The 144,179-nt window shown below is 38.9% G+C and overlaps 1 protein-coding gene and 2 long non-coding RNA genes across 4 annotated transcripts; 1 reads left to right on the top strand and 2 right to left on the bottom strand.

Moving 5' to 3' along the window:
* Positions 1-39,137: 39,137 nt before the first annotated feature.
* On the bottom strand, positions 39,138-45,047 carry LOC139355768 (uncharacterized). The gene is made up of 3 exons (XR_011606806.1): positions 44,907-45,047; positions 42,484-42,514; positions 39,138-40,106 (listed from the first exon to the last, which is right to left on the bottom strand). It is a non-coding gene; the product is annotated as an uncharacterized lncRNA (long non-coding RNA).
* LOC105475941 (alanine and arginine rich domain containing protein) lies at positions 44,953-50,012 on the top strand. Its single transcript, XM_011731462.3, has 2 exons — positions 44,953-45,276; positions 49,302-50,012. Exons 1-2 carry the CDS (start codon positions 44,953-44,955, stop codon positions 49,443-49,445), a joined length of 468 nt encoding a protein of 155 aa, XP_011729764.1. The 3' UTR covers positions 49,446-50,012.
* Positions 48,411-143,229, bottom strand: LOC105475939 (uncharacterized). 2 transcript variants are annotated; one of them, XR_011606808.1, is made up of 5 exons: positions 143,025-143,229; positions 92,158-92,520; positions 56,747-58,354; positions 54,570-54,783; positions 48,411-53,487 (listed from the first exon to the last, which is right to left on the bottom strand). It is a non-coding gene; the product is annotated as an uncharacterized lncRNA (long non-coding RNA). The 2 variants fall into 2 exon arrangements; XR_011606807.1 differs by having other exon boundaries at positions 48,411-54,783.
* Between the last annotated feature and the right edge of the window lie 950 nt (positions 143,230-144,179).

Below are 144,179 nucleotides of genomic sequence, written 5' to 3'. Positions count from 1 at the left end.
TAGATTGTGCAAAAGACTAGAAGTAACAGCCAGATTCTCAGCCCCTGATTGTCCCAAATCACACGTCATCAACTGAATAACCAGAAAAGGAAAACAAGTCAGTTTCAGATGAAAGAAGATTTGATTCTAATATAGATTGTAAACCCACAATGACTGTTTTATAAGCAAAGAGCCACTTTTGTGACTGAATTTGAGTTTTCCACTGCAATGTTTCTTGAAAATTCCTAAAATATCATACATTATACATTATGCCAAACACTCAACTATTGAGTGGCAAGATTTTATTGTTTTTGGGAGCACCCTTAACAGGCATTGGTAGGAAATGCAAAGAATTCCAGAAAGAGAGGTGGTCTGGAAGGAACGCATTTATCATTAGTTCCAAAAATCTATGTTTCTGAGGATTAGAAGAGGAATTTCTTGGACTGAGTAGGTTTTAAATATTCTGAACCATTGGCAGAGGGAGCTAGAATTGTTCTGTGATGTTGTGAAATACATATTTGATCTTCATTCCATTTCCTGGTGTACAGCTCCTAAAATCCTTGGAATCTCTTGAGTGATAAGAGTTTTTTTTGTGTATGTTACTGAGATAACAGTGGCTAAGAGCACTTAGGTAGCTTCAGGATGGGGGTCACTGGAAAGACCAAGACATGATTAGAGAGTTGGGAGTTTCAGCCTCCCCAACCCTACTCCCCAATCCCTGTAAGCAGCAGAGAAAGGCTGAAGATTAAGTTGATCACGAATGGCTAATAATGTAATCAATCATGCCTATGTAATGAAGCCTCCATAAAAAATCAAAAGAACAGTGTTCAGAAAGGCTTCTGGATTGCTGAACATGTGGAGGTATTTGGAGGGTGACACACCCACAGAGGGCATGGAAACTTCACTTTCCCTTCCACATACATTGCCCTATGAATGTATTCTGCCTGGCTCTTCATCCATATCCTTTGTAATATTTTACAGTTCATTTTGTTTGTGGGATCATATAAACTTGGGCTTGACTTATTGTTGTCATTTTATGTTCCTCATACTTGGTTTTCTTGTAGTAAAATGGGAGTATAATTGGGGCTCAGTTTTAGGTGACAGGAAACATTACGATAATCTGAAAAGAAAGAGGTTAATCACAGGGAAGAGCTGGTTTTAGCCTATGTCTCCGGGATTGACTTCCAGAATGCCAACTGAGAACCAGCTCACCAAAGAAAGGGCTACCTCTGCAACCTTCAGAAAGCTGGGGAATCAGGAAGACACTATTCCAAACACTTGATTCCATTATCACACCACCTTAGCTATTAACTGGAGTAAGAAGCTGCCACCAGCATTATAGACTCAGAGCCCCATGGTGCCTACAAATCAATTCAAGCAAAATGTATGTCACCTTCCTTCCTTTTATGTACTGATTAATGCAATATATATTTACTGAATTGTAATAAAGAAGTAAAATATGTAATACATTAAAAAGAGATAAATGTAATACATTAGAAAGGGATAAACAGAATACATTAGAAAGGGATAAATGCAATGAAGAAAAATAGTGCAGGGAATGGGAGTAGAGAATATTGAGGGCAGCTGCGTTAGTCTGTTTGTGTTGCTGTAAAAGAATACCCAAGGCTAGATAATGTATTTAAAAAAAAGAGGTTTATTTGGCTCACGGTTCTGCAGGTTGTACGAGAAGCATGATGTCAGCATTTACTTCTGGTGGGCGTTTCAGACTGCTTCCACTTGTGGCAGAAGGAGAAGTGGAGCTGGCATGTGCAGAGATTACATGGTGAGAAAAAAAGTGAGAGAGAAAGAGAGAGGTGTCAGACTCTTTTTAACAACCAGCTGTTACAGGAATTAATAGAGCTAGAACTCACTCATTATCTCAAGGATGGCACCAAGCCATTCATGATGGATCCACCTCCATGACTCAAACACCTCCCACTAGGCCCCACCCTGAACATTGGGGATTATATTTCAACATGAGGTTTAGAGAGGTCAAGTATCCAAACCATAGCGGAGTCAATGAAGACCTCCTTCAGAAGGTGATATTTATGTGAAGATCTGAAGAAAGGGAGAGGATGAGCCATGTGAGTCTTTAGTGGAGAAGTGTCTAGGAGAGGGAAGAGAAAATGCAAAGGCTCTGAGACAGGAGATTCTCTGGAAGGCAAACAAAAGCACAGAGGTCAGCATGGAAGGAATGAAGTGAGTGAGGGAATGAGCCTGCTGTCGGAAATTCACATTTATTTCAAAGTAGAAATTTCCTAAGTAATCTGTTGCTTGGTTTTCTATATAGACAGTGTGTAAGTATTTTGACCTAAAATATTCAAAGATTTTGATGTAATTTAAATGAATATATGTTCCTTTAAATGACAGAGCTACCAATATCACTATATTTGAAGCTACTGTTATTTTAAATAATATTCCATGCTATTAATAATGCCATTATCTGGTTTGGTTTTTTTTTTTTCCTCTTTTGAAGTCAGGGTCTTGCTCTGTTGCCTAGGTTGGAGCACAGTCGCATAATCATGGCTCACTACAACCTCCACCTCCCAGGCTCAAGCAATCTTCCCACCTCAGCCTCCGAAATAACTGGGACTACAGGCACATGTTACCAAACTCAGCTAGTATTTTCTGTATTTTTTTATAGAGACAGGGTTTTGCCATGTTATCCAGGCTGGTCTTGAACTCTTGAGCTCAAGCAATCCACCTGCCTTAGCCTCTCAAAGTGCTGGGATTACAGGCATGAATCACCATGCCTGGCCATTTTTCCTTTTTTTATAAGACTTTTTTAATCATAAAAAATACATATCTATCTTTGATGTGACTTCTTTTGTGTGGAATTAATGAGTTACATGATTGAATTCTACCTTTTGAAAGATTCTTACAGTCTTCATCTTTATAATAGCACAGTTATAACAGCTGAAAAAAATCTGAGTATAACTTGTCAGATTCATCACTGAAATGTGTCTTAAGGGTGCAGAATAATAAGTAGGCTGGCTTTGAAAAACTGCTTTTTTTCAATGGAAGGTTAAAAGTGAGAAAATAAACTCATTTCTGTAGGAGATAGAGACTTACATTTGTTTTTCTTTGACAAACTACTTCACTCTCACACATTATACACCTATTTTAAGAAGATTAGTATTTGTCTGAGACAAAGTGATCTCAGACTTTCAGTTTAAATGGTGGCATAGATGCAAGCTGGTCTTATTACCCCACCTCCTTGCCAGAAAACCAAAAACAAATATACAGCAACAACCCAGAATCAAATATGAGGATGAGACAGATCGTGAGGACACAGAGAAATGAGAGTACTTTGAGCAGATGGTGGGAGAATCAGACTTCCACATCCATGACACCCTTTCCCCCCATTCTGCGTGGCAACTAGCTCCTGGACAATCTTCTCCAACTCATGGTTTCTACAAACGAAAAAATGAGATCGAGATGGCCAACCAGTTGTTCTACATCTTGGATTTCTTGGGAGGAGACCTGTTATTGTCTTAACCCAAGGGAAGCATTGTGGCTGCCTGAAGGGAGAAACATCCCAGAGGACAGGCAGAGACAAAGGACGGAAGTGGAACTACCAACCCCAGCCCTGGAAACTCTGCTCTGCAACTTGGCAAAAGAAGTCACCAAATCAGAGTGGCTGTTCAGGAGCATTACACCATAGAAGGTATGTTTCATAGTTTCCTTGGACGTAAACTCCTAGTTAGCCTTCTTACACTTCCAGGTCCCTTTAGGACCTTGTCCATTCAAAACAGATGTCACTGTAATCATTCACCAAAGCCAAGGCGAACCTGGACTTAAGACATCACCTAGGGCCAAAAAGAAGGCTGCAACCTGGTGGTAAAGCTTTGCTAGGCAAATATAACCACTAAAAAACAAAACAAGCCTGTCAGAGGAAATTTGAAAAAATAATTAATTCTTCAATACAAAAGCATAGATGTATCCAGGAGGGAATGGAATGACATTTTCAAAGTGTTCAAAGAAAAGAAAAATCTGCCATCCAAGAATACTGTGTCCAGCCAAATTATTCTTCAACTATGAAAGAGAAATAAAGTCTTTCGTAGACAAGCAAAAGTTGAGAGAATTCACCACCAGCAGATCTGTCTTACAAGAAATGCTGAAGGGAGCTCTTCAATCTGAAATAGAAAAAAAAGTAATGCACAAAAAGAAAACTTTTCAAGGTATAAAACCCACTGGTAGAATTAAGTACATAGACAAACCCAGAATATTCTATTTCTATAATGGTGGTGTGCAATCTACTCACATATCTAGTAATAAAAACCAAAAGACAAATCTGTCAAAAACAATAACAGCTATAGCAACTTATTAAAAGATATAGATCATAAAAATATATAAATTGAGACAACTAAAACTCAAAATATGAGGGGGATAGAGTTAAAGTGTAAATTTTTTTGTATGTGTGTTTTTTACCTTTGATTCTGGTCTTTATTGTGTGATCTAAGGTAAATTGTTGTCTGTTTAAAATAACTTGTGATATGTATGCTTTTTTTTGTAAGCCTCATGGTAACCACAGTGCAAAAATCTTTAATAGATTCACCAAAAATAAAAACCAAGAAATTAAACCATACTACCAGGGAAAATCACTTAAACATAAAAAAAAAAAAAAAAAAAAAAAAAAAAGACTGAGAAAGGAAGAGAGTAATCTCAAAACAACCAGAAAATAGGCAACAAAATGACAGTAGTAAGTCCTTACTTATCAATAATAACATTGACTATAAATGGTCTCAATTCTCCAATTAAAAGTCATAACGTGACTGAACTGATAAAGAAACAAGACCCAACTATATGCTGCCTTCAAGAAACTCACTTCACCTATAAAGGCACACATAAGCTGAAAGTGAAGGGGTGGAAAATATATTCCATGCAACTGGAAACCAATAAAAAGCAAAAGTAGCTACACTTATAATAGATAAACTAGACTAAAAAGCTAAGGTTATAAAAAATGACAAAGAAGGTCACTATATAATGATAAAGGAGTCAATTTATCAAGAGGATATAACAATTATATATATCTATGCACCTAACATCAGAACTTCCAAGTACATAAAGCAAACATTGATAGATCTAAAGGAAGAGATACACTGCTGTATAGTAATAATAGGATATTTAATATCTCACTCTCAGTAATGGACAGATCATCCAGACAGAAAATCAACAAAGAAGCACCATGGCTAAACTATACACAAGATCAAATAGGCCTGACTGAAATTTGTAGAACATTTCACCCAACTACTACAGAATACACATTCTTCTAATCGGCACATGGCACATCCTCCAGGATAGACCATATGTTAGGAAACAAAGTGAGTCTGAACAAATTTGAAAAAATAGAAATCATATCAAATGTTTTATTCTGACCACAGTGAAATAAAACTAGAAGTCAGTAGCAAGAGGGACCTCAGAAAATACAAAAACACATGAAAATTAAACAACATGCTCCTGAAAGACCAATGGATCAATGAGGAAATTAAGGAAATTTTTAAAGTTTCTCAAAGCCAATGAAAATGGAAATACAACATACCACAATCTGTGGAATACATCAAAAATAGTCCTAAGAGGGAAGTTTATGGTGATAAATACATTTATCAAATAGTAGGAAGTCTTCAAATAAACAACCTAATAGTGCACCTGAAGAAACTAGAAAAGCAAGAAGAAACCAAGCCCCAAATCAGTAGAAGGAATGATGATCAGAGCCAAAATAAATAAAATTGAGACAAAAAATACAGAAGATAAATGAAACAAGGAGCTAGGTTTTGAAAATAAAATTGACTAACCTTTAGCTAGACTGAGAGAAAAAGAAGACCCAAAGAAATAAATTCAGTAATGAAAAGGGTGACACAATAAATGAGACTTCAGAAATACGAAGAATCTTCAGACAGTATTATGGACAACTATACACCAACGAACTGGAAAACCTAGAAGAAATGGACAAATTTCTGGATATGTACAATTGATGAATATTGAACTATGAAGAAATAGAAAACCGCAACAAACCAGTATTGAGTAATAAGATCAAAGGCATAATAAAAAACCTCCCATCAATAAAAAATTTCAAGACCTGATGGCTTCACTACTGAATTCTGCCAAACACTCAAAGATAATAAACTAATACCAATTCTACTCAAACTCTTAAAAAAAACTGAAGAGGAAGGAACACTTCCAGACTCATTCTATGAGGCCAGCATTATGCTGAAACCAAAACCAGACAAGGACACAAGAAGAAAAAATAAAATAAAATTACAGGCCAATATCACTGATGAACATAAATGCACAAAATACTGAACAAAATACTAGCAAACCAATTTCAACAACAATGAAAAAGATCATTCATCATGATCAAGTGGTAGTCATTCCAGGGATGCAAGGATGGCTCAACATATGCAAACTAATAAGTGTGATACATCACAGTCACAGAATCAAGAACAAAAACCATACGGTTATTTCAATAGATGCCAAAAAAGCATTTGCTAAAATTCATCATTCTTTATGATGAAAATCCTAATCAGAATGGGTATAAAAGGAACACACCTTAAAATGATAAAGGCCATATATGACAAATCCATGACTAACATTGTACTGAATAGGGAAACATTGAAGGCCTTTCCTCTAAGCACTGGAACAACACCAGGATGCCCACTTTCACTACTTTTTTTCGGCATAACACTGCAAGTCTTGACTGGAATGACTAGGCCAGAAAAAATTTTTTTCCAGTAAATTTACAGGATACAAAATTCACATATAAAAATCAGTAGCATTTATATATACAAACAGTAAGCAATCTGAAAAAAGATATCAAGAAGGTAATTGCACTTACAATAGCTACAGAAAATATAAAATACCTAGGAATCAATCTAACCAAAGAAGTGCAAGGTCAATACAAGGAAAACTACAAACATCTGAAAAGAAATTAAATTAATATTATAATTAATATTGTTAAACTGACAATAATATCCAAAGCAATGCACAGATTCAATGCAATCCATATCAAAATATCATGACATTCTTCACCGAGACAGAAAAAAAAATTCTGAAATGTATATGGAACCACAAAAGACTCTGAATAGCCAAGGTAATACTGAGCAAAAAGAACAAAACTGAAGGTATCACACTACCTGATTTCAAAACTTACTATAAAATTATAGTAACTGAAACATCATGGTACTCACATAAAAACAGAAACATAGGAAAACTGAACAGAATAGAGAATCCAGATATACATACACACATTTACAGCCAACTCATCTTTGACAAAGGCACCAAGAAATAAAATGGAGAAGGGACAGTCTTTTCCATAAGGAGATCATTTTGGAGCTTTAAAATTTGACTGCCCTCCTGGATTTCAGACTTATATGGGCCCTGGAACCCCTTTGTTTTGGCCAATTTCTCCCATTTGGAATGGCTATATTTACCCAATACCTGTACCCCCATTGTATCTAGGAAATAACTAGCTTGTTTTTGATTTTATAGGCTTATAGGTGAAAGGGACTTGCCTTGTCTTGTCTCAGATGAGACTTTGGACTGTGGACCCAAAAGTTAATGCTGAAGTGAGTTAAGACTTTGGGGGACTGTTGAGAAGGCATGATTGGTTTTGAAATGTGAGGACATGAGATTTGGAGAGGCCAGGGGTGGAATGATACGGTTTGGCTGTGTCCCCACCAAAATCTCAACTTGAATTGTATCTCCCAGAAGTTTCACGCATTTTGGGAGGGACCCAGGGGGAGGTAATTGAATCATGGGGGCTGGTCTTTCCCATGCTATTCTCATGATAGTGAATAAGTCTCACGAGATCTGATAGGTTTATCAGGGGTTTCTGCTTTTGCTTCTTCCTCATTTTTCTCTTGCTGCCACCATGTAAGAAATATCTTTTGCCTCTGCCATGATTCTGAGGCCTCCCCAACCATGTGGAAGTGTAAGTCCAGTTAAACCTCTTTTTGTTTCCAATTTTGGGTATGTCTTTATCAGCAGAATGAAAATGAATTAATACAGCATCACTAACCATCAGAAAAATGCAAATCAAAATCACAATGAAATATCATCTATTTCCAGTTAAAATGGATTGTATCAAAAAGGCAATAACAAATGCTGGTAAAGATGTGGAGAAAGGGGAACCCTTGTACACTGTTGGTGGGAATGTAAAATAGTATAGCCAATATAGACAACAGTATGGAACTTGTGGAAAAAACTAAAAACTAAAAACAGAACTACCAGCAATTCCAATACTGAGTATATATACAAGAGAAAGGAGATCAATATATCAAAGAGATACCTGCATTCCCACATTAATTGCAGCACTATTCACAATAGCCAAAATATGGAATCAACCTAAGTGCCAATCAATGGATGAATGGGTAAAGAAAATGTAGAATATACACATAATTGAATATTATGCAGCCATAACAAACAATGAAATCCTGTCATTTTCAGCAACATGGATGGAGCTAGAGGCCATTATGTTAAGTGAAATAAGCCAAGCCCGGAAGCACAAGTATTACATGTCGTCACTCATACATGAGAACTAAAAGAGTGGATTTCATGAAGATAGAAGATTGTTGGTTATCAAAGACCAGGAAGGGTATAAGGGAGAAGGGTTTGAAGACAAAAAAAGAATATAAAAGGAGCCATTACTGCTTAATTGTACATTTAAAAATGGTAAGAATAGTAAGTTTTATATGTATATTTTATCTCAATAAAAACCCCACAAAATTGCAAAAATTATTTCTTTGTAATTATAAGCATATACTAGCCTAGGGATTGGAAGGAATACATGGAGGTGGAAGAGTTGTTCCATTGATGGCATGGCTACTTGGAAAAGTGGTCAAAGTTTATTGGTAATAGGAATTTTCTTTTTGCATTTTAGAGCTAAAAAGGGGCCTTCAATGTCATATTTGAGTCTGGCAACTAAACAACCAAAAAAGATATCCTCTATGTAATAGAAAATACGAAATCAGAATCCATGTGAGAGAACACAGGTAAAGTTGTAAGTTTGGAAATCATCTGTCCAGGGAGTGGATGAAATGGCAAAATGGGTAAATCAAGAGAAGAGCTGCTTGCCAAAATGGGAACCTTGGCAGACACTACCTATTAGAACACCTGACAATAAAGAGAAGGCATAGAAGAAGAAATCAGTGAGAAAGGAGGAGAACCAGGAAAGTACAGGGTCGAAAAACATTTAGAAAGGAAATGATATATATTATTAGGATTTCCTACCACTCTGAGATACAAAAAGAGGCAAAGTTAGTTTGGGGAATTCTTCAAGTTAAGAAGCCTGGATATCTTCATTCAGAGAATGGAAGAGCTCAGCCTCACCTTTCAATTCTCATTGGCTCCAAAACATCATAGGGGTTGGGTGGATAAGTTACTTTGCAGTTTTTATATCTATTTGTGGCTATGATCTGGGTTGTTTGCACTTTGTAAATAATTTTACAGACATATAACTAAATTAATTTTTTGAAAAAGGAATTGCTATAGGAGAGCAAGTGTGGAAGGATAAGACCCACAATGGAATCCAATGTGGATTAGTAATGAAGCTCTTTAAACTTGTCCAGCATGACAATGATCTAGAGGAACATAAATGTCTTCTTGGATTCATTCCATGCAAGCTAACTTGGCCTCCGTGCTCCTATTCCATTGTTCCCGGAACATAACACTCATTGTCCTTGCACTTGCTGTCCCATCTACTCAGGAGGATTTTCGTCCCAGTATCTACAAGGCTCACTAACTCACTCTCTTCAGGTCCTGCTCAAATGTTACGTTATCAAATCAGCCTTTCCTAACTGCTCTTTTGAATACAGTAACTACCATTTTTACCCTAGATACTCCTTACTGTGTTCAAGGAAATTAGGATAGACTTATTACCATCTGATACACTACGCATTCTCTTATTTACATGTTTATTGTCTGATCTCCCTTCCCCCTGTGCGCATACTAGCAAATTATCTCTATGATGATGGCGACCTTTTATTTTATACTTGCTGCTACATCCCCCATGTTCTAGAACAACTGCAGGTACTCAACAGATGTGGAATGAATGGATGAAAAGGCACTATCTTTATAATACAGTGTAGTGGTTAGGAGAGATGACTTTGAAGCAATGTTGCCTGGGTTTCAATCCTAGCAGTATCACTGACTAGTTGTGTGGAAGGTTAGTTAACTTCTGTGTACTTCATTTTTATTGTCTCTAAAAAATACCATAATAAAAATATAAGATTGTTGAGAGAATTAAACGAATTCCTTCATGTAAAGAACTGAGGATAGTGCCTGGTAGAGTTGTTGCTCTGTTAATGTTAACTATCACTGTTTTCTTTTTTTTTTTTTTTTGAGACAGAGTCTCACCCTGTCACCCAGGCTGGAGTGTGATAGTGTGGTCTCAGCTCAAGGCAACCTCTGCCTTCCAGGTTCAAGCGATTCTCCTGCCTCAGTCTCCCAAGTAGCTGGATCTATAGGTGCGTGCCACTACACCCAGCTAATTTTTGTATTTTTAGTTGAGATGAGGTTTCACTATGTTGGCCAGGCTGGTCTCGAACTCCTGACTTCCTGATCTGCCCACCTTGGCCTCTCAAAGTGCTGGAATTACAGGTGTGAGCCACTGCACCCAGCCTTAGCTATCACTATTAATGTGGTTCTGTAATGTGACTGAAAAGTGTAGTACTTTCAAATCTGGATGTATAAATACGTGCTATCCAGAGGTCAGAAGGGAAGGGATTGTTAGGGCCAGAGAGGCAGTGAGGAGCTGTAGCAGACCGAATGCAAGAATGGTCACCATCAATTCCTTCTACCCTACACGTGCCATTTCTCTATCAACAGGTAGAGTCTACTTCTCTCCTTCCTTTAAATCTGGTCTGGCAAAGAATGCAGTGGAAGTGATGTTTTGAGACTTCCAAGGAAGATCATAACAAACTTTTCAGCATCCTATGGGGCCTCTTAGAACGCTCCAAGTCAAGTCAGTCACTATCTAAAAAGTTTAACTACTATGAACCACCATTATTAAAGACACTCAAACTAGTTATATAGTAAAACCGCGTGGAGAGAGAGTGATGTAGGTCAGCCCCTAGCTATTCCAGCCATTCCAGTCAAAGAACAGGGAATGTGAGCAAAAAAGACATTTTGGACATTCCAGCCTCAGCAGATGCTGTAAGGAGAAAAATCAAGACCACTGTCATATGGCCCCAATTTAGTCACCTCATCCCTCTTCAGCCATTTGTGCTACCCTAGATGAGGGCCCAGATATTTTGGAGCAGACATGAGCCACATCCATTTTCCTCCAACCACATTTTGTATACAGAGAATTGTGAGCATAACAGACTGATTTTTAAATGCAACTATATTTTAGGGCAGTTTGTTACATAGCAACATGTAATGGGAGCTGGAGACATTCAGTTTGCAGAAATTAGAAAAACTAAAATGCTCTTTATATTATGAAAACAATGATAATGAAGATCATGATAATGACAACAACACTGGTAGGCATATTTTATTAAAGGCCTAATATATCTTGGGTACTCTAATTGCTAAATTCACTTCTTACAAGTTTGAGTAGTGTATGTGTGATGGTTAATACTCAGTGTTAACTTGATTAGATTGAAGGATGCAAAGTATTGATCCTGGGTGTGTCTGTGAGCGTGTTGCCAAAGGAGATTAACATTTGAGTCAGTGGGCTGGGAAAGGCAGACCCACCCTTAACTTGGGTGGGCACAATCTAATCAGCTGCCAGCATGGCTAGGATAAAAACAGGCAGAAGAATGTGAAAAGACTAGACTGGCGTAGCCTCCCAGCCCTGCATCTTTCTCCTGTGCTGGATGCTTCCTGCCCTTGAACACCAGACTACAAGTTCTTCAGCCTTGGTAATTGTGTGAGTTAATACTACTTAATAAACTCATATATGTATGTACATAAAATATATATAGATGGGAGTCTATCTACCCATCTATCTATATCTTATCAGTTCTGTCCCTCTAGAGAACCCTGACTAATACAATGTGTTAATGTAGTTAGATAAGTTTGCACATTTGCACATGGTGATGGAATCCATCCAACCAGAACTCATTCTGCTTCTCTCCCCACCACCCACATGTGAGGGGTCTTGTAAAGCATATGAAGAATTTGAAACTTTATCTTTTTTTTTTTGTTTCTTTTTTTTTTTTTTTTTTTTTTTTTTTTTTGAGATGGAGTTTCTCTTATTGTCCAGACTGGAATGTAATGGCATGATCTTGGCTTACCACAGCCTCCGCCTCCTGGGTTCAAGCGATTCTCCTGCCTCAGCCTCCCATGTAGCTGGGATTACAGGCATGCGACACAATGCCTGCATAATTTTTTTTATTTTTTATTTTTAATAGAGGCGGGGTTTCTCCATGTTGGTCAGACTGGTCTCCAACTCCCGAGCTCAGGTGATCCGCCCGCCTTGGCTTTTCAAAGTGCTGTGATTACAGGTGTGAGCCACCAGCCACCGCCAAGGCTGAGCCTTTGTCTTTTTTTTTTTTTTTTAAGACGGAGTCTCTCTCCGTTGTCCAGGCTGGAGCACAGTGGTGCGATCTCGGCTCACTGCAAGCTCCGCCTTCCGGGTTCACGCCATTCTCCTGCCTCAGCCTCCCCAGTACCAGGGACTACAGGCAAGTGCCACCACTCCCGGCTAATTTTTTGTATTTTTAGTAGAGAGAGGGTTTCACCATGTTAGCCAGGGTGGTCTCCATCTCCTAACCTTGTGATCCACCCGCCTCCGCCTCCCAAAGTGCTGGGATTACAGACATGAACCACCGTGCCCGGCCCCGACTTTGTCTTAAAGGCAATGAGCAATCATTGAAGAAATTGCATCAGGTTGCTGGTGCAGTCATATTTGAATATAAATTATTTTGGCTGCAGTGGGGAGAAATGCTGTTGCAGTGGTCAAGTAGTCTTCAAATGATTCACTGGGGTGAAATGATGGGTTTGGCACTAGGGTGGAGATAATTGAGATGAAAAAAAGAAGAGATGACTGATTTAATGGAGGTGAGTAAGCATTGGAAAGATTGTACCCAGGACGAATTTGAAGGATTTGGGGTTATCCTCCAAGTTTTTATTCACATATTTCCAGAAAAGTCTCACGAGTTATTCTATCTGGCCTGGGTGGCTTGGTAAATTACATGTAATTTAATTTAATTTAATATCATTCTAAGATGGTAACGTTAACTATAATTTTTTTGGGGAGAGGATAGGAAGGTATTTTGATACTTTCTCATCTACCCAACAGGGCTTTTGCAGGCATGGGAAAGCGTGGGAGAGAGGGTGTTTGTTCTTAGATTCATGCTCTTATAGGATGCATGGTGGCAGGTGTGATGATGGTGCCTTACCTTGCAAAATAACAGGATGATGCTAATAGTTCAATTCCTAGATAAAATCAGGATAGCAGAGGAGGAAGCTTGTGGAAGCTTTTGGTTTATTTGGGAGGGAACTGTGATTATGAAATTGGGATAAGATTTGACTTAAGTCAAATAAGATGGTGGGAGGCTCCCTCCCTCACACCATCACATTTGTTCCTGTCCTCTTGGCTCACTGTACATGGTCAGGAATAATAGTCTTCAAGTGTCACTTTCAAGCTATGAATTTCCCAGAAAATGGAACATGGATGATTTTTCTTGCTTCTGAATCTACATTCAGGGCCATGTAGATTAATTTGTATCTAATCTTGAATTTTTCTGACTCAAGGTTTCTACATACTACAAGGTTTCTAACTCAAAAGCATTTTTCTAACTCAAGGTTTCTACTACTAATAGCAGTGGTTGACATTTACATAGTGCTTTCTCTGTGCCAGACAGTGTTCTAAACACTTTTCCTGTGTTAATTTAATCATTATGAAAACCTTATGAGGTAAGTACCATCATCATTCCCATTTTACAGATAAGAAAATTGACAGTAGAGAGGTTTTGTAACTAATCCAAGATTAGTTACTAGGAAGCAGTAGAGGGTGTATTTAAATCCTGGAACTCTAGCCTCATAGACTGTGTTTTGTAACCAATGGGCTTAAGTTGGTAATTCTTACTACTACTGCTGCTGCTACTACTATTACTACTACTACTCCTACTAATACTAATACTACCAATACTAATGATTTTGATAATCACTTCTATTTCTTGAGTATTTACTATATTAAAGACACTTTGATACATGGTAAATGAAAGTAGACACTGGTACTATTTAGTTTCTAGAAAGAAATAAAATATTACCTATATATTCTTATATAGGTACTACTTTTAATCCCATTTCATGAGGGGGACACTGAGACTTAGGGGGTTTAAGTATCTGCTGGTAAGTGACATAGTCACTCTTTGAATTGAGGTCTACCTCATACCACAACCCGTGGGATCAACTGTCAGGTAATACCTACCTAGCTTATAGAAATTTGGTTTTGCCAGTTGTCTCTACTGCATCCTGCAGGTCTTTCCTAATATTAAAGGATCTCTTGAGAATAAAACAACTCTTGGCCTGAAGTCCAATGATCAAATCAAAAAGCTAATATCTCTTTTAATTGTGCAATTCAAGCACATCTAGTGTAATTTTACAAATCATCCCAGATTGCATTTATTACTCTGATGTTTTATTCCAAATACAGACCATGGAGCCCACGTAGCTTGTTTCATAAAATATAGGATAGAGTTAGGAGTCTTTTGGTTTTCTGATGTGGAAGTAGAGGATGCCAGCGATAACTTTCCATATTTCCATTAAGATATATTTATTGGTGCTTACACTCATATAGTTGAACCTCTAATTTTATAGGAAATTATAATAATTTCTTCATCCCAGAAGTCAAACATTTCCAAGTAGGGAAGAAAATTGACTTTCATGTAATTTTCTCAGTTCATTTATGCTAAAGAGGCTTTTACCATGTGAAGCTTTCTGAGTGTGGCTTAGAGGCAAATAAATCTTTCGTTTTAAATAGCATGAAACATCTGGGAATTAGTTCTTATCTATTAAATTAATAGTTCATGGAACTCCAGTTTTGTGGAGTTTGTCCTAAATTCAGGGTAGAGTGGAAATCATTTTCCCTGATGGAAAAAACTTGGCTGCTAGACCAAGATTGGTTTTGACAAAAATTGCTCATTGATTTAATTAGGTGATTCTCATTCTACTTTACCTTAAGAAGATGTCTTCATGGGATTCAGTGAATGTTTTTAAACCGAGATATGAGGCAAACAAGAATGAGCTATCAGCTAATATCACAGATAGTTGATTCCATGACTAGACTGTCAGGCTGAAGTGACCCGAGATGATGAGATACTTTTCAAGAACAGTCTTCAGATGGTAAAAATTAGACAGTATTCCACATAAGTATTTCCCATTATAGTAAAAACATCACCTTTTAGAATTCAAAACAAATGGTAAACATGAAATTCCATTTTAAACACTTTCTGCTACGCTACTCTGATAAACATTTTCTGTGGAGAATTTATTTCACTAAAGATTTGCAAGCCCAAACATGCATTTCCAACAAACAAAATTGTTCCCTTTTGTTTTAAACAGAGCACTGTTATAAAGATGGGGCATGATCTTCACAGAATGAAACTGACTGATTCCTTCTCTCATTACAAACTTTTAATGATGATATGGAAGACCCAAACCTATACCCAAACATAGACCCAATATAAGCACTTATCTTAGTAAGGACATTTTATGGAAAAGAGAATGGTTAGCTCATCTTTGTTGGAATAAAAATTTAATATTTCTTAACAGTCACTGAGTGAGAGTCTACTGGGAGGGTAGATTACTGGTTTCTCAGAACAAGTCCTAAGCCCATTAAACCTCACCAGAAATTGTTATGCATTTTATCAGGAAGTCTAATTTCTTCCCAGAGATAAATCTTGAATAACATTACAAAATAGGATTTTATCCTGTACCAGGTTTTGGACAATTTTTCTTATATAGGCATAATAGAGTCTCGTATCTATAAACAAGCCTGATTAAAATTAAGTAAGTTATTTGGTTAAGTCTCATTAAAGAATGTAAATTTAGCTCCCACTCTTGGACATCAAAGTTTTGTGTTTATGAGGAAAGTAAAGAGAGAGAATGTGTGTGTGTGTCTCTCTGCGTGTGTGTGTGTGCACATGTACTCTCCACTCCCTCGGTCTGTGGACACACGATTAGAAAAACTGTACCCTCAAGCATTTTGATCATTTATGGCAAAGCAGGTGTTACAGGAGCATGTTGAAACAAAACCAGAAATAATGCAACTGTTAACAAAAGTATGTTTCAAGCCAGTAAGGTCAGTTAAAAAATACCAAGACCTAAAAGACCTGCAAGACATTAAAATTGTGAGGAAACTGATTTTGTCTTAGCAAAATGATAGCACATCAATGTATCGTGAACAATAGAAGAATGTAATTCATAAGGAGTATCTAAAACAAGTGAGTTTAATGTCATGAATATGATTTGTTTTGGAAGCAGATCATTTTATTTTATTTTTTAAATATGTTTAATGCTATTTAAATAATTTTATATGAGACCTATTTTATATGAGACCTTGATTTATGTTAATCTAGAGTTTGACAAAAATAAGATTTTTTAAGAATGTACATCCCAGAGGTTGACAAGGGATTACCATATAAAGTCACCCAGGGCAGGGATCATGCTTAATTTGTCACTCAGTAGGCAATTAGAAGTTTTGTGTTAGGTGAACCTGTTCGGTATGGTGAAAAAGTATTCTGCAGTTCTTTTTAATCTATTAAGGGCTAACGAGTATATGATACTGTACCAAGTCATAGTCTTTTGATAATGGATGAATGAAAGAATGAATGAATTGAATTCTCTCTCTCTCTCTCTCTTAAAGATGGCATCCCATTATGTTGCCAAGGTTGGTCTCAAACTCTTAGGTGTGACCCTCCTGCTGCAGCCTTCCAAAGTGCTGGGATTACAGGCATGAGCCACTGTGCCAGGCCTGGAATTATCTCTTGATCACTATTTGAAAGTTGAGGATTCTGAGTTTACAAAGGTAGTCCGATTACTATATTTGTCTTGTCTTTAGTAACTGCTCAATACTTTTCTTGCCGACTTAAATTGAACTGTCCTTATCTGTTTCAGGTGCTGTATCAAGTCACAATTACCTTTTTCTTGTTTTCTTTTTAACATATCATATTAACTAAAATATTTTACTATTAAAGAAACTATTACTCCCTTTTACTATCTTTTAGTGGCTTAACAATAGCTGTTAAAATGATTGGGAGGGATGTATTGATGCTAAAGTGAGGTGATGTGCTTAGAGTTGTGTTTTATGATTTTATATTTTCTACAACTAGTATGAGTTACTTTTTACATAAAAATGTGTAAAAATATCTTAAACCTCAAGTTTATATAGTTTCTGCTTGATTCCTGAGTTTTCTCATACATAGAGATAAATACTCACATCGCCTTCAAACTCCATTCCCACACTCCCAGTAGACAGATATACTAGAAGAATTGTAGAACTGTGGAAGGAATTCAGCCAGAATAAGATTGGGCTAGATTTTATGATTCTACAAACTTCATTATATTTCCTACCATTTTGAAGTGCATAATTAGTGTGCTAAGTCCTAGGGATAACAAGGTAAAACCATATCCCTGTCCCCATCTAGCTTGCATGTAGGCATGTACACATCTCATCTAAAATACATGTAGTGCTGAGGGAGTGAATGTTTTGAGATGCTACAGAGCTGAAATGATTTCGTGACTCATTCCACCTCCTGGGAGGCTTAGAACAGGCTTTATAAAATAGGCAATTGATTTCTCTTAAACTGAGTCTTGAAGGATTGAGAGTTGCAAAGTAGAGAAGGGAGGAGAGATCAATCCAGATAAAGGTAAAGGAACCTGTGCAAACGTAGTCGCCCAATTCTGTGCTCTTGCTGGAGAGGTGTTGAGATCATTTGGAGGAGAAGAGGCACTCTGGCTTTTTGAGTTTTCAGTGTTTTTTTGTTGATTCTTTCTCATCTTTGTGAGTTTGATGTTGTTGTTGTTGCTTTCTGTTTGTTTTTCTTTTAACTGTCAGTCCCCTCTTCAGTAGGGCTGCTGTGGTTTGCTGGAGGTCCACTCCAGACCCTATTCACCTGGGTCCCTCCCTTCCCTGGAGATGTCAGTGGAGGTTGCAGAACAGTAAATATGGCTGCCTGCTCCTTCCTTTGGGAGCTCCCACCCAGAGAAGCACCTACCCGAGCCAGTAGGAACGCTCCTCTATAAAGTGTCTGGCAACCTCTATTGGGGGGGGGGGTCTCATCCAGTCAGGAGGCATGGGATCCAGGATCCGTTTAAGGAAGAACTCTGGCTGCCCCTTGGACGAGCGGGTGCACTGTGCTGGTGGGAATCTCACTCTTCTGGACTGCCTGGAATCCTCAGAGCCAGCAAGGGGAAAGACTGAGTCAGCTGATCTGCGGATACTATGGTTACTCCTTCCGCAGGAGGCTCTGTTCCAGGAAGATCAGAATTCTGTCCTTAAACCCTTGGCTGGAGATGCTGAAATTCCAGCAGGGAGGCTCTGCCTGGGAAGGAAGTATGGGTCTGGCCTAAAGAGGCAGTCTGGCCACGATTTGCCATAGCCTTTGTGCTGCACTGAGGGGAATTTCTCCTGGGTCCAAACTACCCAATCTTCCAGGCACTGGCAGGGGAAAACGGCTGACTGGAGCTGCAGTGTTGGCTGCCACCCCTCCCTCCAGGAGCTCAGTTGTCTTAGGTGGACTCCAGTCCAGTGGCTGCTTAGAATCTGCACAGCTCTGTGCTTGGGACCCAAGGCCCTGGTGACATGGGCTCACGAGGGGATCTCCTGATCCATGGGTTGCAGATCTGTGGAAAAAGCATGGTTTCCCAGGCGGGATAGTGCAATCCTCCCTCGGTACTGCCTCCCTTGGTTGGCGGTGGGAGCTGCCCTTGTCTTGTGCAGCTCTCGCGTGAACCATGGCTCCACCCTGCCTTTCTTTGCTCTCCATGCGCCCACCACCGAGTTCAGTGAGAGAACCTACATACCTTAGTTGCCAGTGCAGGTTGCTCACAGTTTTCGTTAGTCTGGATGGGAGCCTGTGATCACAACTTTTTCTAGTTGGCCATCTTGGTCTTCTTGCTCCCCTTAGCTGTTCTTTTCTAAAGACCTTTTGTCTTCCATACAAATGTTAGATTGAGTCAGTAAAATTCCTAAATAAATCTAGCTGGACTTTTGATTGGGACTGAATTGAATTTGTAGTTTCAGTTAGAGTCAGAGTATACTGACATTATTAATATATTCTTTAATACTGTATATTGTATAGTATATCATTTTAAATATGTTATATATATGTATTTAAATATAAAACATTCTATGTGAATTCCATGCTCTGTGTTCTTGAATATTCTGTTAATTCCCAGGTACTTTATGGTTTTTGTTGCTGCTGCTGGTATCTTTTTTTCTATTATGTTTTTCAGCTGGTCATTCGATATTACTTTGTAAATAGGAAAACATGTACATCTAAACATAATTTTTATCTTTAGGACCAAAAGATTCTCTGCTGAAGTTGCTGCGCTAGGAGTGTTCATTGATGCCCAATAAAAACAGATTTTTACTTTAATAATTTTTCATTTTCCTGTAACAAGCTTGGGGGAGTCACAGCAGAGAATAAATTATAAATTCGCTGTTTGTCTTACTTTCTGTTGTCTACAGTAGAAAGTAAGAAGATAGTGGGGTATAAATCTTAAATAAGTTAAATAAACATTCACTTTCCAAAACTAATATTAACAGTAACACCTATTGTAGTGGGCACCATTGGTTGCTTCCATGTCATCCATTCCTCTCTTAATCTTTTCATACAGAATCTCAATTGTTTTCCTCACACAGTTATGTGCTTCAGGAAAACCTGACCTGCCTACAGATCCAGGGTTTGCTCCTGATTGGTTTAAAGACAGCCTATTCTCTCACCAGTGATTGGTTCAGGTATGGGGCACATGATCCAGTTCTGGCCAATTAAATGATATTTGCTGGGTGGATTCTGGGGCAAGTTTTCTCATTCCCAAGGACGAGACACAAAAAGATGTATTTTCTCTAATCTGCTTGCATCAGAGTGTTTCTGAATTAAATGTGGATTTAATATAAAGTCTTTATATAAAAGAACTGAAAATAGAACAAAGGGTATTTACATTAAAAAGTTCAAAATGCACAAGAGATTTTAGCAAAAAATAATAGCAAGTTTTATAGTTAAAAGAGTAATAATAATATCAGGTTAACCAATTTTTAAAATTGGGGTAAATTTACATACCATAAAAAGCCGTTTTCAATGTTTAGTTCAGTGAGTTTTGACAATTTTATACACACCTGTAAGTACATCCCAAACAAAATATAAAGTAGTTTTATCACACGAGGACGTTCTTTCCTGTCCCTTTCTAGTCAATGATCACCCTTTCAAAGGAAATCACTTTTTGCTTTATTATCACAGATTAGTTTAACTTGTTTTTGAATGTGATGCAACTGGAATCATACAATATATATTTTGGTCTGTATCTAGCTTTTTTATCTCCACATAATGTTCCTGAGATGCACACAAATACCAGTATTTGGGTACTTTTTTTTTTTTTATTGGTGAGTAGTATTCCAGAGTACAAATTTAATAAAATTTGTTTACCTCTTCTTTTATGGATGGACATTTGAGCAGCTTTTGGCTTTATGCTATTACGAGTAAAACTATTGAATGTTTTTGTATAACTATTTTTGTAAATGTATGTTTTCAATTATTTCTGATAAACATCTAGAGAGGAGTCATATGGTTATATGGCTAGTACACGCTTAACTTAATATGAAATTTCCTGGTATTTCTTTAAAGTGGTTGTATCCTGTTACACTTTCACTGAGAGTTCTAGCTACACCATATCCTTAACCATCACTTAATGTCATGAACCTCTTTCACGTTAACTCTTCTAGTCAGTGTGAAATGCTATCTTGCTGTGATTTCAAATGGAATTTTTAAAAATTACTAATGATGTTAAGCAACTTTGTCATGAGTTTATTGAGGATTTGTATATCTTCTGTTGTGTGGTACCTCTTCAAGTGTTTGCCTATTTAAATAACTGGATTTGCTTGTCTTTTTTGTTGTTGTTGATTTGTAGAAGTTCTTTTTTACTCTGGGTGTTAGTTTATAGATTAGATGCCAGGTATGTATTGTAATATTTTTCCTAGTCTATGGCTTGCATAATCATTTTAAAATGATGTCCTTATGTGAAGACAACTGTTTAATTTTGATGAAGCCCAATTTAATTTGTTTTATGGTTGGTGAGTTTTGTGTCCTATCTAAGAAATGTTTGCCTAATTCTGTGTTTCAAATATATGGGATTTTTTTTTCTAGAAGCTTCGTATTTTATGTTTAGGTCCATGATCAATCTCAAATTAATTTTTATGTATCCAGTTAGATAAGGATTGAAGTTCATTTTCTTCCATATGAATATCCAGTTCCAGTAGTGTTTTGTAAAAAAAAAACTTTTTTTTTTTCCGACTGAATTGATCTGATCCCTTGGCCAAAAATTAATTTACTGTGTTTTAGTCAGTTCATTTCTTGACTCTTTATTCTGTTCCAGTGTTGAAACTTTCTGATTAGGTGCAGACATATTAAAATATGTTATGCCTTCTTAATGATTAAAATCCTATAAGCCAATGTCCTTCCCAGCACACAAAATTTTTGAACCAAGTCAGGTTTGTTCTACTAAGATTTTGATGTACAGTCATGCATCACTTAACAACAGAGGCATGAGACATGTGCCCTTGGGTGATTTTGTCATTGTGTTTACATCACAGAGTGCACTTACACAAACCTAGATGGCATAGCCTACTACACACCTAGGCTACAAATCTTTACAGCATGTTACTGTGCTGAATATTGTAGGCAATTGTAACATGATGGTAAATATTTGTGCATCTAAACATATTTAAATATAGAAAAGGTAAAGTAAAAGTTTAATATAAAAATAAAAATAAAAATGGTGCACTTATACAGGGCACTTACCATAAATAGAGCAGTAGGACTGGAACGCGCTCTAGGCGATTCAGTGCGTGAGTAGTGAGTGAATATGAAAGCCTAGGACGTTACTAGACACTATTGAAGACTTTATAAACACTTCCTCTTAGGCTACACTAAATGTGGAAAAATACATATTCTTTAACACTAAATTGAATGTCGCTTACTATAACTTTTGTACTTTATAAACTTTTAATCTTTTTAAACTTTTGGACTCTTAATCTTTTTTAAATTTAGCTTAAAACACGAACATATTGTACAGCTATATAAAATATTTTCTTTCTCTATATCCTTATTCTAAAGGCATTTTTTCTATTTTTAAAATTTTTAATTTTTTTAGCTTTTCAAGCTTTCTTGTTAAAAACGAAGAAACAAGCACACACATTAGCCTAGGCCTACACAGAGTCAGGATCATCAAGGTGTTGCTAAGTGATAGGAATTGTTTAGCTCCATTTTAATCTTATGGGACCACCATTGCATACGTGATCTGCCATTGAGCCAAACATAGTTATGCAGTGCATGACTATACTTGTCTGATACTATTCCATCTCACAAAGCAACCTCAGTGAATTAAAACTTACCAATACCTCAAGTTTCCAAGGTCATGTTCAGCCCCTGAGGACTCAGTTGCTCAGTTTTCCTTGTGGCAATTTAATGCTGCAGCAGTGTAAGAAAGATCGTCGTAGCTGCACTTCCAAGCCTCATCCTCCAATAAATCTTTTGTCAATAATTTAATTTCTTAGTGAATGTCAAGCTCAAGAGTGGAAGAAAAGAGTATTACTTATCGGCCTCTTAAAGCCTCACTCACTTGAAGGGCTGCTATTTGGGGTTAAAATAGATATAATAATTTGGTTTTCTATTAGACTTTTACATGTTAACTCATAAGACAGCATTCTAATTGGCTTGACAGTTGTATTTTCTTTTTGCAAATTAATAAATGACTCTTTTGGTCCATGAAAACAGATACCAAAAATGTGCCTAATTATACCATAGAATCAATTTGTAGGTCAAATCAACTTTCACTAGCATAGTGTTTCTCTGCAAATTGATAAATAAAGCTTATTAATTGTGAGTCTTTATTCTAATGACAACATTATAAATAGGCTTTATCTAACACTTTTAGAATTCTCACCAGAATGGGAATATTTCTACTTAAATAAAAAAGCTAAAAGCAAAGATATTTTGCCAGTTAGTTATTTTAGTTACTAAGCACTTCTCAGTAGATATTTATGATTGTTGGACTATGGCATCAAATTTTGTCTCACTAATAACTTCTTGAGATTATGAAGTCCAGTAGCAATAATTTATTACATTAATTAAGAGACATCATAGTGATGTGTTTAACAGTGATAGGAATTAGACAGTATTATTAAGGATTTGATGTATATATAAAATACTGCTATTCATGACTAAAATTTATCTTGGTTCATTTTCTAAAAATAACTCAATATATTTCATGTCTCTAGTACTTTTATTATAATTCTCTATGAATATCATTTAGCTTAGGTAGGATATTTCATTAGTTAAGCATACATCATACTAACTCAAGGCAGGAAATAATAAAATTATGTGAAGTGTTAACGTATCTGAGAGTAAATGATAAAAATTAATCTAATGAAGATGCCAGCCATAAAATAAATTATATGGGCTGAAGAAAAATGTGAACATCAAATCAAAAAAAGGAATTGCATTCTAAATCTAAGGCAAGGTAGATGAGTAGAGTTGAGTTCCTTATAAAGAAATATTTGAAGTCATAACTATAACTAGGCTTTACTTCAAACGAACAAATCTCAATTTAGATTCTTTTTTGCCCTGAGCTGCAGCTAATATGTCTCCATTTCATGATGAATACTGTCAGGAATGACAATGACCAATAAGTAGAACCAGTAGAAAGTTCCTCCTAGAATGCAGTGTCATCCATGTGAGGGAAAAGAAGACAAATTAAGTCTAAAATTAAAATATGTCACCAGCAGCCCCAAAGCACTGACTCAAAATCAGGTCAATTTAAACCTTTGTTCTACGTTACTTCAATTTTTAACATTTCCTGGATAAGTAAGCAGTAAGTGGGGGATTTTCCCAACAAAAAACAAATGTCTCTCTAGGAAAACTATGGCAGTAAATTGTCAACAAGAGAAACAGTCAATGAAGGGAAAAAAAATTCACTGAATGATTGCTGTTTCAAGTTTTTCCATTCAATTTGTAAAATTTTGATTTTTTTTTTTTTTACAAAATTTCCTCTTAATTGTCACATGCTTATAGAAAAAATGTTAAAACAAAGAGAAACAAAAAGCAGAAAAGTAACCTATGCAATGTTTAGCACTCAGAGAAATGCAATTTAAATGTTGTTCCATACCCTCCCGAACTTTTATTATTGTTTTTAACATAATTGTGCTCATATTGAATATACATTTTTTTGTATTCTGGATATTTACTAACTTAATGTGACATAGGTGTGTTTGCATATTATTACATACTCTTCATAAAGATAATTCTTAACAACTTCACAATATTCTGACAAGTATATGTGTTCCCAGAAGTATGAATATTTTATTAACTTGCTACATATTAAGTTGATACATATAGACAATTACCTTCCCAAGAATTGTACTTATTTGCACCATTATATTATGATACCATTATATTGTGTGAGGGTGCCTATTTCATCACATTTTCAAAAACATTAATCTATTTCTGGACTCTTTATTCCATTTCTTAGATCTCCTTATCAATTTTTGCATTCCAGTTTAAATAACAAATCTTTGGAGCGTGTTTTGATATTGGACTGATAAATTTGCCCAAAGATTTCTCTTTTTTCGCCAGTTCTGTAAAAACTATTACACACTTTCCCTCATATTAACATTGAAATTGCTTCTAAATGCAATTAATAAAAATAATATTGAGATTTTGATTGTGTCTCTTTCGGTCAAACCCTTCCATGACTTCCCTTTTGTCTAGTTCAGTGGTGCTCAGCCAGGGGTGATTTTCTCCTCCAGGAGAAATTGGGCAATATCTGGAGGCATTTTGCTTGTCCCAACTGGAGGGTGGGATTGGGGGAGGCAGAGTTAGTGGGGAGTCCTGCTACTGGCGTCTAGTGTTTAATGACCAGGGATGCTGTTAAACATTCTTCATTGCACTGCATAAGACAGACCCCAACAACAAAGGATTTCCCCAAGTTTTCCCAAATGTCAATAGTATGGGTGGGTCGAAAAACTCTCATCTGTGGGATATATTTAGTGGCAAACCACTTTGCTTGGCACATCAGCCTGTCTTTCATCCAACTCAACAGTCTTCTAACTGAGGTACTTAAAAGCCCTGTTGGTTGGTTTCTAGATCCTCAAAATGATTTGCTGGATAATAGATCCATGTTCAAAATTATACTACAGGAGAAAGAGGTATGTCTTTCATCTATTCCAAATCATGCTATGTTGCAATGCCTCTAGGGTGAAAAGAAAAAGTAAACTAGGAATACGACTTTAAAGATTAATCGAGGTAATGCATAAATCCATGTGGCTTCAAACTCTTTATAATAAAATGAGATACAGTGTGCATTTAATATTTGGTAAGAATAGTCTTATCTTTTCTTGTTTAAATTTCTTCTAGATATTTCCAGAGACTTACAATTTCCAATTGAACCTGAAAACTGGTTCAGTTTAAAAAAATTCCAGTTCAGAGTGGTACATTTTTTGACAATCAACGAACCTACATTGAAATATCATTATACATACATATACATATAAATTACATTTCTATAAATTTGTCCTAAGGAATGAAGTAGAGTTGGATAGAAAGATATGCAAATAACACTAACATTTACAGCATGCTTACAATGTGCCAGCATTCTAATAATGTCTCAGTTAATCATCACAGCTACACTCAAGTTGGTAACACCGCGATCTTCACTTTATGAAGAAAACTGAGGCTCAGAACAGGAACTTGTCCCAAGTCACAGATCTATGAAGATTATAGATCAAACCACATTCTATGTGATGCCAAGATCCTATGTCTAGCTTTTTCTAAATAGCAGTCTTTTGGGTTTCACTTATTTGTGTGTGTGTCTTTGTGTGTGTTTCAAAGTAGTTGAACAACAATGTCAGGGAAATCATGGTTTTAATGTTTTAGGTATATTTCTTATATTTCTCAAAAAAACCAGTTTGAACATATTCCACCTACAAGCCTCTCAGAGAGGCTATCTCTTTTATATCCAGGCACCAGCACTTTGCTTCAAAGGCTAACACAACAATGGCCTGAAGGCAGGTCCAGTGAGTGTAGAGTAAAACATGTTTCAGGATCTGTCAGGGACTTCAAATACTTTACTGAAGGCATTGAATTCCTGGGCTTGACCTATTACTGCACCTCCAGCATCTAAGAGTACTATGTCTTACAACTTACTCCTTATGACTCACTTATAACAAACATCAGTCATTACATCAATGAAAATTATTGTTAATGCCACTTACACTAATTAACACAACCTCTGGTGGAGATACCAATAAGAATAGTTTAAGTACCAAGTAATGTACTCTTAAAATGTTGATTCTTCTTAGGATATTTCAGTGCTAATTAATTGTCCAGAGGATGTGGAATAGGGATAATGTGCATTATGCTGTCAAGGGCAAGCTCACATGCGTGTAGGCACACACACACACGTACACACACAGCCCCCAAAATGTTTATATGGAAGCAATTTAAAGTAAATTATCACACAGACTACAGAATAGTCTCAGCAAACAGTAACTACCAGAATTATCTTTCCAGTGTTACTTACAATAATAACAAAATTTATTGAAATGTTTAATACAAATGACTTCGTTTTAAAAATGTCTTCATATATTCTGGAGTTTCTTGACTGCAGTGTTTTTGATATTTTGGGCTGGAGAATTCTTTGTCTTGGGAGAGATTGTCCTACGCATTGCAAGAAGTTTAGAACCCTTGGTGTCTCCCAAGCAGATGCCAATAGTAGCTCCCTTTTCTCAGACATTTTAAAGACATTGTAAAATGTGCCCTGGGGGTAAAATTGCACCTAGTTGAGACCTACAAAATGGACTATAACCCATGTAGCTATTAAGTAAAGAATATTTATTTATCTAGGCAAATGTTCATAGTATATTTAATGGAAGAATCAGGACAAAACAACAGATAAGTTAGACCTTGATTTATAAAATAAAAATGGATACATGCACTGAAATACAAAGACAGCTAACCTTTTTTGTGTGCTTACTCTGTACCGAACACTAATCTTTCATATGAGTTATCTGTTTAATTTCCTTAATAACCCTCAGAGGTTGGTAATTAACCCCATTTGATAAATAAGGAAACAGAATCTCAGAAAGGTTAAGCAGCTGAATGATAATTTTATAATATTAACAGCAGTCATGTCTGGGTAGTGAAATTGGGTGTAATTATTTATCCCTGTATTTCCCAAGATTTCAACAATAAGCATCTAATATTTTTAATCAGAAAACTTAACAAATGACATTATTAGGCTGGGCATGGTGGCTTACGCCTGTAATCCCAACACTTTGGGAGGCCAAGGTGGGAGGATCGCTTGAGGTCAGGAGTTCGAGACCAGCCTGACCAACATGATAAAACCCCTGTCTCTACTAAAAATTCGAAAATTAGCTGGGATTGGTGGCGGGTGCCTCTAATCCTGCACTCCAGCCTGGGCAACAGTGAGACTCCATCTCAAAAAAGACAAAAAGACATTATTAAATCACAAGCTTTCTTTTAGAGAATAAAATGTATTTATTGAGTGCCTGCCTTTTGCTTTCTTTCATAGAACAAAATACAGTTAATGAATGCTATCTGGTTGTTTTAATGAAATACTTATATTCTTAGCCTCTTTTCCTATGCCCCAACTTCTTTTTTGGTAACATTTTCTTTCCAGTTATTCAGTTACTGAAATCTGTAATAGAGAATCGTTCCCATTATTCCAGCTCTGGTGTATATTTGGTACTTAAATCACTGACACACAATCTTTACAAATTCTCTCTACAGAAATAAAGCATTTATTGAAAATTTATTCCCTTATTTCTCTAGAAAGAGTCCAAATTTCTTGAAATAATTTTTTAAAATTAACTTAGAATTCACTAGAAAACTCTCAAAAATCCTGCTGAAGATCATTCGAAAATATATCAGCTAACTTTCCCCTCCTTGGTGAACTATGTTAACAGGTATAGCAAGGTGAAACAGTGTTCCTATTCCTTGAGGCTAAATAAAGCTTCTTGGAGATTCTGGAGGCTCCCTTCACTGGTCCATGATTAGGACGTGATACTGACATTGAGGAAAGTAAGGCCTTTCTCACACTGGGAATTATTTTTATGTTGCTTCTTGCTTGCTTGAAGGTTATTCAAAGGGGCAAACTAAGTTGGTTTATGATTCATTAGCTGAGGCATTTTCTGCATACTGCTTATTTAACACATGATTTTCCTGGTATGGCCAGAAAAGGGAGTCTTAATAATCATGGTCAACCTCTGCTTACTCTTCTCGTCATGAGTTTTCTTTCCTTTTTTTTTTTTTGAGACAGAGTCTTGCTCTGTCGCCCAGGCTGGAGTACAGTGGCGCGATCTTGGCTCACTGCAACCTCTGTCTCCCAGGTTCAAGCGATTCTCCTGCTTCAGCCTCCCTAATAGCTGGGATTATAGGCGCCCACCACCATGCCCAGCTCATTTTTGTATTTTTTTTTTTTTTGAGGTGGAGTCTCGCTCTGTTGCCCAGACTGGAGTGCAGTGGCACGATCTCGGCTCACTGCAATCTCTGCCTCCCAGGTTCAAGTGATTCTTCGGTCTCAGCCTCCCGAATAGCTGGGACCACAGGCATGTGCCACCATACCCAGCCAATTTTTGTATTTTTAGTAGAGATGGGGTTTCACCATGTTGGCCAGGCTGGTCTCGAACTCCTGATCTCAAATGATCCACCTGTCTCGGCCTCCCAAAGTGCTGGGATTATGGGCATGAGCAACTGCACCTGACCAATTTTTGTATTTATTTATTGAGATGGAGTTTCACTCTGTCTCCAGGCTGGAGTGCAGTGGCACGATCTTGGCTCACTGCAAGCTCCACCTCCCGGGTTCAAGCAATTTTCCTGCCTCAGCCTCCTGAGTAGCTGAGACTACAGGCGCGTGCCACCATGACCAGCTAATTTTTGTATTTTTAGTAGAGATGAGGTTTCACTGTGTTGGCCAGGATGGTCTCGATCTCTTTGACCTCGTGATCCACCCACCTCAGCCTCCTAAAGTGCTGGGATTACAGGTGTGAGCCACTGCGCCCAGCCCAATTTTTGTATTTTTAATAGACAGGGTTTTGCTATGTTGGCCAGGCTGGTCTCAAACTCCTGACCTCAGGTGATCCACCCGCCTAGGCCTCCCAAAGTGCTGGGATTATAGACGTGAGCCACCATGCCCAGCCTGGTCATGACTTTTTTTGGCAATTCCTCTGAGTTTCTGACCCTCATTCAGTCTGCTTTGTTACCCTCTCCCCTTGTATCTTCTGAGACCCCAGCAAACCACGAAGAGATTTATCACAGTGTCATTTGTGAAAACTCATCACATTTGCAAGCTGCCTCTGTGGGGAAGTAGATGCGATTTTATTGATGCTTAGGTATTATTGCAGGATCCTGAGGACCAGAGAGAGACCTTGGGGTATATACGGGAGGATACCTTTATTATTGAATGCACTCAGACTGAGCAGACTCAATGTCCAAAGACTGGGCCCAGAACAAAGACAGCACTTGACTTTTATACACACTTCACAAAAGGGGTGGGCTAGTTTGAAGCAGGCTTACAGTTATAGTGACGCAAAAGCAAGGATACGGAGGCAGAACAATTAATTAAATAGTGTCAAGTTTATAACTCAGGATTACACATGACCATTGCCAAGCAACCCAGATGTCCATTATCTAGGTTTTGCTCTAAAGAGCCTTGCACTGGTTTGTCTCATAACCTTTACTGTGGTGCCCAGGCAGCGGTAGTTCAGGCCTGTTCAGGCTTCTCATGACCTTCATTGTACTTCTTAGATAAAACAGAATACTTGAAGTTACTAGTTACAAAGAACAAGAATCTATAAACTCATTCCATAAAACAAAGGAAAATTTGTTTTTTCTTCTCCCTATGTGGAGGGAGTGCTGGGAGAGTCTCCAGCGCACATTAGATAATATTATCAAGACTTTTCCTGGGTCTAGGCTGTGCCTGTTGCTATCTCTGGGACAAGTCAGCCTAATACAGGAAAGCTTATTTCTCTTTTTTTTTTTAATTTTATTTTTTTTTAATTTCTCGCCTCAGTATCACTACTAAAGTTCACGTTTTGTGTGTTTTTTAGATAAATTAATTACTATACAGTATTTGACTCTAGGCTTCAAAGTCAGGTTCCGAATTATGAAACATTCAGTTCTACTTTCCAGTCTTCATTCCCACAACATACTTGCCAGGAAGATATTTCTCAAAATAAACACCTGTCTAGCACACTGAGTTTTCACATGTATATAGGGTCCTTGTCCAATTCTCTCTGCATTCAATATCTCTTTCTTTGGAGTAAGTCTATAAGAAAGCAAAAGTCAGGTATACAATGTTATCGGAAGGCTCTTTAAAATAGACCACCAGAGGCCGGGCGTGGTGGCTCACACCCTTAATCCCAGCACTTTGGGACGCTGAGGCGGGCGGATCATGAGGTCAGGAGAGCTAGACCATCCTGACTAACACGGTGAAACCCCGTCTCTACTAAAAATACAAAAAATTTGCCGGGCATGGTGGTGGGAGCCTGTATTCCCAGCTACTTGGGAGACTGAGGCAGGAGAATGGCGTGAACTTGGGGACGAAGCTTGCAGTGAGCCGAGATCGCGCCACTGCACTCCAGCCTGGGTGACAGAGCGAGACTCCAACTCAAAAAAAAAAAAAAAAAAAAAAAAAAGAAAGAAAGAAAAAAGACAACCAGAGTGGAGGAACTAGTCAGTACTAGGCATTTCATTATGTCTGGGCAACCTTGGAGTCAGTGAAGTTTTCTCTGGCTGGGTTCTGCCTCTAAAACAAACACTTAGCAAAAGCTAGGAAAGTTTGCAACGTTTGTAATCTAGGAGGCTCAGACCATCTTTGCCCATCATGCATTACCTTTTTTTTTTTTGCCTACCCTCTACCCTTTTCTGGCCAGAATGAGAAATTTAGAGCTATTATGTATGTGGTGGGGAGGGAAGATAATTTGGGGAGTGTGGAAAGAGAATTAACTCAGCATATTCAAGTATGTTGGAATATATCTTCTATACAAATAAAAATTAAAATGTTCTTCAAATGTTATACCATTCATTTGTTTGAAATTATCTACTTTACATAGTAAAGTGCACAATTGTTCATCTATATTCAACCGGCATACATTTACTGCTGCGTTTTGCTAGTAAAATACTGCAATAATTTAAAAAATCAGTTATTAATGTCATTTGTATTTGGTCTTACAAAGTTTATCTAACAGTTATTGTTTATGCTTATATCTTACACTTCACAAAATAGTGAGTGCATTGCTGGTGCAAGTTAGGTGGTCAAAAATTGTAGGTATTATTATTTCGAGGTTTTTGTGGAAGAGAGAGTTAAGAGTATGGTACTCTGTAATTTTTAAAACCTCGCGTTCATTATCTGTACAATGACTTTGGTTTGGGGGGAGCCTTTCAAATATCCAGTATCCAGTTAGGCTAGGTGATAAGTGTTATTCAACATCACACAACTAAAAAGTAACTCTGTAGGGATTTAAATCTGTCTGCTTCCAAAACCAACTCTTACCTATTATGCCAGTGCTAAGAGAGTTAGAGTGAACAAAGAATACCAGGGCTGGAGTGGCCTTGTCAGTGTTTGACAAGGGTAGCAGAGCAGGCTAAGACTCACGGACTCACCACAACATAGGGATGAAGTAGAGATGAGATCAGACAATGCTGTTGGGCTTGAAACATGGCCTTAGGGTTTTAAAGGTCCAAAGTCTGCGAGTTCAGAAAGAGTAGGGAGCTCCAATATTACGGACCCAGTTAACAAAATTAATAAAACCCTCATGGTGAAATATCAGATTTTAATTGAATGAGAGAGGCAGAAGGTGGGGAGTACAGCTATGACTCTGCTTGTAGTTCAGGTGTGATACAATGAGAAGCTGAGTTGCAGTAGGAGCTGGCCTCACAAGGAGGACATGGGCTGGGTTTGAAAAAACAGTGTCTTGGAAGGAAGCAAGTGGTTAAGGCTTCTGCAGTCAAATTCTTGATTCAAGTCCCAGTTTTGGTCCCTGTCATATATATAACCTCAGGCAAGTTAATTAACCATCCGAAGCCTCAGCTGTCCTCTCACTGAAATAAGCAGCATAGCCTGACTTATAGGGCTATTGAGAGATTAAATGATATGTAATGCATGTGAAGAGCTTAGCACAGAGCCTGGCACATAGCCCAAGTTCAAGAAACAATAGCAACACTGCTGAAAAAATGAGTAGGGGCAGGAAGAATGGGGATGGGGGTGTTGATCTAGGGTGATTTGGATCATAGTGGTACCATTAAGAAAAGTTAAAAATCCATAAAGATGATGTGGTTGATTCAGAAGGAGGATAGTAAGAGCAGCTGATATGGATGCTCTGGTATATGAAATGGTAGGTTTTAAAGATTGCATGTTAAGTGTCCGGCGCTGCCATAGTAGCCTGGGGAGAGGCTGCAGTGTCTTTTGTTTTTCTGGACAGCAGGGGGCTCCCAGGTACTGGAAAGAAGCAAGTGAGGGGCTCCTGCTCTTTTCTGTACTTTGCTCAGTAATGCTTGCAAAAGTAAGCTAGCATCATCTGATGCTATGGTTAAAAAGAAGTTGTGTGTTCCTGGACTCATAAATGCACAATTTTCTATATAAGGTACTTGAAATCCATTGAATCTTACAGAGCTGGAGTGTAGTTTAGTATCCAGCAAAAATGGAACAGATTAGACCAAAAAAAGAGAAGGTGTGCATGTCACAAATTCACAGATTAAAGTAGTAATGGGGACTAGAATGTAGCATAAAAAGCAGAAATTGGAGTTGTGGATGCAGTGGTAGGAACACACAAAGGAGAGAGAGTCTTTTCTTGCCTTGGGAATCTGGGGAAGACTCATTCGAAGAGCTGGGTAAGGCGGAAAGAGCATTCCACGTGAAGAAACAGCACACGTGCAAAGACGCAGAGAAGTGAAATTGCTTGAGAAATTTTCTGGGCACAGCAAATGTAGTTTGTAGAAAAGTAATGTTAAAGGAAAAACCTTAGACAAATTAAAAGTAATAGAGTTTAATTGAGCAAAGAATGATTCATGAATGGGGCAGTCCCTGCCCAGAATAGGTTCGGGGAGGCTGCGGTGCAGCCACTTGGTCAAAGCAGATTTCTGGACAGAAAAAGAAAAATGATGTATGGAAAACAGAAGTGAGGTACAGAAACAGCCAGATTGGTTGCAGCTGAGCGTTTGCCTTATTTGAACACGGTTTGAATAGTTGGCCGCCTTTGATTAGCTGAAACTCAGTGATTGGCATAAGAGTAGGTTACTATCTGTTTACACATCCAGTTAAATTACAGTTCACTATGTACAGAGACACCCTTAGGCCAAACTTAAAATATGTAAGGAGACAGCTTTAGGCTAAACTTGGTTTAACATTAACAAATGAGAAAAAAGAGAAGCCCAAAGAGAGAACAAGTATTTTGCATGGAGTCAAAATCTGAATAAGAGCCCACGTTTGTAGATTTCTAATACCCTTTTCCCTGCACTTTGCTGGTCTAATCCCCTCAACACAGTTAAGAGCTATGAGTAACTGAGTTACTGAGTTTGCAATTTCTAGACATAGTGTTTCTACCAGTATATTAATTATTCTTTTCCCCTTTCAAAGAATCACTTCTCAGGAGTCATTTTTTTCTTTCTAATTTTGATTTTGTTGAGGCTCAGAAAGCAATACCCCAAAGACTTGTGCTTTGACATGCTGAGAGGCCTTAGATGCTGCTTCAGAAGCAAGGGTTTCTAACCTTGTCTCATTCCCCACTCCAACTTGTCTTGTTCCTTTAGTGCAGGAAGGGACTCTGGAATTTCTTTAACTGACCAAGAAAGCTTCTTTCCAAAAGAAATGCAATTGTCCTTTTTTTGTTGTTGTTAGGGTCTCACCCTGTCACTCTGTCACGTAGAATTGAGTGTGGTGGTGTAGCTGTGGCTCACTGCAACCTTGACCTCCCGGACTCAAGCAATTCTCCCGCTTCAGCCTCCCAAGTAGCCGGTACCACAGGTGTGCACCAGCACACCTGGCTAATTTTTTAAAAAGAATTTTTTGTAGAGATGGGGTCTTGCTATGTTGTCCAGGTTGGTCTTGAACTTCTGGGCTCAAGCAATCCTCCTGCCTCAGCCTCCCAAAGTGCTGGGATTACAGGCATGAGCTACTGCGCCCTCCCTCAATTGTCTTAAACCCCCTCTGTAGGGATCTCATTAGATAACTAGGAAAGATCAACCACCAGAGAAAAGAAACTGGGAGTCAGCACCATGTGGAGAGAGAGTTTTTAATCTGTTCTTCTGAGGGCAGCTCTAAGAAATTACTTGGGGTACTTTATTTGCCTAATAAGACAACATTTGTTCCCATACAACACCATGTCTCACCTTCCCTTAACGTCTCTACCTTCCACTTTTGGAGTCCATTCATTCCTAATGATTTACCATCCCTCAAAACAATGGTCTATATTCCCCATCTTTCTCCTGACCTATGAAAAAGGGTATATAAGCTTCTGTACTGCATTGGGCTACCTGATAATCACTCTGTGATTTTTTTTCCCCCTGTACATTAATAAATTTGTATGCTTTTCTCCTATTAATCTGTCTTTTGTCACTTTATTTTCAGGTAACCTTCAGAAGGTGAACGGGATCCCTGTGCTCCCACAATTTGTTATTTTTATCTAGGATTTTTCTGTAATTAAAAAAGTCTTTTTGAAAATCAGGTGTCTATATTGTTTTACACTAAACTAAAACTGAGGTAACTAACAAGTACAATGCACTGCAGGTACTCTCTTCATCTTGTAGTTCACGCTTAAGCAGTGAACCTGTCCTAAGAAATGTGAGTATTCCTGTAGTCAAAGAGTCATCATTCAATGAACAAGCTAGGTCCCTGTGAAAACTTTAGCATCTAATCATTAAATTGATTTAAAGCAAGAGAGATATTATTGCTATTGTCTTATTAATGGCATGGTTCCAGTCATGTATGCTAATTTTCAGTATTACTACTTTTCAAGACTGGGAAACTCATTTATTTTTCACTGAATGTGAATTTGAAAGGATGAAAGGAAGTAAACTAAGGGAGGACAATCAAATTAATGTAAAAAAGGCAACAGTAACAAAAAGTGTTCATACCAGCATTCAGCATAGTGCCTGGCAGATGATAGGTACTCCAAAATACTTTTTATTTTTAAAGAGATGGGGTCTTACTAGGTTGTCCAGGTTGGAACGCAGTGGCTATTCACAGGTGTGATCATTGTGCACTACTGCCTCAAACTCCTGAGTTCAAGAAATTCTCTTGTCTCAGCCTCCTGAGTAGCTGCGACTACAGGTGCAGCCACCGCACCTGGCTTCCCAAAATTCCTCTTGAATGAATGAATGTTGAATGAATGAATGTTCCTTAATTCCAGGTACGTCAGAATCAGTGCGAATTGGTGCACATGATTTTAGATGCTAGGCTGTTTCAATATTACATAGCAACTGAGTCTCCACATGATAACCCTGGTGTTTTCCCTAAAACAACAAGCCATTAAGTTGAAGTACCAACTGTTTCTTCTCATCTTCATGATCATTTAAAATATCTGGCTCTTTTCCTCTCTTTTATGCATCATAATTTTTCAAACGTTTTTCTATTCCGTCTCTACTGGAGGTTGTCAATGTTGTTATGACTCTGTTAACTCTTCTTTATAGAGTTATAGAAGGATCTCATAAAAAGTAATATTGGTGTGTAAATAAGATGCAACAAGCAATGACCTTCATTTTTCTATTCAATAGAAAAGAGATAAACTAATGAGTAATAAAATCCTTCTAGAAATTCTGATTCTTTTTTGGTCAACTTGATACAGATCAGGTAGAAGTGGTCTCCTGACAGAAGCAATGGTCTTTTTTTTTTTTTTTTTTATACTTTAAGTTCTAGGGTACATGTGCACAATGTGCAGGTTTGTTACATATGTATACATGTGCCATGTTGGTGTGCTGCACCCATTAACTCGTCATTTACATTAGGTATATCTCCTAATGCTATTCCTCCCCCCTACCCCCTCCCTAAAATAGGCCCTGGTGTGTGATGTTCCCCTTCCCGAGTCCAAGTGATCTCACTGTTCAATTCCCACCTATGAGTGAGAACAGGCGGTGTTTGGTTTTCTGTTCTTGCGATAGTTTGCTGAGAATGATGGTTTCCAGCTGCATCCATATGCATCCTACAAAGGACATGAACTCATCCTTTTTTTGTGGCTGCATAGTATTCCATGTTGTATATGTGCCACATTTTCTTAATCCAGTCTGTCACTGATGGACATTGGGTTGATTCCAAGTCTTTGCTATTGTGAATAATGCTGCAATAAACATACATCTTTTTCTTTTTCTTTTTTTTTTTTTTTGAGACAGAGTCTCGCTCTGTCCCCGGGCTGGAGTGCAGTGGCGTGATCTCGGCTCACTGCAAGCTCCGCCTCCCGGGTTCCTGCCATTCTCCTGCCTCAGCCTCCCAAGTAGCTGGGACTACAAGCACCCGCCACCGCGCCCGGCTAATTTTTTTGTATTTTTTGTAGAGACGGGGTTTCACCGTGGTCTCGATCTCCTGACCTTGTGATCCGCCCGCCTCGGCCTCCCAAAGTGCTGGGATTACAGGCGTGAGCCACCGCGCCCGGCCCAACATACATCTTTTTCAAGCCAGTGGAAAAAGCCTACGTGTTTCCAGTAATCCCACTTAGTTTTGCTGATCTTTGAGCATTACTGGGTAAGTTGTAGTTAAATGTCACCTTGCTTTTTCTTACTAGAAACTTAATGTTATATTTTTAACATTTAATGTTAATTATCTTTAATTTTAATTTAATTTTAATGTTATGTTGATAGAAGAAATAACACTTTTTGGTTAAAATCATGTTTAGGATCTGTATACTTTGAGTTCACTTCTTAATCAGATGGATTCTATGAAAAGTTCAATAAAAAAGGATAGAAGGTATGTTTCCATTTCTATTCAGCGTTTTAAGGAGAGAATCTTATCTTTTGGGGTTCCCCAGCTCTTTTTGATAAATGGTAAAGGAGCATTTTGAAAATAATGTTGTGCAGATATATTTGCAGATATATTGTGCAGATACAGCTGGTATTTCCTTAAAAAATCAACCCATATAAATATTTGAGAGTCTGTTGTTTTGGTGAAACAATGGAGCCATTACGTGATTGGTATTATGTAATGGAAGGTTTCAAATAGCTTCCTGCATTTACCAATAATTCACAAGGGATGCATTTAGGTATATTTTCTACCAAGCCCACAGCATTTTGGCTGAGATTTCCAAGTCAGGTGAATCTCTTCTATTGTTTACATTGGTGTCCATGCCAAAGAGGAGTGAGTCAATAGAAAGGCAGTCTTGCAGCACATAGCTGCCACGTTTCTGGATCATACCTATTTAAAAGATGTAAATTTGGGACCCAGTCAAGAAACAAGAAAAAAAATGCAGGTTAATGAATGGCATAAATATTTATATTTTATGTATGTATGTAATACCTAAAACTAACGCCCAAAGAAAAATGAAAATCAATAGAAAGCGAAAACGAATGAATCTGAACTTTCCGATTGTATTTTAATTCACTGCCTGATAGGTTTAGACGACTGCATAGCATTCCCTCTTTTTTTTTTTTAATGGAGTTTCGCTCTTGTTGCCTGAGCTGAAGTGCAATGGCATGATCTCGGCTCACTGCAACCTCCACCTCCCAGGTTCAAGCAATTCTCCAGCCTCAGCCAACCGAGTAGCTGGGATTACAGGCACGCGCTACCACACCTGGCTAATTTTGTATTTTTAGTAGAGATGGGGTTTCACCATGTTGGTCAGGCTGGTCTCGAACTCCTGACCTCAGATGATCCATCCGCCTTGGCCCCCCAAAGTGCTGGGGTTACAGACATGAGCCACCACGCCCGGCCTGCATAGTATTAATTTGTTTTGTTTTTTTTTTGAGACGGAGTCTCGCTCTGTTGCCCAGGCTGGAGTGCGGTGACGCGATCTTGGCTCACTGCAAGCTCCGCCTCCTGGGTTCACGCCATTCTCCTGCCTCAGCCTCCCGAGTAGCTGGGTCTACAGGTGCCCACTACCACACCCGGCTATTTTTTTTTTGTATTTTTAGTAAAGACGGGGTTTCACCCTGTTAGCCAGCATGGTCTCAATCGCCTGACCTCGTGATCCGCCCGCCTCGGCCTCCCAACTGCATAGCATTCTTTACAAGTGGCACCATGTGCCAATGAAGCAGAACCCTGTCCAAAGAAATCCCAAGTAGTTAGGGTAGAATGGGCTCTGATTGACTTTTCTTTTTCTTCACTCCCATTATTTTTATAACACAAGTAATGCAGCATATATTTGTTGTTAAACATTGAAATAATAAAGAGATACACATATTAAAGAACAAAAGTCTCCTACATGCATTGCTGCCCAGCTCCCAAAGATAACCACTGCTAAGTTTGCATTCATTTTTCTAAACCCTCTTTTAAATACACATTCAAACACATCTATCTATAGTTTGTAGAAAATTCTGCCATATGATGCATATTATTTCACAGCTTACTTTTCTCTCTTATTTTATTAAAAAAAAATTTTTTTTTGAGACGAGTCTCACTCTGTCCCCCAGGGTGGAGTGCAGTGGTGCAATCTCGGCTCACTGCAAGCTCCGCCTCCTGGGTTCATGCCATTCTCCTGCCTCAGCCTCCTGAGTAACTGGGACTACAGGCACCTGCCAACATGCCCGGCTGATTTTTTTGTATTTTTAGTAGAGATGGGGTTTCACTGTGTTAGCCAGGATGATCTTAATCTCCTGACCTTGTGATCCACCCGCCTCGGCCTCCCAAAGTGCTGGGATTACAGGTGTGAGCCACCGTGCCCAGCCTTCTCTCCTATTTTTTTAAAGAGATGGGGGGGGGTGTCTTGCTATGTTGCCCAGGTTGGAGTGCAGTGGGCTAGTCATAAGCATGATCACAGTATACTACAGCCTCAAATTCCAGGCTCAAGTGATCCTCCACCCTCCGCCTCCCTAGTAGCTGGGGCTACAGGCCTGTGCAACCATGCCTGATTACTTTTTTCTCTTGATGGTATGTTATGGACATTTTCCCATGCTAGTACATGGATCCACCTTTTTAAAGATTGAGCCTATGGAATTCTAAATTATGGGTGTATCATAATTTATTAAATGTTTCTTTTCATTGTGTTAGGAATTAGTTTTGGCACCAGTAAGGAAGACTAAAAAATGTGGCACAAAATTAAAAGTTTTATCTTTTTCATATAACAAGACTTGTATAGTCCTGGGCATATGTGATAATTCCGTGATGTTTTCAGGGATAGACTGATTTCGCTATTCTAATACTGAGTGTGGCTCCCATCCTCAAGGTAATGCTATGGTCCCAAAGTGACTGTTGGAGCTCCAGCAATCAAATCTTCATTCCAGTCAGGAAGAAGTGAAAGGTAAGGAACAAATTGGTGTGCCAGTAAAGTCAATCCCCTTTTAAAACCCTTTTGTACAAGTCCTACCTAACAATTCCTGCTTATATCTCATTGGTCGTATCTTAACACATAGCCATTCCTTTCTGTCAGGAATTAAGGGAAATTTAATACTGTAGTCAGATATATTGATACCAACAACAATCAGGTTCTTTTAGTAAGGAGGAAGGGGAGAATGCAGATTGACTGGGTATCTAGCAATCTTACCACATGTATTGGTACATATTTTGCTTGTTTACAATTTTCACTATAACAAACAGTGCTGCAATGAATATACATGAACGTGTTTCTTTTCATTATATTCACTTCATATTTTTCTGTAACCTTTGATTTTTATTTTGATTGATTTATTATCTTCTATATGTTACATCTTTTCATTATTTATAACTTCATCCATTTTTCATCTGTTCTTGGCTCAAAGGAGGGAGCATCCTGCTCTCTTCCCAGTGTTCTCTCTTTTTCCCTCTTTGAGCTTCATGGTGAAAACAGAATAATAGGTTAAGATGTTGATGTTTGGAGGTAAAAAAAACATAAATTGAGGGTGTCTCCAACCTGATCATCTTTATGAAAAGGCAAGGTACCAGGAGGAGACAGCACAGACTGGGGCTAACTTCTCACTCCATCACTTTCTAAGGGTTGTGACCTTCAAGGAATTACTTAATGTCTTTGTGCCTTAGTTTTTCCATCTGTAAAACGTTATCAGTGTTTGCATTTACCTCATAGGGTTGGTGTGAGAATGGAATGTAAAGCACTTGGAAATAGTAGCTGGCATATACTAAGTGCTATGTGAGTTAACGGTTGTCAGTTCTCGCCTCAGTGAAGTAAAAAATAGTTTCTGTGCAGTGTAATGGGAATGGAGGCACAACGACAGGGCAGGTGGTGGTCAGAGTCCACACGGTCTTTGTGAGAGATTTGAGGTTGTCAGGGAGGTATGAATCAAGGGATGGTTGTGTAATGTTGAGAGGACAGTTGAAGTCAGACATCACATCGACTGCTTAGAAATAGGAGTAAAGACACTGAATAAATAGGATTGAAATTAACTGGGTAGGGTTGGCAGAAGGCCAAGTGGATAGAGCACTAGAAGGTGCTGATATGAGTTAGCTGAAATAATTTACCACAATATTCTGAGTGGGAAAAGAGAAACAGAAGAGTACTTCAGAAAGCCATTTCTCTTGAATTAAGGGGTCAGAGTGAATTGTGGATAGAAAAAAGGAGGTGGACTGAGAATAGATTTTCAGAATTCAGCCTTTTAAAGGTATCATTCTGGGTGATAGTATACTTTCAGGTGTGGCTCATGTGACTGGATTACTGCAGTGAAAAAAAGCCAGAGATGAAGATCAGGGAAACAGAGGGAATCAAATATTTCATTCAGTTTCATTTACTAGGCAATTGAGGATCACCTAGTACGTGCTAAATGGGCTTTGTGTTGTGGTGAACAAGATATAGGTATCTCCTAACCATTAAGTTCAAAAACAAACATATAGGCCGGGCGCGGTGGCTCAAGCCTGTAATCCCAGCACTTTGGGAGGCCGAGACGGGCGGATCACGAGGTCAGGAGATCGAGACCATCCTGGCTAACATGGTGAAACCCCGTCTCTACTAAAAAATACAAAAAAAACTAGCCGGGCGAGGTGGCGGGTGCCTGTAGTCCCAGCTACTCGGGAGGCTGAGGCAGGAGAATGGCGTAAACTCGGGAGGCGGAGCTTGCAGTGAGCTGAGATCCGGCCACTGCACTCCAGCCTGGGAGACAGAGCGAAACTCCGCCTCAAAAAAACAAAAACAAAAACAAAAACAAACATATATATATATATGTTATTTAAAAGCAAACACATATATAAAACAATATATATGTTTTTTAATTAAGAGGAATCAAAGTCATTTGTGTATACCTAGATACTTACCATTTCTTATGTTACTCATTTCTTCCTGAAGATCTGTGTTTTCCTGTACTATTATTTTACTTCAGCCTGAGGAATTTCCTTTAGTACTTCTTATAGTGTAAGTCTGCTTGTGACAAATTCTCCTAATTTTCCTTTTTTAAAAAATGCCTTTTGAGATTGGTTTTTGGAAGGATATTTTTGCTGAACATAGAATTCTAGAACATAGTTCATAGAACATAGAACTAAATTAAGTTAGTTCTCTCTGCGTTTAAAAACGTCCCAGTGTTTTCTGGACTTCATTTTTTTTTTTTTCCTGCAGGAAGTCAGAAATCATTTGTATCATTGTTAACTTATATGTAATGTACATATATTTCTCCCATGGTAGTTTAAAAATATATTTGGAAATGTTTGATACTCCCTACTTCAAAAGGTAGAGCTGAGGTTCCTCCCCTTGAATATGGCTCCAACTTAGAGACCTGATACTCATGAGCAGAGTGGTAATAACTGACTTCCAAAGCTGGGTCATAAAAATGTGGTTCAGAGCACAAGAGCTTCTCTCGGGCTCTCTGTATTTCTCTCTTCTTGTTTTGAGGGAGGTCTAGCCACTATATCATGAAGACGCTTACACAATAGTAGGGAAGAGTCCACATGGAGAGGAACTGGGGCCTCCCACCAAGTGCCGGCTTCAACTGCCAGGTATTTGAGTGATTCATCTAAGTGATCCACCTTGCAAGCAGATCCTCCAGCTCCAATCACATCCAGCTTCAGAGGATGGAGACCTTGCCTGACATTTGGTTACAACAGCATAAAAGCTGAGGACTGTAACCTAAGCTGTTCCCAAATTCTTTCCCACAGAAACTGTCAGAGATAATAAATGTTTTTTTGAAACCATTGAATTTTGAAGTAATTTGTTATGCAGCAATAATTAATACATTTTCGAATTCAAATGTCTGTGTATATTATATTCACCTCAGTGCTCCAATTCTTCAATTTGCTTTGCCTGTGTAAGTGAAAGAAAAAAAAATGTAAAATTCAAGGTGTACTACAACTGAAAAATCAACCTATAGAAGAAAATTATTAATTTGTGGTAAACCAGTTTATTTTAAGAAAACATTTTGTCTCTTTGGTTTGCCATTGTGCTTGAGCACCTTGTGTAATGCTAGGTACATTATAAAACATTAAATAAATATTGTTAAATGAATGAATCAATAAATTTGCTTCCCCAGGTTTGAAGCTTCTGGGGGACAAAAACTATGCCTTATTCATCTTTGTATCTCCCTCATATGGCACAATTCTTAACACTGAACATGCACCATTCACTGTTGAGTTAAATTGAACTTAACTGAAATTCTTGTTGAAGTAAATGATCTGGAAATGGAAGTGAATAAATCATAGCAAAAAATTCATTTTAAAAGTTTATATTGTACATTGACTACTGGTGGTTTTCAAGCCCCATCAACCTATCACCAACTAACCAACAAAAAACCCTAAATTCATACTCTGTTGGTGCATGGCAGACCACATGGATTTTTATAATTTCTAACAAGACAACACATCTTCAGATATTTCTAGGGAATCTTTACGAAGCAATATACAATAGTAGGAATTTTACTGTGCTTGGGTTATAAACTATTGCGAGCTGTTGAATTTAGTACATTGTCTGCACAGGCTGAGTAACCTGTATTCCTCCTTATCCAGTTGAGCCTAAGCCATTTCAATAGAGCCGAAGTTTATGAGCATAGTGAATTTGAACACTTAATCTCACTCACTCACTCATGCAACATATAAACTGAGCAATTCTCTTCCTCTTTGGGAGATAAAGCTTATCCAGGGCGTATCCCAGTGGTTTGGAGCACAAGCCAGACTTCTTAGGTGCAAATTTCCAGTGGATCCCTTACCAGCTTTGAGATATTTGGTGTAAGTCTTAACCTCTTGCCTTAGTTTCCTCAACTGTAAAATGCAGAAACTAATAGTACTTGCCTCACAAGGTAGGTGTCGAGATGAAACACATAAAAATTGCCTGGCACATACTAAGCACGAATAAAAATCAGTTGTTAATGCCTTCGATGCCTACCATGGACCCTGGAACATTGCAAGTGACTTGTAACTTTTGAATGAATAAATGAATGAATGAATAATGAATAAGGTGAGAGTTGTGTCTAAATTATGTTTTCTTTTGTAATTGCATTCTATGATCATACAAAAGTTTTGATTGTTCACTCCTTTTTAGAAATTCCTTATTAGATCAAAAAGAGGCAGAATATGTTCTTTGATAAAGGACATACAAGTAATATTGTCACATGATTACCTGGAGTTGGTACATTAGTCTGTTCTCCCACTGCTATAAAGAAATACCAGAGACTGGGTAATTTGGAAAGAAAAGAGGTTTAATTGGCTCATGGTTCTGCATGCTATACAGAAAGCATGGCAGCGTCTGCTTCTGGAGAGGCCTCAGGGAGCTTTTACTCATAGTGGAAGGCAAAGCGAGAGCAGGTGTCTTACATGGCAGGAGCAGGAGTGAGAGAGAGAGGGGAGGTGCCGCATACTTTAAACAACCAGATCTCTTAAGAACTCATTCACTATAAAGTACCAGGTGGGCATGGGGCTAAACCATTCATGAGAACTCTACCTCCATGATCTAATCACCTCCTACCAGGCCTCACCTCCAACACTGGGGATTACAATTCCACTGGAATTTGGTGATGACGCAGATCCAAACCTTATCAGCTGGGAATTAAACACACACACTTTGCGCTAAGGGGAATTCTGATTTTTCATTTTAATCCCTTCATAAACGTGGACATGGCAGACAGGAGTCAAACGCAGAAAGGAGCATGGAGACCCAGACTTCTAGGTATGCCTTACTGAACTTGTAGAAAGTCCATTTTAACTGGCAAACAGGGCCAAGCTTCTCCCCCTTGACTGCGGTCAATTCCTAGGGAAAGGTAAGGGGTCTAATTAAGCCTTGGCATCCCCCAAACTTGGCAAAGTGCCTGGCAGAGAGTAGTAAGAAAAAAAAAATTGTTTTTAAGGAATGAAGTATTAGGAGATCAAGGCAACTAAGGCGGCTTTGGGTTGAAATATTCTACCTTTGGTCACAAACCTTCCACCTGTACCACCACTTCCACTTATGTAGACTGACTGCTCAGTTCCCAAGCCTTCTCCTTAGAAAGACTTCCTTTCAATGCAAGCAGCAGAAAAAAGCGACCCAGCTGAAACTTCTGGAGTTATGGGAACGCCTCCTTCCTCTGTCGCTAATGGAGGACTAAGATGGGACTGGGAGTAAAGGAGCGTCTCTGAATGGCGGGGCAGTTGCAGCGTCCCACTTGGCAAGAGTTCTTGAATTATCTCCGCCCCCGCCCTGACCAGCTTTAAACATCAAACTAGGAAACTTATCTTTCGGCAGCAGCGCTGAAGGAGTGACCAGGCGTCTCCGTGATGGGCCCCGGGGACTTCCGCCGCTTCAGACAGAGAATTTCCCAGGGTCTCCAGGGACTCCCAGGTAGAGCGGAGCTTTGGTTCCCACCTCGTCCCGCGTGCGGCTTCCCCGGGGACGGCAGGAGCACGGACGTCCAGGAGGAGGCCCTCGCCGCCAGCCCGCTGCTGGAGGACCTCAAACGACGGCTGACTCGCGCCTTCCAGTGGGCGGTGCAGCGTGGGACCTCGAGGCGCGAGCGGGAGGCGGCGGCAGCAGCGGCGGCGCGGGAGGAGCAGAGCTGGGCGCGCGTCGAGGCCACCCTGGCCGGGCTGCGGGCGGAGCTGGTGAGAGCACGGGCTGGGCGGACGGCTCCCAGGACTCCCTCTCCCGGGACCTCTCCTCGGGCTCCAGAGCAGCTGGCCGCGTAGCCCACCCGAGACCTTGGGGAGAGCGACGGGAGCTGTTCCCAGGGAGGGATCCCTGGCCCCTTCGGCTATTCTTCCTGGGGAGGCCAGCTCAGGTCTGGACACGGCGTTAACGCCCCGCCTCTCCAGCATCGTTGGGAAGGAAAGGGGCCCTACAGGACCCGTGGTGGTAGTGGTGGTGGTGGTGTTGGGGAGGGAGTTGCCTGGTCTACCAGTGACATACCCAAGATGTCTCCTCCCCAACCCGTTTCTATAGTTTTCTGCCCTGTAGGGAACTGTGACTATGTGTAACTATGGCTCATGGAGGAGGAAACTTCCATGACATAAACTCTCTTGGGACTGATGGAGACTGTCCATCAGTAAACTCTTTCTTTATACCCCGCAAGTTTTATTCTTATCTTTCCCGTGGGTAATAATTCAGAAAACTGGAAATAAGGCATTTTGTAAAATTGCCCAGTTTTGAACATTACACAGGTTATGTCCGAATATTAAACAGGAGGGTGTACAGGTAAGTATTTTAGCTGACTATTTTTTTAAATGAAAAAAACTGGAAATTAGTCACGATTTGAAAAGGACACAATGAATAGGAGCAATTCAAACTTTAAAATGGTGCTGCCTAGGAAAGTGTGCAGTGGAGACTTGGAAAATTCTTCTCTTTTGCACTGATTACTAATACACTAATACAATTAACCACTACTTTAGAACTGATCCAACCATCAGTAAATTGTCTTAAGAATGTTATCGCATTTCTGAGTTTAAGAAGAACAGTATTAGGCCGGTGCTGTGGCTCACGCCTGTAATCCTAGCTCTTTGGGAGGCCAAGGCAAGGGAACACCTGAGGCCAAAAGTTCAAGACCAGCCTGGCCAACATGGTGAAGCCCCGTCTCTACTAAAAATACAAAAATTAGCTGGGCATGGGGGCTGGCGCCTATAATCCCAGCTACTCAGGAGGCTGAGGCAGGAGAATCACTTGAACCCGGGACGGAGAGGCTGCAGTGGGCCGAGATTGTGCCATTGTATGCCAGCCTGGGCGACATGAGCGAGACGTCTCAAAAAAAAAAAAAAAAAAAAAAGACAATATCCGAAATTCCTTGTCAGATTCACATTGTTAACATGGGTTAAATTAGATTTACTACCAGATTTACTATCTGATCCAACAATGTCGAAGAAACACCTGGTTTTCACCCCAAGCCTAAGCGGTGAGTCTGAGCAGCAGGGCAGCCGGAGCCACCTCATTCGGCCCCTGGAGGCCTGTGCTATGGGCCAGGATGCTAAACTGGAAGGCTGAAACCTGGCGCAGCCATCTCTGCATTGGAGTCTTGGGATCTGCCGGTACCCCTTCCTGAGCCTCAGGGGACTCACATTTAAATCAGATGAGGAGATTACACTTAATAAGCTCTGAGACAGCTTTCAACCTTAACATTCTGGTAAGTTGTTAGGAGCTTTAGACAAGTAGTATGTTGGGGGTGGCAATAAAATCTGGTGAGATTGGGGCATTCGGGGTGGTATGACTGTAGACCGCTGGTGGCAATAAAATCTAAACAGATGAGGGCTCAAATACCAACATTACCATTTACAGGTTCTGCAAACACTTGCTGGCCCTACAACTTTGGGATTGGTACTTAGCCAGTTTGAGTTTGTTTACCCATCTGTAAAATGGAATTTATAATCTCATAGGATTCCAGAGCTTATGTGAGATAATATTCTATGAAATGCTTAGACCATGGGTATTGTTTAGTGGCTATTATTGTAATGATTACTATAGACCTTGGACTCTGTACCAAAAAAGAACAGATACATTCCTATCAAAAAATCAGGACTTTTTCCAGGAGGGAACCAGCGAAGTTTACACATACACAAATAATGTGTCCTTGGGTTACAGACGATGGTCAACATCTTGGTCAATCATTTTATCCTGGTCATAAGGAAGAGGCACACGAGTGTGGATACTGTACCTTAATATCATCACCACTAGAATACTTAGTTTTCAATTTTTGGCTATTAACTGGATTTTTACAGGAACTGACATACATTGCTATACAAATGTACATGTATCATGTATTAGGATAGTATTTGTAAGGAACGATGATGAGCAAATTTAATTTAGAGTTGTGTTGCTATTTATACTATTTTTTGTTGTTTGGGTTTTCTTAGTGAGAATCATTGATTTCTAGGGTCTGTGAGTGGATTTCAGGGGTTCTATATACCTAAAATTGTATACAAAATTTTTGATGTGCATATAGTTTTTCATCAGAGGGTTCATAACTTTCATCAGATTCTCAAAGAGATCCACGATGAAAGAAAAGGTAAAGAACCATTGATGTTTGAATTTCATAAGTGTGAATTATACATACTTAATTTAGATGGTAAATCATTACCAGTAATTTTTCTTCTTGATTCTTGCATGAAAGTACAGGATGGATATTCATCAGTTAATTAATTCACTCACTTTTACAACAAACACAAAGAGAACCTACTGGGTTGTGTGCCCAGACAGTGCACTCTTAGTTGGGGATACAATTATGAATAAGATACAGTCTCTACCCTCAAAATCATCAGTCTGGTCTGGTCAGCGTGTTCTGAGAGACACTTGTACAGAGTGCTGCGGATGCACAGATAAGAGGCAATTACGTCTGCCCATGCAATCAGGGAAGGCTTCTCAGAAGAGCTGGCGTTTGACTGGGTTCAGCAGAGAGAGCTGGCAAAGGGCATCTTAAACAGAAATGGGGACAGAAAGAGGTGTGCTTCAGCTCAGCGTCTGTTCAGGTACTGGCAAGGTTTCTGACCAGCTGCAGTGGGAGCTGGCATTGGAAAGAGGGCCAGGAAAGGAAGCGCAAAAGTAGAGCAGGATTATAAAGCATCTGGGCTACCCTAGAGAGCTGAAGCTTCCTGCAGGCAAGGTGCAAGGGTTTTTTGGTGGTGATTGTATGGTTACTGTTACTGCTTGTTTGCTGGACATTCACTTATTTTATTCTTTCCTAATTCTTGCTGTCAGGAAAATGATTCTAGGTGCTGCAGAATGGAGAAGCATGTCTCAGAGAAAAACTGAAAGATAGTTTTATCCAGTAGCTTTATTTTGCAAATTAGGTGACCATGAGTATTTACTTTTTACCAACACACTGTCCTGGTTCATCCTGGGGTGGTTTCTACTGACAAGCTGATGGAGCTTTTTTAGCAGAGAGAACAAATTCCTCATGAACTGCATTAAACAAGCCCTAGCTGAAGAAATTTGCAAGTAGTTGATCATTAGTTTTCAGTTATAATACAAAGATTACGTTGGACTAAGCTTTGCTGAACTGTCCCCGGGGTAACATGCCCAAGAGATCTTTTTTGAAACACATGAGGACCTTCATAAAACTCCCATTGGAGGATGGTATAAATCAGCCTTGATATCTAACAGATTTCACTCCAGAGTGAAAAATGTTAGATTATGTAAGTACACATAACTATACATGTGCCTCTAAGGTGTCATTAAATGCTTTTGCTCAGCAGGTAGACCATTTAAAATCCTGAAAACTTGAAATGGTAAGTAATCAAGTAAATACGCACAGATTCTGAATACTCAGGTGGCTGTAGGCAGTTATCCTGTGGCTCAGAAGGCACATAAAGAGAAATGATTTCATTGTGGATTACATGCTATTGCTTGAAAACAGCCTTCAGTACATAGGTATTTTTCATATGGACAGCTTTGTGCATCAGCTGTTTTTGTTTTCATTTCAAGGCCATTTCAAAAGCTATTTATATATCTGGATTTTACCTTGTCATATAGAAAGTCAGTTTTATAGCCAGACCAAATAGAACTGGAGAATAAGATAAGAAATACATCTTTCTTGATATCTTAATTTCTTTTCCTACAAACTTATTTCTTCTGTGTAGTCAGAGAGTGGTTTCATTTGATCTGTATCTCATGCTAATAAAAATTTTTATTTTTTTCTAACTTTTAGGTGGAAATGCATTTCCAAAACCACCAGCTGGCTAGAACTTTACTGGACCTAAACATGAAAGTGCAGCAATTGAAAAAGGAGTATGAACTGGAAATTACATCAGACTCTCAAAGCCCAAAAGATGATGCTGTGAATCTGGAATAAAGAAATGCACACAAGAAGCTCTTGATCCTAAAACTAACACAACCCTGAAACAATTCTGATGAACACCTTATGCTTTGCATAAGTTTTGAGGGGCAATTTATAGACCCAAAACTTAGATGACAGGGGAAGGTGACAGAAAAACATCTAAGAGAGGGGAGAGAAAAATGATGTATTCCAAGTTTTAAAGTTATTTGTTGTTTTGACTGGGACATAGAAGTAAAATATAACTCTCTCTCTCTCTCTCTCTCTAAGAATGCTTTAATGCCAACTTTCGGTATTCCACCTTGTGTCACCTGACCTTTCTGGCATTGCCTGAGCTTTCAGAGTTCGTGCTTGTTTTGCTTTGATTATTCTCGGTTTGTCTGTCCAGCGGCCTGCCCTGCTTTTTGTGGATAATTATTTCTACTTGAATTCTAATCATGCCGTTTAGGTGGTCTGTGACTAAGGGTACTCCACCTTCCTGGATGTAGTCATGCAGCTCAAGGCAGGCTGATGGGTTTGTCCTTAGGATTTTTTGAATGGGCACTAAAAGAGTAGATGAGTATTTCTGCCAGTAGAAGTTGTGGATCAGGGGCTTGGAAGCTGCTGGTGGTCACCATGTGAGAAAGTTCACCCCCTAATGGAGGTGACTGAAATGGAACCACTAAAAGCACAAAAGGGGGAGGGAGGGAGAGTGCTTCGCTTCCTTTTTCCTGGGGTCAAGTTGTATAAGACTCCAGGCCTTGCTCGTTTATATACATGAAACATTCTGATATCCTTTTCATAAAATCTCTTTTTGCCTAAGTAAATTCAAGCTGGAGTTTCATGACTTATATCTAGTGTTCACAACTAACACAGTTGTTCAGTTTTAGGAGTTAAAATGGTTCTTACCATTGAGTTGGACTATCTAACTGTACCCAAAAAGTGCTGTCTTTTTAATGCAAACAATAAAGTTAATAAAAAATAGTTGCACATCTAAGTGATATTTATAATGGTTATTGTCTGCCAAATACAAATTTATAACAAGCTATGTAATTTTAATATTTAATAAACTATAAAAATCAGTTCTTGAAGACAAAGGAGAACAGAAGAGACACGGTTTTTCTCTTTTTAAAATAAATGCAAGAGCCAGCATGGTGGATCATGCTTGTCATTCCAGCTATTTGGGAGGCCGAGGTGGGCAGATTGCTTGAGCTCAGGAGTTCAACAACAGCCTGGCCAACATGGCAAAACCCCGTCTCGACTAAAAATACAAAAATTAGCAGGGCGTGGTGATGCTCACCTGTAGTACCAGCTACTCAGGAGGCTGAGGCCTAAGAATCCCTTGAACCTGGGAGGTGGGGGTTGCAGTGAGCTGAGATCATGCCCCTGCATTCCAGCCTGGGTGACGGAGGGAGACTTGGCCTCAAAAAATAAAAATAAATAATAATAGTAATAAAAGAAATGCAAGTTGTTTTATGTGAGGATCTGAGAATTATCTGGACTAAGTTTAGTTTGTCCTTAACCTTTTTTTTCCCACGATAAGTAAAGTTATTCTAGCCCTTTGGTACTTAATTGCCCTCTATATAAATGAGGAATTCCCAAGTTCAGCATTGGCAAATGACCAGTCGCCAGCATCTCAGTATCTGACCATTGCGTTCCTTCAGACGTTTTGCATATGAGCTCTTGGCCTATAAAAATACGATTACTATATTAAATTTCATTTATAAACTAGATTTCCTATTTATTTCTTCCTTTGAATTTTATAGAAATTTTCAAGAAAGGGTTGGCACAGTTCCTTGTGATCTGTTTTTTGAAAAAGCTTCTACTTAACCTTTGGGACAATCATTCTCAAATGTGTTTTAAAGATGAACATTTATAAATCGTTGTAATTTTGTGTTTGAAAAATACTCAAGGTGATTCATTATATGAGCTCAATTCCTTACAGAATACAGACTGCTGACATTGGTTAATATTAATGTCATTTGAGTATACTGATAATATATTGGGGATCAAAAGAAAGAAAATTTAAAAGTATGAAAATTGATGCATTGTTTTTCACATTTTTAGGTTAAAAAAGGTCCATTATTACACTGCAAAGTTTTGGTCACCACTTTTTCCCCACATCTTTCAGTGATGAACTTTGGATCACTGTATTTTTTTAGGGTGACGTATACAGAAACAGAATGAGAAACTCCTTTGTGTCCCACGTGTCTTGTTTGATGGAAGTCTGAATCAGTGGAGGTAGCCTCTGATATTAACTGTGCCATGTGGAAATACAATGGGAGCTTGATACGTGGGACACTATCATTATTAAAAATTTTTATTTTCTTTCCTCTCCAGTATGCTATCTCTTGCCTTTTGTTTTTAAAGTAGCAGAGGCCAGATGATTGTCTTTATATAGTTCTTTGCTATGGCGCTCAGCTGTTGGTTGTTAGCTTGCTGGCCTGGCATCCTGTCAGCTGGGACCCATGATAGAGCAGATAAACTTTTCTGAGGGCTGAGGCTGCCCTGCAATCTACACTTCCCCTCTTTCCAGGATTTCTAAATAAGCCAGAGCAACAGTGTGCCATTTTAAAGATCTATGAAATGGGAGCACCAAACTAGTGCCAGCTGGAGGGGAAAATGAGAAAATAATTATAACCTAAATTATGCATCGGGGAAGCAGTAGCTGGATAAACTGAAGAAAGTAAGATGTTCGTAACAATAGTGGGAGAGAGAGGGCCAAAAGAAGAGACACTAAAAACAGTTTTGTGAGGAAAATATTGTGCTTGAGTTTTTCAAATGACACAATTTCTCGCAGCTCTAATCATAGGGGGGATTAAACCACGTTAGCAGGAAATGGGCTTTCGCCATATGGTACTTGTTTAGCACCTACCAGTGAATAGGTGCCAAATTAATTATGACAATTAGAAGCTTTGCCTAGGTTGTTAGGCATCAAATTCCTTTACAGGTGGCCTGGATGAATCCGTGTTTTGTTTGGCTTGCCAAACGACTTCTGCTGTAACAGGTGCTTCTGCAACTCCCAGCCTGGGGACAGATCAGAGTCCTCTGTGGGTAACCCCATGATAGCTGAGTCTAAAGCAGTGTAATTATAAGAATCTCATCTCCCCTGCTCCCTTCCTGGTAGGCCCAGGGCCCCGGCACAACCATCAGCTCTATTTACCGCTATAATCACTGCCAGAATCCCTCTGTGCCTGGAACCTGGAACGAGGCCCTCCAGTGCCAGCTGCCTTCTCTCTTGGTTGCTTTCATTGCTGCTTCTGCTGCCATTGCTGCAGCCTCTGTTTTCTTTTTGACCATGTCAGTAATGAAGGTTATGGTAGGGTGAGAAATACAGTTAGGGTGACAGTTGCATCTGTGCCACCCTCCCTACCTCTCGTCTGGCAGCCTCTTGTTCCGTCTGAGCTGACTGCTGGGCAGTAGGACTTGGATGGATGGACACCTATTACAGTAGCCTGTGTCAAGCACTGCTTCTGAGGGGGCTGTGTACCTCTCATCTGCCTCCTGATTCTGGCATTGAGGCATATTGGGGGTGAGAGGGCTTCACCTCTTCCTTAGAAGCAATAATGTCATAGTCTTTCTCTTCTGATACCAGTACGAGAGGGATCTGTTGAAATGTAATAATGATGAAACTAACAAAGGCATCAACCACCACTCCTGTACCAGTCATTGTGCCAAGAACTGTACATGTATCAGCTTATTTAATCCTCACAGTGACTGTAGGTGTGTAGGACCTGTTTTTGGAGCTATTTGAACTTGGTGCTTTTAGTCCTGGCTCTGCCACTTACCAACTATATGACCTAAAGCAAATTGCTTTAAATTCTTTAGGTCTCTCCAAGGAAGTCAGTGAAAATGGGACCTGTCTTACCTAAATCTTAAGGAACTCAAATCAGGTTTGGGAGAATGAGTTAATGGCGAAGGAACTTCTACATCACGTGTTTATTTCATATCTTTAGTTTCATATGATCTTACTACCTTTTTGGACTGATACCTTCCCTGCGCCCCTCTCTTCCTCATATCTTTATGTCTCGGTGATGCTCTGCCACCTGCTCGCTGTTATGTTGTTGTCCCGGAGTTCCCTCTGTGGATCGAAAAATTGATTTAGCAAACATGGGAATAGGCAGCAGGAAGATATAAAGTGAATAGTCGCTGCTACTTGCCAACCCCTGAATCTGCCTGGCATGCAGCGCTATGTGTTTAAAATGTAATTGTCCCAACAAAACCGTGAGGTTGGAACTATTGCACTTCCCATTTTACAGAAGAAGAGAGTGAGTGTTGGAGAGGTGATGTAATTCATCACGATTCACTCAGCTAGCAAGTAGATGTCAAGATTCACATCTGATGTTGGGAGTGGTCTGGCTATTACTGGGCCCCTCCCAAACTAATGGGAGAGACCTTGCACTAGAGAATAAATTCAATATCATAATAGAAGAATGTATGAATTGCTAGGACAGATGCTTTTTGCAGGAGTCAGACAATGAAGGTCTCATTGAAGACATGCCTCCAAATTATTACTTGGTGTCTACCTGGAAAAAAGTCCTCACATCCTGGAGTCTAAACTAGTTGAGTGATGTTAGATAAATTTCTCCACCTTATTTAGCCTCATTTTTTCTCATTTGAAAATGAGATAGTGGAAATGCCCCTAAAACATTCCTCTTAGAGCCTCTATTTTATTATAATCCTGCCTGCTTGTAACTGGATCCTTCAACCACTTGCCCCTGACTTGCCGAGACTTTCTGATTCCCATTATAGCATGACGGACAGCTGACCATTTGTCCCTGGCCCCTGGCAATGAAGTAGACTCTCCTGGTCTCAAACCTTATCCTGATCACAGCGTAAGCTGATGCAGCCTTGATGATGACAGAAAACAATTCTTGTCACTCTTGGATGCCCCTCTGCCCTTTTCACCCACACCATGACTGCAGCCAGGGGGAAATGTTACATTTGCACTTCTGAGGCAGACGAGCATCACTTAGAACTGTTACGTGTTATTATTTTAGAGGCAGCCTGCTGTGGCAGACGCTGCTGGCTGAGAACCACGCCTTGTGTAGCCTCTGTAGCCGGATGGTGGAGTTGGAATCTTGGCTCCTTCACCTCCTCACTATGTTACTTAACACTTCTACATTTCAGTTTGCTTATCTGTAAATAATGAATCACGCTTACCCCAAGAGTTTGTTATGAGGATCTAGTGGACTAATACATGTGAAGTATTCAGAACACACAAATAGTGGCTTATTATAACAGCCAATCCAACAAGTGTTTTGCTCATCCTTCTTGCCTGTTGGAAGTGCTCAATTCCAAGACAGGGACAGAGATGACGGCTTCACTTTTCCCTGTCCCTCTTGCAGTTCAAGATGGCTTTAGAATCCAGTCGTGTCTAATAAAACATAGAGGGAAGTTTACTGGGGAGGGTTCTGAAAAACATTTTTTTCCCCTTACATGAGGAGAAATAGAAGGTAAGCTGTCTTCCTCCCTCTTTTTTTTCTTTCTTCCAGATATTTTCACATGCAATTGTAAAACTTGCCCATGCTGCAGCCACCCTGTGACCTATGTGGGAAATACAAGTGCACTTTGAAGATGAGAGAACAGAAAGATGAAAAGAAGCAGTGTCTTTGATCACATCACTGAGCTTCTGACCCAACCCAGCAACTGCCTACCTATGGCTAGTCTTGTTCTGCGAGACAGTAACAATAATAAAAATCCAATTGTTTGAGGCACTTTTATTGGGGTATTCATTTCCTTGCACCTGAAAGCACCCTGATAACTTAATCCCCCAAAACCTCCTGGCACAAAGGTTTGTGGTGGTGTCTGAGAGCAACTCTACATATCATCAGAAACTATGGGCACAGGACTCCAGAGACATTATTTGGTTACTTAAATGTTTCACACATGCCTTTGGCGAGGATGAATTCTATGCAATAGAATATCAGTTAATGCATACTGAAGGAAGACTTGTTGGAGAAGAATCCTCTCCTGAACCCCGGGGAGACTCTAGAATCCTGCGGTAAATGTTCTAATTATTGAAAACATTTCCCCATGCTCACCCTCATTAAAGACATTCTAATGCCTATAAAACCCGCTACCTATCTGATTCTGTCAGAGAAGACATTTCCTTTTTTGGTAACTGGACGCAGTGGGGATGAAAAAAGCGTCTCAGGACTGAACTGGCAGCAGAATAGTAAACTGTTTATCAACTCTTAAATTTTTATACCAGGGAAGTTTAGCAAACCGTCAGAAAACAGCCTGAATTGAATTTCTATAAATATTGCTTCCAAATTGGTACTGAGGATACTAGTTGCTCTAACTTCTACAGGATTCAATCTGGGACTTGTCATGCAAAGAAATAGCTCAAGATTTTACGGTGGGATTGCCAGGGTCAGAGGGCAATGTTCTCTGAAATCCACCAATATTTGTACTGGGCTTTACGGTTACCGTTTACCAAGTACTTTACAGTTTACCAAGTGCTTTCCAGTTTATAATTTACCAGGTGCTATCATAGCTGATAACTCGTTAATCTTACAGTAACCCGCTGAAGTAGGTGTGGGTTGAGGCTATTGAAATTTAAGGAGCATCAAGAAAGCTTGCCTAACTTTAGAAATTATCACCCTCATCCTGTCTTCCCAGGATGTCTCTCTCTCCAAGTAAGCGACGTTACTTCTGGAGGGAGTGCAGTGTTGGGAATCTGAAGACCCAGTTTTGAGCTGAATTTGCTTTGTGGTATCTGGTGAGTCGTTGATGTTTCTGGGCTTCATTTTCTCACACGTAGAAACTTGTAGAGTAAGGCATTTAACTCATAATCATCTTTAAGATGCTTTGGATTAAGCATGGTCATCTCCTGCTAATGGTTTTAATTTGAAACAATGTTGTTACCAACTCATTAGTGAATTAACCTTGGTGGTGATACAAAAAGGTTGAGCTTTATTTAGAGTGTGCTCAGTAAGCAATTAAACAAGGGAAGCTTGTTTATAAAGAAAAAAAAAGTACTTAAGTTAAATTCCTTGTATTTTTACAATTTTGCCTTGGGTTAACTTTATTGAACAGCATGAATCTAAGTGCAAATTTGCTCTTTCTGTCATTCATTCAACTTTTTTGTTGCGTCTACTGGGTGCCAGGCGTTGTTCTAGGTATGCGTTGAGCATCAGTTTTAAAATCAGCATCTCTTTCTGGATTCTGAGCATAGGACAATAAACATGAAAGATGGGATTTGGGCTCTCATGTTGCTTGCAGTCTAGATGGCAGGGTGGGGAACAGATAATTCAATAAGATATTACCATACATGTGATAGATGCTATCACAGAGCAAAGTTGAGTGCCAAGGGAGTAAATAGGAAGCAAACTTACCTTGGATGTGGAACAAGAGAGGCGGCGTTTTGGAGCATAGCCAAGAGACGGTTGGGAGGAGCAGCAGATAGCAATCCTAGACAGAAACAACATCTCATAGAAGATCCTAGTGAGAGGTGACAACGTGCTAGCAGCCCTCGCTTTCGTCGCCTCCTCGGCCTCAGCGCCCACTCTGGCCGCGCTTGAAGAGCTCTTCAGCCTGCCGCTGCACTGTGGGAGCCCCTCTCTGAGCTGGCCAAGACCGGAACCGGCTCCCTCTACTTGAGGGTACGTGTGGAAAGAGAGGCGGCGGCGGGAACCCGGGCTGTGCGCGCCGCTCGTGTGGGCGCGGGCTCGGCGAGTCCCCGCACTTGGAGCCGCTGCGCCGGCCCGGGGCGGTGAGGAGCTTAGCACCCGACCCGGGCCAGCAGCTGCAAAGGGTGCGCCAGGTCCTCCAGCACTGCCGGCCCGCTGGCGCTGCGCTCGAATTCTCGCTGGGTCTCAGCTGCCTCCCCGCGGGGCAGGGCTCGGGACCTGCAGCCAGCCATGCCCGAGGCCTCCCCCCACCCACCTCCCGCGGTGGGCTCCCAGGCGGCCCGAGCCTCCCCGAGGGAGGCCACCCCCTGCTTCTTGGCGCCCGGTCCCGTCGACCGCCAAACGGCTGAGAAGTGCAGACACTGCGCGGCACTGGCGGGTGGCTCCGCTGGCGACCCTGGCGCGGAGTCCACTAAGCAAAGCCAGCTGCGCTCCTGAGTCGGGTGGGGAGTTGGAGAACTTTTATGTCTAGTTAGAGGATTGTAAATGCACCAATCAGCACTCTGTGTCTAGCTCACGGTTTGTAAATGCACCAATCAGTGCTCTGTATCTAGCTAATCTAGTGGGGGCCTAGGAGAACTTTTCTGTCTAGCACTCTGTGTCTAGCTGAAGGATTGTAGATGCACCAATCAGCGCTCTGTAAAACGGACCAATCAGCGCTCTGTAAAATGGACCAATCAGCTGTCTGTAAAATAGACCAATCAACTATCTGTAAAACGGACCAATCAGCTGTCTGTAAAATAGACCAATCAATTCTCTGTAAAACGGACCAATCAGCAGGATGTGGATGGGGTCAGATAAGGGAATAAAAGCAGGCTGCCAAAGCGAGCACTGGTAAGCTTTTCGGGTAGGTTTCCACTTTGTGGAAGCTTAGTTTGTACAATGAATCTTGTGGCTGCTCACTATATGGGTTTGCGGTGAGTTTGTGAGCTGTAACACTCACCGGGAAGGTGTGCAGCTTCACTGCTTAAGTCAGCAAGATCACAAACCCACCGGAAGGAAGAAAATGGACACAGCTGAACGTTTGAAGGAATAAACTCCGGACACACCATCTTTAAGAACTGTAACACTCACTGTCAGCGTCCACGTTCGTATTCTTGAAGTCAGCGAGATCAATGAACCTGTCAATTCCGGACACACTAGAGGTGAGCAAAGTCATCATTTGTTTTAGAGGGTAAAGAAAGCTCAATATACTTGGCACTTACAAGAAAGAATGAAGGTGTTAAGTGTGGTTGAAGTGGTGAACGCTTTGCCATAGGCCTCACAAGCCATATTTTGGGGTTCAGACTATATCGTAAGAGCCTGGGTAAACCACTGAAAAATATTTTAAAATTTAGCTTTTATTATAGCAATACTTGCATATAATATACAAATAATTAAATCTAAAAATCTTACACAAAAATTATCAGTCCGTTGATGGCATGCCCCCTCACCCCAAAGGAAACCACTGCCAATTTTTTTTTTTCCTTAGAGTCTTCCTCTGTCACCCAGACTGGAGTGCAGTGGCATGATCTCCGCTCACTGCAGCCTCCGCTTCCCGGGTTCAAGCGATTCTCCTGCCTCAGTCTCCCGAGTAGCTGGGGTTACAAAGGCCCACCATCTCATCTGGCTTTTTTTTTTTTTTTTTTTGAGACGGAGTCTCGCTCTGCCGCCCAGGCTGGAGTGCAGTGGCCGGATCTCAGCTCACTGCAAGCTCCGCCTCCCGGGTTCACGCCATTCTCCGGCCTCAGCCTCCCCAGTAGCTGGGACTACAGGCGCCCGCCACCTCGCGCGGCTAGTTTTTTGTATTTTTTAGTAGAGACAGGGTTTCACCGTGTCAGCCAGGATGGTCTCGATCTCCTGACCTCGTGATCCGCCCGCCTCGGCCTCCCAAAGTGCTGGGATTACAGGCTTGAGCCACCGCGCCCGGCCGGCTTTTTTGTTTTTTAAGTAGAGACGGGGTTTCACCATTTTGGCCAGGCTGGTTTTGAACTCCTGACATCAAGTGACATACCCGACTCTGCTTCCCAACGTGCTAGAATGACAGGCATGAGCCACCGGGCCTGGCCACTTACCATTCTTTTACCTTCTAGATAATGTGAGTAAGCATCTTTGATTTATAGATTTTAGACATTATGCCTTCCTAGTATAAAAAAGGAGAAATTTATTTATTTATAATGTCAACTTTTTATTTTAGATTCAGGGGGTACAGGTGCAGATTGTTTCTACCTGGGTATATTGTGTGATGCTGAGGTTAGAGGCACGGTTAATCTCAGCATCCAGGTACTGAGCATAGTGCCCAGTAGTTTTTCAATGCTTGCCTCCCCGCCTTTCCCCATTAGTAGACCCCCATGTCTATTTTGCTATTTTTGTGTCCATGAGTACCTAATGTTTAGCTCCCACTTATAAGTGAGAACATGTGGTATTTGGTTTTGTGTTCCTGTGTCAATTTGCTTAGGATAACAGCCTCCAGCTGCATCCATGTTCCTGCAAGGACGTCATTTTGTTCTTTATTATGGCTATGTAGTATTTCACGGTGAATATGTACCACATTTGTTTTCAATCTAATTCATCATTAATGGGCATCGAGGTTGATTCCATTTGACAAAGGAGAATTTTATATTATTCTTTCTGTTGCTAATCCCTTTATTCTTTCTAATATGACTTTTTTTGTATTTTTCTTACATTTCTGTTTGTAATTTTAATTGTTCCAGGCCGAGTCAAGTAGTGGACTGTGAATATATTTTTATCTTGTGTAAATTTTCATTTTTTCTGATGTCGATAATTACATTGCTTATTTTGCTTAGCTTTCTTTGAATCTCTGGCCAAATCTTGTATCATTCCACAACTCTGAAAACACTTCTACTACCATCTCATCTCTACTTCCTGTATTACCTGGAACTTGAAGCTTTCTAGGGTTCTATGTGGGCAATTTTGCTTGCTTCTCATGAAATTCTTTTTTTGCAGGCACTCATGTCTGACTTCCCCTGCTCTGCTGGGTTTTGTAGCATTTTTTAAATTAACTTTTTCTCGTCATCTGTTGTTTTCTGTTTTCCCCCATTTCAAGTTCTATTTATTTCTAATTCAATCAAAGATAAGAAATTTGAATTCCTGTTTCTCTCTGGAATAGAGTTCCAGAAGATCTGTACTCAATGCTAAGACTGGAATTCATCCATGAGATTTCAGTAGAGGATTCTCATATTTGCTTTGAATAAGCATCTGTCTGGCAGCAGTGTAGAGAAAATGAATCTGAGGGGAGTTGGATTAGGTTTAGGGCCAGTAAAAATAGGTCAGATAATAACAGACTGGAGTTAGGGTGGTGGTAGTGAGGATGAAGAGAGTAGGCCTAACTAAGAAGTAATTAGGAGAAGAATCAATTTTTTCTGGTATCAATAATTTGAGAATCAATTATTAATTAAAGAATCAATAATTTTTATTATATATAATATTATATATTACAATAATTATTAATTAAAGAATCAATAATTATTGATTCTTTATTAATTAAAGAATCAATAGTTTCTGGTAAGTAATTGAATGTGGGAGTGATGGAGAAGTCGGAGAGAAGATAGTTAAGATAATGCCTTCGTTTTAAGCATGGGAAGACGAGTAGATGGTAATCTTATTTATGACAGTAGAGGGCACCAGAAGAAGATGAGATTTTGGAATGGGAGACATGAGAATTCAGTTTTGGACTATTGAGTTTGAGATGTCTGATACATTTAAGTAGAGACATTGAGTAGGCAGTATTAAATGGCATTTGAAACCCATGGCAGTGGAATAAATTAAAACCAGGAGAAGAGAAAAAGGAATTGGATAGAATCCTCATAAATGTCAACATCTGATGGCTGGGCAGAAAAAGAGGACCCTACAATGACGTTTGAAAAGCCATGAGAGAGAGAGAGAGAGAGAGAGAATGGTGTCAAAGAAAACTAATAAGGGCTTGTCTAGTGGTCAAGTATGATAGACTAAAAATATCTTTTAAATTTAGTGACATAAAGGCCATTGATGACCTTGGAAAGAACAATTTATGTGGACTGGTAGGTGTAGAATCTGAAGGAGTAAGCAGGAGATGCAAAAATGGAAACAGTGAATATAGAACGTTCTTTCAAATAGTTTGGTTTTTAAAGAGTAAAGGAGGAGAGAGAGCTCGGTAGGCAAAAATGTGATGTCAAATTTCTTTTTAGTTATTTTTTGTAAGGTGAGATATTTGAGTATCCTTAAATGTTAATGGATAGCCAAATAAAAGTAGAGATCAATGATATAAGTCAGTGTCAGAAGTCAGTGATAGAGTGAGGGCCTTGAGAAAGTGAGAGGGAAGGGTCTACAAAGTGCAGGTATGAAGCTTAAGATCGGAAGAGGACCACCACATCCACTGTTATAAGTGGGCATGGTAGAGGGGCCAGGTAAATGTATCAGTTGATGAAAAGAGAGAATTCTTGATGGCTTCCATTGTCTCTGTGCAGTAGTGAAATTCAAGGATTCAAGGTTATGTGCCTACAAGTGAGGAAGAAATGATGGGATCAGAGATCTGAGGAATGTGGGAACAATTTGAAATAGCTAGTGTATTGGGTTGAATGGTATCCTTCCAAAATACATGTCCACCTAGAACTTCAGAATGAGACCTTATTTGGAAATAGGGTATTTGCAGATGCAATTAATTAAGATGAGGTCATTTTGGGCTAGGGTGGGTCCTAAATCTGATGACTAGTGTCCTTTTGAGAAGAGAGAAACAATGACACAGATGGAAACAGTGGGAAGATGGCCATACAAAGACACAAAAAGATATACAGAGAGAACATCATGTGAAGACAAGAAGAGACTGGAATGCTGCATCTACAAGCCAGGGAATGCTGAGGTTTGGTCGGGTGCGGTGGCTCACACCTGTAATCCCAGCACTTTAGGAGGCTGAGGCGGGTAGATCACTTGGGGCCAGGAGTTCGAGACCAGTCTGACCAACAGGGAGAAACCTTGTCTCTACTAAACAAAAATTACACAGGTGTAATGGTGCACGCCTGTAGTCGCAGCTACTTGGTAGGCTGAAGCACAGGAATCGCTTGAACCTGGGAGGCAAAAGTTGCAGCGAGCTGAGATCATGCCACTGCATTTCAGCCTGGGTGATAGAGTGAGACTCTGTTTCCAAAAAAACAAAACAAAAAAAAAAAAACTGAGATTTGTTGGCACCATAAGAAACCAGAGGAGAATTGTGGGACAGACGGATTCTCCCTCAGAGTGCTCAGAGGACTAACCCTGCTGACTCCTTGATTTTGGACTTCAGACCTCCAGAACTGTGAGCCATCCAGTTTGTGGCAATTTGTTATGGAAGCCCAAGGAAACTAAAACAGGAAAAAATGGAAAATGAGAGTGTACTACAAAAACTCAGATTATAAGTACTATTCAGAACTTAGTTGAGGTTGGTGATCATGAAATTATGTTGGCAATAAATGTAAGGCAGCCCAGGCTTAACTGTGAAAAGTGAATAGATAAAGCAGGATTCATATTCTGTCATGTATAAGCGGAATATGGACAAGGTGGCAATAAAACTGAAAATATTTCAACAGAAGGGATGCAAAGATGAAATAAAGTGTGCTTTGAGTAAAGATTAAAGACTTAAGGTGGGTGACTGGAGGCAGCCAGCAAAGGGGTTCAAGGGACAGGCTGAAAAATAGCTATAGTAAGAGAAATTGAGTAAGAGTCAAAATAAGAGGTTAAGGTGAGAGAGTAAGATGATTGAGTTTGTGAGTTCATAGCTGAAGCAGTTCTAGGCCATGACAAACTCCAGGATGCAACTGAAGTGTGGAGGTGGCAGTCATCAAAAATGAAAATTTCAGGGCCAGAAACTTAGACGGGTCATCCATACTATAGTAAAACTTTCACTTTCTGGTGATTCTTATCTTTTAATAAAAATGATGCTTACAACGAAAACACAGTTCATTGGATTTAAAAAGATGCTAAAAAACAGTATGTGTCTATATAGTAGAAATTCATATCTACTAAGGGATGCCATAAAAAATCAATGTGATAGTCTCTCTTTTTTCTTTTTTCTTTTTTTTTTTTTTTTTTTTTTTTTGAGACGGAGTCTCGCTCTGTCGCCCAGCCCAGGCTGGAGTGCAGTGGCGCGATCTCGGCTCACTGCAAGCTCCGCCTCCCGGGTTCACGCCATTCTCCTGCCTCAGCCTCCCGAGTAGCTGGGACTACAGGCGCCCACAACCGCGCCCGGCTAATTTTTTGTATTTTTAGTAGAGACGGGGTTTCACCGTGGTCTCGATCTCCTGACCTTGTGATCCGCCCGCCTCGGCCTCCCAAAGTGCTGGGATTACAGGTGTGAGCCACCGCGCCCGGCCGATAGTCTCTCTTATATAGTCCCATGGAGAATTACAGAAAGTGGACTTCATGTTTTAAATCAATGAAATGCCAACTTAAAGTTGAGTTCTATTTTGAAACTTAATTAATCCTGAAATGTTTCAGAATCAAATTCATCAGGGCACCGAAGTAAAAATGTTAAAATATAATCAATCTGTATCTTTCTCTCAGAATTACAAATGACTGGTACCAATTACAAAGTGGTCAACATCTTATTCATAGGCTTTAAAGCATAGCAAAAATGACTATGATTGGCTATGTGATTACATTTTCATTTAATAAGTGACACGTGAAATAATTTTTGTAGGGTCCACTCCTGTGGGGCTTAGCGGGTGTTCTCCCTGTGTGTGGAAACGAGAGAGTGTAATAAATAAAGACACAAGATAAAGAGCAGCTGGGCGGGGGGGACCACTACTACCAAGATGCGGAGAACGGTAGTGGCCCTGAACGGCTGGGCGTACTGATATTTATTGCATACAAGACAAGAGGGGCAGAGTAAGGAGGGTGAATCTTCTAAGTGATTGATAGGGTGAAGCAAGTCACGTGATCTTAGGACGGGGCCCTTCCCTTTTAGGTAGCCGAAGCAGAGAGAGAAGGCAGCATACGTCAGCGTTTTCTTCTATGCACTTAATAATATAGATCAAAGACTTTAAGACTTTCTTTATTTCTTTTACCACTCTCTACTACGAACTTCAAAGAGGAACCAGGAGTACGGGAGGAACGTGAAAGTGGACAAGGAGCATGACCATCGAAGCACAGCACCACAGGAAGGGGTTTAGGCCTCCGGATGACTGCAGGCAGGCCTGGGTAATATCCAGCCTTCCACAGGAAGCTGGTGGAGCAGAGTGTTCCCTGACTCCTCCAAGGAAAGGAGACTCCCTTTGGCGGTCTGCTAAGTAATGGGTGTCTTTCCAGACGCTGGCATTACCACTTGACCAAGGAGCCCTCAAGTGGCCCTTATGCGGGCATGACAGGGCTCACCTGTTACCTTCTAGGTCACTTCTCACAATGTACCTTCAGCCCCTGACCCTATACCCGCCGGTTATTCCTAGGTTGTATTAGTAATGCAAAAAACAGTAATATTAAAAAAGCTAATGATTAATAAGTTTATAATAATGATTGATAATTGTCCATGATCATCTTTATATCTAATTTGTATTATGACTATTCTTATTCTAACTATTTTCTTTATTTTACTGAAACAGTTTGTGCCTTCAGTCTCTTGCCTCAGCACCTAGGTAATCTTTCGCCCACAAATTTTTGACTCAAGTAGTTTGACTACTCATGATACAAGTGCAAAACAGATACACAAACACTACAGATGATAGAATGTACAATATAATTAAGAAAGACCTTATCAGCGTACAGAGAGTCTTACACATAAGCAAGTGGCATTTTTAAATATTATAAAGTCATCCTTCAACTCATGGGGATAGTTAAACTGAGATAACTGTTTTGTAGGTGAGAAAACACAGGGCTAAGATGATAATTTCTTTCACATAGTTAAAGGGCTAACAGCACCATTTTTTTTTCTTTTTTTTTTTTTTTGAGATGAAGTCTCACTCTGTAGCCCAGGCTGGAGTCCTGGGGCACCATCTCGACTCACTGCAACTTCCGCCTCTTGGGTTCAAGTGATTTTCTTGTCTCAGCCTATTGAGTAGCTGGGATTACAGGTACCCGCCACCATGGCTGGTTAATTTTCTGTACGGTTAGTAGAGACAGGGTTTCACCTTGTTGGCCAGACTGGTCTCGAGCTCCTGACCTCAAGTGATCCACCTTGGTCTCCCAAAGTACTGGGATTACAGGCGTGAGCCACCATGCCCTGTCTAGACAGCATCATTCTTAAAGTCAGGCAAGCAGCGCCTTCCCCATGCAGTGGGTCAACATGTGCCCTGAGGAACTCGTGAGACTCAAAACTAGGGGACTGTCTTGAGACTCTGGCCCTAGGACAGTGAGGGGATCATTCATTGCTGAATGGTGGGGTATTTCTGCTGTGGGATTGTATGATATTGGTCAACTAGACTGGTGCTGATATGCTGATTTTGGATGATAATTTATTCCCATCAGAAAACAGGAAGTAGGGCACTGGGCTACCAAAACTCAGTAGCCATGCACCAGCTCTTTCCCTTCATGGTCTTTTTCTTACCATGGTGAACATCCAGTTTGCAGCACCTGAGGGCAGCCCTGTGTCCTTCCACCACTGTCACCTGTCTTACCCACAGGATCTATGCCTCGTGTCAGGGAATCATCCAGATTTGACTGTGCCTATCTCGTTTGAGTGTTTTCAAGGCTATTCCATGATTCTAATGTGCCCTTGTTATCAATATCACTTATTTTCTTCAACTGATGTTGAACACATTGTACTCTCCCAAGCAGGTCTTAAGTCATCATGCCAAGTCAGGGCTGGACCACTCTTCTTATTCTGCACATAGGCCCCACTTAGGCAGGGATTCATTCAACATTGAAAGAGTTTACATTCTAGCAATGTAGTAGTTATGGCCTTTTCTAGTGCTCTCCATTGTTTAGTATAGACCCGTGTTTCCATCTGGTATTTTTCTTATGCCTGAATGATTTCCTTTAACATTTGTTTTTTTTGTAGTGCAGGTAAGCTGATAATGAACTCTTCTTTCATATGTCTGAAAAAGTTTATAATTCATTTTTGTTTTTGAAATGTAGTTTTATTAGGCATAGACTTGGGGCTGACAATTTTTTCTTCCAGTGCTTTAAAGATGTTTCTCCACTGTCTTCTTGCTTGCATCATTTCCAGTGAGAGTTCTACTTTTTTATCTTTCTTCTTCTGTAGGTAGTGTGTTGGCTGCATTTAAGATTTTTCTTTGTATTACTGGTCTTAAGCAATTAGATTACGATGTACTTTGATGTGCCTTTCTTTGTGTTTATTGTGCTTGGGTATTGATAATTTTTGAGGGTCTCGGTTTATAGTTTTCATTAAATTTGTAAACATTTTATCATCACTTTAAGTATTTTTTTTCTTTCTACCTCCTTTCCTTGGAGAATCCTTGATGCTCTTTTCATTTTTAAAAAATTCGCTTTCTCTCTGTTTCAGATAGCTTCTATTGCCATATCTTCAAGCCCACTGATTATTTTTCTGCAGTATTTAATCTGCTAGTGATCCCATCCATTATACTTTTGATCTCCCACATTATAGTTTTCACGTCTAGAAGTTTTCCATATCTTCCATGTTTCCGCTTGTCTTTTAAAACATACAGAGTAATTTTATAGTAACTTTTAAAGTGTTTATCTGTCAATTTTAGTATCTATGTTAGTTCTAGATTGGCTTCAATTGATTGAGTTTTCTTCTCATGATGAGTCATATTTTCCTGCTTCTTTCTATGCCTAGAATCTTTGATTGGATGCCAGACATTATAAATTTCACATTCTTGTGTGCCAGATATTTCTGTGTTCCTATAAATATTCTTGCAATATTTTTTTTCTGGGATGCAGTTACATTACTTAGAAACCATTTGATACTTTGTTTCTGCTTTTCATAGTTGTTAGATGGAACCAGAGCAGCTTTAGTCTACTGTTAACTATTCCCAGCTATGGAGGCAAGATCCTTCTGAGTACTCTGTCCAAGGTCTTATGAATTATAAAAATTTCCACTATGGCTATTGGAGACAGGCACTATTCCCAGCCTGTGTGAACTCTTGGTTCCCTTTATCCCTTTCAGATCATTCTTTCTGTGCACATGGGCAATGTTCTTATATGCATGTATTTATAAACATTCTGGTGAATTATCAGGGGGTATCCTCTGAAGATCTTGAGTCTCTTTCCTCACCTTTCTGGTATGCTGTCCTGCAGTCTTTAGCTGCATTGGTCATCATGCTCTCAACTCTATCTCTTCAACTCAGAGAGCTTGTCAGGCTACTCCCTGCATGGAAGCCTCGAACTTCTCAAGGCAGTCACCTGGGTCACTTGTAGGGATCCTCATGTTTGTTTTCTCTTTCAGAGATCACTGACCTTTGTTGCCTAATGTGTTCAAAACTTTTATTTCATATATTTTGTCTGTGTTTATATTGTTTGTTTCAGGGGGGAGAATGTATATAGCCCTAGCTGAAGCTGCCTATCTCATCATATTTTAGGAGCTGTTAGTTTGTAAGGATCAATGAAGTAATGTATCCTAGAATGATACCTCATTTGATAGAATAGAGGATGACATTTGACCTTCACTGTTTTTGAAAGGATGCTCTTTATTAATATTAACAGAAGATACAAAGTTCAAAAGATCTTGTTTGCTTAAATTGATGTTAATCATGACATTTTTAATCTAAGAAAAGAAAATTTCTGGGACACTGTGTGAAGAAGTTGAAAAAGCATGTAACTTGTCTTCTTTCATTACTCTCATTGCCTTTACAAAGGGAAATATTGCAAGTATTTGTAATTAGAGACATGATCTCATCACCCCAGTCCATAGACTTGTCTCCACATACAACATCACAGTAAGAGGTAGAAATAGTAGAATTTATTTATACATCCAGTTATTTTGAGAACAACTCTACAAATTCATTCAGCTAATTGACTAAACACATTTGAAATGTGTATGTGTGTGTGTGTGTTCCTAATTTCTTTCTACCTGTGTAGGGTAGAATGGGCAGAATCTAGAGTAACTAGAATAATTGAAGCAATTACATCTGAGAAATTGTGGGAAATGCAGGTCTTGACATCTTTAACAAGACTGTAATGTTAGGAAAATCTCCTCTTTAATTTTCATCTTAAAGAATGTGAAAGGCCCTAATGTCTGCACGCTATTGTGACTTGATTTTATACCTCTGCTCTTTATGGCTCTCCTATGTTAAGCAATGAGTATTCTTAAGATCTCTGTAATGTTATTAGTGCGGAAAGAAGGAAGGGAGGTAGAGAGGAAGGAAGAAAAAAGGGAAGAAGGAAAACGAAATAAAACTATTTGTTTATTAACTTGCTAATGTATTAAAGATATTAATATATCTATATTAATAGAGCGCCCTGTTTTAAAAAGATTTATGGCAACCTTCAAATATATATGCAGTGTAAAAACAGAATAAAAGACTTGGATGAGAAGGTTGGACAAAGAGAAATAAAACAGAATAGTTGACACTGGAACACGGTTAGGGTCTCATTCTGTTTGTGCTGCTATAACAGAATACCACAGAATGGGTAATTTATAAAGAACAGAAATTTACTTCCCATTTTTCTGGAGGCTGGGAAGTCCAAGATCAAGGCACTGGCCTCTGGGGAGGGCCTTGCTGCATACTCCGGAGGGGAAGAATGCTATGTCCTGACTTGGTAAAAGGCAGAAGGGTAAGAGAGAGAGAACGTGCTTCCATGAACCCTTTTTTTGTGTCGCTCAGGTTAGAGTGTACTGGTACAATCATAGCTCACTGTAGCCTTAAACTCTTGTATGAGCCTTTTTTAGAATGGCATTAATCCATGCATGAGGTCAAAGCCCTCATGACCTAAACACCTTCTACTAGGCCCCACATCCCAACACTGTTGCATTAGGGATTAAGTTTCTAACACTTGAATTTCTGGGGAACACGTTCAAATCACAACAGTCAGTACTTGAAATATCAAGTCTTGACTACTTGCAAACCATAAGTTGAATATTGAGCTCTAAGCTTTCTAGCAGCTAATAGCAACAACAGAAACGATAATCTAATCTGTTTCTGGTGTTCCATTGAAGACAAATTGTTTGCCATATACGTGGCTAGAAACTAGATAAGTTAACTCATTTTATTGGCTCATTAACTGTAAGGCAATTAGGTTCAGTGCTGGCTGCCAGCAATGACTTTTGGCTTTAGGACAGTTGAACAATAGACCTGATAGAGCAGTAACTAAAAATAAGCACCAATTTTCTGTGTAGGCCAATCTTAAGTTATGCCAAGAAAAGCCATGCCACCTGCATACAAAAAATGATTATGTTAATGCTCGTAATTCCTCCCCTTTCCCTGTCTCCATTTTAACCTTCTCCTTTTATATTAATGTCAACACATTATCCCATCGTAGCTTTTATTCTTCTCAATCTATCCCAAAACTATTCTTACTGATGCTCACTCTAGTCATGGCATTAAGGTCACAGCATTTTACGAACATCAGAAGCCTGGGAATAGTTTGAGTTTGTTCAGTTTAGTCACTAGTTGACTCATTTTCACAGAATTAGAAATTAAAGAGCAAACAATAAAAGTCACAAAAATTGCACATAGCTCTCAACACATTTATTCACAAGGTAATATTGTATAACCAGAGTCATGTCTAAAGGTGCTTGCTTTTCATGTCTGACACTGCCCTGCAAAGCCCTGGTTTCAGTTTTTTGACCCTTTATTAGAAGGATTACTTCATGAATTAATAGGTTAATAATTTGGGAGCAGTGTATGGTTATCATTTTAACATACAAGATAGAGTAATTTTTGGAACCCTTCCCATGTGCCAAAGCCGGGTACAAGGCAGAGTACAAGGAAAAGTTGCAGGCCTCAAGGAACCTGGAGTCTGGTGGGCAAGGGGACAAGTCAACAAACAGTTACGATGTAACCTGGTGGTTTGGTGATATTAAAGAAAGAGAAACAGGCAGCTCAGTTGGCCTGAGAGTGGAAGAGGTCAGGAAAGACTTTAAGAATGTAGGAAATCTTCAGACTTGAAGGAAAAATCTCACATCATAGAATTGTGGAAATTACTTAAATTGGGCTTTCTTTATTTCTCCAGAACCCAAAGCCTGTGGTAACCCTGTGGCTGTCAATAGCCCTCTTAGGTTTTGGGCAGGACTATAGTTAAACCCTTCCAGAAACACGAGAATTGAACTAACTTGAAAATTTTTAAAAAGCTGTGGTAGAATACACGTAACATATAATTGACCATTAGTGACATTCAGCACTTTATACTGTGATGCAACCACCGTGACTACCTAGATCCAGAACATTTTCATGACCTCCAAATGAAACGCTGTATCCATTAAACAATCATACCTCATCTCTTCCTCCCCAGATTCTGACAACTGCTAATATGCTTTATGGATTTGTCAATTCTGAATTTTTCATACAAATGGAACAGTACAATTTTGGTATCTGGCTTTCCACTTAGCATAGTATTTTTAAGTTTCATCCATATTGCACTAGTGTGTCTTTTCTTTTATGGCTGAATAATACTCTATTGTATGGATATCCAACATTTTGTTTATTCATTCATCAGTTGATGGGCTTCTGGGTTGTTTCTACTTTTTGGCTATTGTGAATAGTGCTGCTATGAGCAACTGTATGCGAGTTTTCATTTCAACACCTGTTTTCATTGCTTTGGAGCGCGTATATCCAGGAGTGAAATTAACAGGTCACACAGTAATATTATATTTAGCTTATTAAGGCACTACCAAATTGCTTTGCACAGCAGCTGTACCATTTTACTGAACTTACCTTTAATGAGAAAGTATTTCCTTCAAGGTTACTGTGCACCTTGGTAATTTATTCTGCCTACCAACTTCAAAAGATTATTCTGAGGATTAATAACCTTTGTGAAACTGTTAAAGGCCTTGCAAAAGCAGCCTTTATATAAATTAAAGGTATTATGTACTCAGGCATTCATCCCAGTGCAGTTCACAAGGAGTTTGATAGTTCAATAAATTTACATAAAATTCAATCTGGATAGGTGTGGGCTTTTACAATCTTACAAGGCCTGAAGCTGAAAAGAGACAAATTGAGCTGAATTAGTTTGTCTTGATTTGACCTGTTTTTCCTAATGAGATATTGCAGGCATTAAAAAAGAGTATCTTTTTGAAGTATGGGCACGCTGATGTTGATTGTTGGTTTTGATTAATTAATTTATCTCTATTCAGAACATTGTAATCAACTAAAACCCAAGATTGCTGTTAATTTAAAGCAGAAGCAAAAGCATGGCTGAACAGATGATGTTTGCCATGTTTAACAGACTTCCACAATGGTTCCTGAGAGATAACCAGTGAAAAACAAATTTGAACTATTTTGTGGCTCTAGACTGTGTTTTAAAACTCTAATTAAGGGGGGCAGCCAGCTCCTATTACATATCTGGTGCACATGGCGCTTTTAGGGGAGCTCATCAGCCTAGCAAAGTATTTATACAGCACCTGCATCCTGGATGGGAGGCTTTCTGATAATAACCCATTTTCTAGGTTTGAATCAATTCATGACTTGCCTAATGGATCAAGGTGCCAAAATGAGCTCACACAGCAGGCACAGAAGCCCTCCAGCTAGGTGTCTACTGAGTTGTTCTGTTCTTGGAGATTCAGATGAATTTGACTGGAACCCTCAATATCCTGTGTGGTGTGAATTCCATGTCTTTGCAGGATTTTGAGGGGCTTCCCATCGCCTATTCAGTCTGGCTCCACGCTCCAGCATCTTCTGAATTAGTTTAGTTTATGGAGCATTCTCTTTCCCCTCCTGACCCCTAGAAGTGAAATAACAAAAATTGACTGGCTTAAATCAGTTTTGGCTTAAATAACAATTTATTCTTTCTTTACGTGAAGCTGGGCAGAAAAATCCCTGAATAATTCTTGACATTAACCTGTTTTTTTGCTACTCTAAAATCTTCTTGCTAGAGGTTCTTCCCTAACAATATTTTTAATCAATTAATTAATTTTTTATTTTTAATTTTTATTTTTTGGAGATGGAGTCTTGCTCTGTCACCCAGGCTGGGGTGCAGTGGCGCGATCTCAGCTCATTGCAACCTCTGCCTCCTGGGTTCTAGCAATTCTCCTGCCTCAGCCTCCCAAGTAGCTGGGATTATAGGTGCACACCACCATGCCTGTCTAACTTTTGCATTTTTAGTAGAGACAGGGTTTTACCACGTTAGCCAGGCTGGTCTTGAGCTCCTGACCTCAGGCAATCCACCCGTCTCGGCCTCCCAAATTTCTGGGATTACATTTAATTCTTAACAAGACAAAGCAAACTTAAGAGTGCTGCTGAAGCATGGTATAAAGATGGCAAATGCAGGAGATGGAAGAGACTTGAGAGATCTGCGCCTTCAACACCTTTTTGTTATAGTTGAGAACATAGTGGATCAGAGTGGGCTCTGGCTTGCTCAACTTCAATGGCTAGTTACTTGGCATATGCGACCTGTAGATATCTTGCTACCCCGTTTTCAGTTGTGTCTGCTTTTTTCAGGTCCTTTAACTGAGAATTGGAGTTTCTGGCATTCCCAAGTTCACCCGTTCCTGTGAGACAGAAGCAGGGAATGAAGCCACAATCCTATAAACATGTTTTGCCTTAAATCCTCCAAGTCTGTAATACCTTTAGGTCACTTTATGGAATGTTTTCTTCTCTTTCACAATTACAAGCAGCCTGTCACATTATCACAGCTTAGATTCTCCAGGACCGATGAATTATAAGGGGATAGAGATTCTAATGAATTTGACTACAGAAAAGCTATTTTAGAAAAGAGTAATGAGAATCTCAGTTCTCTTAGCTGACATCAGATTCTTGAAGAAATATTTTCCCAACAATAGAAGAAAATTACCAGGGAAATAACAGTGGAGGAGGATGTTGTTACTCAGGTATAAAACGAAAACAGAAAGCCCATCAGTGGCATGAAGGCAATGGAATTGAATCTCAGAAAACACTTTATTGCTAATTTTCCATTTTCTAAACATGCATCTAAATATAATGGCCAAGGATTTGAATAAAAATCAGTCTCTGATTCTTTCACCAAAGGGAGATTCAGAACAATTTGCAGTCATCTATTCTCATTTCTTGAACATCTCTGACTTTTTAGCTGCTGCTTTTAAACCTTGAAAAGTAGTAAACAGCTATAACTTGTCATTGTCAAAAGAGAAATGTAAGGGTATGCATTCTATAAAGGACCAAGATAATATCATGACTCAAAAATTCCCCAGGGTAGAGGAATGGACTTTTAGCAATGTAGAATGAATACATTTTCAAGATTTCTCTGTCTTAAATGGTAGCCTAAATTTAAAAACGCAAACAAAACCCACAAAAGCCAATTTAGATTACATTAAAAGTAGAGGAAAGGAAGAGAGGAGATAATAAAAGAGTAAAAAAAAAATTAAACAACAAATATCTTTTCCATATTGCCTGTGGAATAAATTTTAACTTGAGCTAGTGTCTATCTGATGAAAATTGTCCAATAATGTATTTTTTTCCACGTTGCCCTGAAGATTGTCCGTTCAGGGCATTTGGTAGTTGACAAGAGTGTGATGCTGCCTAATTTCTATACTGATTATGCTGTATTTTACCTCCATAGCTCTGAACCAAGAAGTCGAACTGGATTTTCCAGTCTTCAACATGTAATGCTGTGTCTTTCAGAATTCACAGGGGGTAATAAGTGTGTACCTGAATGAACCAAGTCCCTAAATAAAAATCAAATATTGATAAAATATACAGTAGTTTTCTTATGGTGGTGTGTAAGTTTGGAGAGCATAATCAGCCACTGTTAGAAGTGGTAATTCTAAACAATATGATATGGTTTTTCAGATTAATACATGAAACAAATACTGTGACACACCCAGCAATTTAGGGGTACTTCCAGCTCAGGTTGGTTGAAGGTTGGAGATTCTGTTTCCAGCTGTAATGTCACAAACTCTTTGTAGGCCATATGAATTGTCCCGGTTTTCTCTGCTTCTTGGAAGAAGATGCAATGCAGTATCATAAAAAAGACCTGTGACTTCGCGCTGCACAGACAGATCAGGGTTGGGCTGGCTTTGCAATACTAATTCTGTGATCTTGGCCCAGTTCCTTTATCTGAGATTACCTGCAGATAATGGTATTTTCCTGATAAACGTGAAGATTCTTGATGTACTCAGATTTACACAAGTTACCTTTGTGGATTAGGAAGAACAAAGTATTGTACTTGGCAAAATTTGATAATTTGTTACAACTCACTTGGCCCCAGGAGATGGTAACTGCACTAATCAGCTGTCCTGCAGCAACATATAATCCCCAGATTTTATTAGATTAGAACAAAAAGATTTATTTTTGCTCCTGTTACACGTCAATAGCTTTGAGTTAGGTGGAGCAGCATCTACCTGGGGGCTGTTTTATTCATGGCAGAGAGAAAGATTGAGAATTCGAGGAAACGATGCGTCTTCAAACTTCTGCAGGAACTTGGAAGATTGACATTCCATTGGCTAAAGTAAGTCACATGACCAAGCCTGCCATTAGCAGGGAAAGGAAGTATAGAAATGCCACCAAAGGCACTGCAGCTCTCATGACAATGAATATATATATTCTGTTATAGGAAAGAGGAGTGAATAGTTGGGAACTACCTTCTGCCACAATGACTATTTCTTTTTTTAAATTTCTTTATTTTTTTGAGACGGAGTCTCGTTCTGTCGCCAGGCTGGAGTACAATGTCGCCATCTCAGCTCACTGCCACTTCAGCCTCCTGGGTTCAAACGATTCTCCTGCCTCAGCCTCCCGAGTAGCTGGGACTACAGGCATGCACCGCCATGTCCAGCTAATTTTTGTGTTTTTAGTAGAGAGGGGTTTCGCCGTGTTGGCCAGGATGGTCTCCATCTCTTGACCTCATGATCCGTCCACCTCAGTATCCAAAAGTGTTGGGATTACAGGCGTGAGCCACCGCACCCGGCCCACAATGACTGTTTCTATTATCAGAGAAGCTGCATGGGATGCATGGACTTTTGAGCCTGGGTTTGTATCCCACCTCCCGTGTTACTTGTTATAAGAACTTAGGGCTTGGCATGGTGACTCAGGCCTTCAATGGAAGCAGTTTGGGAGACTGAGGCGGGCAGATCATCTGAGGTCAGGAGTTCAAGACCAGCCCGGCCAACCTGGTGAAACCCCATCTCTACTAAAAATATAAAAATTAGCCGGGCATGATGGCACACATCTATAATCCCAGCTATTCGGGAGGCTGAGGCAGGTGAATCGCTTGAACCTGGGAGGCGGAGGTTGCAGTGAGCCCAGATTGCGCCACTGTACAAACTTGGGCAAGTTATCTGATGTTTCTGTGCCTGGTCCATCTGGAAAACTGGGATAATAACAGATCTACTTCATCTCGTAGGGTTAAAAAATGAAGTAAGTGTGTATGTATTTATATGTACAGTCATGCATCACTTAATGACAGGGACATGTTCTGAGAAATGTGCTGTTTGGCTTTTGTCATTGTGCAGACCTCATAGAGTGTATTTACACAAACCTAGATGGTATACCTACCACATGCCTAGGCTATGTGGTATAGCCTATCACTCCTAGGCTACAAATCGATACAGCCTGTTACTGTACTGAATCCTGTAGGTAATTGTAATACAGTGGTATTTGTGTATGTAAACATATTAAAACAGAAAATACAGTAAAAGTATGGCATAAAAGATAAAACATAATATACCTATATATCAGTTACCATGAATACAGCTTGCAAGACTGGAAGCTGTTCTTGGTGAGTGAGTGGTGAGTGAACGTGAAGGCCTAGGTCATTACTGTATACTCTCATAGACTTTTTAAACCCTGTATGCTTAGGCTACAGTAAATATAGAAAAAATTTTCTTTAACCTTAGCCTACTTTAACATTTTTACTTCATAAATTTTTAATTTTTTTACACGTAGTCTTTTGTAATAATGCTTCACTTAAAACACAAACACATTGCTCCAACGTACAAAAATATTTTCTTTATGTTATTCTATAATTTTTTTCTATCTTTAAATTTTTAAAATTTTAAGAACTTTTAAATGATATATGTTTAAAAACCAAGACACAAACACACACATTAACTTAGGGTCACGATCATCAATATCATTGTCTTCCACTCTCACATCTTGTCCCACTGGAAGGTCTTCAGGGGCAATAACACGCATGGAACTGTCATCGCCTATGAAAACAATGCTATCTTCTGGAATACGTCCTGAAGGACCTGCCTGGGGCTGTTTTACATTTCACATTTTTTTAACAAGTAGAAGGAGTACACTTAAGTAACATTAAAAGTATGGTATAGTAAGTATATAAACCAGTAACATAGTCCTTTATTATCATTATCAAGAATTATGGACTGTACAAAATTGTATGTGCTATACTTTTATACGACTGGCAGCACAGTAGGTTTGTCTACACCAGCATCACCAGAAACACATGAGCAATGTGTTACGCTATAACTTTATAATGGCTATGATGTCAGTAAGCTATTGGGAGTTTTTCAGCTTCTTTTTTTTTTTTTTTTTTGCTGCCTACAATATGATGAACTTTATTTTTTTTATTTTTTTATTTTTATTTATTTTTATTATACTTTAAGCTCTAGGGTACATGTGCACAACGTGCAGGTTTGTTACATATGTATGCATGTGCCATGTTGGTGTGCTGCACCCATTAACTTGTCATTTACATTAGGTATATCTTCTAATGCTATCCTTCCCCCTTCCCTGCTCCCCACAATAGGACCCGGTGTGTGATGTTCCCCTTCCTGTGTCCAAGTGATCTCATTGTTCAATTCCCACCTATGAGTGACAGCATGCAGTATTTGGTTTTCTGTTCTTGTGATAGTTTGCTGAGAATGATGGTTTCCAGCTGCATCCATGTCCCTACAAAGGACACTAACTCATCCTTTTTTATGGCTGCATAGTATTTCATGGTGTATATGTGCCACATTTTCTTAATCCAGTCTGTCACTGATGGACATTTGGGTTGATTCTAAGTCTTTGCTATTGTGAATAGTGCAGCAGTAAACATACGTGTGCATGTGTCTTTATAGTAGCATGACTTATAATCCTTTGGGTATATACCCAGTAATAGGATGGCTGGGTCAGATGGTATTTCTAGTTCTAGATCCTTGAGGAATCGCCACACTGTTTTCCACAATGGTTGAACCAGTTTACAGTCCCACCAACAGTGTAAAAGTGTTCCTATTTCTCTACATCCTCTCCAGCACCTGTTTCCTGATTTTTTAATGATTGCCATTCTAACTGGTGTGACATGGTATCTCATTGTGATTTTGATTTGCATTTCTCTGATGGCCAGTGATGATGAGCATTTTTTCATGTGTCTGTTGGCTGTATGAATGTCTTGTTTTGAGAAGTGTCTGTTCATATCCTTTGCACACTTTTTGATGGGGTTGTTTGTTTTTTTCTTGTAAGTTTGATTGAGTTTTTTATAGGTTCTGGATATTAGCCCTTTGTCAGATGAGTAGATTGCAAAAATGTTCTCCCCTTCTGTAGGTTGCCTGTTCACTCTGATGGTAGTTTCTTTTGCTGTGCAGAAGCTTTTTAGTTTAATTAGATCCCATTTGTCAATTTTGGCTTTTGTTGCCATTGCTTTTGGTGTTTTAGACATGAAGTCCTTGCCCATGCCTATGTCCTGAATGGTATTACCTAGGTTTTGTTCTAGGGTTTTTATGGTATTAGGTCTAACATTTAAGTCTCTAATCTGTCTTGAATTAATTTTTGTATAAGGAGTAAGGAAAGGATCCGGTTTCAGCTTTCTACTTATGGCTAGCCAATTTTCCCAGCACCATTTATTAAATAGGGAATCCTTTCCCCATTTCTTGTTTTTGTCAGGTTTGTCAAAGATCAGATGGCTGTAGATGTGTGGTATTATTTCTGAGGGCTCTGTTCTGTTCCATTGGTCTGTATCTCTGTTTTGGTACCAGTACCATGCTGTTTTGGTTACTGTAGCCTTGTAGTATAGTTTGAAGTCAGGTAGCGTGATGTCTCCAGCTTTGTTCTTTTGGCTTAGGATTGTCTTGGCAATGCGGGGTCTTTTTGGTTCCATATGAACTTGAAAGCAGTTTTTCCCAATTCTTTGAAGAAAGTCATTGGTAGCTTATTGGGGATGGCATTGAATCTGTAAATAACCTTGGGCAATATGGCCATTTTCACAATATTGATTCTTCCTATCCATGAGCATGTTATGTTCTTCCATTTGTTTGTGTCCTCTTTTATTTAACTGAGCAGTGGTTTGTAGCTCTCCTTGAAGAGGTCCTTTACATCCCTTGTAAGTTGAATTCCTAGGTATTTTATTCTCTTTGAAGCTATTGTGAATGGGAGTTCATTCATGATTTGGCTCTGTTTGTCTGTTACTGGTGTATAAGAATGCTTGTGATTTTTGCACATTGATTTTGTATCCTGAGACTTTGCTGAAGTTGCTTATCAGCTTAAGGAGATTTTGGGCTGAGATGATGGGGTTTTCTAAATATACAATCATGTCATCTGCAAACAGAGACAATTTTGACTTCTTTTTTTTCTAACTGAATACCCTTTATTTCTTTCTGTTGCCTGATTGCCCTAGCCAGAACTTCCAACACTATGTTGAACAGGAGTGGTGAGAGAGGGTATCCCTGTCTTGTGCCAGTTTTCAAAGGGAATGCTTCCAGTTTTTGCCCATTCAGTATGATATTGGCTGTGGGTTTGTCATAAATAGCTCTTATTATTTTGAGATACATTCTATCAATACCGAATTTATTGAGAGTTTTTAGCATGAAGGGCTGTTGAATTTTTTCAAAGGGCTTTTCTGCATCTATTGAGATAATCATGTGGTTTTGGCTTTGGTTCTGTTTATATGCTGGATTACATTTATTGATTTGCGTATGTTGAGCCAGCCTTGCATCCCAGGGATGAAGCCCACTTGATCATGGTGGATAAGCTTTTTGATGTGCTGCTGGATTCGGTTTGCCAGTATTTTATTGACGATTTTTGCATCGATGTTCATCAGGGATATTGATCTAAAATTCTCTTTCTTTGTTAGGCTTTGGTATCAGGATAATGTTGGCCTCATAAAATGAGTTAGGGGAGGATTCCCTCTTTTTCTATTGATTGGAATAGTTTCAGAAGGAATGGTACCAACTCCTCCTTGTACCTCTGGTAGAATTCGGCTGTGAATCCGTCTAGTCCTGGATGTTTTTTGGTTGGCAGGCTATTAATTATTGCCTCAATTTCAGAGCCTGCTATTGGTCTATTCTGGGATTCAACTTCTTCCTGGTTCAGTCTTTGGAGAGTGTAAGTGTCCAGGAAATTATCAATTTCTTCTAGGTTTTCTAGTTTATTTGTGTAGAGCTGTTTATAGTATTTTCTGATGGTAGTTTGTATTTCTGTGGGGTCATTGGTGATACCCCCTTTATCATTTTTTATTGCATCTATTTGATTCTTCTCTCTTCTTTATTAGTCTTGCTAGCGGTCTATCAATTTTGTTGATCTTTTCAAAAAAACCAGCCCCTGGATTCATTGATTTTTTTTGGAGGGTTTTTTTTGTGTCTCTACCTCTTTCAGTTCTGCTCTGATCTTAGTTATTTCTTACCTTCTGCTAGCTTTGGAATGTGTTTGTTCTTGCTTCTCTAGTTCTGTTAATTGTGATGCTAGGGTGTCAATTTTAGATCTTTCCAGCTTTCTCTTGTGGGCATTTAGTGTTATAAATTTCTCTCTACACACTGCTTTAAATGTGTCCCAGAGATTCTGGTATGTTGTATCTTTGTTCTCATTGGTTTCAAAGAACATCTTTATTTCTGCCTTCATTTCGTTATGTACCCAGTAGTCATTCAGGAGCAGGTTGTTCAGTTTCTATGTAGTTGAGCGATTTTGATTGAGTTTCTTAGTCCTGAGTTTTAGTTTGATTGCACTGTGGTCTGAGAGACAGTTTGTTATAATTTCTCTTCTTTTACATTTGCTGACAAGTGCTTTACTTCCAGCTATGTGGTCAATTTTGGAATAAGTGTGATGTGGTGCTGAGGAGAATGTATATTCTGTTGATTTTGGGTGGAGAGTTCTAGAGATGTCTATTAGGTCTGCTTGGTGCAGAGTTGAGTTCAATTCCTGGATGTCCTGGTTGACTTTCTGTCTCGTTGATCTGTCTAATGTTGACAGTGGCATGTTAAAGTCTCCCATTGTTATTGTATGGGAGTCTAAGTCTCTTTGTAAGTCTCTAAGGACTTGCTTTATGAATCTGGGTGCTCCTGTATCGTGTGTCTGTATATTTAGGATAGTTAGCTCTTCCTGATGAATTGATCCCTTTACCATTATGTAATGGCCACCTTTGTCCCTTTTGATCTTTGATGGTTTAAAGTCTGTTTTATCAGAGAGTAGGATTGCAACTGCTCCTTTTTTTTTGTTTTCCATTTGCTTGGTAGATCTTCCTCCATCCCTTTATTTTGAGCCTACGTGTGTGTCTGCATGTGAGATGGGTCTCCTGAATACAGCAAACTGATGGGTCTTGACTCTTTATCCAATTTGTCAGTCTGTGTCTTTTAATTGGACCATTTAGTCCATTTACCTTTAAGGTTAATATTGTTATGTGTGAGCTTGATCCTGTCATTGTGATATTAGTTGGTTATTTTGCTCGCTAGTTGATGCGGTTTCTTCCTAGCATCAATGGACTTTACATTTTGACATGTTTTTGCAATGGCTGGTACCTGTTGTTCCTTTCCATGTTTAGTGCTTCCTTCAGGATCTCTTGTAGGGCAGGCCTGGTGGTGACAAAATCTCTAAGCATTTGCTTGTCTGTAAAGGGTTTTGTTTCTCCTTCACTTATGAAACTTAGTTTGGCTGGATATAAAATTCTGGGTTGAAAATTCTTTAAGAATGTTGAATATTGGCCCCCACTCTCTTCTGGCTTGGAGAGTTTCTGCCGAGAGATCTACTGTTAGTCTGATGGGCTTCCCTTTGTGTGTAACCCGACCTTTCTCTCTGGCTGCCCTTAACATTTTTTCCTTCATTTCAACTTTGGTGAATCTGACAATTATGTATCTTGGAGTTGCTCTTCTCAGAGTATCTTTGTGGCGTTCTCTGTATTTCCTGAATTTGAATGTATTTCCTGAATTTGAATGCCTGCCTTACTAGGTTGGGGAAGTGCTCCTGGATGATATCCTGCAGAGTGTTTTCCAACTTGGTTCCATTTTCCCTGTCACTTTCAGGTACACCAATCAGACGTAGATTTGGTCTTTTCACATAATCCCATATTTCTTGGAGGCTTTGTTCTTTTCTTTTTACTCTTTTTTCTCTACACTTCTCTTCTTGGGTTCATTTCATTTGTTCTTCAATTGCTGATAACTCTTTCTTCCAGTTGATTGAGACGGTTACTGAAGCTTGTGCATTTGTCACGTATTTCTGTGTCATGGTTTTCATCTCTATCAGTTCTTTTAAGGTCTTCTCTGTGTTGGTTATTCTAGTTATCCATTCATCCATTCTTTTTTCAATGTTTTTAGTTTCTTTGTGCTGGTTACGTAGTTCCTCCTTTAGCGCTGAGAAGTTTGATCAACTGAAGCCTTCTCTCAACTCGTCAAGGTCCAACTGAAGCCTTCTTTCAACTCGTCAAGGTCATTCTCTGTCCAGCTTTGTTCTGTTGCTGGCAATGAGCTGCGTTCCTTTGGAGGGGGATATGCGCTCTGATTTTTTGAATTTCCAGCTTTTCTGCACTGCTTTTTTCCCCATCTTTGTGGTTTTATCTGCCTTTGGTCTTTGATGATGGTGACATACTGATGGGGTTTTGGTGTGGTGGGTGTCCTTTCTGTTTGTTAGTTTTCCTTCTAACAGTCAGGACCCTCTGCTGCAGGTCTGTTGGAATTTGCTTGAGGTCAACTCCAGACCCTGTTTATCTGGGTCTGTTTATCTGCAACGGAGGTTGCAGAAGATAGAATATTGCTGAATAGCGAGTGTTGCTGTCTGATTCTTGCTCTGGAAGCTTCGTCTCAGGGTGTACCCAGCCGTGTGAGGTGTGATGTGTCGGTCTGCACCTAGTGGGGGATGTCTCCCAGTTAGGCTACTCAGGGGTCAGGGACCCACTTGAACAGGCAGGCAGCCTGTTCTCAGATCTCAACCTCTGTGCTGGGAGAACCACTGTTCTCTTCAAAGCTGTAAGACAGGGACTTTTACATCTGCAGAGGTTTCTGCTGCTTTTTGTTTAGCTATGCCCTGTCCCCAGAGGTGGAGTCTACAGAGGAAGGCAGGCCTCCTTGAGCTCAGCTTCATTTTAATTGTATGGGACCACCATCATATATGCTGTCTGTTGACCAAAACATCATTATGTGGCTCATAACTGTTTATATACCTACACACACAAATATATAAAATCACTTACAAGAAAGACTGGCACACATAGTAAGCCTCAGATGTTAGCTATGTTTTTTATTACTGATTATATTAAGAAAATAAGGCCTGGGGTGGTGACTCACACTGATAATCCTAACACTTTGGGAGGCCAAGGCAGGTGGATCATGTGAGGTCAGGAGTTTGAGACCAGCCTGGCCAACATGGTGAAACCCTGTCTCTACTAAAAACACAAAAATTAGCCAGTTGTGGTGGTGCATCACTGTAATCCCAGGTACTTGGGAGGCTGAGGCAGTGGAATAGCTTTGACCCAGGAGGCGGAGTTGCCATGATCTGGGATCATGCCACTGTATTTCAGCCTGGGAGAAAAGTGAGACTGTGTCTCACAAAAAAGAAAAAAAAAGAAAATAGTTAATGCATGCTTAGCTTGAATACCTAGGTGATGGGTTGATAGGTGCAGCAAACTACCATGGTATACATTTACCTTTGCAGCAAACCTACACATCCTGCACATGTATTCCAGAAAGTACGTTATAGAGGCATTCCCTGTATATTTAAAAAAACACGTGAACTAAATTAAAGTAGCTGTGGTAGGGAAATGGTATACATATTTCCTACTTCCCTCAAGTGACTTCTACACAATTCGATTGGTCCATACATTGATTCTTTACTACTTTTCTTCCTCTGTCTTACAGTCATCAGTCTTTGGAGATGAAATGACAGAAAATGTAAGCAGGAAGAATTCATGCCTAGCATTATGGTATAAACCATTAACTTTGTTTCTTACAGCTTTTAGAGGAAGCATTTTTTTTTTTTTTTTTCAGAATCTTTTCCTCTGTGTTTTCAAAGAATCAAATTCAGAAAGATGTTGGGTTCTGGGAATGAACATTAATTTTTCATTCTGCCCTAGGCTTGTCTCCATAGACAATGAGTATTGTACCATTCTACTATTTTAATACTCTATTTTGAGGAATAATCAAATAGGCAATTTCCTAAATAGCACTGCAACTGTAATAATGCAAATGCCTCACTGTCGTAATGATGGAGGTTCTATAATGTGAATTGAGTATGGCTTATTTCCTTTCTCTATATCACAGATTCTGCTGGAAAATTTAGTGTTAATTTCCTTTGAATAGCATCTCTGAAATTTAGTAGGTTAGGAGAAATACCTATAAACTGAGATATACATGCTAATAAATGTTTAAACTAGAACAATGATAATTTTTCCTATAATAAAGGAACCTAGTGAAAAACTAGCTCAAATCTTGTAACTGCTTGTTTCAAATACTATAAAAGCACTACCAAGTGGAAAAGAACCAGTTACGTAACACCTTTGCTGAAAAATTTTTATTTGCTTCTTCCCAAGAAATATGTCTAATTATAAATTTACACCTCACCCTCTAACCATTAGAAATATCATGCAACATTCTTCATGCTCCTGATGGTACAAAGATCAGTTGTCTGGGGAGCAATTTATATTTTTGCTGGAAAGGCTGTCTGGGCACCAGGTTTGAATCAGAGATCTGGTAACTGAGTTCTGTAGGCATCTCCATCAAAACAAAGGAAGAAGAGCTGTGAACTCTTATTAAATTGATGCAGAGAAGTGAGTCAACAGGCAAGTGACTTTAACCATGGAGGAAAAAGCGACTGCTATTTCTGACTTGGGTTAAGATGGTTAGGATCCATGGGAAGAGAAGTAGAAAAGAAACCAACTCCATGCTTGTTTCCCGATGTAGGTTTTTCACCTTCAGCAGACCTAAGCTCACAAGCAGGAGAAGCTTTAACTTTCAATGGATGTTTGAGTTTTAATTACTATACTGGACTAAACATATGAACTAGTGAACTGAGACTATTCTGGGGGACCATAGTGACCAGCAGACTTTTTACCGTTTGAGAGTAATCAGAAAATCGTAAGGCTGACCCTAGATTTTACTCACGTGGTCAGGGAACTGCTTTCTAGAGCCAATATGCAGGAGCTGATATGTGATAAATTATATCTTCTTTTCTACTTAGGCTAACGGAGGGACCATGAATTGTTCACAATTTTGAATCCATTTGTTTTCCTCATTAGTAAAAAAAGTCCTCTAATTTTTAAGTAGGCATGTGAACATCTGCTAGTTGACTATGTTCCAGGTTTCTGCTATTGTCTGAATGTTTCAGTCTGTCAAATTCATTTGTTGAAACCAATCCCTGATGTGATGATATTAGGAGGTGGAGCCTTTGGAAGGTGATTAGGTCTCATGATGGTAGAATCCTCATGAATGGGATTTGTTCCCTTATAAAAGAGGTCCCAGAGAGCTGCCTTGTCTCTTTCTATCATGTGAGGACACAACAAGAAGATGCCTTCTATGAACAAGGAAATAAGTCCTTACCAGACATCAGATGTGGTAGCTTGATTCTTGGACTTCCCAGATCCAGAACAGTAGGAAATAAATTTATGTTTTTTATAAGCCACCGACTTTGTGGTATTTTGTTGTAGTTGCTCAAACAGAATAAGACACTTTCCTTGTAGTTAATTGTGGCCATATGACTAGATTTGGGCCAATGAGATGTAGGCGGAAGTACTATATGCAACTTCTAGGTCACTTTCTTAAAAATAAGCTCTATACACACCAGTAACAGAGCGCCAAATCATGAGTGAACTCCCATTCACAATTGCTTCAAAGAGAATAAAATACCTAGGAATCCAACTCACAAGGGATGTGAAGGACCTCTTCAAGGAGAACTGCAAACCACTGCTCAACGAAATAAAAGAGGACACAAACAAATGGAAAAACATTCCGTGCTCATGGATAGGAAGAATCAATATCATGAAAATGGCCATACTGCCCAAAGTAGTTTGTAGATTCAATGCCATTCCCATCAAGCTACCAATGACTTTCTTCACAGAATCGGAAAAAAACTGCTTTAAAGTTCATATGGAACCAAAAAGCCCACATTGCCAAGACAATCTTAAGCCAAAAGAATAAAGCTGTGGAGGCATCATGCTACCTGACTTCAAACTATACTACAAGGCTACAGTAACCAAAACAGCATGGTACTGGTACCAACACAGAGATATAGACCAATGGAACAGAACAGAGCCCTCAGAAATAATACCACACATCTACAACCATCTAATCTTTGGCAAACCTGACAAAAACAAGAAATGGGGAAAGCATTCCCTATTTAATAAATGGTGCTGGGAAAACTGGCTAGCCATATGTGGAAAGCTGAAACTGGATCCCTTCCTTACTCCTTATACAGAAATTTAAGGTGGATTAAAGACCTAAATGTTAGACCTAAAACCGTAAAAACCGTAGAAGAAAACCTAGGCAATACCATTCAGGACATAGGCATGGGCAAGGACTTCATGACTAAAACACCGAAAGCATAGGCAACAAAAGCCAAAATTGACAGATGGAATCTAATTAAACTAAAGAGCTTCTGCACAGCAAAGAAACCACCGTCAGAGTGAACAGGCAACCTACAGAACGGGAGAAAATTTTTACAATCTACCCATCTGACAAAGGGCTAATATCCAGAATCTACAAAGAACTTAAACTAATTTACAAGAAAAAAATCAAACCCCATCAAAAAGTGGGCGGAGGACATGAACAGACACTTCTCAAAGAAGACATTTATGCAGCCAACAGACACATCAAAAAATGCTCATCATCACTGGCCATCAGAGAAATGCAAATCAAAACCACAATGAGATATCATCTCACACAAGTTAGAATGGTGATCATTAAAAAGTCAGGAAACAACAGGTGCTGGAGAGGATGTGGAGAAATAGGAACACTTTTACACTGTTAGTCGGACTGTAAACTAGTTCATCCATTGTGGAAGACTGTGGTGATTCCTCAAGGATCTAAAACTAGAAATACCATTTGACCCAGCCATCCCATTACTGGGTATATACCCAAAGGATTATAAATCATGCTGCTGTAAAGACACATGCACACGTATGTTTATTGCAGCACTATTCACAATAGCAAAGACTTGGAACCAACCCAAATGTCCATCCATGATAGACTGAATTAAGAAAATGGTGGCAGATATACTCCAAGGAATACTATGCAGCCATAAAAAAGGATGAATTCATGTCCTTTGTAGGGACATGGACAAAGTTGGAAACCATTATTCTGAGCAAACTATGGCAAGGACAGAAAACCAAATACCGCATGCTCTCACTCATAGGTGGGAATTGAACAATGAGAACTCTTGGACACAGGAAGGGGAACATCACACACTGGGGCCTGTCATGGGGTGGGGGGAGGGAGGAGGGATAGCATTAGGAGATATACTTAATGTATACCTAATGACGAGTTAATGGGTGCAGCACACCAACATGGAACATGTATACGTATGTAACAAACTTGCATATTGTGCACATGTACACTAGAACTTAAAGTATAATAAAAAATAAAAATAAGCTGCTTTTCCTTATGGATAGGAAATAGTAATAATGGAGCAGTCTGGGCCACAAATTGAAGCTAGCAGAGCTATACTGCCAGCTTTAGACTGCTTACCTCTGGGATAGTGTAAAAGAAAAATAAACTATGCTTATTTAGGACTTTGCGTATTCTGTATCTTTGTTATAAAGCTTAATACATACTCTAGTTAATATAGAAATTAGTGTCTAAGTCTATGTTGCTGCTGTCACAGAAAATCTAAAATATATGGTCTGTCTTAGTTTTCAAGTAGAAGGTAACCAAGGAACATACTAAGGTTAGAAGGCTGGAAGGGTCATGAGCATTTTTTAAGACCTTGGCAAAACATTTGGTAAAGTGTCACCTGCAGTGATGTAGAGGACAGACCACTTTAGAGAAGTGGTTAGAAAAAGGTCAGCTATCATGTGTGTTAACTGCTTCCTTCTGTATTTGGCAAGATTTCAGAAGGGAGAAATGAGCTTGCTCAAGAATTGGCCAATTTTAAGCAGAGATGGAAAGAACTGAAGTTGTGCTAAAGGAGGCTTTTTCTGCCTTTGATTTTTAACCTAAATTGAAGGTCCAGAGATTTCAGGCCAGCAAGGTTGGAAAAGCCAGCTCTATCTTTACCTGGAATAGCAGGAGATAGGCTTATTCATAACTTTTCTCAGAGGTGTCCTATTAAGACTGCTTAGCTCATGGGAGGTAGTCCTCAGACAGTGATCATGTGAAAGTTATGGCCTTCTGATTTAAGCCTTAACAAGACAGCTCCTGTTCAAACATGGGAGAGGAGAATGGGTTGAACTAGAAGCCAAGAAGGAGGAGGAGAGCCAGCAACCTTAGGAAAGTTGTCCAGAAGAGATCTTGGGCATAATGATTACTTGCATGTAGAATCAGTGAGGCTGGTAAATGTTTAATAATGAGTTCTGTATTGTTTTTGTTGTTGTTTTTAAAATAAAAGTCCTGGGGTTTAGTTTCTATTTTATTTTATTTTTTTATTTTCAAGGTATAAATGGTCACACCATGATCTATTTCATGATACCAACAGGGTGTGTCACTGATTGTGTGAAGTTGGAAAAAGATGTGCACAATAGGCTCCTACAAGCCGATGCAAGCCAGACCCAAACACCACTGCTTGGAACTGATTGGAAGAAAATAGACAGTCTACTAAATTTTGCAAGGAGTTGTATTCCCCAAGAAACTAAAATCCTAGCTGACAAAGGCCTGTGAATGTTCTGATCTCCCTAAGGAATCCATCAAACTCTCAAGCATGCAAGAGCAGAAAATCAGGAAATCAGCTGCCTAGAAGGGCATACTCTCCAACATCTTCAGCTGGGGCTGCAGAGACTAATTGATAAAGAGGGCTGTTCCAGAGGGCGAAGCTGGGAGCACAGAGGGCAACTGACAGGAAATCATCCCAGACATCACAATCTAGGTTACCTATTCCTCTGCTCACCTAGGGGCTTCTTACAATGACTACTTAGCAGGATGTCATCATTGCTGTGGACCAGGGGATGCTGAGTGTGCCCCCTTTTCTTTCTTTTTTTTTTCTTCTTCTTTGAGAGAGTCTCTCTCTGTTGCCAGGCTGGAGTGCAGTGGCACAAACTTGGCTCACTGCCACCTCCACCTCCCGGGTTCAAGCGTTTCTCCTGCCTCGGCCTCCGGAATAGCTGGGACTACAGGCGTGGAGTCACCACACCTGGCTAATTTTTGTATTTTTAGTAAATAACGGGGTTTCGCCATGTTGGCCAAGATTGTCTTGATCTCTTGAGCTTGTGATCGCTTGTCTCAGCCTCCCAAAGTGCTGGAATTACAGGCATGAGCCACTGTGCCTGGTCTTTTCTTTCTCTTTCCTTCCTTTTTCCTTCCTTCCTTCCTTCCTTTCTTTTCTTTTTTTTTTTTTTTTTTGGAGTCTCGCACTGTCGTTTAGCCTGGAGTGCAGTGGCATGATCTCTGCTCACTGCAAGCTCCACCTCCTTCCTGGGTTCACGCCGTTCTCCTGCCTCAGCTTCCCGAGTAGCTGGGACTACAGGTGCCGGCCACCACGCCTGGCTAATGTTTTCCTTTTTTTTTTTTTTTTTTTTTTGTATTTTTAGTAGAGATGGGGTTTTCGCCATGTTGACCAGAACGGTCTTGATTTCTTGACCTCATGATCCCCCCACCTTGGCCTCCCAAAGTGTTGGGATTACAGGCGTGAGCCTCCACGCCCAGCCTGCTCTACCACTTTCTGTTGGATGTGGAGAAAGGGGAAGCTCTGTTTTGCCTGGCGATGAATAAGCTCAGCTTAGTTTTCTCGGCTCTGGTGGTTATATTTTACATGAATTTCTTAAAGGTAAGCTGTTTGCCATGAACGTTCCTTTTCTTCCTTTCTGCTTGCTGGGAAATGGCTAGCACCTGAAGAATGTGTTAAAGATGGCAGAGCTATCTTGCCAACTTCGGTCAGCTCCCCTCTAGATTGTCCTGAAAAAGAAAAGTACCCTTCCCATTTAACCTTCCTGTAACCTTCCTGTATTTTGGTCACCTTTTCAAACCAGTGTAGCCTATTCTCTAACTACTACTCAACATAAAAGTCCTGGTCTATCAACATACTGGTTACATATATAAAGTCTTAGCTTGGTACCTTGCATATTGTATTTTTTTTTAGTGTTTGCTATTATTATTAACAATGAATATGATTGTTGACTGACTGAATGAGGAATAGTTATGTAAAATTTATGTTACCATTAAAAGACTTTGGGAAGGATGGGGTAAGAATTTTGGATACCATTTGCATCATTGAATAGAAATGAAACACATAAAACTACTGGCTGTGATGCACTAACATTTATTTTGAGCATACCTGATGCTTGATGCTTTATAAAAGTGTCATAAAAACTATAGTCTTTTCTTGGCAGACTCTTAATCTAAATGAGGTGATCAGTAGTATTGCAAACCGAGGATAAAAATGCAGTAAGTCTGACAGTTGGTGATTGTTGCTTGTTCTTTTTTCCCCTTTATCTCTTTTCTCTCATTACATGTGCAAGAGCTTAAATAAAATATCTCACAAAAATGTTATGAAAGAAAGCCCCATGCTGTGTATTTACTGCAAATATGTCTACGTGTTCAGACATGATCTGATGCTGCCCATTGGAGATATTTTCTGGAAATTTTCTGAGGCCAAGTCCAGTGACCTTAAAAATGCATCAGTCTCCAGTGGCTTAAGCCTGCTTCATATATATATAATACACACACACACACACACACACACACAATATACTCACATGTGCATTTCTGTTTTAGAAACACCTGTGAGTCACTGTCATCCTACCTGTGAAGGGCTCTTTCTTTTTCTTCCTTTTTTTTTTTTTTTTTTTTTAAATCATAAGGAGGTAAGGAGGCTGGGCATGGTAGCTCATGCATGTAATCCCAGCACTTTGGAAGGCTGGGGAGGGTGGATCACTTAAGGTCAGGAGTTTGAGACCAGCCTGGGCAACATGGCGAAACCCCGTCTCCACTAAAAATACAACAATTAGCTGGGTGCGGTGACACACACTTGTAGTATCCCAGCTACTTGGGAGGCTGAGGCATGAGAATTGCTTGAACCTGTGAGGCGGAGGTTGCAGTAAGCAGTGATTTTGCCACTGCACTCCAGACTGGGCAATAACATGAGACCCTGTCTAAAAAAAAAAAAAGAAAAAAGTTATAAAGATAATTGTGTCTCTTTTAAGCACTCATTCTAGGAGTGACTTGATTCCAATTTACTCCAACATTATCCTCCTCAAAGAAAATATAAATGCATAAAGCAGAGAAGGGATAGAGACTGAATATCTTGGGGAGTCCAGAAATGGAGCAGGACATCTTTTCTTTCCCTGTCGTTGGCTTCCATTCTGCCAAGTTTAGATAGGACAGGAGATTAGTGGTCCTGTGATGAGACTTTAATGGATCTTTGGGTAGTGGTGGTCTCAGACCCATTTCTGAAAGGCATTTGTCTAAGTCTTGAAAGTTTCTGGACCAAGTTTCCTTACAGTGTACTCAAGGGACTGGCTGAAGAAAAAAGGCAGAACCTGTGACGAAGGCTACGGAGGCACAGAGCATAAGGGCGAGGCCAACACAAGTGAATCCTTCATGTACCCACTTGTCCAGGGAGAGGTGAGCTTCCCCTATGAGGGGCCCAGAAATAAGGCATTTGCAAGATGTTGCTACCCATGAAAGCAGTCTGTTATCTTCTGCCCTGGACCTTTTTGCCCAGGAGCTTCATTGCTGGGACTGTGCTGACAAATAGCATTCTCTGGCAGCAGAATTAAAATGAGAAGGAAAATTAAAAACTTTCATGAGGTGAAGATGGAATCGTTTCCAAGGAAACAGAAGCTTAGAGGAAGGAAGAAAAGAAAGTGAAGAAAGCATAACATCAAGTTTGACTTTCCTAAAAATCACAACAACCAATACCCTAAATGATGTTACAAAACAAAGAGAACGACTATGGATGTGATTCCTTGATCCCTGCTCCTTCTGAGGCTTGAGAAACTTTGTATAACCTTCGTAGAGATTTTATAATCTGGCTACTGAAATTTCAAATAAGTACATATTGCCTTAATTTTATCTTAACCCCTGCCATGTGATTGATCCAACACTTTTTTGGTAGTTTTGGGCTGTTTAGTTACTGTGTTTTATTTGTAAAAGTAACACATATTTGTCTTAGAATGGATTCTACAGAAGCGGGGCCTGAGATGGGGAGTCTTGTCCAGGTGATCTATGGGGAGAGTCTTCTTGGGAGGAGGGGACTGAGGTCGCAGGAAAGGGCTGGGGTAGAATTTGAGCACGATACCGTCTCAGCTGGAGACCAGCTTTAATCTCATCCCACAGGAAGTTCTGGAGCAGAAATCACACCACACAGTTGATCCTCCCTCGAAGTGAGGAGGCTGGCTCTGATTTCCTTGTGTCAGTCAGTCATTGGCTGAGGTCTGGGGATATAAATCGTCACCCTGGCAAGAAGATTTTCATTTGACCAAGAGCAATTCTCCAGAAAAAAGGACAACTGTGAGTTATTTATCAGCCAGCAAACATAGCAACTGGAAGATGAGTCTGCAGCTGGAAAGGGGAATAGAAAACTCTATGCTGCAGCAGAACAAGGTAAAGAATGAAGAAATAATCTCAAAACACACCCCCATCCAAAGGCAACTACCATCACCTTTAGGTGATTATGCTTCCAGACATACCTGTTACCTCTCGACCAATGCACATATGAATATCTCTGCTGCTGTGATTTTCCCATATTAATTATTAAAAAGACACTATCATTTCTGATGGTGTCATAGGATTTCACCATAATTTAGTCAACAAATTTATTTAATGCATGGTGGTTCTAATTACTATTGCTGGGTAACAAGTCACCCTAAACTTAGTGGCATAAAACAACAGCCATTTTATAAATACTCACTGATACTGAGGGTCACAAATTCAGGCAGAGCTCATGGGATGACTCTCTTGCTCAGTGATGTCTTGGCCATCTGCTGGGACTGGAGGTGTTGAATGGCTGGACTGGAGGATGTACTGCCACAATAACTTCACTTTGATGTGCAGCAGTTTGCAGTGATGTGTTGGCTGGAAGACTGCTGAGCTGGGACTGCTCACTCTAGTATGATGGCTTTGTGGTAGCTGCGTTTTTTGCTTGGCAGCTTGGTGCTCTAGAGAACCAGGTGGAAACTACATGACTTTTCTTGACCAAGGCTCAGAACTCACGAAGCATCCCTTCCACAGTCCTCTGTTGGTTCATATACTCATGTGAAGTCACAAGCAGGCCCTGATAGGAGAAGAAGTCAGTTCTACTTATTCTTTTTAAAGTTATATTTTAGATTCAAGAGTATATGTGTAGGTTTGTTATATAGGTAAATTGCATGTCACAGGAGTTTGGCGTACAGATTATTTCACCACCCAGGTAATAAGCATAGCCCCTGAGGTAGTTTTTCCATCCTCCCCCTCCTCCCTCTCCCTACCCTCAAGCAGGCCCTAGTATCTGTTTTTCCCTACTTTGTGTACATATGTACTAAATGTTCACCTCCCACTTACGAGTGAGAACATGTGATATTTGACTTTCTGTTTCTGTATTATCTCACTTAGGATAATAGCCTCCAGCTCCATCCATGTTGCTGCAAAGGACATGATCTTGTTCTTTTTTATTGCTGTGTAGTATTCCATGGTGTATGTGTACCACATTTTTAAAAATCCAGTCTACCAATGATGGGCATTTAGGGTGATTCCATGTCTTTGCTATTGTGAATAGTGCTGTGATGAACATACGTGTGCATGTGTCTTTATGATAGAATGATTTACATTCCTTTGTGTACATACCCAGTGATAGGATTGCTGGGTTGAATGGTAATTCTGCTTTGAGTTCTTCGAGAAATTGCTACACTACTTTCCACAATGGCTAAACTAATTTATATTCCCACCAGCAGTGTATAAACATTCCCTTTTCTCTGCAACCTTGCCAGAATCTGTTATTTTTTCATTTTTAGTAATAGCCATGCTGACTGATGTTAGATGGTATCTCGTGTTTTGATTGGCATTTCTCTTATGGTTAGTCATGTTGAGCATTCCTTCATATGTAATGTTGAAGAATTTGAGGTGACTGAAAAAAATCTCCACTGTAAACATTTAGGTTGTTTCCAGTTTTTTTCATATCTTGTTGCTAACAATGCCACTATGAATATTCATACACAGTAAGTTTTCATTTAACATCATTGTCGGGGCCGGGCGCGGTGGCTCACGCCTGTAATCCCAGCACTTTGGGAGGCCGAGGCGGGCGGATCACAAGGTCAGGAGATCGAGACCACGGTGAAACCCCGTCTCTACTAAAAATACAAAAAATTAGCCGGGCGCGGTTGTGGGCGCCTGTAGTCCCAGCTACTCGGGAGGCTGAGGCAGGAGAATGGCATGAACCCGGGAGGCGGAGCTTGCAGTGAGCCGAGATCGCGCCACTGCACTCCAGCCTGGGCGACAGAGCGAGACTCCGTCTCAAAAAAAAAAAAAAAAAAAAAAAAAAAAAAATCATTGTCCATAGATTCTTGGAGACTGCAACTTTAAGCAAAACAATATACAGGGAGACCAATTTTACCATAGGCTAACTGATGGAAACAACAGTGATATTTCTGCAGCATATTTGTCGTCACAAAACATCACCAAACTTCTAAAGAGAGATTAAATACTTCTAATATTTTATATTACAATAAATGTGAGCGATACAAGAAAGATGAATAAAAACAAATAAGATAATTATTTACTTAGTCCAGTTCAGCATGGCAGGTGGCTGGAACGTGTCCCTGAAGCTCAGGGACAAGGCAGGAAGCCACCGTGAGCAAGACACCACTGATCAATCAATTCCATTTATTCCTGTCAGAATCAGTTTTTTTCCCCATCAATGCTAAAACAAAATGACATTGAGCCAAATTACATTGTTCCAGAATCTGCTGCACAAATAATCTCTCACAGGTGAAACATTATCACCTCAGAGGAAATATCTTAAGTGGAACTCCTAGGTAAAGAGGCACATGCATTTTTTTAAAAAAATTAATTTATGGGCCAGGCGTGGTGGCTCATGACTGTAATCCCAGCACTTTGGGAGGCCGAGGCGGGAGGATCACTAGGTCAGGAGATCAAGACCATCCTGGCTAGCATGATGAAACCCAATCTCTACTAAACAAAATACAAAAAATTAGCTGGGCGTGGTGGCGGGCGCCTGTAGTCCCAGCTACTCAGGAGGCTGAGGCAGGAGAATGGCGGGAACCCAGGAGGCGGAGCTTGCAGTGAGCCGAGATCGGGCCACTGCACTCCAGCCTGGGCGACAGAGCAAGACTCTGTCTCCAAAAAAAAAAAAAAAAAAAAAAAAAAAATTATGCTCCCTGGAGAAGCTGCATCAATGTATACTTCCATCACAAGTGTCAGAGAATACCTTTGTGTGCTTGTGTATTTGGGTGTTGTGTGTGCATGTGCTGAATTTGTCACTATCAGGGCTACACTACATTAGTAAAATGAAAGAGAACTTTTTCACTTTTTAAATATAATCTCTGTACTCTGTCATAGGTCATTATTTTTATATTTGCTTTGATAAATTGAAAGAATCTACCTTTTAAACCATTTTGACCAAGTGCATTTTTTGGGGAGTCATTGTTACATTGTTCTGAAGTTATTGGCAAGTTAGTGTTTATAACTTCTATTTTACTAGTGTGTACTTATAAAACTATTATATTGAGATTGTCAAATTAATCCTGAGTGATACAAATTAAGAGGCATTCTCTCATTTAAAAAACTTATCTGTGTCTATGAGTATAGTCCCTTTCCGAGATATAATTTTGCATATTTCACCTTTTATTTTTAATTGTAATTCCTGGTGAGTCTTTCAGGGCAAAATGATCAGAGGCTGTGAGCTCTGGAATTTCTACTTTTTGAAATTTTTGAGGTTATTTTATAGCCAATAAGATACACTTTAGGAAAGAGTCCAAGGCACATGTAAAGAATAGTCTCCATTTGTAGAGTGCAAGGGTCAATGTACTTCTCAAAAAGTGTTACTGGTGTGTTAAATTTTTCCACTACAGTTGTATTTTGTGGCATATGTCTCACACACTTTTTTCATAAACTTTCATGTTTTGTCATTTGACTTTGTAACTTTTATCAACACGAAATGACTCTGCTTAATAATATGATTGGAATTTCACTTTTTCTATGCTACTTCTTTCTTTTTTGCCTCTTTAATATATTTTTGGTCTTCCTTTTTCCCCTCTACTATTTTAAATGCTTTTTCACTTGATTCCATGTATCATTCACCTAGTTTCTTTTAATGGTAACATCTTACATAACTACAGTGCAATATCAAAACCAGGAAATTGACATGGGTACAACTCACAGATCTTATTCCAATTTTACATGCGCTCGTGTGTGTGTGTGTGTGTGTGTGTGTGTGTGTGCAGTCCTGTGCAATTATCACATGTATAGATTAACCACAATCACAATCAAGATGCAGAGCTATTTCTTCAACACAAGGCTCCTGTACTGATCCTTTACAGCCATACCCACCCTCTTTCCTCACCCTTAACCCCTAGCCACCACTAATCTGTTAATGCATTTTTATAATTTTTATTTCAATAATGTTGTTATGGATAAAGTCACACAATATGCAACCCGTTGAAACTGATTTTTCATTCAGATTGTGTGCATCACAAAATCATTCCTTTTTATTGCTGTGTAGTATTCCATGGTGTGGATGTGTCGTAGTTTAACTTGTCACCTATGAAATGACATTAGGATTGTTTCTAGCTTTTGTCTATTTTAATAAAGCTTCTATGAATACTTATGTAAAGGTTTTTATGTGAACATAAGTTTTCACTTCTCTGGGATAAATGACCAGGAGTATAACTGTTAAGTCATACGGTAGTTGCATGTTTAGTTTTTTAAGAAACAGCCAAACTGTTTTCAGAATGGCAGTGTCATTTCCATTCCTACCAGCAATATATGAGTGACTCAGTTTCTACATGTCCTCGCTAGCTTTTGGTATTTTTTTTTTTTTTAATTTTAACTATTCTGATAGGTGTGTAATGATGTCTCATTGGGGTTTTAATTTGCATGTGATGTTAAACATCTTCTCACGTGTTTATTTACCATCTGTATATCCTGTTCTGTAAAATGTCTGTTGTTATATTTTGTTCACTTTCTAATTGGGTGGTTTGCATTTTATTTTTTTCTCTTTGCATTTCAATGGCTACAAATGCCTGCTTTTCAACTGCTGAGGTTTGAGAGCTCCTTGAGTTTTTAGAGTGTATATTCTAGATACAAGGTCTTTGTGTGATACATAATTTGCAAATATTTTCTTCATGTCTGTGGCTCATCTTTTTATTCTCTTCACTGGATCTTTCACAGAGGAAATTTTTAATATTGACTTAATCCAATTTATAATTTTTTTCTTTTTGGATTGTGCTTTTGGTGTCAAGTCTGTGAACCCTTTTCTGGCATAAGAGAGTAACTTTTAATGATTTCTCCCCTTTGGTATTAAAATGTAAAAATAAAACTACAAGATCCAATTTGTTGGTCTTTGTATTTACGGTTTCTGTGTTTGTGTGTAGCTTGAGAAGGTTATCGCCAACCCAAAAATATAAAATTAACACATGTATTTTAGACACAAGACTTTTTTACTATCTAGTTTTATATTATAAAAATAACACACGCAGAAATGTAGAAAGGTAAAATTAGAGAAAAAAAAGTTGCCTTTACTTCTGCCACTTTTATTTCCCGGGGTAGCTACTATAATTAATTTCTTGTATATCTTTCTAGAATTTCTCTAAGTATATGTAAGCATGTGCATACACACACACACATACACACGTATGTGTATTTTTTAAAACCCAAAGGGGACATTTGATGTATCTCTCTGCAGCAGTATATAAAGATCATTCTCATTTTTTAACAGCTGCAAGGATAATATATATAACCTTCCTCCTAATAATAGAAAATTAGGTTTTTATAGGAATTTTCTTTGCTATGATGAGTAATGCTGCAACAAATGTTCTTGTACGTAATGTTGTTCAAGTATGAAGAATAAATTCTTGGACATGAAATTCTTAAATTACAGATATAATTTTACAATTATTAAATTTACAGATACGATTTTACAATTTTGGTAATATCAACAAATTCTTCTTTAAAAATGGAGCATCACAATACACTTCTACTAACAATGCATGAAAGTACCAGTTTTCCCGTGTCCTCACTTACTCTGGAAATTACCTAAGTTTTTATTTTCTGCCTATCTGAGAACCAAGAAATGCGTTTTGTTTTTTATGCATTCTAAATAGATTTAAGAGATGGGGTGTGCATGCATATGTGTGTCATAAGAAAGTTATCAAGGAACATAGTTTTATTTTTTATCCTGTAAAATTAAAATTGTTTGGAATGTGTGTTAAGGTTTTATAAAATAAAAGAGATGCTTCTGAAAGCAGCTGGGATGAGTCTTTATACTCTAGAGAGCCAGCAACTTTCCACTTTCTCATTCTAATAAGGGAAGGAATGGGATTCTTTGGAGGGGTCATCGGTAGGAAATATCCCTCCCGCCACATAATTCTAGGAGTCTAACAGGAACACCTAATGGTTATTGATTGAGGGAAGATTCTTTGTAAACAGAAAAATACCCAATACATAGTTCTTAGTTTTTTTCATAGTTTAGTCATCAGTTCACCCACACATATATGTGTTCATCTAATTACTATTTATTTATCATCCTATTGGCATTGATCTGAGCACTGGGGACATAAGCATTGTGTTCATTGACCAGTCTGGTAGTGGGGTGGGAGAGAACTGAGCAAACACATCCTCACCCTAGTGCACTAAGAGCCTCTGTAGTCTCCTGGTTGGGGTATCAGACGGAGACAGGAGGTCACACTGAATCCCATACTGATGAGCAGGCGATAGGGTAGAAAGGGCAGTTCTACCTATTGGACATTTTGGAAGCTGAATTGAAAACTTAATTAAAATTCAAATTAAAAGCTGGATCAAAATGCTTAATTTCCATTAATGATCTGCAGTGGGAATCCATCACCAAGTCAGAAGATAGACTGAAAAACAAACAAAATTAGCAGCTCATCTTGTATGGTGTTCAGGGAGAATTAATCAGTTATACCCCAGTCAGGAAAGCTGGATATGACAGCTTTCTCAGTCATCAGTAACCACAGTGCAGGATTGGGGAGGGGAGAGCAGGCACTCGGAGGTTTTGTAACTAGGCAGATGGCTTGAAGTGGATTTTCACTGCAACTCATAATGATGATCCTCATAAATGAGCCCATTTTATTGTTTAAAAGCTGGTTATGATGGAGAAAACAATGTAGACCCAAGAAAAATCAAACATTTCTCCTTTGTATGTCTTTATTCTTCTTGCTTTACCACCTTTCATGTTCTAAGAAGAAATGTAAATGAAATGATACATCACATAGTCCTTTATAGCTCTATATCATTATTGTTTAGTCTTCTCATGTTGAGACACATCTCTAAGTAAAAACACAATATGATACCCCACTGACAGTAGCACATTGGTATAGAAGAAAAGTCAGTTTTCAGAGTGAGAAATAGGATAAGTATTGCCCAAGTTAGGAATCCAGTTTCTATTTATGTCATGGTATAGAACTTCTACAGGATATCTTTCTGAAAGACTTTGTAATGAGGGGAAGTTTCTGTTAAGGATGGATGATTAAAATAAACATCGTGTAGGCTGGACTCAGGGAAATTTAATTCCATGTCTATTAAGTCTCTGTATTCCTTTTTCAAGTGTTGAATTACCAACATGAAGTTCCATCAGCTGTTTAATTAGCTTCTGATCCAGGCATCTCACTACTATTTACCAAAAAAGAAAATCCATAGCCTATGAGCTAGGTGAAGTGTACCCTTAATACTTTTATTATTTATTTTTACTTTTAATTTTTCTGAGATGGAGTCTCACTCTGTTGCCCAGGCTGGAGTGCATCAGCACGATCTCGGTTCACTGCAGCCTCCACTTCCTGGACTCAAGCGATTCTCCTGCTTCAGCCTCCCAAGTAGCTGGGATTACAAGTGCATGCCACCATGCCTGGCTAATTTTCTTTTTGTATTTTTAGTAGAGATAGGGTTTTGCCATGTTGGCCGGGCCTGTCTCAAACCCCTGACCTCAAGTGATCTGCCTGCCTTGGCCTCCCAAAGTGCTAGGATTACAGGTGTGAGCCATTACACCCGGCTGCCCTTAATACTTTTATCTATTTACTTATTTATTTTTATTTTTTCTGGTGGATGCTCTCTTGCCCTCTCCCCTAAACTGAGATATCCACATTTGGCACTTTGCCTAGTTGGAGTCAAGCTCCAAGTTTTAGACTTATAAGAGTGAGGTATGTGCTCATTCTTCCTCTGATAAACTCACCCATGCAGAGGGGATGATGAGTGATCTTGATGGGCAGCATGTCAAAGGGGCATTTGGGGGGCAGTATCTCAATCCAGAGGAGCTCATGGCAAATAATTAGAAGATATTTTAGGGTGAGCTCCACTCTTCATGCTGTTATGTTGTGTACTACATAGTCAACTGATACCATTAAGTACCGTGAAGCTCAGGGCTTCTTTTTGTCTACTGGCTAGCAATCCAGTCCCCCTTGCATAGACAGCTCCTTTTCCTCTCATGGCACCAGGTACATCCTGATGTCTCTTGCTTTATGGGCTTCCCCAAGCTCTTCTGTCTTTGGGAGCAATGCTTTGGCCCCATTCACATATACCTTTTGTTCATTCTTTAAAACTTGGTTCAAGAGTCACTCCTCTTAGAAGCCTCCTGTAATTTTTGCCTTTATGTTAATCCTTTTTAGATGTTTTTCCTCTGAGCTTCCTTAGTATCTTATGCATGTTTCTTTTAGAACAATTGTCAAAAACCATGCTGGTAATATTGTTTATTCAGCAAGAATAAACTCCATATTCTTGTTATTTTACTATAATCCCCAACCTCTGGCATATACTTAAAATTTGATAAATATTTGTAGAGAAACTGGATAAACTAAGGCTTCCATTGGGAACTCTACTTGCCTTCTCTACTACTTCCTCTGAATTATCTCAGTGAGAAGGAATCCCTGTCTTCTTAATGCCTGTAGTACTCTTCCCATTCATATAGATTTTCATTGTATTCCTGACTTGTGGAAAAGTCTCCTCCTGTAGGGTATAAATTCCTCAAGGGCAGTAATATTATCCTATGAAACTCTGTGGTCCCTAACACAAGTGATTGGCTAAGGTAGATATTCAAAAACAACTGTGAACACATACGAAGAGATAAATAGGCAGGATCACATTTATTCATTTCTTAGAAGTATATCATATGTATGCCGAATTAAGCATGAAGGAGAAGGTGAATAAAGATGATGGCAACTTCAAATGTGCTGTACAGTTTTAATTCCCCAATAAAGACTGTTGAATCAATGCTAAAATGCTTGCTAAAGAAGAAGAGCAAATTTGTGGTGGTGTCTTTCAATACTGGAAAGCAAACTAAGAAGTGATGTTAGGTGTCTATTTATGCATCTACTATCATTGCTAATGCTTTAAGCTAGGTGTAATGACAAGATAAATTTCATAGTAATGGGAGGCATTTTTAAATTTTGTAAAGTATATGAAAACATGTCTGAAGCCGTTGACTGTAAAATCACCTAATTGTTCATTCTTTCAGCTACTTCATCCTAAATTGTTTATTTACCTAAATTGTTTATTCAATTAAGTAAATTAAACTTAATTTAGTGTGCTCAATTTATTCAAAACCAATATTTATTATTTACCAAAATTATTCATTCTTCCATCTACCTCATCTCAAGACTATTGTCATCTAATCCTGAAAGAAGAGAAGTATAATAGAAAAATGATGGTGAATGTAGATACTGTAGAAGGAAGCAGTAGGACATGAAGTTGTGTACAATTGAGAATAACAATAAGTGTACGCAGAAGAGGACATTTCAGTCTCTACTCTGAGGATGATCGAAGTAAAACCCCACCTGGAAATGTATTCTGGGGAACAACTTCTTCCTGGGCCCAATGGTCAGTCTTTTGGTCACATTTGCCAGGAATGGCAAACAGTTTTCAACTTGTGTTTCAGTGATTCTAGTCAATTGATAATAAAAGAATTCCAAGGCTACATCAGATAAAATTAGAAAAGATTCCTTGATTGATTAGTGGTGTCTCTGCTATGAGACAGAAGATGGGAATAGCTTGCCTGTGCATTTATCATCTTAGGTCTATGTCATCTTCCCAGTCATTCAATTGAATAGCAAGAATTACAAGGCAGTTTCCAATTCCTGAGGCTGAAATAATGATATTTACATTTTTATTGTGTTGGATGCTGAAATAACATGCTATACACTGCTTTAATGTTGTTACTGTTTTTGAGAAAATAAATTTGGATTTTTTTTCCCCCTTCTTCTTGCTTGTTCCTAAAACCCAGGTTTCAGAAACATTGACTGCCCCTCCAGGAGGTGACACTCAGTCTTCCCTTTTCCCTTTGAGTATGGCTTCTGAAGAATAGTGTTTAGAAAGGAAAAAAAAAAAAAAAGCTCTACAGTGGAGGAATCTGGCAAACCAAGTGATCAAGGTTATCCTCCCCAGTGATGATAGTTGCATTGATATTATGTACGTTCTAACATGATGTAGCCTCTTCACCTTGTTGTATTTCTCCCTAAAACTTAAAACTCTTACATTTAATCATGAGAAACACAGGCAAAAATCAAATTAAGGAGAAATCTACAAAATACCTGACCAGTACTCCTCAAAACTGTCTTAAGTTATGCAAAATAAGGAAAGAGTGAGAAATATCAGAGCCAAGAGTCTGAGGGAACGTGATGACTAAATGCAGTGTGGTGTCTCGGAATGGAAAAAGAACATTTGTGGAAAACAGGTGAAATCAAATAAAGTCTGAAGCTTAGTTAATAGCAATGTACCAGTATTAGTTTCTTGGTTTTGACAAATGTACCATAATAATGTAAGATGTTAACATAGGGGAAACTGGGTGAGGGGCACACAGAAACCTTGTACTATCTTTGCAACTTTCTGTAAATTTATAATTATTATAAAATTAAAAGTTTATTTAAAAAACAACCAGATAAATGAAACTTTTTAAAAAGTTATGTATTTTTGCATCTGTGTGTGTCTGAGACAGAAAGACTGAGAGAGTGAGAAAGAGAGAGAGAATTGGGACTTTGTTCAAATAATGTAGACCTGAAGAATCTGGGCTTTGGAATAAGAACATTTTATCTGGGGAGGGTCTTTTGGGATGAGTGTTATTGGTGACTTAGTTATTATTTGCCATTCTATGTTCAAATCTCCTTTACAATAGAAAAATTTTTCCTCCTCCTTTTCCCTTTACGAATGAGATTCTAGAAGAATAGTCATAGTTTTAAAAATTTTCCTTGCACTTTTACTCTCAAATACTCATTCTATTATCTTTAATCAAGAATCTTTTCTTTTTTGATGTCTAACTATATTTTTATATAATATTGCAAACTACCTTCTATTCTCTTTTTTTTGTTTTTTTTTTGAGATGGGTTTCACTCTTCTCACCCAGGCTGGAGTGCAATGGCATGATCTTGGCTCACTGCAACTTCTTCCTCCCGGGTTCAAGTGATTCTCCTGCCTTAGCCTCCCTAGTAGCTAGGATTACAGGCATGCGCCACCACACCCGGGTAATTTTTGTATTTTTAGTAGAGATGGAGTTTTACCATGTTGGCCAGGCTGATCTTGAACTCCTGACTGCAGGTGATCACTCGCTTTGGCCTCTCAAAGTGCTGGGATTATAGGTGTGAGCCACCGTGCTTGGCCTATTTTCTTCCCATTTTCTTACAAAACTTAGACATCCTTTTTATCCTTCGTGGTATCAGTTGTGAATCTTAATCTTTAAACCAAATAAAAGATTTGCCACGACAATAGATATGTAAATTCAGATCTTTTTACTTTCCCCCCTTGCTGATATTTGTCGGTACACATTCATAATACTGGAATTTAAATTACTTTTTTTGACTAGAAAAATACTTTCCCTCTGACTTGTAGCCTAAGGAATCATGCAAGGGCCCACTGCTAATGCAGAAAAAGAACACAACAGCCACATCAGATGATGCTTATCAAGGTCCATTTAGTTTTGCAGTAAGTGTCTTGTGGCCCTGAAGATGCAGTGTAGGGTCTACATCCTGGAATAGCATCTTGCTCTTCAACAGTTGTGAAATTAGCTTAACATTTATGGTTCCGGTGAATACTTCTGGCTTTTTATGTCTGTCTTATTAATAACTAAGAATATTTTACTGGGGAGATTTATTTGACTGAAATGCATTAAAATTACTTGTATCAATGAAGTATATTATAGGTGAAATGGTATAAATTATGTAGGGGGGATTCAAAAATAACAAGGTGACGGAGCTGAGAAGAAACAATCATGTCATTCTTTTTCTTGATGAGGTGTTAGCTTATTTTAACTTACAGGCCAGAACGTGAAAGTTAAAGTGAAAATGCAAACGAGGAGTTTCGCAGTGAGTAACTCGTATCAGACTAACACTTCTGCCAAGAATAACTATAAACGTTGGATTAAAACTGAAAAACAAAGCAAAAAGCAGATGTTTGAAGGTGACCAGAAGCATAGGGCCGAGATTCCATAGGCAAAGAACGTACACAGTGAGCCCTAAATTGTCATGGGTTTTGTCGTCTTAGAGCATTTGCCTAGACACAATATGAGACTTAGAAGTTAAGGGAAAAAAAAAGTGGTGTCTTGAAGCTTGTGGATGTCTCATGGGTGGGAGGGACAAAAATTAGAGAGCAGGACTAGCAAAGCAGTCGCAAGTGGTTCCAGCAGTTTGTGTGCAGTCTGCCTGTGAGGAGCTTATCAGTGACCAAGGGCTACCTGCATTGAGAAAAAAGTTCAGAAATCAGAGAGAGGAGGCTATGAGGCTAACATCTAAGGAGAGGCAACTTCTCGTATCTTGCATTGGACTTAAACTATGGTAATAAACATATCTGAGAGTTGAACAAATCATATAATTATTTGCAGCCATGGAGTAGCAACGAAAAGCTGTAATCCTTGAGAGAAATAGAGCATAAGAAGTAATCCCGCATTCCTGATGCTTTCTCTCTGACAAAATTTTCCAATTTGCAGCACAAGAAGACAGAGCCTACGCAGAGAATTGTGGTTGTGTTGAGTGAAGAAGATACAGAGATTGAAGTTTCAGAGTGCCACAGTGGCTGAGATTTAGAAGCATGGTCTTACAGAAAACATAGCCAAGTTATTAGTGGGAGAAAAGCTGTCAAAATAATAGATAATCTCCTTGAATTCCTGGCCTAATCTCAAACTATCTAGTCACAGGGTGCAACTCTGAGAGGCTTAGTAGAGAATAGTTGCTTGAGAGCTGAGCAAAGATTTTAGAAGCTCTACAATGCTAGAGAGGCAGGGTGTGGAGTTGAGATCCAGGCAAGGTGGAGCAACCTCAGGAAACCCTAAAAAATTTTACCTGGGACAATAGGAAGTCCACATTTTAGGAGTCAGCACAATGCCCTACAAGTGTGGGTAAAACTAAACCCTAAGAACTGAACTAGCAAAGCCTTAACAGAATCAAGATGATTTGTTTATAATTTAACTGTCTACTAGAGGAAGAAAACTGAGTTCGCAGTGGTAATTCAAAACATCTACAATGTCTAAAAATTACTGACCTGCAAAGATGCAGGAAAAGTGATCCATCATCAAGAGAAAAGACAGACTCAGACCCAGAGACAATCTAGTGTTGGAGTTAGCATCTAAGCCTATCAAAATCACCATAATTACTGTGTTAAAAATAGAGGAAAAGATGAAAATCAGGTGGTAATATGGAGAATATAAACAGATAACCAGAATCTACAAAAAAGAATAAAATGAACATGCTAGAACTGTGAAACACAGTATCTAAAATTGAGAACTCTGAAAAAGCTTAAAACATACTGGATATGACAGAAGGCAAGATTAGTAGCATGAAGGGCATATCAGCAGAAAATATCCAATCTGAAAGACAAAGTAAGGAGAAAAATAATATAAAAATCATAAAGAATGCAATCAAGAGGATATTATAAAATGTAATACAAATATATTTAAAATACTAGGTTTAATAGAAAATCTTTTGAAAATGCAACTCGATAAAACTGATAGAAGAAATTTAAAAATCTTAACATTTCTATACCTATTAAAGAAATGGGATCTATAATTAAAAATCTTGCTACAAACAAACAAAACAAAACAAGCAAACAAAAAAAACACACTCTAGGCTCAGATAGCTTCACTGGTGAATTTTTCCAAATTTTTAAAGAAGAAATAAAACTACCTCACAGAAATGATTCAAGGGAATGTGAATGGAGATAATTTGGAGCAACTGGACCTCTGATTTGTGGGAAAGTGAACTGGTGCAACCACTTTGGAAAACAGTTTGGCACTGCTACTGAATCTGAATATATGCAGGCCCTGTGACTATATTATGCTACTTCCAGATCTAGACTCAATAGAAGAGATTACATTTGTGCACAGAAAAGAATGTGCAAGTGTTCATAGTATCATTACTTATGATGGGAACATGACTTCAGGCATTGTCAAATGGAAAAACAAATTGTGGCAAGTCACATGATAGAATACCATTTAGCAATGGAAAAAATTACAGCTACACATTTCAGCATGAATGAATCTCACAGAAATAGTGTTAGCTGAAAGAAGACAACAAATAGTTCTGTGGGATTTTGTTTGCTTATGTTAAGAAACAGGCAAAAAACTATGCTCATTCAAAGTGGAAGTGGCTACTTAGAAGGATGATTTCGAGAGAGGGACTTCCAGTCCCGGCAATATACTATATGTTGATTCAGGAAGTGGTTACACAGGTAGATTACTTTGTAAAAAACTCATTGAGTTGTAAATGTGGGATTTGTGGATCCTTCTGTATGTATATTATACTTCTCCTCTCCTTCCCAAAAGTGAAGTTAGTCCTCAAAATTTTAACATGTATGGCTGGGTGCAGTGGCTCACACCTGTAATTCCAGCACTTTGGGAGGCTGAGGTGGGTGGATCATAAGGTCAGAAGATCGAGACCATACAGGCTAACATGGTGAAACCCTGTCTACTAAAAATACAAAAAATTAGCCAAGTGTGGTGGTGGGCACCTATAGTCCCAGCTACTTGGGAGGCTGAGGCAGGAGAATGGCGTGAACCTGGGAGGCAGAGCTTGCAGTGAGCCGAGATCGGGCCACTGCACTCCAGCCTGGGCGACTGAGCGAGAGTCTGTCTCAAAAAAAGAAAAAAAAAAAACTTTTAGCATGTATAATTCATGTACTTTGAGGCATGGAGAAATGACGCGTGTGTGTGTGTTTTAGCTGGTAGAAGAAGGGCTCTTTTTAAATGAATTATGCATCTGATTATGGAAGAAGACTGCAAAAATGTAATCAGACTAATGTTAAACACATTCTCTTTTCTTTCTCGTAATTTCCCTTTCTTCAGTTGTGACTGTGTGTTCGCATCTGTAATTAGCAAGTACGCGGAGGGTCATGCTAATGCCTCTTCAATTGTTAATGTAATGTAGTGTAAATATAACATAAAACAAGACACAAAGCTGCCCTAGAAGAGATCTGGGCTCTAAATTGATTCTGCGCTACCTCAGCTTCTAAACTGATTTTGCTGTACCTGAGATGGCTGTGATGCCATTTTCCTTGCCTTGAAGCAAGGTTTAATACATCTTTGCTTGAAAAGTGCTGAGAGATGCTTGAGTATGAAGAGCTCTTGAAATTCTGAGAAATCATTTGAAAGACCCATGGGTTTTAGACATAAAGAACTTTAAATAAGCCACCAAATAAAGCCATCTGAATAGGCCACCTAGGGTCAAGTTTCTTAGTTATTTCATAGCCACACCTCAAAGATGAAAAAAATTCATTTCCCATTAGATGTGATTCTCCACTGGCAGTACACAGCAGAATTGTGTTTATAAAAGCATGAAAACCCCTCCCTACTTACGGAATTTGTATCTGGAGGTGCAGGCTGTGGGATGTGCCCCTTTAGAAAGCCCGGCTGGTGACTCGTATGAGCTACTGCAGCTAAGACACTTTGTCAACAGAGCCCAATGGGGAGGGTGATATGGCAGGCACTGAATGTATTGGGGGCACAGTAGGGAGGGGAGTCATTTGAACAGCAACACTGTGCAGTGTTTTGTATCCTCAGAATAGAAAAGTTTCTAATAAGTGAAGTATATGAAGTCCTAACAAGGAAAAAGGAGTCAGGCTGATGGGGAGCAGGGGAAAAGCAAAAAGCAAAAGCAGATAAGCTGTAAGTCTGGCTTACTTCATGGTCCAGGACTCATAGCCGTCCTGCTCAGGTAACTCACAATCTTCTTGCACCTGACTTATCACCAGACCCTCACTTGATAGAAAAAAAAAATGCAAGTTAATGCACTGCAATGTTGGCATTTTCAGTACTGCATGTAACCCTCTCCAGCACAAGCACCATCCTATAAAATCCCCAGCAAGCCTTTGCCTCTTTGCAGTCAGCTCCTTTTTTGCTGATCTGCCCATTGCATCCTTGCAACGTATTTTCATACTTTCTCTAATCTGCCTTTCTTTACTTCCAACTGTCTTGGTAAATTCTTTTACCACCCACACCACCAGCCCCACTTAGTCACTACCTGTGACAAAGTGGATTGTTTAAGTATTTTTATTTTTAGTCTCACAAAATGTTAGCTCTAAAAGTGACCTTAGACATTGTCTTGTCCAAAGCTCTCTTATAGGAGAAAACAGGTTCAGAGACTAAACTGGGGTGAGAACTCAGTGCTTTGGGCTTTCAGTCAGGTATTTATACTTTGAAAATACCCATTGTTTTTATTTATTTTAAATAATTCATTATTTTAAATAAACAAAATTCGTAAATTTATGGTGTACAACATGTTTTGAAGTATGTATACATTGTAGAATGGCTAATTAACATGTGTTACCTCATATACTTTTTTTTTTTTGTGGTGAGGGCACTTAAAAATCTACTCTTAGACATACTACTTCTCACTAAACCCCAACTCTCTTTCTCTCTGTCTCTACTTACCTGCCTTTCTCTTTCTCTTTCTCCCTGATCAGGAAGGATGATTTTGGCCGGATAGAGACCTTACTCTTATCCCGTGTAGGTCTTACAGGTCATCACACATTTATCCCTGTACAGGCAAACCCCTTGTATGCTGTTCTACAAGTGTAAGCTTGTGAGACATGTTGGTGGCTGTCCATTTATTTGGTAGCTATGAAACTTTGAAAGTTTGATATTTTGCATGTATATATGGCTCCTACTCAGTGTTAATCAGGCATTTGAAAAGGCATGCAGAATATTGTCATCAGAAGAGAAGTGCAAAAACAAATGAAAACTTGGCCTGACTCCAAACCCCATTGTTTGCGTTGTTTCCTAAGTAGAAAAGGATTTGAACATAGAGACTTGGAGTGCTTCAAAAAGGAGGCTTTTTTTTAAAAAAATTAATTAATTAATTTTTTTTTTGGAGACAAGAGTTTTGCTCTTGTCGCCTAACTTCACTCTTCAGAGTCCAGTTTAGCAAAGAAAATATGTGTAGTATATGTGTCTCTAAGGAGCAGAATGATAGGTGGGCACAGTTTCTAAAAACCTGTTTGCACGTTTGAACTGCAAGAGGCAGAAGACGAAGGGTATGAAATAAGTGGTGGAGCCCACGATCCCATGCTTACCATCCACCTCTGAAGCATGACTTTCCAGGGGTTAATGGGTTACAAAATGAGAAACTGAATAGTTTGCCTGTTCTTCTGATGATAATCTTTATGAGATGGGAGCCCAGAGCACACTTCAAAATGTAATCTATAATTCATTGCAGATGAACCATAAAATGCGAAAACATTAATTTTTACAATGTCTCATTATTTGACATTTTCTTGTCCTCTATTAAAAATATTTTTTTGTTAGATGTATAGGATATTCACAGCTGCTAGATTATTTACAAGGAAGATGATAAACAGTTTTAATGATTTAGCTATTAGAAAATTAAAGCAGTTTTTTTTTTTTTAAAGTAGCTTGCTTCTGAGATGTTTTTGCATTGAATGTAGATCAATACCGGGAAATGAAATTTACTTACCAAAACCTTATTGTCAAGTAAAATTTGATCTAAAAATAGGACTTGGAAATTTTATTTTGGTCAGGGTACGTAGCAAAACACCCCAGACAGTGTTTTGAAAATGAGGAATATTTATTAGAGGAATTTTTTTGGAATGAGGATTAGGTAGAAATATGATTAAATGAGATCCAAGGCTTGTGAAGTTATTGGAGTTGCTCTGGTCGTTCATTCATTCAATCAGTGAGCATAGATGGGCCTCCTGGGAACCATATATAGTGCCAGAAACTGGGAGTATAAAGATGATAAAACAGGGTCTGTGTTCTTAGGTGGTTCCCATTCTAAAGATGAGACAGGTGCATGGAAACAAAGCTACCACTTGGTCATTGCTGCAAAGGAGCTGTGTATAAAGCAGAATGGGCTCCTCTTCTGTGTCTGTGGAGTCTAAAAAGACTTGCCAGAATTCAGAATATTTGATCTAAGCAGAGATTATAGGGTGACAGGCTGATTTTATTTAAGACTTACTCAGCAGGCATAAAAAAGTTGAAGAGGAAATTCATCAAGATAATGTAGTAGACTGATGTCTTGATGAACCCAAACGCATAACAATATGAGATAAAATATGAAAAAAGAAAGCTTAGCAGACACAGACAGGTTCAAATAAAGGCAAACATCTTCAAAAACTGGAAACGGAACAGAAACATGAACAGGTGGTAGGGCTAGAGTGAAGATGCACTGTACTCTCAACTGGCAATGATGACCAGAAATTTGGCTTCTTCAAGAATCAGAGGGTCCACTACAGGAGACAGAAGTCCCTCCCATACTATTTAAAATGAAAAGCTAGGAAAAATTCTGCAAATTGCTGCCTGAATCAAAGTATCAATGAACAACCTTGTGAGCTGATAAAATCATCCTACTGTCTTGGTAACTATGTCTGTAATTCTCTTCAATTTCATCTGAGGGCTTATGCCCTGCAGTGGGTTGAAGAGCGCCCCCCAAAATTTGTGGCTGCTCAGAACCTCAGAATGCGATCTTATATGGGAATAAGGTCTTTGTAGATTTGCATATGTAATTAAAGATCTTGAGATGAAATCAACTTGGATTAGAGTGGCCCCAAACCCAATACTGTGGTGTCCTTATAAAAAGAGAAGACAGACACATAGGGGAAAAGGCCACGTGAAGAGAGAGAGGGACATAGCTTACAACTAGTTGCAAGCCAAACCATGCCAAGGAATGTCGGAGCCAACAGAAGCTAGCAGAGACACAGGAAGATTCTTACTTAATACCTCCGGAGGGAGTATGGCCTTACTGACACCTTGATTTCAGACTTGTGGCCTCCAGAACTATGAGACAATGCATTTCTGTTGTCTTAAGCCATGAGGCTTGTGGTAATTTGTTACAGCAGCCCCAAGAAACTAACATATGGGCCAGGCGTGGTGGCACACGCCACCCAGCACTTTTAGGAGGCTGAGGTGGGCAGATCACCTGAGGTCAGAAGTTTGAGACCAGCCTGGCCAACATGGTGAAACCCTGTCTCTACTAAAAATACAAAAATTAGCCCGGCATGATGGTGCATGTTTGTAATCCCAGCTACTCAGGAGGCTGAAACAAGAGAATTGCTTGAATTCAGGAGGCGGAGGTTGCAATGAGCCGAGATCACACCATTGCGCTGCAGCCTGGGTGACAGAGGGAGACTCTATCTCAAAAAGAGAGAAAAAAGAAAAAAAGAAACTAACTTATGCCTCACACCTCCTTTAAAAGACCTGGTCTGGACTGGGGGCTGGGTGTGGAAGGCATGTAAGGGCAATGGTAGAGGAAAGCAGGCAGTGGTTGGTAGCAAGACAAGTGAGCGTGAGAGTGACAGCAAGAGAGGGAGAGACAAGGTGAGTGACAGCGCAAGAGTATGTGGGTGTGAGGAGACATAAAGTCCCCATCCAAGCCCAAACCAAAAGGCTTATGTTCAAAATGAGACTGCAACCATGAATTCATAAAACACATGAAGAAAACTAGCATTAAGAAAAACAGCCAACAGAATCAGCTACTGGAACATAAATGTATATCAGATGCGATTAATTTTATTGCAGTGCCTGACACAGACTTTACTTATTTATTTCATTAATAAATGAGGTTTCCCGTTTCTGATACATTAGTATCTCACTTCACACCATAAATTCTTTGATATTTTATATTGACATAGGCATTAAAATAATTATAATAGGATATGCAGAGGTAAAGTTTCACATTTATAAGGAAAGAAATTATGAAACAAAAAGACATAAAAGATTAATAAGCAGATATGAAAATAATTATATAGAATTTTATTAGCTGCCAAGAGAACAACAATAGACATATTTTCCTAAAAGTTTTCTGTTCATGAGAAAGTAGGTCCTAGGAAGCCCTGCAAGCTAACATGGCCCTGGGCATTTTGGTCTTTGGGAGATCCTTAGTGGGAAGTCTGGTCCTTTGAGGGACATGTTCCACTTACTGACAATAGACGGAGAAAAAGGCCCACAATTTTCTTCTCCAGTTCAAGCTGATTGAGCTGGTTGCTCTATTTTAAGTGCTATGAGTCATATCAAGCATTGTTAGCCTTGTCTTCTGTGTTGTGGTTAACAGTTCTTATTTCTTGAAATCAGAACAAGTCTTAGAGTCAAGACTGGGGCCAATGAGGTGGGTGTGGGCAGTGATGGGGGAGTGGGCACAAATTCCTATGACCCAGTTTTCTGGACCTGGGCGAGGGCACACATTTAAATCTTGTGTGAAGATTTTTAGTCAGTCCACCCTCACTGTGGGCCCTGACCCTTGCCAGGCCAGGTAAGGTAGAAATTGTGACCAGGTTTGTCATAAGGATCAAATTAGCTAATCCAGACACTATTTTGCAAGCTCTGAAGAGCTGTAAAAGTGTATAAATTGTAAACTTAAAATGAAGACCAAATATTTTATCTAATGTTGTGATTAGTTTTGTGCCTGGATCTAGACATTTGTTGACTTGAAACGTGAAAATAATTATAAAGTAGCATATTAATCCAAGTTATTTGGCTATATCTGCTGATGCTCAGATGTTAAGATAGAAAGAAAAATGAATAAAAGAAAGCAAAATAGTGTAGCAGTTATTATTAATATCTAATAGTGGTTGGGTGCTGTGCCAAGAATTGTTCGAAGTGGTTTAATAGTAGAATGGGCTTTGGAGTTAGATGACCTGGGTTCAAATGTTGACGTTACTACACGGTGGCTTTGTGAACTTGGGTAAGTTACATAACCTTTGTAGACTTCATTTATCTCATTTAAAATGGAAATGATAATGGGCACATTGTGAGGATTAAAAATAATACATAGAGTTTAGTATATACCTACTATGTTAATGAGCTCTTAATAAACATTAGATAATGTAGAAGTATTTGTTGGTTGCCTTCCCAGAATCCATTTTCCCCTTCATCTTTTTTCAGCATAATATTGAATTTCTCCACTATATGGTTTGTGTAAGGGTAACCTTACCTTCCATATATCAGGGTGGGCTCTGACTGGCCTAACCCAATCAGTTGGTTCTCCTAAATTTTTGGCCGTATGTTTTATGTTAGGGATAGGCTGATGACCCAATTTGAACCAATAAGGTAGAAGAAAATATTTGCTAGGGGCCTTTTTTTTTTTTTTTTTTTTTTTGAGTTTTCTTTTTGCTTTTTGGGTAAATAAGAAAGCACATAGACTTGCTGCTGCTGATAGCCATTTTGAGAATACAAGAGGCGTCTTTCGTGAAGTTGATATCCTGCAAGGCAGACTGTGGAAATGGAAAGAAACTGGGTCATTGGTGAAATCATTGAGCAGCTGGATCAAGGAGCACCTGAAGCCTGACTCTCTCTCTCTTCAGTTATATGAGTGAATGCATCTCTTTTATTGTTTATGCTGTTGGAGTAGCATTTTTCTATGACTTGCAACTGAAAGCATCCTGATACAAGTATTATTACTGCAACATGCCAAATGGCTGACTCATTCTAAAATGATGTTAATTATTGGCCTTGAGAAAAATACTCAGGTGACTAGATTTTTTTCATGTGAACATTTAAGCTTTGAAACTGAGGTAAGGTCGTATTTCTGAAATAATAAAGTTGAGCTTTAGTTACATTGGTTAGGAGATGGAGAATAAAGAAAATCAAACTGGAAAAGTCAGATTTCCTCCAGATAAACTTCATTGCCATAGAAACCATGATATCATATTAGCCACTATTCAGCAGTCGCCTATTGTGTTTAAGGAGCTCTGCTAGGTGCTATGCTTACATTTTCTTTAGTTATTTCTTAGAATTTTTAAATCAATGGTTTATTTATAAACCATTCTCTAAACAGAAGCTTAGAGAATGGTTTTAGGGCCTAGTACCTAAAATAGTGCCCTTTATGCTGAACTCTCAATAAATAATTGTTGTGTGTTAATTAATTGCCCAAGTGAACTCAAAACTAGGCCTGGGGCCTTTGGCTGCTTTCCTCCAAAGTCGTTGCTTCTGTCACTGTACCACATTGATTCAGTGCATCAAAAATTCCATCCCATTATTACTAGAAGTTTGTTTGTGGTCTAATTTACTGGATTGGTATCTAAGGCAAGTAGCTGTCAATTGAGAAAGTTTAGCTTTTTTAGAGTCAATTCCTAATTTCATCACATTTGCCATTTTTTCTGAAAGTAGACTTAGATCATTGCCAAGAACGAGAGAGATGAGATAGATAAACTCCAGGTTGCTAAGCCCAAGTAGTTTCTAGCCCTCAATGGAATTCTTTCTGTTACAAATTACGTGCCTTAAGTTGACATCCAAAAGCCTTGCCCTAAGTACTTTAATTAGAGCTGAAAACCTATATTCCAGACCTAACATTGGTTATTCCAAATAAGACGTTGGAATTCTTGCCCCACCTTAAGATACCTTTAAAAATACATTTTTTTTTCAATTTGCCTTAAAAGTTAAAAATTTCTAGAATAAAAATGTGATTTATAATGAGGATTCAGTGTTTCTATTGAAAGATGTTTTTGTTTGTTTGTTTTTGTGTTTTTTTGAGATGGAGTTTTGCTCTGTCGCCATGCTGGAGTGCAGTGGTGCAATCTCGGCTCACTCGAACCTCTGCCTCCGGGTTTCAAGTGATTCTCCTGTCTCAGCCTCCCGAGTAGCTGAAACTACAGGCACGGGCCACCATGCCCAGCTAATTTTTGGATTTTTACTAGAGACAGGGTTTCACCATGGTGGCCAGGATGGTCTCAATCTCCTGACCTCATGATCTGCCTGCCTTGGCCTCCCAAAGTGCTGGGATTACAGGCGTGAGCCACTGCACCCGACCAAAAGATGTTATTTTTTCAGCATCCATTTATTGTGAATTTCAATATTTTGAAATATTTTATCATGCCCAGATTAACCAACATGGATCTCATACAGTAAATAATAGAAGTATTCTGTGTCTATGAAAACGGGCTTATTTTCATTAAGAGAAAAAGAGAATTGACAGGTAATCTAATCTTGTTGAATGTCATAGCCTTCAATACTTTCTGCTGCAGCACTTTTGCTGCTGAGTATAAAATTCAAGGTCCACATTGCCTAGTAAATGTAAAAGTCAGGCCCTCTAAGACCACAGTGGTTAATATGATCTTTAAAATTTCCCATCAGAGCCTATATGGTTAATCAAGAAACAAAATGGTATTGTCAACACATATGTAATAAGAACTACCATTTATTGCAAGAGAAATAAAGGGTATTCAGTTAGGAAAAGAAGAAGTCAAATTGTCCCTGTTTGTAGATGACATTTATATATTTAGAAAACCCCATCATCTCAGCCCAAAATCTCCTTAAGCTGATAAGCAACTTCAGCAAAGTCTCAGGATACAAAATCAATGTGCAAAAACCACAAGCATTCTTACACATCAGTAACAAACAGAGATCCAAATCATGAATGAACTTCCATTCATAATTGCTTCAAAGAGAATAAAATACCTAGGATTCCAACTTAAAAAGGATGTAAAGGACCTCTTCAAGGAGAACTTCAAACCACTGCTCAGTGAAATAAAAGAGGACACAAACAAATGGAAGAACATTCCATGCTCATGGATAGGAAGAATCAATATCGTAAAAATGACCATACTGACCAAGGTAATCTATAGATTCAATGCCATCTCCATTAAGCTACCAATTACTTTCTTCACAGAATTGGAAAAAACTGCTTTAAAGTTCATATGGAACCAAAAAAGACCCTGCATTGCCAAGACAATCCTAAGTCAAAAGAACAAAGCTGGAGGCATCACGCTACCTGACTTCAAACTATACTATAAGGCTACAGTAACCAAAACAGCGTGGTACTGGTACCAAAATAGAGATATAGACCAATGGAACAGAACAGAGCCCTCAGAAATAATACCACACATCTACAGCCATCTGATCTTTGACAAACCTGACAAAAACAAGAAATGGGGAAAGGATTCCCTATTTAATAAATGGTGTTGGGAAAATTGGCTAGCCATAAGTAGAAAGCTGAAACTGGATCCTTTCCTTACTCCTTATATGAAAATTAATTCAAGATGGATTCGAGACTTAAATGTTAGACCTAATACCATAAAAACCCTAGAACAAAACCTAGGTAATACCATTCAGGCCATAGGCATGAGCAAGGACTTCATGTGTAAAACACCAAAAGCAACGGCAACAAAAGCCAAACTTGACAAATAGGATCTAATTAAACTAAAGGGCTTCTTCACAGCAAAAGAAACTACCATCAGAGTGAACAGGCAACCTACAGAATGGGAGAACATTTTTGCAATCTACTCATCTGACAAAGGGCTAATATCCAGAACCTACAAAGAACTCAAACAAATTTACGAGAAAAAAAAAAAAAACCCATCAAAAAATGGGCAAAGGATATGAATAGACATTTCTCAAAAGAAGACATGCAGACAGCCAATAGGCACATGAAAAAATGCTTGTCATCACTGGCCATCAGAGAAATGCAAATCAAAACCACAATGAGATACCATCTCACACCAGCTAGAATGGCAATCATTAAAAAGTCAGGAAACAACAGGTGCTGGAGAGGATGTGGAGAAATAGGAACACTTTTACACTGTTGGTGGGACTGTAAACTGGTTCAACTATTGTGGAAAACAGTATGGCGATTCCTCAAGGATCTAGAACTAGAAGTACCATATGACCCAGCCATCCCATTACTGGGTATATACCCAAAGGATTATAAATCATGCTGCTGTAAAGACACATGCACACGTATGTTTACTGCGGCACTATTCACAATAGCAAAGACTTGGAACCAACCCAAATGTCCATCAGTGACAGACTGGATTAAGAAAATGTGGCACATATACACCATGAAATGCTATGCAGCCATAAAAAAGGATGAGTTAGTGTCCTTTGTAGGGAGATGGATGCAGCTGGAAACCATCATTCTCAACAAACTATCGCAAGAACAGAAAACAAAACACCGCATGTTCTCACTCATAGGTGGGAATTGAACAATGAGATCACTTGGACTCTGGAAGGGGAACATCACACACTGGGGTCTATTATGGGGTGGGGGAAGGGGGAGGGATGGCATTGGGAGTTATACGTGATGTAAATGACGAGTTGATGGGTGCTGACGAGTTGATGAGTGCAGCACAGCAACATGGCACAAGTATACATATGTAACAAACCTGCACGTTGTGCACATGTACCCTAGAACTTAAAGTATAATAAAAAGAAAAAAAAACTACCATTTATTGAGTACCTACTAAGTGGTAGGTAAAGTGAGAAAGGTAGCATAATGAATTGGCAGGGGCATGTTGGTTGAAGTTCTATACTAGCTTACTGAGTTTGTTAGCCTAGTGAAATTATTTAACTAGTCAGTTTCCTTAGCTTTAAAATGCACATAAAGCTTTGTGTATGGTAAGATATTGATACATATCATGATTGTTTTTATCCTTGAATTTGAAAGGCAGAATGGCAGAGCTGGTACTCTGATGTAAAGTTTATCAAGAAGGTCTTTACATTCTGCTGCCTTTCTTCTGTATAATACAGAAAATAGGCACTATGGAACTTGGCCACGGACATGCAGGGCTTCCTGGAAGGGATGATATTTGATCTGTGCCTTAAATGATCAGTAGGGCTTTGGTAGGTGAAAATAATTAGCACTTTATTCTCCAGGCTGTTTAGAATCTTAGTAGCATAAGCAGTGAAGGCAAATAGGTTTCCCTGTTAATTTACAGTAATTCATTGGCAGAGTGAAGCAATTAATTAATGCTGTTTGTCATATGAGCCAGAGGAAAACATTTGGACATCTCTGTCTTGCTTATTATCCTCTACGTCTTTTCTCTCCTCCTTAATTTTTGGTCCTGAAAAGAATGTTTCCATTAAAGCGAGAATCTTGAATGTAAAAAAACCCACTTTTTCAATATGACTTTACATAGACGTGTTTGAAGGGACAACTGTATATGTTTAGTCAGAAACATGGTGGATGATATTGAAAATTAAAACCAACCTTGAGGATCTGAGCACTAACAAAATCCAGCAGCACCTCATTGTCCAATCCCTGTTTATGTGCCTCTATTTGATACAGCTGAATCAAGTTCAAGGGGATATTAATACCCACAGTCACCTTTTAATCTGTACATGTTCTCATTTTTGTTCTTCCAGATATCTCATCCTGAAATTCCTCTCACAGCTAATGGACATATTATTTAAAGTGTCACAAAGTTATTGCAGAATAAAGTTAGCCAGACAAGGGGGCTGGGAGACACATTTTGAATAGATCTTTCTCAGTCCTTTTCAAAACAGTTCCGTCATAAGGTCTAAACCTCGAATAAAGTCCTGGGAAATACACACTAAGGTGAGCATATAGATGCTTGTTAGACAGTGTTTCCTTTTTGAATCTTTGAGGTCTTTGGTATGAGTCATCAACTGTAAATGAGCTTTTGATAGCATCCAACAGCATGTCCCTGTCTATGTGGACAGACACTGACTCCTTCTCTGACGATAATTGATACCAGAAAAGGTGCTCTGAAAGTAAATCTACTTCACAGTATTTCATGGTGAATAATCATTCAGTCAACAAAAGATTTAATTGGAATGTTATCTTTAAACAGAAACCAAGAATTCTGTAAATAAGGATGCTTTCTCTTACATTTGATACAGTGAAGATATGAATGTCTGCACTAATTAGAACCAAGAATGTATCAAGTGTTGACTGTTTTTATTTTTCTTTTTGCTGTAATTTTCTGTGTAAATTGTATAATAGTACCAAATGCCATCTTTCGATGCATGTTTGACTCTAGCAACTTGGTTATAAATGGAAGCGTTTTTGCAAACATATTCAAAGATTGATCTGTTTTTCCAAGAGCCTCTCAATTCTCTTATATTGGAATCATTTTCTCCTGTCCCTACCTTTTAAAAAAATAGCAGCTTTATTAAAATATAACACATATATCACTCGATGTATTTAAAGTGTGCAATTCAGTGGTTTTACTATTTACGCAGAGTTGTGTAACCATTACCACAGCTAATTTTAGAACGTATTTATAACCCTTGAAAGAAATCCCATGCCCATTAGCTGTCACTCCCCAATTCCCACCAAACCCTTTCGCTCTCCCTCTGACTTCCTGTTCTAGGCAACCACTAATCTTTGCTATGTCTGTGTAGATTTTCTTATTCTGGTCTGTGTAGATTTTCTTATTCTGGACACTTCATATGAATGGAATCACATAAATCATATGTCTTTTATTTTATGATTACCTTCTTTCACTTAACATGAGGTTTTCAAGGTTCATCCATGTTGTAGTACATATCAGTGTTTCATTAATTTTTATTGCTGAGTAATGCTCCATTGTATGAAGATACTACATGTTGTTTATACATTCCTCAATTGATGGACTTTTAGGTTGATTCCACCTCTTGGCTATTGTGAATAGTGCTGATATCAATATGCATGTACAAATATTAGTTTGAATATATCTGTTTTAAATTCTTTTGGGTATATATATCTATGTGGAATTGCTGGGTCATATGAGAACTCTGTGTTTAACGTTTTGAGGAACTGCCCGAGTGTTTTCCAAAGCAGCTATTCCATTTTACATTCCCACATTCTTTCAAAATAGCTATTTGTCATCATCATTTTTTTTACTTCTTCAACTGCTCACTTGTCCGACTTTGACAGATCCTCGTTTACGGATAGTTTTGGAAAGAACCTGAACAGTTTTCCAACCTAATTTCATCAACTTCATGAAACTCTGAGCCTCCAACAGATTTTGCCATTTCACTTGGCAGATTTACCCTCAAGTGATAGATACTGCATCCAGTTTGCATATTTCTTAAAACAACCTCAGAAAGTATTATTAGTTGTGACTTAAAAGTGAGCAAATGTAGGCGTGGATAAATTAAATAGTTACTAGGTGGTTGGACCAGCAGTCAAACTATTGTGAAAAATGGAATTGGATTTTACAGGAAAAGTAGTAAGATTAAGCGTAGTGTTATCCAGAGGCACTAATAACCTCTGAGCCTCCACTTAAGCTACCTTACATATTCCTCTCAGGAACTCTAAGCAAGTAGGATAGAAGTTAGGATGCTGATGCTGCGAATAACATAAAACCTGAGCATATGTGGCTTAAGTCATTGTGGTTTATTTTTCTTACATAATACAAAGTCTTGGCGGAGGCAGTTACAGAGTTGATTCAGTGGCTCAGCGTTGTCAGGCTTCTGAGTCTGTTTCAGTGTGATCCTATTGGCTTTTTTTCACGGTTGCAAGATAGAGTATAAGCATTATGCCCTCACCCTGCTGTTCCCAAAGCAGGAAGGGAGGAAAGATGTTTCTTCTTGTGTGTTTCTTTTATTTTACCAGGGAGAAAAATGTTTTCCGCAGAAGACCCTTGTAGACTTTCTGTTATGTTTTATTGGCCACGGAGGAGTTACATTCCTATTCCTATTTCCAAGAAGCTGGGAAAGCAAATGTCTGACAATTTCAGCCTCTCTACTGTATGTAGGGATCTGCTGGCTTGGAAAAAGTGGGGCAGAATGGCTGGTGCGTCATTAGTCTACCATGTCTGTTGCAGTTTGGAATTAATATCTCTAGTGTATGGATCCCTGAAGCTCAGAGATGCTAGGTAACATCACATGGCTAGTGTTAAGGCTGAGAGTTGAATCAGGTAATTTTTTTTTTTTTTTTTTTTTTTTTGGAAACGGAGTCTTGCTCTGTCACCCAGGCTGGAGTGCAATGGTGCTATCTCGGCTCACTGCAACCTCCGCCTCTTGGGTTCAAGCGATTCTCCTACCTCAGACTCCTGAGTAGCTGGGATTACTGGTGCCTGCCACCCCGCCTGGATAACTTTTGTATTTTTTAGTAAAGACAGGGTTTCCCCATGTTGGCCAGGCTGGTCTTGAACTCCTGACCTCAGGTGATCCGCCTGCCTCGGCCTCCCAAAGTGCTGGGTTTACAGTCGTGAGCCACTGTGCCCGGGGGAGTCAGGTAATTTGAATTCTAAAATTGTTGCAGCACATAGTCTCAGAGGTGATGTGTCTATTTGAAAAATGTAGCTGCAGGTAGACAACTATCTTATCATACCAGTAAGAGAGATATATATGGTTAAAAAACATTTATTTTCTAGAGTATAAATTAAGGTTATTCTTGTTTATGTGTTGCAAAACAGGTTTTGGAGGCATTTGGTGTTTGATGAATTCTATGTATTTTTGGCTTCATAAAAGTTAAAATCTCTTTTCCTCTCACACTGTTTTTCTAAAGTAGATTATTTTGGGTAAATGTAAACTGAGATTTTAGAATTGGAAAACTGCCCTTTAGTTACTAACATTCTGGATTTTTGCTTGGAGGCAGGTGAACACAGTGATTTTAGTATTCCTTCAGCGAAACAAATGTATTTTCCTTTTGAACAGCCATGTGCTTACCTGGCAGAGGAGCACAATCTCATGTTAAATCCATTTCAATTCTTTTCTTACAATACATAGTCATGATGTGTGAGTTAAAGAGATAACACTAAAGGTTTTGCATACCTTATCTCATTTGACCCTCACAACAACTCTGCTGGATACCTATTGATTTCCATTTATCCTTATGGAAACTAAGGCATAGAGAGATTAAATAACTTGTCTAAGGGCACACATTAGTAAACAGTAGAACTGAAACTTGGATCAAAGGCTTTCTGATTCTAAAAAATATTCTTTTTTAAAAAAAAGTCACGTAATATCTTTTAATATATTAAAAGTTGATGTACACGAAAACAAAACCGCAAATAAAAATTAAACAAATTAGAATCATTGCCCAGGGAAGGGGAGACAAAAGAAAATGTAAAATGATATATGATAATGGCTGTGCAATTCTACATTCAACTTTAAGGTAATGGGTATTGGGGAAAATGAGCAATCGGTAAGAGGCTGGTATGGCAAAACCCATATTCTTAATCACATGCTATATTCCCACTACATAGTAAACTATTTGAACTTCATTGCCAACATTGCAAGATGAGAAAAGAAGGCTACTACTAGAATTGTGGTTAATGAATAAACAACTTAGTATAAATTTTTTTGAGCTTGGATGGACTTTGATCTTAACAATACCAATAAGAAACCTATTGTATTTGGAGGACTAAAGTTGACTCTAGAAGTATTTCTTTATGACTTAGAAGTATATTTTTAACTTCAAACTTGTTAGTGCTTTTCCTCTTATAGGGAGAGGTATTGTCAATAACTGTAACAGGAGAGAATCCCAAAGAAAAGCTATTTTATTTGAGAATGAATATGTAGCCTCATATAGATAACTTACTCAGAAAGGCACTTACATTAGATACCTTCAGGTCACTTTCTCTATACCTGCCTCCAAAGTCCTATTCAAAGCAACCTCATTCTGTCTGAGGGTGGGCTGTAGAAACTATTGGTAAGACTGATATGTCAAATGGTCAAGTATCTGCAATCCAGAGTGTACTCTCTGCCATCTAAGGTTGCAGTGAGTTTATAGATGTTCCTGGCCTTGTTTACAGAGGTGGTGGCCATTCTACAATCCAGTACATAAGAACTGTATCTATCTGTTGGGAAGGGTTCTTTTACCTCAAGGCCCCCTTCTGCTTCAGGTCATGTTTTGTGTAGCCCAACGTTACCTTCAGCCCCAGAGCCTAGTCTGATGATACTCATGAGGTCAAGCATTTGTATCTTAGTTTCTATTTCTTCTTAACCCTTATCAGCCAGTGTTTTTAGGGTAGAGGACTGTTGAGAGGCCCACATCTGGAGTGTCTAGTTATGTGATGTTGGGCAATCTACCTATTTTTCTAAAACTCAGTTTCCTCCGCAGTAAAAGTGGAATAATACAGGATTACTTGGGAATCAAATGAGATGATGTTTGTGAAGTATCCTGAACAAATTCTTCTACCAATGCTGGTTTCCCACCCCAGCCTTCTACCCAAGGACTTAGTAATCAAAATCCCCTGCTTAGAAAGTTGCTGGTTGCTGATAAACTCAGTCATACTCAAACTAAACTCTGCTGGACTTGGAAGGCTTAAAGAGTTTCTATTTCCTTGGAGACCTTTGATTGACGTTAAAGAAAGAATCTCTAATGCTTTAGGTCAGTGAAGGGAGATATTTGAAAGAGCATGGATCTTTTCTGGAGCTCCGGAAATCATAACATGGAGGCCAGAATTTTGTATTGGAAAAAACTGAGAGGGAAGAAAAAAAGACTATTTTCTGAAAATTCTAAAATGACCAAATGAACTTGAATTGCCCTTCAAGAACTAGATGAACAAATTGCTCTTTGTTTTTTGTTGTTCTTATGTGATTTCTGTTGCAATTCAGATTAAGATTGGGGATTGACAATTTTGTGATCTTATGACAAATCATGGGGACCCAATGAATATTAGCAAATCCCCAGTGACCTGAGATTGCAGGAATCCACAGTTACTCTTCAACAAAACAGTTTGTATCAAAACAGTTTCTGATGCGCAGGCAAGCTGGGTTTTGTAAAACTTTGTAAAGGAGAAGCTGATAAATTCAGGCTGTTTATCGAACAGTTTAATTTGCTGGGGAGACAGAAAAGAGTAAACCAATATGATGAAGGGCTTTTTCTTAGCTTTGTAACAGAGAATATACAGTATTTACCTGGGAAAATTGTTGACTGAGTCTACAATTCACATAAGATTATGCAGGCTTTCTGAATATGTCATGGGAACATTTTTTGTCCTCTCTTTGGAAATTGCTCATTTTTAAAACTTCATGGTTCATGTCATATTTTTTTTTTTGGAGTGAAACAGGCAAAGCCAACGCACTTGAAGAGGTTGTTTATGAGAAAGGTTTGAACAGCACAGGCTTTGAATATGTCTGAGGTTGATTCCCTGGAAACAGACTCTGAGATGGAGTTTTGTGTACATGAGTTTTATCAGAGGGTAGGCTTAGAGACATCACATGTGAAAAATTGGAGGAAGTAGAATTAGGCAGGGGAAGAAGTTTAACGAGGATGGAGTTGAAACAGACCTCAGAAGACCCCATGAGACCTTTGTTGTACTCTTCCAAACTGATGAAAGGTGGTTAGGCCCTGGAACCTTCTCTTATCAATGGGGCCTGACTTTGGGTGAGGGAGTTCCCTTTGTGGAGGGAAATTCCGGGAAAGGTCAGTTGTGAGCCCTCAGCAGATAAAGTTTCAGCCAGCTCCCACAGTGTCCAGAACAGGAGTCATACCCTCGGGTTAGAATCTGGCAGTTCCACTGCCTAGTAGTTATGAGAATTTAAGCCATTCATTTAGATCTCTGAGATTACCTCACAGGATGTTGGAAGTTGAATGAGTTTTACTGCTTAGTAAAGTGCCTAGAATTAGACAATGCTTGAAAAGCGTTGATACTATTACATGGTGCTTTATGAAAATTATTAGTTCATCTCTTTCTCCTGAGTTCTACATTCACAGATGTAATTGGTGACTGATGTAATTGGTCACTGATGTAATTGGTCATTGTATTAGTGTGTTCTGGCATTGCTGTAATGAAATGCCTGAGACTGGGTAATTTACAAAGAAAAGAGTGTTCATTGGCTCACATCTGTGGGTTGTAAAGGAAGCATAATGGCTTCTGCTTCTGGGGAGGCCCCGGGAAGCTTCCAATCATGGTGGAAAGTGAAAGGGAAACAGGCACATCTTATATGGCAGAGCAAGAGCAAAAGCGAGTTGTGGGGAGTGCTATACACTTTTAAACAGTCAACTCTCGTGAGAACTCTGTCACAAGAACAACACCAGGGGGATGGTGCTAAACCATTAGAAACTGCCCCCGTGATCCAATCACCTCTCACCAGGCCCCACCTCCAGCATTGGAGATTACAATTTGACATGAGATTTGTGCAGAGACACAGATCCAAACCATATCAGTCGTCTATCTGGGTGTTCCACAGTTTCTTCAGATTCTACTCTCCCACACTAAACTCCTATCTACTCCATTCTTAGGCTACCGCTCGAGAGAACAAGGGTAACTCATAGGGAGAAATGGCCATAAGAACAGGAGCAAGAATGAGAGGGGCAGTGGGGGAAGAGGGTGCAGATTTTTGGTTACATGGAGGAGTCCACAAAACCAGATCCTCGCCTGGTCTTTGCAATAATGTGGACCAACTCTCTTTGACCAAGTAGTTTTAACTGGGTTTATGTCCCTTGTAATCAGGAGTCTTGACCAATGTTTCATTTTTCAGGTTGTGTCCTCTTTGCCTGAATGAAGCTAATACTTTTAGTCTGCCCTTTTATTGCGAAGTTCCTTGAAATGCCAAATAGCTCGATGTTTGTGAAACTCCTAAGGTAAACTTGCAATGGAGTAGATAGTTTCCAAATTAAATACTTCTACCCTGTTCTTTACCCACTCCTGCACCTGTGACAGAGAGAAGCCTAGAGAGAGCTGACAGCAGAAGTCACTTCTTGCCAGCTCAGGGCTCTAGACTTGTTAATTTAGAGTTTGTGGTGGACCCTCTATAATTTTGCGCTATCCTTGGGCACTGCCAAAAATATAGCATTCACTTTTATTGTGCAAAAAGCAGCCAGGGGTGATGTTGGATCTCTTTGGGAAAAATAAAATACTCAATCCTCCAAAGCTGCTTAAAGTTTAATGGCATTTTGTTACGTATTAATAATCATCTAATGGCAAATAACTTTTAATTACTCAATAAAACATAAGCAGGACTACTATGTGATAAGTATTTTGGAAGCTTCTAGTTTATGAAAGTGTTAAGACAGTTATTTCAAATAAGACCTTGTGTAATATGAATTTTATTAATTCAGAAGGTTTTCTCATTCCATGCACTTGTTTCATAGTGGGTAAGTTTTAGTCTTTGTAACATAATAAGTCATACTGATTTTGAGCTCCTTGAGGACAGAAATTTTGTGTACTCAGCTTACTTTGAGAAGAACCCAGAATAATTCCAGATTGCTTTCTCCTCTGAACTTTTGTATTAGTTGCTCACATAAAGCTCATTTTGCATTTAGCATATGCTGTCTGGAATTTTAACTTTTTTTTTTTTTTTTAATTTGGAGAGTATATGCAAAATTAAAGATAGGCAAGCAATACAGAGTTCCTTTCCTATAAAGTTCTTTACTTCTTAATTTTAATTTGTACATTTCGTTTTGTTCAGTGTTTTCTGTCTGTATGCTATTTTAATGATAGCTAGTTAAAATATTTTAGTAGTTAATCTTCCTAATTTAATTTTCTAATTCCAGACTTCCCAGTGAAGTCAACCAGTTGTGGATTGAAAATATTAAAAAAAAAAAAAAAAAGTGTCAGTACTGAACACATACAGACTTTTGTCATTATTACCCATACAATACAGTATGACAACTATTTACATAGCATTTGCATTGTATTAGGTATCGTGTATAATCTAGAGATGATTTAAAGAGTATAGAGAGGGGGTGCCAAGATGGCCAAATAGGAACAGCTCCAGCCTCCAGCTCCCAGCGTGAGCGACACAGAAGACGGGTGATTTCTGCATTTCCAACTGTGAGGTACCGGGTTCATCTCACTAGGGCGTGTTGGACAGTCATGAACTCCCATTCACAATTGCTTCAAAGAGAATAAAATATCTAGGAATCCAGCTTACAAAGATGTGAAGGACCTCTTCAAGGAGAACTACAAACCACTGCTCAGTGAAATAAAAGAGGACACAAACAAATGGAAGAACATTCCATGCTCATGGATGGGAAGAATCAATATCGTGAAAATGGTCATACTACCCAAGGTAATTTATAGATTCAGTGCCATCCCCATTAAGCTAACAATGACTTTCTTCACAGAATTGGAAAAAAACTACTTTAAAGTTCACATGGAACCAAAAAAGAGCCCGCATTGCCAAGACAATCCTAAATCAAAAGAACCAAGCTGGAGACATCATGCTACCTGACTTCATACTATACTATAAGGCTACAGTAACCAAAACAGCGTGGTACTGGTACCAAAACAGAGATATAGACCAATGGAACAGAATAGAGCCCTCAGAAACAATACCACACATCTACAACCATCAGATCTTTGACAAACCTGACAAAAACAAGAAATGGGGAAAGGATTCCCTAATTAATAAATGGTGCTGGGAAAACTGGCTAGCCATAAGTATAAAGCTGAAACTGGATCCCTTCCTTACTCCTTATACAGGAATTAATTCAAGATGGATTAGAGACTTAAACGTTAGACCTAAAACCATAAAAACCCTAGAAGAAAACTTAGGTAATACCATTCAGGACATAGGCATGGGCAAGGACTTCATGTCTAAAACACCAAAAGCAACGGCAACAAAAGCCAAACTTGACAAGTGGGATCTAATTAAACTAAAGAGCTTCTGCACAGCAAAAGAAACTACCATCAGAGTGAACAGGCAACCTACAGAATGGGAGAAAATTTTTGTAATCTACTCATCTGACAAAGGGCTAATATCCAGAACCTACAAAGAACTCAAACAAATTTACGAGAAAAACAACCCCATCAAAAAGTGGGCAAAGGAAATGAACAGACACTTCTCAAAAGAAGACATTTATACAGCCAACAGACACATGAAAATATGCTCATCATCACTGGCCATCAGAGAAATGCAAATCAAAACCACAATGAGATACCATCTCACACCAGCTAGAATGGCAATCATTAAAAAGTCAGGAAACAACAGGTGCTGGAGAGGATGTGGAGAAATAGGAATAGTTTTACACTGTTGGTGGGGCTGTAAACTAGTTCAACCATTGTGGAAGACAGTGTAGTGATTCTTCAAGGATCTAGAACTAGAAATACCATTTGACCCAGCCATCGCATTACTGCATATATACCCAAAGGATTATAAATTATGCTGCTATAAAGACACATGCACACGTATGTTTATTGCAGCACTATTCATAATAGCCAAGACTTGGAACCAACCCAAATGTCCATCAGTGACAGACTGGATTAAGAAAATGTGGCACATATACACCATGGAATACTATGCAGCCATAAAAAAAGGATGATTTCATGTCCTTTGTAGGGAGATGGATGCAGCTGGAAACCATCATTCTCAGCAGGCTGTCGTAAGAACAGAAAACCAAGCACTGCATGTTCTCACTCATAGGTGGGAATTGAACAATGAGATCACTTGGACACAGGAAGGGGAAAATCACACACCAGGGCCTGTTGTGGGGTGGAGGGAGTGGGGAGGGATAGCATTAGGAGATCTACCTTATGTAAATGACGAGTTAATGGGTGCAGCACACCAGCATGGCACATGTATACATATGTAACCTACACGTTGTGCACATGTACCCTAGAACATAAAGTATATTTAAAAAAAAAAAGAGTATAGGAGGATGTGTGCAGGTTGCATGAAAATACTATGCTATTTTATATCAGGGATGTCCTCGGGAGTTCCTGGAGCCAATCCCCAAGGATACAGAAGGATGACTGTATTTCAGTGTGTGTGTGTGTTGTGCACACACGTAGACATAAGTATACACACACACACACACACACGGTGGATCCTCAAATAGACTGTAGACCTTTGAAGGCAGTCAGCATATATTTCTTATAACCTTTTGATACTCTAGAGCCAATCATAATGCTTTTGCATTTCAGAGAAACTCAGTGTTTTAATTATAGTGGTCATGACAACAGTGTATCATCTGACATATTTAAGAAAAAGATCTAATAATTTGCTATTGACATGACTGTCTCATTCTAATGGGGCTACTTTTGATGAAAGAGCAAGCTGACCCTGGCATTTCCTCTGGCTTTCTCTGCAACTATTAATACTTCTTATTTCTTAGAAATTCATTACTACTTGGGTCAGGAGAGGTATAACTTTGAGAATTCAATTGTGTGAAGAATGTTAGCAAAATGGATTTGTATTCCTTCAGCTCTAGGATGGAAATGTCAAGAAATTTGGAGGATAAGAGGGAGTAGAGGCATGGACAATGAGGCACAAGGAAAAGCATAAGAATGTTTCTTTGCCATTTTAGCAGTTCTCTTTTTGTGAATTTTGCTTTCTGTATACAGCTCACCTTCCTCTGTTACCTCTCTCTACTGCATGATTCCTTCTCATTTCCACATTTGAAAGAGCTGTAGAAGGTAGCAAGTATTTAATAACAAAAGACTGGGAATACAAGAACTGAGCAACAAAGATGTTCAGTGGGAAATGTTACCAAATCATCTAGGCACCCCTTTTGAGCAGCACCTAGCCTTGCTCTAGGGTAGATAAAAGAAGAAAATGTGGAAGTAAAAAAGAAAAATAAAATACTAATATTCATTCTTTTTTTTCTCAGTAAATTTTCTCGTCCACAATGTGTCAGGTATATTAGCACCTTACAACTTAAAAATGGCAACCATATATATACCTGGAGTTGGTGTCAAGCTTTGGGATGAAGATGGAAATCCTCCTTACTGGAGTCTATTGGGGCCTAAGAATTGTCTAGGAGGGACAGAGGTGAGGGAATGAAGAGTATTTTCTTGCAAGTCCATTTTAATCCCTCTATTTTACTTTGCTTTCCTATTTATCTTCATTTTTTTTCTTAAAGATTTTAGTTTTACATAGAGATGTTTAAAAACAAAGCTGCTTTGTAGGTCATGTGAGAATGTATTAATTATTATCAGTCATTTTTTCAGTGATAGCACATTTAAGGATAAATTGTTAGCCATTAAATTAATGAAATCCTTCACCCTTAATAGCTACAGGTTCTTTAACTTAGAATAGTTTTGAAAAAAGTGTGAAACAGACTATCAATATGTTTTCATTTAGCTCTTGGTGAACTTGGCATTGCTGTTTTATTTGGTTGGTGCAATAGTATTTGCAGTTTTTGCCAACTGCTTTTAATGGCAAAACTGCAATTACTTTTACGCCAACCTAATATACGAGCACATGAATGCTGAAGATGAGGGGATCAGTAATGATTCTGAAAAGGTGATCAGATCTATACTCACAAATAAATATTCCCATTAGTAACTCAGTGGGGTTTCTTTTTCAAGTGTTACCATATTAGCCTTTGGCTCCTGGCCAGTCCTTCTTAGTTTCCAGAATGTGACTGAGAGTAACAAGGGTGTAACAAATGAAGTCTTGACAAAGAATGAGGCTATCAACTTTGAGGAAATCCTCAAGGGGTTGGCCAAGGAAAGAGAATGGCTGCTATGGTGGTGACTCCCTATACCTTGATTCTATTTCCTCAACTGCTAGCTGTTTAAACATGATGCTAGTCATGCAAATATGCTGAGCATATTTAGATCTAAAGAATATAGGATGGTCTTTTTAGATCCCTTTCGGACTTAAAGTAAAACAAGTGTCTATGAGAGGATAGGTTGCAAAACAAATACATAGTGTTCGCTGAAACGGATCCAATTTTAACTTACTGATGTCTTATTTGAGTTCCTTTCTCAGGGAACTGATCATCAGGACTTCCGGCAAATATCAGAGAGCTGAGGCTTTCTATTGATAGGTCATTGCCCCTGGGAAATGAGATGCATCTACTGCCTTTGTCCAATTCCCTTTTCTTACCCTTCCTCAATTCCCTGCTATGTAAACCCCTAACTTTAGTCTGTGGGAGAGGGATGGATTTGAGGTTTGTCTTCTGTCTCTCTGGCTGATAGCACATGAATAAAACCTTCTTCTCTGCTAATGTATGTTGTCTCAGTGATTGGCTTTCTATGCAGCAAGCAAAGGGACCTAGACTGAACCCCTGGCATTTGGTAACATCACAACTATATATATGTTACAAATATATATTATATATATCTATATATATGTTACAAATATCTATCTATATATCTCTCTATATATAGATAGGTACTTGAGCTGGAATCAGAATTTGGGATGAAGGTGGAAATTCTTTTTAGAGGCTGTTAAAAGTACCAGATGTTGGTGAGGGGAACTTAGAGGAAACTGAGTGGTACATACAAGAGGATTAAGGATCTTACTATCAACCATAAAACTTCTTAAAAGTTCCCCACTATCTGACTTACTTTATATGTTCTGCACCACATAGAGATTTAGGACAAAAATCCATATATCATTATTCCAAGGAGAATACGAGGCCAATCACCTTACAATGAAACTTAGTAAACAGCCCATACTTAACGTTTTCCCTCTGCTCAGACACACAGACACATACACCTGTGCTTTGTTTACTCTTATTTTGTGCTGTTCATTTTTCTCCATGGTCCCTTCCAAGATATAGGTCCTTTGAAGGTGGAAAAAATATCTGGTTCATCTTCATCTTCTTAAAACTGCATTTCCTAAAGTGGGCCCAATGGGAAACATTACAATAAGAAATTAGATGCTATTATGCGCATCCCCTCCCCCCAAAAAAAGAGGGCGAGGGAGGGCTTCTTGTCAAATCTGTTTGTGAAACAAGAAGGGCGCACAGAATACAGAGTTACCTGCACAGAACCGTTTCCCACCCACGTTTTTTTCTAGAGGGAGCAGTTTTCTTCATATCGGTCTTAGTATCAGTGTTTTTTGGGACTCACTTTGTGACACAGGCCTAAAGTAGAAAACTTCGTAGTAAGCAGGAAATATTAAATATAGCAGATGACTCTAAGCCATATGTTTTTCTCTTCAAATAATCCTAATTGGTGTTATGCTTTATTTCACTGGTGTTTTACAATCTGGTACATTGGGGAGAGCCACAGGGTCATTTATTGAACACTCAGGACAATGGGCGGAAGTACTTGTTGAGTAGCTTAACTTCTGCCACAAATGACAGGTGTCTAATGGTTTGGGAGAAGAGGAAGGAGAAGCAGCAGTGGAATGCGCTTGAATAAGAAGGAACAAGAGCAAACATTAGTAAGAGAGAAGGGGGATAATACTGGGCATAAAGGTTTCAATCAGGTGAATCAGTCCTGGAGAGGTCATCTGGGCTGTCTGTTTAGACCAGGCAGAAGAAACTAGAAATCCAGAAACCCAAAAACTGGCATATTGTAGGGAAAAAGGGGTAGGTTCCCAGGAAAATAGTTTGTGGAAGCTAGGTGGTGTTCTAGCCTTGTGCACAGAAAATGCTGAGTAAATAGCCTTTGGAAAATGGACACCAGCAGATAATAGAAGTTGATATTGAATCAAAGAGTTTTCAAGTTAGGTGGTTTCAAACATTCTTTCTGCTGAGGATCAGATATAATATCAGACTATAGCTGGGCTGGGTGCTGCAGGAAGAGGAAAATCAAGTTAAGAAAACTGAGCAGGAAAAGACGGGCAGAGAACAAGGGAGCTATCAACTCCTGGCTGAGGTGCCAAATAAATACATCTCTCTCAGGTCTCTCATTCCTCCTGTTGAAATGCACCCTAACAGCTGCTAGTTTAGTATCCACTTTGGGGTCCCTGTTTAGTCACTGAAAACAAATACTGTCATCATTTCAGCAGAGAATATCCGTAGATAGCACATATTTTATATATATTTACATAGCAAGTTTACAGCTAACAAAAGATTGCTCTGATGAATATACAAGGAGAGAGATTAAAATGTACAAATATGCTTAGAGCTTAAGAGAAAGCATTTACCTCATTTTCTTCCTGTCGTGAGGGTAGATGCTTAAGAACAGCATGAAAAATAGTGATTCTCCATTTATTCTGAAGCTTTGTTCATTGTTATGATGATACTGCCATTCACATTTTAAACAGATTTTTAAAAGATCTATATTTCTAATTCACATTACATAATATTCATCTAGCATGTTCACAACAAGATAAAGCTAATAAAATCAGGGAATATCATCGAGGTTTAAGGTATAGTAAGGTGTTTAAGAGAGTGCCTGGGTTTGTATCCTGGCTCTGTTGCTTGACGCTGTGTGACCTTGAATAAGTCACTTTACTTTCTGTTCCCCAGTTTTTTAATTTGTAAAAGGAAGGAAATAGTGTCTAATTTATAGGGTTGTTTAGAGATTAAATGAGTTAATATATATGAGGCACTAGAACTGTACCAGGCACAAAGTAAATGTAGCAGAGTACTAAAGCTTGCTATTTCTACTGTTATTAATATTATTATTAAAGATCATAGTTACAGGGTCCAGTGGCTCAGGGTGGTGCTGTGGTTTTCTCTTGTGTTCTAATATCAGCCTGCTCTCAAGCACTTTGCTTCAGTTTCTGAAGTTGCCAAATCATATTAGAATATAAGGTTTCTTCATCCCTGTACCTAAATTTTATCTCAGTTGCAACAGCATTTCATTTCTGTATTTTCTATGTTTGTAGTGCTTTCTCTCAATCAAAATGTTTACTAAACACTCTCTGTCTGGCATAGTTTTTGGCCCAATAGAAGCAAGGCAGAAGCCAACACCAAAGTCAAATTGATGTGGAGCCACAGTGAAGAGGATGGGAAAGGGCCGTGCACTTGTGGAATTGACATTCTAGTTCAGGCAGGTGGAGAATAAGTAAAGAAACAAGCAAATACAGCAATTTCAGAATACCTGTGAAGAAAAGGAAGCATTATGTGAGAGTGACTAAATGAGGCAGAGAAATCTAACTTTTATTGGCTGCCCAGGCCGTGAAAGACCTTGCTGAGAAGATTCTGGGTTGGAGGAGAAGATTCGGAAGAGATGAATTTCTTTTTATTAATGAGTTCATTTTCGATGATGGCTTTCTGTCCAACAGGGAAGTTATCTAGACTTGTGCTGTCCCATAGAAACATAATGTGAGCCACTTACATAATTTTGAGGTTTCTTGTAACCATATTTGAGAAGTTCGTAGAGCTGGGCATGGTGACATCTGCCTGTAGTCCCAGCTACTTACTGGGGAGGCTAAAGTGGGAGGATCATTCCAGTCCAGGCATTCTGGGCTATAGCGCACTATGCTGATTGGGGTCCACACTAAGTTTGGCATCAATATGGTTACCTCCCTGGGAACAGAAAACCACCAGGTTGCCTAAAGAGGGATGAACTGGCCCAGGTCAGAAACAGAGTAGGTCAACACTCCCATGCTGAACAGCAGTGGGGTTGCACTTGTGTATAGCCACTGCATTCCAGCCTGAGCAACATATTGAGACCTTGTCTCTTATAAATAAATAAATAAATAAATACATACATACATAAAAATGTAAAAGTAAAGAAGAATTAGTTGTAATTAGTTTTAACAACGTATTTTAACATAATATATCAAAAATATTATTTCAACATGTAACAATATGAACAATCATTGAGATATTTTATATTCTTTTTTTTACTAAGTCTTCAAAGTCCATAATGTCTTTGATGCTTATTTAGCGCATCTCAATCGGACTTGCCACATTTCAAATACTTAGCAGCCACAGGGGGTTGGCGCCACAGTGTTTGGATACACCACTGCCTTGATAGCGCCACTGTGTTGGAAAGCGCCACTGTGTTGGAAAGCGCCACCGTGTTGGAAAGCGCCACTGTGTTGCATAGCACTATTGCGTTTGATAGTGCTGGCCTAGACCACAGGTTGAAAACTGTGGCCCTTGGGCCAAATCTGGCTAGCACTTTTTTTTTTTTTTTTTTTTTTTGACAGAGTCTTGTTCTGTTGCCCAGGCTGGAGTGCAGTGGCACAATGTTGACTCACTGCAATCTCCGCCTCCCAGGTTCAAGTGATTCTCCTGCCTCAGCCTCCCCAAGTAGTTGGGACTAGAGGGGCCCACCACCACGCCTAGCTAATTTTTTGTATTTTTAGTAGAGATGGAGTTTCGCCATGTTGGCCAGGCTGGTCTTGAACTCCTGACCTCCGGTGATCTGCCCACCTCGGCCTCCCAAACTGTTGGGATTATGGGCGTGAGCCACCGCGCCCAGCCCACCTGTTGTTTCATATGAACTACCAGCTAAGCATTTTTTAAAAAATTTTCAACATGGTTAAATTTTAAATGGTCATGTAAGTACCAGAAGTAGTCTTGGTTTCATCTTAAAATACTGAGTCTCTGGCCCCTTAAGAAAAAATTTTCAGACTCTCTATTGAGATTATCACAACAATCACCACAGAGACTGTGAGGTTCGAGAAACAGGACCCATCTTACTCCACGTTATATCCTGAGTATTCAGCACAAGGCCTGGCAATAGCTGAAGCTCAATGCATTTTTAAAAATGAATCAGTGTATATAACAATGTAGACTAGTGCTCACAGTTATGAAGTTACTTTTAGACTAACAGGTGTTTACTCCTGGTGATCATTCTGTCACAATTTCATAAAAAAATAAAGGCAGTTTCTAATTTTCAGCACTTTCCTTATTTCCCCTGCCTCAAATTTCACACATTGATTCTACATTGCCTTATTAAGCACCATTCCTGAATGCTCCCTCTGTTGTTTCATTTATCCTATTACAAGAGGGCAACAGATTTCAGTTTCTTAACTCCCAGTTCTTTAAACACACATTTGTCTTAAGCAATGATTGCATCATTCGTTGTTTAATGTTCCTTTTTGCTTCCTTCTTGAGGGCGAGAAATGGACCCATTTTGGTTGCAGTAGTAATCCCAGCACCTAGCTCAGGGACTGGAACATGGAGGGTGTGCTGTATTGAAAAGAGTGTTTGAAAACATGCTAAAATCTATGAAATGGGCTCTTGGGATGGTGTGTTGGAAAAATATTCTAGACAGAGGAAGCAGTGCAAGCCAAGGCATTGAGAAGCAGTGATACCAGAAAATCAAGATTTGTTTTGAGAACTGTAGTTGGTATGGCTGGAATGTTGAGGGCATGGTAGGGGAGAGTGTAGTGAGTGAGGCCCTGGATTGCAATAGGTCCAGCACACATCTTCAAAGAACATGTGGGACAACAACACTTTCAGATTTTATTCTGAAGGCTAAGAGCTTAAGTACTTGCAGGAGTCAGGCAGGTAAGAAAAGGCACAGCTGGGCACAAGATGATAGAACGCAATTGCCTGTCCGCCTCAGTGCAGGCCTCAGTCGTGGGAGGAGAAGACTCTGATGAAAGAGAGAGGGTTTGCAGCCAGTTGTTGCAACTTTGCTTCCAACAGATGAGAAAATAAATGCCTCTTCAATACATGGAGGTTGTGTAAAATTAGCCCTACATTTGGCTACAAAGAAAATTTCTTTAAATAAATTTTAAATAAATGGAAATTTTATAGGCTCATTCTCCAATGAAAAACCAATAAAAAGATAAACAATAGAAAGACAAATATAAATTAAATTAACAAACTATCATTTTATTCATGAAATTGGTAAACATTAAAATTATGGTAATGTTAAATATTGTCAAGGGTAGGAGGAAAAGGTTACTTCTTACTGTGTTGGTGAAAATGTGAATTATTACAAACTGTCTGGAAAGCAATCTGGTACTAATTATTAAAGTTAAACATATACATAGTTCTTGACCTAGCAATCTCATTCAGGAGAATCTAGCTCTTACAAATAGAAATCCAAGTAATTAAGTATATGTGCACAAGAATATTTAGTGCACCATTGTTGTGAATAAAAGAACAGGAAAATGGTGAATTGGGGAATAGTTGAATGAATTCTGGCACATCTATAAAATTGGATCTCATACAGCTATTTTAAAAAGAATGAACAGTATCTTTATTTTTTTACTTGGAGAGATATTGGTATTGTATTTTGTAAGAAAAGCAAGACACTGATAAGGTATAAAATTATCTCATTCTTGAATATCAAACAATGTTATGACCCTTCTCTCTTTATAAATATCTGTAGATGTTTTTATATGACTATAAAAACCTAAAGAAAAGAGTGGAATAATACGCGATAGACTTAATAGACCCTTACTTCTGAACTGCAGTGGTATTTGTGAGAATGGAAAAGAAGATGGAGAAAAGGGAGAGAAGTAAAATTTTAGAAAGACTTTAAAAAGTTGGCCAATGAGAGAAAGTAGAATGTATAATGGTGTCATTTCTGGGTGGTTAGAATTCAGTTGCCATTTTTTATGGTCCAAGAGCTAATAATGATTGTCATATTTTTAAACAGTTACCTTTTAAATGGTTATATAGGTACCTAGTATAATAGCCTTGATTTTTTTCCTCTTGGTCCTGAAAGCCTACAATTGTTACCATGTAGAACTTATCAAAAAGGTTTGCTGCCCTCTGATCTGTTAAAACTTTGAGGATCCCTACTTGTACTTTGAAAACAATTTGAAGTAAATAGATAACACATTTCTCTATTATTTAGTGACTTTGTTTGAAGTCACCTCAATTTCATTTTAATATTTTTGTTCTTTTCTTCTAAATGCATCTTGTTTTCTTAAAATGTGCTTCTAGAGGATCTGCTGTAGGATCCTCCAACCAGCCACAGTGTCCTCTACAAAAACAAAAACTGCAAGATTTTATTGAGAGAGATGAAAGAATATCCAAATATATAGAGGGATACCATGCTCATGGATTAGAGGATCCTATAATGGAAAGATGTCTTTTCTCAGCACATTCATTTACATTTTCGAGGCAATGTCAGCAAAAACCCAAGCAGGTTTTAAAAATTGCTATTTTTTTTGTGTGTGAAAATTTGCAAGCTGAATCTAAAATCTTGCATGGATTTGCAAAAGGTCAAGAAAATACACGGGAATCTCAAGGAAGAACAAAGTTGTGGGGTTTACACAACCATTTATCAAGACATTTATTATACAACAATAATAATTAAAACAGTATGGTATTGGTCCAAAGACACACAAGTTAATCAACAGAACACAATAGGAGAGCCCAGAAATAAACCTACACAGATGTAGACCCTCAGTTTGTGACAGAAGTGCTGCTGCAGTGTAATGGGGAAAGATGACCATTTTAAAGAATGATATTGGGTCAGTGGGATAGTTATATGGGAGAAAAAAAATGAATCTTGATACTAGATAAATTGTTGCTCAAATGTAAAAGTTTAAAAAGTTAAGTTCCTATAAGAAAATAGATTTATGGTCTTGAGATAAGTAAAAATTTTTTAAAAAGGTCAAAAAACACTAACCATCAGGGGAAGATTGATGATTGAACTGCATTGACATTAGGATCTTCCATTTTTTATGTTAGGTACATGATGATGAGTTAGGGATGATACAAGCTGGATTCAAACAGCGGAATAGGCAAAAAAGAGGTCTGGTATGAATGACCTTTAGTGTCCCTCTTATAAACCAGAAAATGGGAAAGGGGCCTTAAGCTTAGAAATCTGAGAAATGCTCGATTAAACAGAATCAGTTTTTTAAATGCAAAACTTCTCAGAACTTTTGTGCATTTTGAGCCTTTTGAAAAAGAGTAGTCAGCATTTCTAGATTTATTTTTTAAATTACAAAAGTAGAGTTCTCAATGAAATTCTTGAATGATTAATGTTCTCTGGGATATATACTGGAAAGATTATGTCCCTTGCACACTTAAGCGTGTAATAAAATATATTTTGAATGAAGGAATGATTGAACTCCCAGTGAGTTAGGGACAATGACAGCACTATTCTCCCTCCAGACAGCCAAAGGAAATGAGCAACAGAAGCCCAAATCCTTATTTCCAGTTCCATTCATATTCTCTTCTTCCATGCTTTTCTTTGATCCAAGGCTGATTGATCCTATATCTCTAGGGCAGAAAATCTGATTGCCTTTTCACAGGAACCACAGCTCTTGAAATCTTACCTAAGCTTCCTAATAGAGCTTTAATAGCAATCAGTACCTGCCTGAACTTCTGGTGGCCTTGCAACTAACCATATTTCAGGGAAAGATGCTACTGTGCTGAATACCTGATGGATGCTCTTCTTGGGAGAAGAAAATGGCATTTAATGGTCTCAGGATTAAGGTTACAGAGATAGCACCAGGCTATCTGCAGCCTCAAGGCTTTTAAAGCATCCCCTGGGCATGAGCCAGTGTGAATGTTTCCTTTCCTTCTCAGGGTGATGGTGCATTTGTTCGTAACACGGAGCTGCATTTTAGGAGTTATGAAGGCAAGGCAGAAGGGAGATGCGGGGGTTGGGGGGAGAAAAGGAGAGAGAACTGCCTGTCCCTTCACAGCAAAGAACAGCACATTCCTTTAGTGAATCTTGTTGATTGCAATCCCCTGGCTGACTTTGGTATGCTTCAGTTATAATTAACTTCCATATATTTCATGGGATTAGTGACATGTCAGCATTTTTTGAACATAGTTCTAATCATTGCATGTAATAATATTATTTGTCTTCAATACAGGCACATTTTAGGGTGATAAAGATAAAAAGAGCACCCACACAATTTCATGAAACTTCCATTTGTTTTTTCTTTTAAGAAAGCATAGGGCAGAAAATATATACATATATATTCTTTTGCTCAGCAGAAATGGCAAAGAGAAATGGTTAATGGAAAGCAAGTATGCCCGGAAGAAATTCTTGGGTAAGAGTTTTTAGATCAATGCTCAAACTAATCTCACACTCCGAGGAACTGACCTCCCTCTCTCTGTACATGATATTCTCTCCCATAGGGCAGAAGCAGGTTTATTAGCCTCCTTTTATTTTGCAGTGATTCACTACAGTAGAAAGAGAAAAGCTCTTAGATGAAGTATCCAAAGTTGGTGCTCACCCCTCCTAAATGTATACTGTTAGACAAGTCACTTTATCTCTCTGATTCCTGGTTCTCTTATCTGCAGAAAAGGGAAGGAATGGTTAAAACACGTACATGTGTTTTGCACTCTTGCTGTCTGGTAGGCCCTGTGCTACGCAATCTGGATACTTTATCTGTTTAATCCTCACAAAATGAATGCAGAGAGAGAGATTTCTATTTTAAAACAAGAAACCTGGGGTTGATAGAGATTAGATGACTAATCTGAGGTCACATAGCTGATGGGGTAGCAGAGCTTTGATGTGTCTAGGTGCGACTGATTCCACGGTCCGGGTGCCACTAAATTACCCTAACACTTTGGTTGTGAGGAATAAAAGAGATGCCTGAAAGCCCATTATAATTTGTAAATCCCCATATAAATGTGAGGCGTTATCACTGGGTAGCACTCATCGTGGTTACTGAGAGCTAGGTCTTGTAGGAAGTGTACCGAGAATGAAAATATGGTGTATTTTCTGGCTAGAGCATCATCCAAACTAAAAGGGCATGTGTTTGTCGACAGGGATAGAAAGTTGAATACAGGAAGAAAAAGGACGGGCTCATCTTGACCTCAAGGCTGCATCTACCTCTCAACACCATTTCCTATCACCCACGCAAGTGCTCACGAGGCTACATTAGCCTGTTCTCAGGTTCTTCCAAGTCAAACTCTTCCTTGCCCCAGATCCTTGTATTTGGTGTTCTCTCTGCCTAGAAAATTCTTCCTACAGCTGTTTTCTTCCCTTTCTTTGGGTCTCAATTCAAATGTCAGTATGTCAGAAAAACCCAGGCCTCCCAATTATTTTGCTTATATTTTTGTTTATTTACCTGTTAATTGTTTGGCTCTTCTGAACACTGTAGTTCACTGTACTGTATTGTTGACTCCCACAGTGCTAAGCTCTTAACTAGGTGCCCAGTAAATTGGTGTTGAATGAAGAAATGAATGCCAGTGCTTTAGAGGAGACCAGAGAAACCTAGGCAGGACCCTGAGTTGGATGCTAACCTGTACTCCAGTCTCACTGTGATTCTTAAGGATCGTTTCTAGTTAAAGAACAAGATAATAATAAAATTCTCATTTCTTCATTTCTGAATAGGTGTTTCCTTTTGCTTTTATGTTCACCTGCCACCCTGCTGGCTGTCACCTTTGGAGAAGGTATAAGTTATGGGAAAAAGGAGGGTCATTGGAGTTACACAGGACTTGGGTTAAATCCTAATTCTATCATTTACAGAGTGACCTTGGGTGTGTCATTCAAGCTCTCTAAGCCTAAGCTGCTTCATGTATAAAATATTTCATAGGATTATCCTGAGCTTAATTAAGATATTTACAAAGAATGTAAAACAGTGTCTGGCAGACTATGTTTCCCCCCTCTTTCCCAAGGACTTTAACTTTCTTGGAAATAAGTTTTGGTTTTGAAGGCTGCTGTGTGTTGGTCGACTTCCATTTGATTTGTTGATGCTGGAGGGAAAAACAGTGGAGAAAGAGAGGAAGAAAGCTGTTTTAAATGAGATTGTGATCTCCTTGGAGGCAATAATTTTTGTCTGATGTAATATCACAATCACTTGTACTTGCTAGGCTGTTAATAGCAATAAAAAATAAAACTCAGATGGAAATGTTAATAGTGGTTATTTTTAAAATGCAGCATAAAAGTTCAGGTCTTTTACATAGTGAACCAGTCAGATCACTTCCTGAAATATGAATACAACAAACATTTCATGAAATCGTTAAAAACAAAAAGGGTAAGAAGTGCAAACATGGCACTGTTGCCCCTGGTTTCTGGGACGGTCTCTAGACCTCAGAGGGTTGCTGGATAGTGTCTGAAAATTTTGGAATTAGAAACAAGAGCTAGCCTTAATGTTTTCTGACATGTATAAATCTCTGCATCTTCTCACCACAGTTTTTGTTTTTTATTGTAAGGAGTACTAAATTAGGAAGACTAGGTCAAAGAGGGATGTTCTTTTTGTTGAAGTAGAAATATAATTCTTGTACAATCTAAAGTTTCTGAACCACTGAATCTTTTCCCCTTAGCTGATATAAGCAGGTAGAAGGATTACATATGATATACATATGACAAATATATATATGTCATTATATATATCGAAAGAAATATGTGTGTGTCTATAAATAATAAAGCAAATATAATTAATGGATAAAGGTTATCAAACAATTGGCACCTTTGTCTAAGATAACAGTAAAGGACAATGTTAAGGATAAATTGAGGTGGCCTCAATTTACCAGAAATAAATCAGGATGAGTTTTCATTTGCCCTAGTGACATATTACTTCTTAGTGAGCAAATAATGTCAACAGTATTTTATTTTATCCATATAACCAACTGGAAAAGAAATAAGTATTCATGAAAAAATGCATTCATTTAAAGAGATACCACTAACAAGGCTAAGGAAAGGTAAAACTTCTATTTCCAACATTTCTAAACAGAAATATGGTATCTTTTGCCCCCATGCTGAGCTATCCATTTTTCTAAGATGAGCTACTTTGACCCTGCCAGGATTACTCAATAATTCCTCCATTCATTCACAAATCTGTCAGTCGATGATTTCATTATCTTAATTATTGTCAACTTTTGTATTGGCTAAAAGGTGGACTAACTACCCACTTTTAATACTCAGGTCCTTGCAATTGTCATAAGAAATTCAGCATTCCATTCTGGTTACCTAGTCACCTTCTAGTTCTGGGGGTTTAGTGCTTCTAGTGCATAGATTACTTGTTTTGTTTTAAGAGAATTTCAATGAGATTGGAAATTTAGTTTCAGAGCCAGACCTTCAAGGTTAAAACATCAAAACAAATCTCCAAAAAAGAAAGAAACCACAGAAACTATTTGAATAATTTTGACTTGCTTTGAAAACTAAAATTAAAACTTTTAAATTCATCAGCCCATCATCATAACCCCCACATTGCTGAGGTGCTTTGGAAGTGGATCAGTAGTTCTGCCTTTCCCCAGCTCACTGTGATGGCTAATGAAGCTATGTCTGTCTCTCAGACAAACAGCTAATGTAATGGAAAGATAATTATAAACAAGTAAATTATAGGAATTGAACAGAAAACTGATGTTGAGACAGTTTTTCTCCTGTGCAGAGTTATTGTGTTTGTTTGGAGTCATCTAACACTGCAAACACATTCAGAATCATCAAGTCCAATGTCAGAGTATTTGACATTGAAGATAAATTCACTCTTTGAGCAGTCACTTGGAAACCAATTATTAGACAAGACAAAGAGGATGATTTTCCAAACACAATGACAATATTTAAAGTATAGTAGTTCCTAATGGTGCAATGTTTGTTTGTTTTTTTAAAACTGAAGAAGCTGTGCCTAAGTTTTAAGTTTGATGAAAATGTAGCATTTAATAAGGGTAGATCTTAGACATTTTCAGAGCATAGGAAATTCCCTGCTGATTACAGTTCTAAGAATAGCCCAGAAACAGCAGTAGAGCAAATGAAGAAGTGACCCTCAATCGTTCATGGGTATATCAGGGGAGATGTAGCTATATATCAATAAATTGCTGATGGCTTTATACGTTATCAGATTTTAGGCAAATACATTGCCTATACAGAACCATACATTGCCATTATGGTGGGCATTTCTTGTTTTTGTAAAAATAAATTTAAAAAAGTCACTCTAAACAACTTTTACTAGGAAAAGATGCTCTGCATGTAAAATATATGCAGCATTTTCTACTCTCAGCTAATTTTTAGTTATTCACTAGACATGTTATCTACTTCTCAGTTATGGTTCCCATGATCCAGTTAATGTTGCCTCCCATCTTTCTCTTTGTGTAAATTTAACAATATTTCCAATGTTCTTACCAGTTCTTTTTTGAGTGAAGCTAAGGCATGCTCAATGTCTGAACTTGATCTCTTTGGTCTGTCTTCTTCTTTGTCACTGTGGAAGGAATAAACTTCTGCCTGGGTGCCGTGGTTAAATATGACAGATTTTGAAGAAAAATCTTGAAGCCATGTCAGAATCATCTCCATTTTTCTAAATTTAAATTTATTTGAGTGTAGAGTTTAGTCAAGGTAAGTCTAGGTTTTGCTGAGTTATTTAGATAGTCTGGAATGTAAATCTTTGAAAAGTTACAAGTACTTGAATAGCAAACACTAATGTAATATACTCGAGATGATGTTAACCAATGAGAGACTACCATTATTAAAAACTTGAGTTCCTTCTCCTAGTCACACTTGACCTTTATTCAGGGGTATGTTCAAGAAGTATGGGAAAATATCACAGAGATGTGTGCTTTTTCAGCTGAGAACACGTCTTGGAAAATTCTCAAGAGAAGCAATCTATTTAAGATTCCACAAAGAACTAGATATCATAGATGTTTTTCTTTCTAAGCCTACTAACAACAACAAAAAAATCCTGATCTTCTCAGAATTTTTGTGATAAAGATTTTGATGCCATAACTGACCCCCTTGACCCAAATGTTTCACAAAAGAAAGCTGAACTAGATAGTTTTTCCCAAGTACCAGATCTGTTTGACTTCATAAAGCCTCTTACCAAGAATATTAGGCCACATTTACAAATGCTTACTGTGTATTTGATACTATATTAGTAAATGTATGCACATTTTGGTCATTTAATCTTCTCAGAATCCTACAAGATAAATGTTGCCATTAGGCCATTTTACTGGTAAGAAAACTGTTGTTTAGAGAGAAACAGTAGTCACTCAGGGCTGTTCAATTCCAAAGCTTATATGCTTATATACTGTACTATAGGGCTTTCTAGAATTTTGAGAAATCCACTTAGAAATTCAGAGAAATGCCGTTCTAAAGTCTTGAATTCTTTCTTCTTCCTTTTTTTTTAAATGGAGTTTCACTCTTGTTGCCCAGGCTGGAGTGCAGTGGCACGATCTCGGTTCACTGCAACCTCTGCCTTCTGGGTTCAAGCGATTCTCCTGCCTCAGCCTCCTGAGTAGCTGGGATTACAGGCATGCGCCATCATGCCCAGCTAATTTATTTTGT

Source organism: Macaca nemestrina, chromosome 8 (genome assembly GCF_043159975.1).
Source record: "Macaca nemestrina isolate mMacNem1 chromosome 8, mMacNem.hap1, whole genome shotgun sequence".
NCBI classification, from domain to species: domain Eukaryota; kingdom Metazoa; phylum Chordata; class Mammalia; order Primates; family Cercopithecidae; genus Macaca; species Macaca nemestrina.
Note: the sequence above shows the minus strand (reverse complement) of the source record. Positions and strands in the feature narration are given on the sequence as shown.

Coding starts and splice junctions, on each gene's coding strand:
- LOC105475941 (XM_011731462.3), top strand. CDS start 44,953: ATGGGCCCCGGGGACTTCCGCCGCTTCAGACAGAGAATTTCCCAGGGT. Junction 45,277..49,301: donor CCGGGCTGCGGGCGGAGCTG/GTGAGAGCACGG, acceptor TCTAACTTTTAG/GTGGAAATGCATTTCCAAAA.